This window comes from Primulina tabacum, chromosome 16 (assembly GCF_025594145.1).
Source record: "Primulina tabacum isolate GXHZ01 chromosome 16, ASM2559414v2, whole genome shotgun sequence".
Taxonomy (NCBI): Eukaryota; Viridiplantae; Streptophyta; class Magnoliopsida; order Lamiales; family Gesneriaceae; genus Primulina; species Primulina tabacum.
This window is the reverse complement of record NC_134565.1, coordinates 2,807,681-2,940,525: the sequence shown is the minus strand read 5'-3', so window position 1 is coordinate 2,940,525 and position 132,845 is coordinate 2,807,681. Positions and strand designations below refer to the sequence as shown.

At 35.3% G+C, this 132,845-nt stretch overlaps 9 protein-coding genes, 2 long non-coding RNA genes and 1 pseudogene across 26 annotated transcripts; 7 read left to right on the top strand and 5 right to left on the bottom strand.

Annotated features, from left to right (window-relative positions):
• Positions 1-11,133: 11,133 nt before the first annotated feature.
• On the bottom strand, positions 11,134-13,671 carry LOC142530140 (uncharacterized). The gene is made up of 4 exons (XM_075635935.1): positions 13,313-13,671; positions 12,762-12,907; positions 11,547-11,665; positions 11,134-11,438 (listed from the first exon to the last, which is right to left on the bottom strand). The coding sequence occupies exons 1-4, from the start codon at positions 13,525-13,527 to the stop codon at positions 11,337-11,339; spliced, it is 582 nt and encodes a 193-aa protein (XP_075492050.1). The 5' UTR covers positions 13,528-13,671; the 3' UTR covers positions 11,134-11,336.
• Positions 13,672-47,212: 33,541 nt separating this feature from the next.
• Positions 47,213-50,317, bottom strand: LOC142529493 (purple acid phosphatase 8-like; annotated as a pseudogene).
• Positions 50,318-52,418: 2,101 nt separating this feature from the next.
• On the top strand, positions 52,419-57,584 carry LOC142529904 (uncharacterized). The gene is made up of 7 exons (XM_075635604.1): positions 52,419-53,341; positions 55,269-55,307; positions 55,410-55,480; positions 56,671-56,735; positions 56,841-56,930; positions 57,011-57,103; positions 57,182-57,584. The coding sequence occupies exons 1-7, from the start codon at positions 52,728-52,730 to the stop codon at positions 57,581-57,583; spliced, it is 1,374 nt and encodes a 457-aa protein (XP_075491719.1). The 5' UTR covers positions 52,419-52,727; the 3' UTR covers position 57,584.
• An 883-nt stretch (positions 57,585-58,467) lies between these two features.
• LOC142529248 (uncharacterized) lies at positions 58,468-60,101 on the bottom strand. The gene is made up of 6 exons (XM_075634721.1): positions 60,004-60,101; positions 59,711-59,787; positions 59,465-59,542; positions 59,082-59,124; positions 58,930-58,995; positions 58,468-58,765 (listed from the first exon to the last, which is right to left on the bottom strand). Exons 1-6 carry the CDS (start codon positions 60,031-60,033, stop codon positions 58,736-58,738), a joined length of 324 nt encoding a protein of 107 aa, XP_075490836.1. The 5' UTR covers positions 60,034-60,101; the 3' UTR covers positions 58,468-58,735.
• A 2,762-nt stretch (positions 60,102-62,863) lies between these two features.
• Positions 62,864-65,127, top strand: LOC142529488 (uncharacterized). The gene is made up of 4 exons (XM_075635034.1): positions 62,864-62,993; positions 63,073-63,795; positions 64,045-64,241; positions 64,435-65,127. The coding sequence occupies exons 1-4, from the start codon at positions 62,864-62,866 to the stop codon at positions 65,125-65,127; spliced, it is 1,743 nt and encodes a 580-aa protein (XP_075491149.1).
• Positions 65,128-72,622: 7,495 nt separating this feature from the next.
• Positions 72,623-83,328, top strand: LOC142529026 (putative 3,4-dihydroxy-2-butanone kinase). Its single transcript, XM_075634384.1, has 20 exons — positions 72,623-72,886; positions 73,449-73,522; positions 73,622-73,685; positions 74,048-74,160; positions 74,270-74,317; positions 77,519-77,590; positions 77,696-77,785; positions 78,748-78,921; positions 79,284-79,367; positions 79,757-79,812; positions 80,001-80,131; positions 80,199-80,291; positions 80,435-80,496; positions 80,786-80,929; positions 81,016-81,059; positions 82,016-82,099; positions 82,208-82,281; positions 82,365-82,477; positions 82,552-82,647; positions 82,967-83,328. The coding sequence occupies exons 1-20, from the start codon at positions 72,847-72,849 to the stop codon at positions 83,090-83,092; spliced, it is 1,782 nt and encodes a 593-aa protein (XP_075490499.1). The 5' UTR covers positions 72,623-72,846; the 3' UTR covers positions 83,093-83,328.
• A 1,105-nt stretch (positions 83,329-84,433) lies between these two features.
• On the top strand, positions 84,434-86,978 carry LOC142529795 (calmodulin-like). The gene is given in 5 exon segments (XM_075635438.1): positions 84,434-84,666; positions 85,545-85,702; positions 86,397-86,477; positions 86,611-86,685; positions 86,687-86,978. Coding segments are annotated over 5 exon segments (450 nt in total). The 5' UTR covers positions 84,434-84,590; the 3' UTR covers positions 86,747-86,978.
• Positions 86,979-88,752: 1,774 nt separating this feature from the next.
• LOC142529404 (zinc-finger homeodomain protein 11-like) lies at positions 88,753-89,510 on the bottom strand. The gene has a single exon (XM_075634938.1). It carries the CDS (start codon positions 89,381-89,383, stop codon positions 88,850-88,852), a length of 534 nt encoding a protein of 177 aa, XP_075491053.1. The 5' UTR covers positions 89,384-89,510; the 3' UTR covers positions 88,753-88,849.
• A 4,748-nt stretch (positions 89,511-94,258) lies between these two features.
• LOC142529364 (protein PAM71-homolog, chloroplastic-like) lies at positions 94,259-105,309 on the bottom strand. 13 transcript variants are annotated; one of them, XM_075634883.1, is made up of 10 exons: positions 105,016-105,309; positions 103,486-104,471; positions 102,892-103,015; positions 102,388-102,435; positions 96,169-96,268; positions 95,936-96,078; positions 95,766-95,835; positions 95,556-95,606; positions 95,358-95,462; positions 94,262-95,271 (listed from the first exon to the last, which is right to left on the bottom strand). In XM_075634883.1, exons 2-10 carry the CDS (start codon positions 103,548-103,550, stop codon positions 95,201-95,203), a joined length of 777 nt encoding a protein of 258 aa, XP_075490998.1. In that variant the 5' UTR covers positions 103,551-104,471; positions 105,016-105,309; the 3' UTR covers positions 94,262-95,200. The 13 variants fall into 13 exon arrangements, with proteins under 13 accessions (XP_075490993.1, XP_075490992.1, XP_075491003.1 ...); XM_075634878.1 differs by having other exon boundaries at positions 94,259-95,606; positions 103,486-103,701; positions 104,312-104,471; XM_075634888.1 differs by adding an exon at positions 96,347-96,511 and having other exon boundaries at positions 94,260-95,606; positions 104,328-104,471.
• A 182-nt stretch (positions 105,310-105,491) lies between these two features.
• On the top strand, positions 105,492-115,478 carry LOC142529769 (uncharacterized). 4 transcript variants are annotated; one of them, XR_012815961.1, is made up of 7 exons: positions 105,492-105,853; positions 106,005-106,141; positions 112,238-112,957; positions 113,030-113,360; positions 113,735-113,879; positions 113,954-114,205; positions 115,383-115,478. It is a non-coding gene; the product is annotated as an uncharacterized LOC142529769 (long non-coding RNA). The 4 variants fall into 4 exon arrangements; XR_012815959.1 differs by having other exon boundaries at positions 112,238-113,360; XR_012815960.1 differs by having other exon boundaries at positions 106,005-106,163; positions 112,238-113,360.
• A 2-nt stretch (positions 115,479-115,480) lies between these two features.
• LOC142529768 (uncharacterized) lies at positions 115,481-117,843 on the top strand. Its single transcript, XR_012815958.1, has 3 exons — positions 115,481-115,720; positions 115,830-115,950; positions 116,030-117,843. It is a non-coding gene; the product is annotated as an uncharacterized LOC142529768 (long non-coding RNA).
• Positions 117,844-122,147: 4,304 nt separating this feature from the next.
• LOC142529170 (protein BASIC PENTACYSTEINE2-like) lies at positions 122,148-123,929 on the top strand. The gene is made up of 2 exons (XM_075634619.1): positions 122,148-122,314; positions 122,712-123,929. Exon 2 carries the CDS (start codon positions 122,712-122,714, stop codon positions 123,612-123,614), a length of 903 nt encoding a protein of 300 aa, XP_075490734.1. The 5' UTR covers positions 122,148-122,314; the 3' UTR covers positions 123,615-123,929.
• Positions 123,930-132,845: the final 8,916 nt, after the last annotated feature.

Sequence of the window (132,845 nt, the reverse complement as noted above, 5' to 3'; positions counted from 1 at the left end):
TTAAATTTCTATCTACAATGTCTTTTTAATAATAATAATGGTAAAAATAAAAATAGCAGTTCAATAAAGAAAGATTGTAGAAAATGTGGCATTTAGTAAGGGAATAATTATGAATTTCTAAACCGGGCGTCACAGGGGTGGTATCAGAGCCTAGGTTTCTCAGAACCTAGAGACAGGAGCCTCAGGTTTATTATAATGTCATACATTAATCTTTATGTTGTCTTCAAAATTGAAATGTTTTCCTTTCAGGATGACAGGAGTCTAGTGGGACATCAAGAAATAAACAAACTATAATCATCAAACAAATGGAGGAAGAAATAACAAAATTAAGCAAAGAAAACTCGGATTTGAAATGCCTAGTGAACATTTATCGGGAGCATTTTGAAACCTTTGGAACAACTGAAACTTTTCATGGATTTATTGAAGAACGGATGAGGGGTGATAATCTAACATATTAGGGAGAATTAGGTCATGTACTGTATGAAAGAGACCGCACTCTTATATACTTACTAGACATGCATGAATTCTATGACTGAGGTTTGATTAGTTTCTTAAAGGGAGTATCACACCCTTCGATCCACATTGACCACTTAATCGTGCATGAGCGTGAACTGGTTTATCAATCTATCCAAGGAATGGAACCTGTTGTTATCGGTCCATCTTACACCAATCAAGCTAATCAGACCACAGCACCTCCCATCACTAACACATTTGAAACCGGAGGTAGTAGTATTCCAGAGTATGTACCAGCCCTTTTTGTAGAATATCCTGGAGTCATGAACACAACAATAGATCAAACCCCCTTTATGGTAAAAGATTATCTGTTGCAGTCACCGGAAGTTGAATTTCTTCCTGATCCCATGTGGGAAAACTTTGTATTTGGAATAGATGACCTTGTTCCAAGGACTATCATGACTGAAAGTGTTAATGAGCTTAGTCATGAACCGGACCCAGTTGAACCCTATACATCACTGTCGAATACGGATCAAAATGTTACCATGGGAACCACATGCACAAATGAAGGCTCGAGCCACACAACTTTTATAGATCTCTCCGACGACGAATGAAGACAATGACTGTTTGGCACTTGTAAATAACTAGTATTAATAATCATCATCTTTTGTAGGTATGATGATTATCAAGGTCATCATTTTTTGTAGGCATGATGACTCAGTTTGCTTGTTCTGTTTGTATTATGCCTGGGTATTGTAAATATTTGAAACATGTCTTGTTTATAAATAAAACTGACTGTTTAACCTATGACATAACTATGTATATTTATGATATAGATATAAATATAGTGCAAGATATGTTCATATTTTATATTTATGTGTTTAGAATGACGTTTTCACAAAATAGTACTCAAGCCAGAATCAGACAAGAAATTCCCTCTCAAGATGACCACAACTCGGCAACTGGTGGAAATTCCAGAAACGCTCAACACAATCCCCCCCAAGAACAAAATGTACAAAATATGTTTGAAATAATGCATCAATTTGTGCAGTTTTGTCAGCAAAATCCACCACGACCTCATGATCAAGCTCAAGAACATCACATTGAGGCAAATGATCGAGCTCTTGAGAGATTTTTGAGATTCAAACTGCCAAAGTTTGAAGGAAAACCAGATGCGTATCAAGTAGAATCTTGGCTAAGCAAGATCAACAAAATATTCTCTATTCTCAATTATTCTGAAGAACAAAAGGTGAATTTTTCCACATACTTATTTGAAGAAGCAGCTCACAACTGGTGGCGTACTGTGGAACATAAGTGGACAAAGAATCACACTCCAAAAACGTGGGACAATTTTCTGCAATAATTCGAAGGTAAATATATAACTCAAGTTATATTAAATACCCGAGAACGTGAATTTATGGATTTAGTCCAAGGTGACATGACCGTAGCTCAATATGAGGCAGAATTCCACCGTCTTATACATTATGCACCACACTACATGGAAGATGAGGTAAGAAAAAGAAAAAAATTTGTTCAACGATTAAATCTAGATATTCGTTGGGCAACATTGTCCACAGAAGTTTCCAGTTATGTTTCTGCTGTTAATCAAGCTTTACGAGTTGAAGAAGACATCAAGGTACTTCTTAAAAAAGAGGAAGAAGAAAAGAAAACCAGGAAACCCAACCTTTTTGAGGATAATAACCGAAAAAGAAAATTTGAAAAGAAAACACAACCAGTCAGGCAAGGAGAAGCTGTCAAAGGAAAAATTCCAAGAAACAACAGTAAAAAGTGTGGATATTGCGGATTACCAAATCATGAAGAAGAAAAGTGCTGGAGAAAAGGAGGAAAATGTCTTATTTGCGGAAGTGAGCAACACCGTATTCAAGATTGTCCAAAAAGAACGCGGAAGACTCAACCCACAACAAAATCAAAGATACCTGCTTGAGCCTATGCCCTCTTAGGAAACAAAGAGGAGGAAGTTGACCCCACTGCAGTCGTAGAAGGTACTGTTACCATATTATCCAGTTCCGCAAATAATTTATTTGATCCAGGAGTTACTCATTCTTTTATCTCAAAAGTTTTTGTACATAAATTACCACTGTTATTTGAGCAGCTACCATATAGCTTCGAAATTTGCTCACCTTTAGGGACAACGATGATTACTGACATCATTTACAAAAACTGTCCCTTAAAATTCCAAGAAAAAGAATATATAGCAGATTTGATTGAGTTACGTATCAAGAACTATGATATTATTCTTGGAATGGACTGGTTATTTAGACACCAAGTCCAGCTCAATTGCTACACAAAAGAAGTTTATCTTCAAACTTCTCATCCAATCAATTCCAAAGCTAACCATACCCTAGGAATAGTATCAACAGCAGAAGCTAAGGCTATACTAAAAGACAACGGACAAGGATTCTAGCTTATGTGATAAATAAACCAAAGGATCAACTCAAGATCTCTGAAATCTTAGTTGTACAAGAATTTCCAGAGGTTTTTCCTGAAGAAATCAATACTTTACCTCCTCATAGAGACGTAGAGTTTTCCATTGATCTAATACCTGGAGCAAAACCCCGATCAAAAACTCCATACCGAATGGCACCTTCAGAGTTAAAAGAATTAAAACTCCAATTACAAGAGCTCATGGACAAGAAATACGTCCGACCTAGTACATCTCCATGGGGTGCTCCTGTATTATTTGTCAAAAAGAAAGATGGAACTCTAAGGATGTGCATTGATTATCGAGAACTTAACAATGTTACCATCAAAAACAAATATCCTCTACCGCATATCGAAGAATTGTTTGATGTTTTACAAGGATCTCAAGTATATTCAAAACTTGATTTGAGACAAGGATATTACCAATTGAGAATTAAGGAGGATGACATCTCCAAAACGGCTTTTAATACCCGTTATGGACATTATGAGTTTGTGGTAATGCCATACGGACTAACCAACGCTCCTGCAGCTTTCATGGATATGATGCATTGAATATTTCAATCATTCTTGGACAAATTCGTTGTCATATTCATAGATGACATTTTGATATTTTCAAGAAATCATGAGGAACATGCTCAGCATCTACGATTGATTCTCAAAAATTTGAAAGAACATCAATTGTATGCCAAATTCAGTAAGTGTGAATTTTGGCTAGAAAAAGTGTCATTTCTTGGCCAGTTTATCTCTAAGAAAGGACTGAAAGTAGATCATGCAAAAATAGAAGTCATATCTCGCTGGAAACAACCAATCAACATCAGAGAAATTAGAAGTTTTCTCGGCTTAGCAGGATACTACCGAAGATTCATTAAAGATTTTGCGAAAATTGATGTTCCCCTGACACAGCTAACTCGCAAAGACCACTCTTTCTTGTGGAATGATGAGTGTGAGAAAAGATTTTGCGAATTAAAAGAAATGCTTACTAGTGCATCTGTATTAGCTTTACCAGAAGGGACAGAAGGATTTGTGGTTTACACAGAGGCCTCAAAAGAAGGCTTTGGATGTGTATTGATGCAAAACGATAAAGTTATTGCATATGCTACTAGAAAATTAAAGAATCACGAGTTAAATTATCCCACTCATGATCTGGAATTAGGAGCAATAGTGTTTGCATTAGCAAAATGGAGACACTACTTGTACGGTTCCACTTTTGATATTTATACAGACCACAAAAGCTTGAAGTATTTATTTACTCAAAAAGAGCTGAACATGAGGCAAAGAAGATGGATTGAATTTTTGGAAGATTACGATTGTTCCATTCTTTATCAATCAGGTAAAGCTAATGTAGTGGCTGATGCTTTAAGTAGAAAGATTAGCATGGCTTGTTTGGAACTGAAAGAAGTAAGAGAATGGGTACACATCCATTCACGTGGGCACTTGGCCGGATTGAGAATCGAACCTGAATTTCATTCCAGAATTAAGCAAAATCAAGAATTGGATCAAGAAGTTTCAAAACTCCGTACTGATATCAATTTCGTCACCAATTCACAAGGAATACTATTCTATCATGACCGTATTTGTGTGCCTAGCTCCATGAAAAAGGAAATAATGGAAAAATCACATCAATCTCAGATCAGCATTCATCCAAGAGGATCTAAGATGTACCAAGAGATTAAAAAACACTTCTGGCGGAAAGAAATGAAACGAGATATTGCAGATTTCATTTCACAATGCCTATCTTGCCAAATGATAAAGGCTGAACATCAAAGACCAGCAGGTCTTTTGCAACCACTTCCTATACCAGAATGAAAATGAGATCAAATAACTATGGACTTTGTGACTGGATTACCTCAGCTTCCAGGAGGTTTTAATACCATATGGGTGATCGTTGATCGCTTAACCAAGTCAGCACATTTCATACCCATAAGTCACAAATATGGGGTAGAAAAACTGGCTGAACTCTATCAGAAGGAAATTATACGGTTACATGGTATCCCCACTACCATAGTATCTGATAGAGATCCGAAATTTACGTCAAGATTATGGAAAAAACATCAGGAATGCCTTGGTACCAAATTAAATTTTAGCACAGCAGCGCATCCGCAAATTGATGGTCAGTCTGAACGAACCATTCAAATATTGGAAGACATGCTTCGCGCATGTGTGCTAGATTTTGGGGCAAACTGGGGAAAACATTTGCCTCTAGTTGAATTTTCATACAACAATAGTTATCAATCCTCAATAAAAATGGCACCATATGAAGCATTATATGGAAGAAAATGTCGCTTTCCTCTTAACTGGGATATGGATGAATGGAAAGGAACAAAGAATGGACAAGAACGAGCAATCAGGCCCGACATTATACAAGAAGCTATCGAAAAAATACAACTTATCAGGCAACGAATACAAACAGCTCAAAGTCGACAGAAGAGTTATGCAGATAAGAGGTGGAAAGATTTGAAATTTGAAGTCGGAGATTACGTATTACTAAAAGTATCACCAAGAAAAGGAATCAAGCGTACTGGAAAGAAGGGAAAGTTGCATCCTCGATTTGTTGGACCCTTTAAAGTGATAGAACGAATAGGCACTGTGACTTATCGTCTATCTCTACCTGAAAATATCGCCGATATACATAACGTATTCCACGTATCACAATTAAGGAAATGCAAAATAGACTCATCCCAATTGATTGACCACCAACAGATAGATCTGAAAGAAAATCTAACATATGAGGAATAACCTGTGGATGTTTTAGACCAAAGGATAAAGGAACTTCGTGGTCGACCAATTCAGTTGATAAAAGTCTTATGGAGAAACCACAACATTGAAGAAGCAACGTGGGAAACAGAGAAAGATATGAGAAGCCAATATCCGTATTTATTCCAATAACTCTTAAATCTGGGGACCAGATTTTTAAAAGGAGGGCATATTGTGACACCCCAAACAAAGGTGCATAAATGCATTTAAAAGTTTATTAATATAACTAAATTTTATTATTTTTATTTTTAAAATTTTTCACATTATTTTTCGCTACAAATTTTATTTGTCCAAAGTATCTAGAAATACATTAAAATACATCACAATACACTTAAAAATTCATCAAGTACTATGAGGTTCTCATTCCAAAAACGAATACTCAAAATATAATAAAATATTATAATTAAACTCAACATATATATTAAGTAATTAAGTACGATAATTTATAATTAGGTTCAATACATAGGTTTAATATAATATAATAATCAGATACAAGAATATAATAATAATAAAGTTTGGATAAACATGATAATTTTTCCATTTAAAAATAATAATAATAAAAAATAAAAAAATTGATATGGAAAAGCTTGGACCCTCGGCTATATATATATGACTGAAACCTTTTCATTTTCACTTGAAACCAACCGAAGAAATCCGAGAGAAAAAAGGAAACGAAAGGAGGAGGAAAGGGAAAAGAGGAAGAAAAAATAGAGGAAAATTCATAAACTTTTCCGAAAAATTCCAATAAATCACCAACTATTCACCTCATTTCGTGAAACAATATAGCGCTGGAGGTGATGTAAGAGGATCAATCAAAAGCAAGAAAATCAAGCAAAGATATTCCGAGAAACGACGACGGAATCCCGTATTCAAGCTAGGTACTTTTTGCTCATTTTTCTTATAGCAGCTACACACCAAATTAGAGGTTGACTTGAACACAAAAGTTGTACCTCTTGTTGTATAGATAAGGTACATACCGTCCATCGTCCCAAAATATTGTCGGAATTAACTTTTTCGGAATGCCGGAGTACCTTAGTTCACCATAGGACGATATTTAAATCTGGTATTGATCGGGTAGGAATTTGAAAATACTTTCAACATAAGAATTCAAGATCATAAAAAGTTACATAATCTGGAAAAAATCCGGCTGCGCGTGGCCGCCGGAAGGCCACCCACGCGTCGGAACCGTCGGTGCGTGTATCTCACGCGCCGCCGTATCGCCGGTTTTCCGGTGGCCGAACTTTTCTAATGATATTTCCGACTTTTTGGCCAACTTTCGTAATGTTTGGAGATATCTTCTAATTAATATGAATTTTGCAAACTTAAATAAAATCAACCGGGTTAAATTATGAACAAAAAAAATAATCTGTAAATGATCGGCTATTTATTTAAAACTCTAACATATAAATATCATTCATAATATATTTTAGGACTTGCTTCAACAATTCAGATTACTAATCAAGCCTAAACTGTAAGTTATCAGGTGAGGAAATTACTATTCATTCTTCTATTAAAGCCTTTGGCATTTGGCCTGGAAATTTCAATAGCATTTATTTAATGTTCAAATATCATCTACAATTCATTTCAATTACTGATATATTTTCTTGCATATTTATGAATGGATTGATATACCATTAACGAATGGAGTCATGGACAACGGATTTCAGTCCGGAAATTGAGTCCTCTGGACAACGTGGCTTCGGCCCGGAAAATGAGTCCAATGAACAACGGGTCAAAAGTCCCGGGTATATGGTTCATCTGAAGACCGAATATTTCGGTCCGGAGAATGGTTCACCTGGCTCGTAAAAAGTGCTCAATTAGAGCCATCAATGTTAATTTATGGAATTTTCATTTATCTATTATTCCATTGCATAGCATTCATAACATCTCAATTGTTATGCCTATTACTTCATGCATAATTATAACGAAGCGCTATTTTAATTTATTTCAAAGCTATCTACTAATTTAAACTCACTGAGTCCTCAAAGACTTAACCCTCTGTTTCTTTTCGTCTATTGTAATTTCCAGACACAGGAACCCCAGAATTGGAACATGAGGAAAATAACTGAAGCTGAAATAAGAGCATTTGAAAGTTGGGATGATCTGTTTATAAATAAATGTTAAACTTCCGCTGTAAAATAATAAAAAAGTAAATATTTGTAGATAATCTTTAAATGACAGTAGAAAATATTTAAATTTCTATCTACAATGTCTTTTTAATAATAATAATGGTAAAAATAAAAATAGCAGATCAATAAAGAAAGATTGTAAAAAATGTGGCACTGAGTAAGGGAATAATGATGAATTCCTAAACCGGGCGTCACAACAATAGACACGTTCGAGCACGGGATTTCCAAGTCGGAGATCTAGTTATGAAAAAGGTGAAGCCAGTAGGAGATGTGGGGAAATTAGAAGCACGATGGGAAGGACCTTTCAAAGTCATTCAGCGAGTCAGCTCGGGTGCAGCTTACTACCTGGAAGATCCTCAGGGGTACTCCCTTAAGAGACCGTGGAATACATTTCATTTGAAGAAATATTATGTTTAAAAGTCTCTATACTTGTTACTTGCATCAAATAAAGAAAATATTCAAGGAAATGTCTATTAAGTCCAGGGACCTGTACCTTGGCCCGGGGACCCGCACCCCGGTCATCTACTAAGTCCAAAGACCCGTACCTTGGCCCGAGGACCCGCACCCCGGTCATCTATTAAGTCCAAGGATCCGTACCTTGGCTCGGAGACCCGCACCTCGATCATCTACTAAGACTAGGGACCCGTACCCTGGCCCGGGGACCCGCACCCCGATTATTTAACAAGATTGATTATTTGTTGAACTCAAGGGATTATACCCCAAGTCTTAATGTGCTTGGTTAAAATCCATAAGGATATTTGAGGAAAGTTCCAAGTCATCTGCAACACTTGGGAATATTTTAAGACGGTTATTATATGCAACAAAGGAAAGAGGGAATATTTTCATTAAACAAAAAAAGACAATTACAGACTGCCCGGAAGCCCGAGAATAAAAAAAATCCTAATCTACTTTGGGATCCTTTTCCTCCTTCTCGTCCTCCGGAAGAGAAGCAGCCGCCTTCATCAAGTCAGGAAAGTCTTCCTAGTCAGTAAGAGCAAGGCCTGCTTCTTGGAATTGCTCCAAGCATTTGTTGAAGCCCAAGTCGAAATAAATAAAGGCTCTGTCAGCCACCATCTTTTTAAACTCCTTGGACTTCAGAAAAATTGAGCCATCCTCTCCTCATGGGAAGACTTCTGAAGCTCTAGAGCAGCAATCGCCTCTTCAGCTCGGGCCCGGGAGAATTTCGCTTCTTCTTTAGCCGCCTGCACCTCTAGCTTAGCAGTGGTCGAGTGGTCAACAAGGGCTTTTCGGGCCAACTCTAATTCTGACCGGGCCTCAGCCAATTCTGCCTGGACCAGGTCTACTTGCTGTTTCCAGCCAGCTTTCTCCCGGGCCAAGACATGTTTGTGAAACTCTTTTATTCGGCCCAACTCCTCTTGAAGCTGGTCATACATCCCCCGGGCATTGGAGGCCTGGTTATTTGCTTGCCTGGCTGCAATAGCCACCTGCTCATAAGTAGATATGAGCATCAGCAAGCCCTGAAAAAAAGGAAGTGGGGAAGAAACTTACAGGAAAAAGGAGGTGAAGGTGATGACTGGTGACTGAAACGGAGAAATCGCCTGAAACGTCGCCGGAAAGGATGAAGTGCAGGAGAGTAAGAGCGCGAGAAGTAAAAAGTTCTGAATGAATTCGGAGCAAGAATATATATAGAAGATGGGTACTAATCTAAACCGTTGATCACAAAACTAATGAACGAATAAGATTAACCTTGAAAATCGCGCGTGATATTTGAAAAGACAGGCGCGAGATTCGAGGCACCATGATGATTTATCTTCTCGGAAAACGAAGAGTCTCTGAAAAGATTTTAATTCTAGGGCTTACGTCAGCTCTGATAGAGTGACATCATTCTGATCATCTCGGGGAGACTAAACGACAAATTATTTGTCCTAACCGGGCACACAAGACTGATCGAGACAGCGAGTACGACTCTAGTCCGACTATTTAAGGAGGGAGTGATGATAACCCGGGATGTCCTGGGTCATGGATAATGCCCGGGATGTCCCGGGCCATGGAGCCGGGCCATGGATAGTGCCCGGGTCAAGAGGATGGATTATTCCCGGGTCAATAAGACGATAATCTGAGTAGAAATCTGGATCTCAAGCTGTTCGGTACGTTGTGAGTATGACTTGACAGGGAGAATATATAAAGAGGCCAGTCGAAAGGCCAGGCCATTGAAACACCCGGGACTTAACCTACCTGGGCTATTGGATGCCCGGGCTCTCATGTAAATTCCCGAGAGATATTCTACCCGAGCCGCTTCGATATGAGTGCCGCATTTAATTACGCCGACAAAGTATGGTGTATGCGACCGACCTATCTCTGACACTAATACAAGTGGATGACAAAATCAGGCGGGCTGGATGTGACTAGAAGGAGATTTGACATGTCAGAATAATAGGATATAATCAGCCGTCCTACTATAATTAATGATCAACACAAAGAACGAGGTCATCATTACATCCTCTATTATAAATATCATGTTCACTCTTTGCATTTATGATTCTATTCAGATATTGAATGTACACATTTATTGTTCATTTACTACTCACCTTCCACACCAATCTCACAACCATCACCTGGTTACATTGGTTTATAGCTTGAGTCCTTCACTGACTTAAGCATCGGAGTGATCACGCTGGATACCCCTCCGGCGCCCATTCACGTGGTTGTTTTCTTGTTTGCAGATCTTTCGGCTGCCTAAGGAAGAAAGCTTCTATTCCGAACATTTTGCTCTTATTTCCCTCATCATACTGATAGCAGATCCGGTGGAGCACCCGACCCGGCTCACTCATTTCACCCGGATCACATCATCTTCTTTTCGGACAACATGACCTGATATCAACCCTATTGTTGCAAGAACAGACTTGAGACGTTGGGTATCTTAAATCCAAGCGGTTCATAGTGGTAGTGGTTAATTTTTTGGATCTGTGAGAAAAAAAATCTATTGATGAACGGAAGAAGATAACTCAAATGAACATTGAAGCCAACTATTTTAATATTGAATTAAAGGACATTTACTGTACTTTAAGTTTAAAAAATCTTCAAATTGTGAGCCAATTTTTGAAACAATGGATGAATTATTAGCCTATTAAAATTACATGGAGTTTCAAGAACTTTTGATGATTCACAGTGGTAAAAACACAATTATTAGCCCACTAAAACTCTATAAATTGAAAATAAATTAAAATGTAAAAAAAGGATGGATTGATTTAATTTTTTTTTTAAAACTAATCATCAAATTTTCCATTGACAATTTGTTATTTTCTATTTAACATACATATCAACAATGTTAGTCCACTTGGATTCACATGTTACTCTCCCAATTCATTTAAAAACACGCATTGACTAAATTCCATCGAGCTGAATAACTATTTTTTTAGGGAATGGAAATTATTGACAAGTGAAAAAGATCGTCGAATAATTTCATAATACTGTTATTACTATTACAATTAAGGATGTAAACAAACTGAGCTTCTCTGTGAGTTTTTCGAGTCGGCTCGAAATATATTAAATTGGTATTCGAGCTTATCGAATTTGAGAACATATCAAATGCAAGCATCAGTAATAAGAGATGGTGTACAGCAGTTTCCTGTGATTTTGCCTCTCGAAATTTATGATGATCTCATCCACGCAATCCTCCCAATTTTCAGTCATCTCAAACTGCATATTATATATGGTTGTGTTACTGATAAGCAGTCGAACATTCAGTAGACTAGAAAATAGAAAAAGTATGCGATTTTATCGAGCAGACTAGAAAAGTATGGGTACCTCTTGGCATAATTGTAAAGCAAGGCGGCCACCTGTAGCTGCCTCCTCGTGGTTATCTTTTACTTCCAGATTGATTACTAAAACAAGCTTCATAAGCACATGATTTCTGTTATGTAGATCTGCAGTGTTTTAAGGACAGGCGGTTATAATAGCATATTTTGGAAGAAAAAGACTTGAAACAGAAATTTTAATGAAGAGCAACTTAGTGTATTGGGGGAATTCCCTTTTTCCATAAAAATTAAACATGAAATTTTAAAAAATGATCCCTTAAATGAGTGCAAGCCTACAACTAAGGGGGGTTTTTTTTATGCAAGCGCTGTCAGTAAATACATATAGTTTATAGCATGATATGAACCATGTCACCATGTAAAGCATAGCATCTACCATATTAGATAGCAAGCTACTATAACATCAGCTGAGAGCTACTTTAACATCAGCTGAGAGCTCATTCACTAACTGTGATTGGTCATGAACATTCCCCTATAGCTCAGGAGTCACAATGCTACTTGATGAGTTCTGTTCAGTGTTATAAACATTTCACCCATGCTCCATACTTAAAAGCAATGACATTATATGAGCTAAAACGCTTTTTGTCATGTTTTGATCCACTTCAACCTTGATATTTCAATCCCATCCCATCTCATCTCACTAAGACTGTCATTTCTATCACTAACTTTGGACAGACTAATACGCAATTGATGCTTAATGTTTGGTGGTGATTTTTTGCAGCAAATGGCTGGTAAATCATCATAAACTTCGGTTATCTCTGGATAGAGAAGATAGATTAAAAATCATGCTTAAAAAGAGTCAATTCAAAAGTCAAAGTGTAGCTTTTAGAGCTTCAACTTATCGTTTAAAAACAAATAAAAAGCACATACAGACATACTCAATACTATTTTTATAGCAAAACAGAACATCAGCTCTTAAAAAAATCACTTAAGAAACACGTGCTGCATAAAGTAAAATTTCAAGCTAATCGATTTTATATCCTAAGTAGCCATTGTTTACCCAAAAGGAATATCAAAACTACTTTGCAACAAAACCAAAGAAAATCTAGACCACAATTTTTTCTCATGGCTTGCATACTGAAGCAACGTAAGTCTAAAATTCACCAGTAAAAAGCCATAAAAGTTTCCAACAAATGAAATCCAAATATGACACCCATATGCAATCTATCACTGAATTTCAACTAAAGAAGATAGTAGACAAGCAAACCTTCAACAACCATATCAAAAACTTTTTCTTCAAATGTAAGTACGACATCAAAGACACCATCAGATGCATTTTCTTGCCATCGCTGAGGGGTACTTTTTACTGATACGTTCCTCTTAAGCATTGGCAGTATTCCGTTTCTGCGATACCTGCCCATCTATGCAACTCAATGAGAAAGCTGGTGACAGGATTTAAAAACATTATGAAGCTTCAACCGTATTAACCCAATGTAAGCCAAAAAAAGTGGTGCTGAGTGAGATTATCGTATAGTTTTTCTTCATAATACTAGAAAGACAGCATCTTCATCCTTGTTTTCTCATTACCATCGTAACTTTCGTTTCACGGAAAATAATAAGCAATCCACACACAAAGTTAAAGACTTCAAGTACACAAAAATAAAAAAGTTACCAACCAAATATCATAATTCCAGATAAGAACCCGAAATCAACACCAGCAGAATACAATGTGATATCCAAATCAAACAAACGATGAACAAAAAGTACCAACGTAAAAAGAATCGAACGACATCAGCAAGTGATTCGCGGAAGTCTTACAACTCGGGGTCTTTGCGACGAAGATCATCGAGCATGTGCTTATACGGGGTTCCGAAATCGTACACATTTGGTTCTCTGAGAGAAGGTCCAGGGAGCTTAACGTGCTGCCCAGTGCCGTACGATGCCACGTCGAAACCCTCCCTCTTCAGCAGCGCGTGTGCCTCCATGCTTCGATTCTGATTCGACGAACATACCATTGCGTACCGCAGCTTCATCTCCCCAATTACAGAGTTCTTCGATCAAATTTCAGTAAGATTCTGATTTTTTTCTGAGAAAAATGGGAGTGAAATGTCTGTTGAGATTCGAAGCACAAAGGGAGAAAGAAGTCGACGAAGAAATGAATTAGCAGACCAAATGGATCGAGCCCACGCACACTATGATACCGATCCAAACAATATTGGATTGTTGGAAAAAGCCCAATTCATCTTTTAACTTGTTTAAATTTATTATTTTTCATGATAGCGTTGTCCAAAATATATGTAATTATGTATTTTTTTTATCTATATGATTTTAATATTCATTCCATTAAAGAAACTAACCAAATTTATAAAGCAAAAACTTGTGTGAGACAGTTTCACGGATCGTATTTTGTGAGACGAATCTCTTATTTGGGTTATCCATGAAAAAGTATTATTTTTATGCTAAGAGTATTACTTTTTATTGTGAAGATCGATAGGGTTAACCCGTCTCATAGATAAAAATTCGTGAGACCGTTTCACAAGAGACCTACTCAATTTATAATATGCCTAAATTTGTTTCAGCGAGGTTTCTCTTTAAGGACCTGGAGGATATGGGGACGACTGATCCTCGAGCTCTTGTTTTTTTTTTTTTTTGGTTCTTTACATATGTATTAACATGGAAAACTAGAGTATATATCATGTAGAAAAGTAGCAATCCCAAATCATAATCCAGTATTATACACACAAATATAGTAGAATTAAACCAACTCTAGGTCATCATCCCATTGATTATGTTATTTGGTTGTCCAAGAGATGGTTTGGTATTGTCGGAGGCCTAGACGACTAATTTGTCTTTTTATCTCATAGTTTTCATATTTTATAGATGAAGAACATCAAAAGATTAGCTCGAATTGTACAAACAACAGTTGTCGCATCAATCGTAACATGTATAGCTTACTTGAACACATTATTTTATAAAAATAACTACATAAATTAGATACAAAAGCACAGAAAGGAGTTGAATCTAAGATGACTTTAAATTACTTTCAAAGTAATACAGCTGATTATTGCTAATTTTTTCAAACCTTGTGCAGGTAGACTTGCACATTCAAGCCTACCATCCTCTCAAGTTTAATCACACTTGTGTTTGATTATATTTTCTGAATATAACTCACATAAGCCAAGCAAGCAAGAAGAATAACAATTGCAAATGACATTATCAGGCAATCTGCCCAACTTTGCACTAACACAAAATTTCACAATACAATAAAATAATCTGCCAATGGCTTGCACACAAAAAGGCTTAACACTCGTGTTTATCAAAGCCTTGTGCAACTCATGGCTAATATAAACGAAATACAAGGCAACATTATCAGATAAACTCGAGTAACTGCTCCTGGAAATGTCACTTGTCAAGTCTAATTGCTTTGTCTGGATAAGAACAACCCTAATTGCTGCCAGATTGTATGCTTGTCTTCCTGCCACTTGTCCTTTACGTTGGCCAAGTGTCCCAAAACGTCCACACAACTGCCCAAACATCAGATTCAAAGCTTACACGTGTCCAAGGCATTCACCAACTCGAGTCGACTTGCTTGCACAGCTAAGTCCAAGTCTTCCAACACCAAGCTGCCTCTAGCACACTCTTCCAAATGTGTTAGTCGTTTATACACTTAGCTAATCCAATCCAACCGATGCCACATGCACTCTGCAACATGCCACAATGCTCCGCACAAACATCATGGCTCAAAGACTTAGTAAATCACGGATATAACAGTAGGGGTGTCAATTTGGGCGGATTCGAGTCGGGTTGACATGTGATAGTATCAAAAAACTGCTCAACCCAAATCCGAACCCGATTAACTCTACTCAACCCGATCAAACTAAATCAAACCGATTTTATTTTTTAAAATAATTAAATAAAAATTCGAAAAATAATATTTTAATTTAAACACATAATAACAAAACCTCCATTATAAAAGATTTAAATCCGAAACTCTAATTATAAAACATTAAAAGTATATTTACTAAATCAAATAAAAATTGTTTTTAAAAGGAAAGAAATGTACAAAATAAATTTTAAATAATGAAAATTTATGATATAAATATACAAATTTTTTCTTCAAACATACAATATATTAAAATGTAGAGAATATTATTAATTATATATATATATATATATATATATATTAAAAATAATTTTTTTGAGTCATCTCGAGTTGACCCTAACCCGACCCGAAGTCAATTACTTTTTCGGGTCAGATATCGAGTCCAACCCGATCTGACCCAAACCTGAAAACCCCAACTCAAACTTGATTTTTCAGGTCGAACCGAGTCGGATCCTATTTTGACATCCCTATATGATGGTGATCTCTTTGGGGTGAGCAAAAATGGTTGCTCTCAAATGCAATTGATTTAAAATTTCATTAAGTTGTTTCTTCATGGTGAGCTAGATGAAAAAAATAAAGAAGTCATAGGGATTTGAAGTATGAGAGAAAGATAAAATAGTGTGCAAACTTTATAAGACCTTGTACGGTCTCAAACAAGTTCCAAAACAATAGTACATGAAGTTTGATGGATTCATGAATAATCATGGTTCACCGGAACGTTGCGGTGCTTGGAACAAAAACTATCAGTTCCAATATTATGTCGCGGAACAGTTGTATAAAAAAATTTAATAAATTACTAAAAAATTTAAATATAAATTACATTATACTAAAACATAAAATATATGAAGTTATTACAAATTAATATATCAATACAAAACTATTTTACAATAATAGCACAAATAAGAAATACACACTAAAAATTAACTTACCAATGCTAATATCATGAGGTGTGACGCAGAGGAACGAAATCATTATTATATTCTCCATGAGTATCTCGTTGACTAAATTGATTTCGAGCATTTGGATATTGACGTAATTGTACATATGGATATTGATTAGATTCAGATGATGAAAGATCATTAGAATGAGATGATTGATTTTGTAATAGTGTTTCGTCACGACGATTAAAGTATCTGAATCTATGATACCCACTAGCACTATCAACTATACTTGAAGATATGTACTCGGGATCATGACGTTCAACACTACACCATATAGAGGATGAAGATTCATTGTATCTATCACCAATATATTGAGACGGCTCATAATCAAATCCACGATGTCTAATTTCATGTGTACCAGATTTTGAAAAATCAAATGATCTGTCAAAAGAATCGTGTCTAGAATTGTAATTACCCTGATATCTATATCCACCTGATTGATATCTAGTTGGATCATACCCAACATGTTGAGAGTCCCAATTGTAACTCATCGATCCATAATTATCTCCCATTTGAATTTTTCGATTTCTCCCCAATCCAAGACATCTTATATGTTCTTCGACACCCATGTATGGTTGAGAAGAATCACCTGAATGTTCTTTATTATCGGCACTAGAGAGTTCTGATAAACTTTCCAAGAAACGACGTTGTTCCTCAATTCAAGGACGGTAACCATGATCAGTAACTTGTGTTGTATAATAATTTTCATCTCTTTTTGCCCATGTCATACCTCTGATATGTTGGTCATCTTGATGACTTTGATCATTTGTTGTATCTTATGAATTGTGTGATATTTTCCACGTTCTTGTTGATTATTTCTATCATTTGTATCATCAATATCACCACTATCTTCACTATCATCTCTCGATATAAATTTTATTCCTTTTCAATTTTGATGACGTTTGGGCCTGTTTCTTCTTTTTTCCACGACTCTGAACACTAGTTGTTGTGTTGGTTTTTTCAGCATCTATATTTTGAATTCTTTCATATATTCATGCCAAATCGTCATCTTGTAAAACAGGCTGTTCAATATCTCTTATCCATTCGCTTAAGATATCATCATCATGAAAAATGTGGTTGAGGTCTATAGGGCTGTAATAATCGTCATCTTCTTTTCCACACATCGAGTTTCTTATTCTGAGCCGCATGATATAATGAACATAAACTAATTTGTGCAGCTTTTCTACAACCAAATGATTATGAAGCTTTGTGTGCATGAGAGACCATGTACTCCAATTTCTCTCACACCCAGAAGACGAGTATGTTTGGCTTAAAACTTTTGTTGCAATTTTTTTAAGGTGTGGAGCATCGCCACCATAGTCATTCCACCATTCAGCTGATACAAATAACATAATAAGATACATATTTTTAAATTTACAATTTATATTAAAATCTACATTTAAAGAATACAAAAAACTCGGGAGACTTTTTTTCACTGCCAATTTTGCGAGTGATGATCCAAATTCACCTATCTGCTCCGTGAACAATTAAATCTACAAGAAAAATACGAAAAAATTTATTACAATTTATATATGAAATATATAGTAGGAAAAATTAATACATGTAATATATATGTATGTATATGTATATTTATATGTATGTATACATATATATGTATGTATATGTATATACCTCACTAATCGCGGAAGCTTGAGTACTCAAGTTTGGTTCAAGTCTCTTGATTGCAACCTTTATTCCTTGTCTGACCTCGTCATTATAAACACAATTTCCAGAATACTGAAGTGGTGGATTTAGAAAATATGCTGAAATATAAAAAACAAAATCGCAAATTAAAAAAATGGAATACATAAATGATTTTGATGACATGCTCTGTGTTTTACATTTAATCATATAAATTATATTATTAACTGCAATATGCAAATGTTGGTGTAATTGATTGTACCACCGATTATCAATGACATCCCAATATGATTGTCAATCTTTAGTATTTTTTATTGTCAATTTCGCTCTATCCATTGCTTCATAGGTATTTGTCATTGTTGGGCTTTTGTCTAGATCAACAAACCTTAAAACTTTTACAAGTGGTTCCATTGCAGCACAAATATCACGAGCTCTCTTCCAAAATCTTGTTTCCATTATAATATCTGTAATTTTTTCGGCTTTTTTTCTTCTTCTGCTGGTATTATTGATTTCTTCTCACTTAGTGGAATCGCACATTCTCTTCAAATATGAAGCATGCCGAATAAGACTTTCAATTGAGATCAATTCTATAGCAAAACGGGTTATTCCTAGTCTCAACAATTCACGATCGTTGGTAAATTTTTCATCAAATTCACAACTTTGTCACGATTATAGATGAAACTTTTGATTTGCTTGGCTTTCTCAATACATTTTTTTCACTTATTGCATCTTACATGCATCTTCTAAAATGAGGTCAAGACAATGTGCTGCACAAGGTGATAAAAAAAATGGGGTTTTTCCATCATCAATTTTTCACCTGCAGCTAGGGGTGGGCGTTTATTTTCGTGTATCGGGCACCCGATCCGACCCGATCGGGTCAGGTATTTTCTTAAAAAACGGGTTTGTCGGGTACCCGATACCCGAAAATAATTTTCGGGATCAGATTCTGGTATTTTACCGATACGCGAAATTTTTTTTTAAAAAAAATTATGGGTCTATCCATCTATTCATTTAAAAAATACATGTATTTTTTTGTGGCTAGTCATAACCCAATATAATGACAAATGACTAATCATAAAATGATATAATGACATGATATTTTGTGAAATGTGAAAAAACATGTGTTTTTTAATTTACTAGTCATAATATGATATAATGACTAGTCATAACTCGATATAATGACGTGATTTTTTTGTGAAATGTGAAAAATATATATATTTTTCAAAAAAAAATAAAAAATTAATTATATTTTTCAAAAAAAAATAAAAAATTAATTTTTTTCCCGGTACCCGAAAATACCCGATCATGTCGATGATCGGGTTGGTGTCGGGTAGTAAAATTTACTACCCGACTTGTCGGGTACCCGAAATTTCGGATACCCGATCCCGAAAACCCGAACCGCGCCCACCCCTACCATGCAGCCTTCATTGCACTTTCCCTATCTGTAACCATTGCACAACATTTTCTTCAGCAATCTCATCAATAACTTTACTCATTTTAGATAAAATGAAATCAACAGTCTTTGATTTGTTGATGCAATCAACTGAAATATGAAATACCATATTACTATCACAATAAATCATAAAATTAATGATAGGATGCTTGTTGTGTGTGCTCCAACCGTTGCACATAATCGTACATCCATACTTAGGCCATTTAGATTTCAAAGCATTTAGATAACCATTTATCTCATCAACCTCTTCTTACAAAAAAACCCCACCAATTTGGCGTCCCGATGGACCTTTTATTCCAGATCCAGCCTCTGCAATGGTATTAATCATAGATTGATAATATGGTCCACTATCTGCTGTGTTGAATGTAATAACATTATATATAAACTATTTTGAAATAGCTTTTCCAACTTCCTTGATCTTTTCCGCAGAAAACCAATTTTTTATACTCTTATGCTTTGAGGGATACATAAAAGAGTCAATCTCCTTTGATGACAATTTATATTTTTCTTTTATACTCAAGCAACGACGCATTTCTCTTTTCAAACCAGGATTCAAACCAAATGATGAACTAGAATCGATAAATCCTACAATTAAAATTAACCATCAAACATATAAAATAAATTAATAATTGCATACACACATGAATTAATAAAATTATATATATTGTTACCTTGACCATATCAGTTACGCATCTCCTCCTCGAAAGCTCTGGTTTTACGGTTTTCTTTCATTGCTTTTCACAATTCTTAAGTTTCAATATATTCTGAAGCGTCTTCACCATTACTGTCACTTTCCAATCCATGAGCGCTTTGTTGAATTGATTCTAAGACAATTTCCTTTTTTTCTTTTTCAATATATTTCTTTTTGTCTTTTAATATTGAAGATGTTTTCGGACCATCGATGATATTCCTTGGGAGCTTCATAACATGCCTGGAAATTTCCACTAACATGTGCAATATGTTCTTTGAATCACGTAATTCCTTTGTTTATGGTTTTTCCACAAACTTTGCATAGTATTGTCTTCCGATTATCACCTACGATGTGACCAAAATCCCAACCAATATCGGGTTTTGGAGCCATTCTACAAAATCAAGAGAGAGATTTGGGATAAGAGAAAATTGTTTAGAGGATATTTCAATGTTTACATAACCTTGACAACGATTTCTAACTTTCGAGTATCAATATAGCTTCATATTTCTTGATTATATTAACAAAATACAATCAATGTTTACATAATTAAGTGCTAAAAAATACAAGTTAACTTTAATAAATATTTCAGTGGAGAAAATAATTAAAAGAAACACAAAATGATTCAATACTAATGTTAGACTTAACTTACTTGTGGCGATAAGAATCAAAACCAGCAGGCTATTAATTAAAATCATTAGGCAATATAAAAGCAGGACTAAGTCTTCAGAACTTAGAAAACCAGAAGCAGAACCAAGTCTGAGATTAGAGTAACTTAACGTCTTCTGTGCTATTAAATGTTACCGTTACTTTATCGAGTACGAGTATTTATTGCACCATTAATGCTATACGAAGTTATTTATTACGTTTTACCAGTTTTAGTATAAAACCAGACTGATTGCTCTGAAGGCCTTTTGCAGGACCCATTTCAGGCAATAAAGCTGATTCCATCAGAAGTAAAAGAAGCCATTTTGATTATAGACGTTGGATTTAAGTTATCTATATATATGGATCAAAACCATTTTGAAGAAGAACGCTGATCATTTTATCTATCCAATACTACATTGAGCAGACCGCGAATCAATCATCATCTTCTAAACCCAAAATTGCAGAAAAGCAGTACACGCTTCATATTATATCTGATCTTTGGAGATCATTTTGTACTGCTATTTCTTCATCTCTTCAAACAAAACTCCTTACTATATTTCGAAGAAGAGTCTGTAAACTGGAAAAGAGTCTTTTCCAGAACCTTGTTATATTGAATTATTTTGTGTTGAGTTACTAAGAGTTTCAGTAGGCAAAAGATAAGCCCTGCTGAAGTGGGTGTGTACAAGTGCTGTACTGTAAAATCCAAAATCTTTTAGTGATACCTTCTGGAAACAGAAGAAGGGGAGACGTAGAAGATTTTATCTTCGAACTTCCAGAAACAACTAATGTTCTATTATCTACTGCTGTTATTGTTTTTCACCCTACTCCATCGGATTGTTTCCGCACTTATTATTGTGATCTGCTGGACGTAATCTTGAACAAGAACAGCTACAATCCTTAACAGGATTCTAGCACCCTTTGCAAAAATCTATCAGTAAAGGAAAAAGTTTATTCATCCCCCCTCTAAACTCTACATCGATCCCCAACAAGTGGTATCAGAGCAGATTTCTCTTGTTCTGAAAATTTGCAACAGTTATGGCACATTTTAGCAAGGTTCCCATGTTCTCGAAGGAAGATTTTGATGACTGGAAGATCCGGATGCAAGCTCATCTTGCAGCCCAAGATGATGACATGTGGTATGTCATCACAGACGGCCCATTAAAAATCCTAAAGTCAAATACAGCTATTGTTGTTATTGAAGGTGCGCCACAAATGGTTGAAAAACCAAGAAACGAATGGACTGGCGAAGATAAGAAGAAAGCTAATCTCGACAACGTCGCGAAAGATATTCTTTATAAAACTCTTGATAAGAACACCTTCAGTAAAATCAAGATGTGTTCTACCGCAAAAGAAATCTGGGAAAAGCTCATTCAAATATGTGAAGGAAATGGGCAGACAAAGGAAAACAAACTTTCTGTAGCAATGCAGAAGTTAGAAAATCTAAAAATGAAGGCTGGTGAAACTCTAAATGAGTTTGATAAACGTTTCAGCAGCCTGGTTAATGAACTAGCAGCTCTTGGTAAAGAGCATAGCAACAGAGAAATAACACTCAAGGTGATGAGAGCTTTGCCTAGGGAATGGGACGTCAAAACAATGGCTATGAGAGTCTCTAAAGATCTAAACAAGTTGGAGCTACATGACTTGTTCGCCGACTTAAAAGCCTATGAGTTCGAGCTAGAAGTGAGAAGCGGAGAAGAGCCCTCAACAAATCTGCCAACCAAGGCCCTTGCTGCTACTGCTGCTACTACTTCTACTACTGTTGTTGCTGTAGTCATCCCACAAGCAGTACCTGCTACCTTTATTGAGAGTACTTCTGAAAAGACTGCTGAAAAAAGCAGCAATGATGCTATGTCTCTCTTTGTTAAAAAGTTCTCCAGGTTCATGAAGAAGAATCGCCGAGCTTACCAAAATCCTAATCGGAACTTCAAGAAGGATTCACCACCTGGTGATATGGCGTGCTTCAACTGTGGAAAGATTGGTCACTTTATTGCTGACTGTCCAAAGCCCAAGAAAGATGACCAAAAGAAGAAAGAATACAAAAGTAATGACAAGAAGTTCAGAAGAGACCGCAAAGCGATGATTGCTGAAGAAAGCAAATCTAAATGGGCGGATTCCAGTTCTGAGTCATCTGACTCAGAAAGTCATTCCAGTGAAAGTGATGCAGAAGAGATCAAATGTCTTATGGCGGATGTTGAACCAAACTCGACATCTGAAGAGGTATTTGACTTTGACTCTGATGAATTTACACGAACTGATTTGATTAAAGCACTGCATGACATGGTGGAAGAGTACCCGAGACTTTCTCAATCATTCGAGGAAGTTAAGACTGAAAATCAAAACTAAAAAGATCAAGTCAGTAAGTTCAATTGTTTACAAGAGAATAGCTGCAATGATTTAAAAGTTGAGATAAGTAAGTTGAGAACTGAGAATGAAAGAGTAAATGCAGATTATCAGACAATGAGATCTGAAAATCAGAAGATGTCTGTTCTGGTAAATGCATGGAATAAGTCGTCTGTTTCATTAGAAAAGATGCAAGAATTGCAGAAGCAATCCGGAGATAGGAGTGGTCTCGGATTCAGCAATAATGAAAGCACTTCTGAAACCAGTACTCAGCCAGAACTCGATACAAGCAAAGCAAAATACATTCGTTTTGTTAAATCCAGTGTGGTATATGAACCAGAAGTACCAACTGTTCAAATTGAAAGAAATGTAAATCAGACGAACAAAAAAAAGCATTATGGTCTGGGCTATGTTGAACCTAAGGGGAAAGTTCACCAAAATACTGGATCCAGTAGAGGATTCAACTCAGGAGGACAACCCCCTATGAAGGTTAAAAACTACCAGTACTATAATTCTAGACCTGTTCAGAAGAGATACAGGCCAAACAACACAAACAGAAGGGAAAAACAACATCCAACTATGTATACTGTTAGAAATAACAGATCCTCTGCTGCACACACCTCTATGGATACCCGAAGTACAAAATCACCGAAAATTGTACAAATGTGGGTTCCTATGGGACTAATAAGGCTTGGACCCAAGTAGATTGGGTACAAGATACTAAAATTTGTGTTTGCAGGAACATGCAAAGAAAGCTAAAGTAAGCAGCTCCACATGCTATCTGAACAGTGGATGCTCCAGACACATGATTGGACAGAAAAGTCTGCTATCAGAAGTAATGAGTTGTACTGGACCAAAGATAACTTTTGGGGACAACTCAAAAGGTAAAACCGTGGGTAAGAGTAAGATTATCCATGGTAACATAACTATCAATGATGTACTACTAGTTGAGAATCTCTGTTATAATTTGATTAGCATTAGCCAATTGTGTGATAATGGTTATTCTGTAGCTTTTCAGAAGCACATCTGCACAGTTAAAGATTCTACTGAGTCTACTGTATTAACTGGAAAGAGGGAAGGCAACACCTACAAAGTCTCATGGAAATTAGATCATGCTACTATTCCTACATGTTTAGTTGCCTCTCTTACTGATAAGCATTGGCTCTGGCACAAGAGATTGAATCACCTGAATTTCAAATCAATCAATAATCTCAAGAAGCAGAACATAGTTGATGGTTTGCCTGATATTAATTTCGTTAAGAATCATGTCTGTTCTGCATGTCAGCTTGGGAAACAGATCAGATCCAGCTTCAAGAACAAAGGTAGTAAATCAACTTCAAGGTGTTTGGAATTACTGCATATTGACTTATTTGGTCCAATCCCTATCATGAGCTTAGGGGGAATGAAATACACCCTTGTTGTTATTGATGATTTTTCTAGATTCACTTGGGTAATATTTCTTGCTGGAAAAGATCAAACCAATAACCTCTTGATCAAGCTTCTGAAAAAGATTCGAAATGAAAAATCGTCTTCTATTATTAAAATCAGAAGTGATCGGGATACTGAGTTCACTAACAAAATTTTGAGTTATACTTAGATGAACAGGGCATTCATCATGAATATTCAGCTGCCAGAACGCCTCAACAAAACGGAGTAGCTGAGAGGAGAAACAGAACTCTTAAAGAAGCTGCTAGAACAATGCTAGCAGATGCAGATATCTCTCAGCGCTTCTGGGCAGAAGCAATCAACACTGCATGTTACACACAAAACAGAACAATGATCAACAAAAGGCATAATCAGACTCCTTATGAGATATGGAAAGGGAGTAAGCCTAATGTATCTTATTTTCATGTGTTTGGTTGCAAATGCTTTGTGCTCAACAACCGTAAAAACTACTTATCTGCATTTGATTCAAAATCAGATGCTGGACTTTTTCTCGGTTATTCAGCAGTTAGCAAAGCTTTCAGAATCTTCAACAATAGAACTCTCAATGTTGAAGAATCTGTTCATGTTGTCTTCGATGAAGACAGCAGTGCTCCTGAAATTTCTAATATGTCAAATTTGAGTAACATGTTAGACATGATTCATTTGGAACCAGATAGTGAAGAAGATACATAACCAAGTATCAAAGACGTTCAAAATCCAGAACCAAATATTCCAATAGTGGAACCAGAAGTACAGACATTAGATTTACCAGTACCAGCAGCTGACACTCCAGAACCTGCTACTAATTCAGCTGAGATCAATCCAAATTTATCAAACCAGGAAGAAATCCCTTTAAACCCTTTTATTTGGAGAAAATCACATCCTCCATCTTTGGTCATTGGAAATCCAGCGGTACCTTTGAGAACCAGAAGGCAAATGATTAATGAATATATGCATGCTGCTTTTATTTCTCAAGATGAACCAAAGAAAATTGAAGAATCTCTTCTGGATCCAAGTTGGATTGAAGCTATGCAAGAAGAACTGAATCAATTCAAAAGGAACGAAGTTTGGTTTTTAGTACCTAGACCATCTCACCAAGCTGTTATTGGAACCCGGTGGGTATTTAGAAACAAACTAAATGAAGAAGGAACTGTGATTAGAAATAAAGCAAGACTGGTGGCTCAAGGTTTCAGACAAGAGAAGGAATCGACTATGATGAAACTTTTGCACCAGTAGCAAGGCTCGAAGCTATCAGAATATTTTTTGCCTTTGCTGCTTTTAAGAATTTCAAAGTCTATCAAATGGATGTGAAGTGTGCCTTCCTAAATGGTCTACTACAAGAAGAGGTCTACGTCAAACAACCTCCAGGTTTTATTGATCATTTTTCACCTCATCATGTATTCAAGTTACACAAAACCCTGTACGGTTTAAAACAGGCACCTAGAGCATGGTATGACACTCTGTCACAATTTCTTATTAATCATGATTTTACAATTAGCATAGTAGACAAAACTTTGTTCACTTTAGTCAAGAATAAGCATATTCTATTGGTACAAATTTATGTTGATGACATTATTTTTGGGTCAACTAACCCCAAACTGTGTGCAAAGTTCGCTAAATTGATGCTGGATCAGTTTGAAATGAGCATGATGAGAAAATTAACATTCTTCCTAGGACTACAGATCAAGCAACTTGATACTGGAATTTTTATAAATCAAGCTAAGTATACCAAGGAGCTACTGAAAAAGTTTGGTATGGAAGCATGCTCTGCTGCTTCCACTCCAATGAGCTCATCTACCAAGCTTGATAAAGATGAAAGTGGAATCTCAGTAGAGGTAACTCAGTATCGTGGTCTTATTGGCTCACTATTGTATCTTACTGCCAGTAGACCTGATATCTTATTTGTTGTATGCATTTGTGCAAGATTTCAATCTAACCCCAAGCAATCTCATTATATTGTTGCTAAACGTATTATGAAGTACTTAAAGGGAACTCAAAATGTCGGCTTATGGTATCCCAATGATTCATCTTTCAATCTTATTGGATATTCAGATGCTGATTATGCAGGTTGCAAACTAGACAGGAAAAGCACAAGTGGTTTTTGTCAATTCCTTGGTGATAGGCTGATCTCCTGGTTTAGTAAAAAGCAGACTTCGATAGCTACATCTACTGCAGAAGCAGAATACCTCACTGCTGGAAGTTGCTGCTCTCAAATATTATGGATACAGCAATAACTTAAAGACTATGGAGTTCATGCCTCTGAATCACTTATCTTCTGTGACAATACCAGTGCCATTGCAATTACGCAAAATCCAGTACTTCATTCCAGAACGAAGCACATCGACATCATTTTATAAGAGATCATGTGCAGAAAAAGGACATTCGTCTGGAATACGTTTCTACTGATTTACAAGCAGCAGACATCTTTACAAAATATCTGCCTGAGAATAAGTTTTATTATTTTTGTAATATACTCGGTTTAATTGATTTAACTTGACTTTATTGATGTTATCATTTAATTGAATATTATCAATTTATTACACTAACATTGTTTTACTTGCAGAAAAGTAAAGGAACAACATGTCACAACCATTGTTATTTTATTTAGAATGTAATCGAAACCAGGTTACACTGTCTAAGTCATTTCCTACGGAGTCTTGCCACTCGGAAATCCAGTTACTCAACTCATGACTTCTAATCCTTTTATGCACTGGAAATCTTTTCAAGCAGATGTCATTCATTCCAAAGCATCATCTGAAGCAGAACTCTATCAGTAGCAAGCTCAGAAACCTGATCAACTTCAAACTCCCGGTTGTACTTCCTGACTCTTGCTCTTTGAGCAGTAGTAGAAGTCAAATCATTCTGATACACATTCTGTAGCTCCTGCACTTTGAACCATACAGACATGACCTTTATCCAAACATACTACTCAATGGTCCTCTTTAAAGTTTCCAGATGTGGAAGTGTCTCTGGTGTTACCAGGACATGAGTGCTGCTACAGGCATCCGAATTGCTTGAATCCGACATATCGGTTTAGTGTTTCCTTAACAATTGTTGTTATCTTATTTATAGACATGTTGCATTTAATGGTGAAAAAGTTGAAAAGTCTCGAGTCAAACGAACCGTTTTACTGATTTACACAGACTGAGTGTTTCTTATCCATTATCTATTTATTCAATCAATAAAAATAGTAGATAAACAAGATATGACAAAATAAGATTTTTCATTCATAAAACCAGAAGCATTACAGTGAGTTTATCTACTACATTTGTTGATATCAACAGCTTGAAGTACTTCGTACAAAGTACTTCAGTAGAAACCTATCTAAGGACTGCTGGGAACCCCTCTCCTTGAATGATTGTGGTTGTGAGAGAAGTGATTCCACAGCCTAGTCCTAATAATTTTGAACAATCTTACTGATTGTTCATGTTATAAACTGAGGATTTTCTTCTCAGCTCTCATATCTTGAAAAAGGATGTCTTCAAACATCTTCTTACGAGACGCTGGAAGTTGATTCTGGAAATCCTCTGCTGATTCAGACTCTGGAGAAGACTCCGAGTGATCGCTTGAAATGCTCATTTGTTTTTGATTTGATGAAAAGTTTAAATGATTTAGTTTGTGAACCTGCAGTTATTTTTATAGAGTCTCGGGAAGCTAAAGAGACGGCTGTCTGACTATTCGTATACCAGGAATCATCTGTCACTTCCCTTAGATTGTGTATCTTCGCATTTATTAGTTGCATAAATTTAGGGAGAACAATATCATTTTTCAGACTGTCACTTTTATACGTTGTCAAAAGCAGAAAGGATGTTTGTCTTTTCAATAAAACAAGTGTCTACTGGTTTTTGTATTAATCTGCTGGAAATATTTCAGCATCTTATGACTTCCAGTAGATATTATCATAAAACGACAAACCCTCTTCTGGTCTTTTTCAGTAACCAACTGGACAGCCCGTCCGTTTTATTACCTTTCAAATTTTGAAATCGTTAGTATCTCTCTGACACGCTCTGCATAACTTTTCAAATACTCAACTGTAAACATATGGACACGTGTCCTTATGTTTACATTGACGGCTGTACATTCTCTTTTGAATATTAACCGCTCTTTTCAGTTCTTTTCATCTTTTACGTTTCCATAATCTTACTCTCTAGCTACTGCTTTTTCTCGAAATCTTGATTACATAATCTACTTCGAAGTTCTCTCATTTACAGGCGAAGAAATGGCTGGAGCTTACATTCTCAATGCTTGTAAAGTCAACTTTGCATCAGTACTTACCATCAAGGATGAAGGACTTGTTCAGATGTTTCAAGCTGTTGAGAAATCAGGACTCAGAAAATTTTTGGAAGCACCTGCTATTATCTATAAGACCGCACTTTTGGAATTCTTCGCCAAAGCAACTGTTCAAGATGGGAATATTGTTTATTCCCAGGGGGACGCATCTATCTCCATTGATGCTACGCTACTTGGTTCAACTTTCTTTCTTCCAATCTCAGGCACCTCTGATCTGTCAGGACTTACGAAGGAAGAAATGTCCATTGCCCTGTCTACCTTCTCAGCTTCTGGAGAGGAACTCTCTCCCTCTTGTTTCAAGAAGCTTCTGAAAATGGAGTACCAAGTACTCGCTGATATTGTGGCGAAGGCACTTCTTGTGAAAGCCGGTACTTTTGATCGATTAACCAAGGAAAAGGTTCATGTGATGGTAGCAATCACTTCTGATATTAAGGTAGATTGGAGTTGGTTTCTATTCAAAATCATGAGAGAAATGATCTCGCGGAAGAGTACTGGTTTTGCTGTTCAAATTAGCCAAATGCTGAAGGATACTGGTTTTCCATTCACCGCTGAACATGATGCTTATTTTGTTACTATGGCCGATGCTGACAATGTGCTTGCTCTACGGCCTAAACCAAAAGCTACTCAGAAGAAAATCAAAAGAAAAAGAGTAATTGTCTTGTCTGATTCAGAGAAGACTGTATATGAAGAATCGGCTGCTCCTATTAAAGATTCTATTCCTGTAATGCCCGAGATTTAATATCGTGTTAAATTACGATTATTGATTTTAATCGAGACGATTATGAGAGGGGCTAACCGAGACACAAAAGGAGATTTTATGTGGGAATTGTTGGTGCGAGGACCGAAGGTCTCGCGCATATGCGCGAAGAGTAGGCGCGCATATGCGCGAGCTGTGCGGAAGCCATAATGAGAGACCGAGCATTGGGCGCACATGCGCGACCTCAATACGCGCACATGCGCGAGAGGTCCAGAGAGTTGGGCGCACATGCGCGACTTAGATTCGCGCATATGCGCGAGGGTACCCGAGAGTTGGGTAAATTGAACAATGGCCTCGCGCATATGCGCCGAGTAGGGGCGCGCATATGCGCGAGGTGCTGTGCATGTACGCGCTGAGGATTAAGTCTCGCGCATATGCGCGAGGAAGGTACGCGCATATGCGCGAGAGGCTTTGGATGAATTTTGAGGGAGACACATATCAATTACATGCAATATATATATATATATATATATATATATATATATATATATATGTTGAGCCATTCGTTTCCTTCGCAATTCAGCAACAAGGGAATCGAGAAAAGGTTTCTGGAAATCTGTCCGTCCGATTTTAAATCCGACTTCAGTACTGTGTTCCTATCGACGTAGGCTACAACTGGACGTAAGTTTTACTAAGTTTTGATATGTTTTGAAATTATGATGTTGTCAGAATTGAATGGAATTCATATATGATGTTCTTGACATGTTAGAAATCATAGAATCGAAGTCAGATTAAGAAACGGACTGATTATGGAATTGTTATGATTTTCTGATTATATTGATCTGAAATCGGACAGATTTGGATTATGGATGGATTACAAATTGTATCGGATATGAGTTATGATTTGTAATTGATGTATGTTGATATGGTATTGACGGGGATACTGAGATTGTGTCGTTATGCTGTGATTTAAATTAAATCCGGATTAATCAGATTCAGTGTTGAATTGAGAATGGAATATTGATATTATGATTCTCAATATGTCGTTTCAGATTTACAGAGACAGTCTTGGGTTCAGAACTGATATTGCTGCAGACCGAGACTAGAAACTAAAGGTATAAGTCAATGTGGTATTGGGAGATCGACTTGAGTCGGTTCAGACTTGAATTTCCCTAAATCACATACTTTACTTTATTGCATTGATATTTGCATTGATTTGATTGATGTACTTGTTCTCTTGAATTATAGATAGCAGGTATTAGACGAGTAATCTTGTGACAGAAGTGCCTGATAGTGGCGGGATCGCCACGGGCACATTGCACGATGTCACAAGATAGTATAGAAATCTTGTGACAGATTTACCTGATAGTGGCGGGATCGCCACGGGCACATTGCACGATGTCACAAGATAGGATATTGGCGATAGGGCCACAGTCCATGACGGTTAGGTCAGGACACTGGATGTTTGGTTATATCGACGTGGATAGAACTGGAGTCTTTTCTATTGCTGTTGGTCGATATAGGAATACCCACATCTGAAAACCGAGATCCCTATACTAGGATTGAGTCTAGTCTGAGTCGTGGAGTCACGAGCATTGTCGACAGTTTGATATTGATTATGTTTCAGCTTTGGATATATATTGCTGTTATCTATCCATGCTTTTTTGTTTAGCATATGATTGCATGTTTCATTGATTTATACTGGGATTATATTCTCACCGGATTTATCTGGCTGTTGTCTTGTTTGTATGTGTACATGACAACAGGTGGGACAGGATCAGGGTCCAGGAGGTGAGGAGAGATCGTGATAGAGTGGAGACTTCGGACTTTGATGTATATAGGGTTTTGGCACTTGATAATTAGATGTTGAACCTTAGTTTTTACTGATTTGTAGACGGTACAGGACTTTTACTTTATTTTATATTGAGTTGTATATTAGTTTGATCTCACTACTTTCCGCATTAAAAAGAAAAAAATTTTATGACCCTAATTACTTGATTAGTAAATTGATCCTGATGACGATTAAAAATTGATTCGCGTCCGGGTCCCCACAACTCCAGTAGCAACTCTGAGTAAGAAAAAGCCCAGAACTATCATCTGCATCAAGAAAACAGCAGTCATTGCTGATTTGGATACTCCCGTTGAGACAAGTATTTCCAGCTGTCAACCCATCCAAACCCAAGTCTGTTTCGAAACCAGTAGTCAATATTGTTGTTTCACAACCAACTGCTGCCCCCTCTGTCATCGCACCAATACATGCTATTGTTCCATCAACATCAACATCAACTTCAGTGTCTACTCTCAGACCTGCTACTGGAGTTGTTTTTCGAGATTCATTAGCCGGATCCTCCACTACTCGGTCCGTGCTGCCTACTCCTACTGGAAAAGGAAAAGAGAAGTTGTTTGAAGAACCCCAATTTCAACACACCAAAAACACAGTACAAATTGGCATTGAGCTCCATCTTCAGGAAATTGAAAAATCTGCCAAGGAAAATATGTTATTCTTTGATGAATGGCTGAAGATGAGAGTTTTTCATCCTCTCACTTATTTGCGTACTGAAAACGCATTGGCACGTATGATGAAGCATGAGAAGAAAGTTTTTGCTACTGCAAAAACCAAAAATGTTATTGAGGCAATGAATCGCAGGAACTACATCCATGATCAATTAAAGCAGAAGGAGATGGACTCTGTGATGAAAACCCTTAAGTCTAATTTTGATCCAATGAGTTTATTGCTCCTCATGATCAGGATGTTATCAAGCTTATCGCCGATCAATTGAACTTGTTGGTTGAACAGATTCACACTCAAGAGCAGGCTTTTGCTAAGCCTCTTTCATACAGGTTAGGCATGGTTCCTGAACTTTTGCAGATACAGCTAGTTGAGGAAAGGACCACAGCTCCCGTAAAAGCAAAGGTCTCAAGTACTCCTGCATTACCAGAACTGCCTACTCGATCATCGTCTTTGATCTCTGTTCAAGAGCTGGCCTTGGTGGATGAGGTCATTCAGTCCATTGTTCCTACTGTTGCTCCACCACAATTAAATCGGGATGTGGTACTCTTAGAAACTTCACCCAAATCACAACCTATGGAAGCATCAGATGATAACCCATTACCAAATCTTGAGAAATTTTCTGCTGAACATCAAGAAGAAATGACAGCTCTACTGCATAGGTCATCTGAAATCATCCCTTCGGAGCAACAACTGGAAACCACTGAAATGTTGACCACGACGAGAATGTCACTTCGGAACAAATCAATGTTCTTGAAAAAACTTCTACTGCTCCATCTGCTGCTGAGGAAACTAGTGCAGTACATCCTCTCTCTACTGCTCCAGAAGGAAGCTCTGCTGAACCTGGTCCTTCTACTGCTCTGCTGGACGCGATTCCTCCTACTGCTCCACCAGAGCTTACAACCTCTACTGCATTGGTTGTGTCTGTCTCTGACTCTGCTACTCATATTGCCCATGTTGCCGAAATCAGGCAGCGTATGCTCACAAGGACTCCATCTCCGGAACCAAAAATCTTTAATATGGAATTTGAGATAGAAGCTCTGCAAAGAAATCTCAACAATATATCGGAGATGGTAAAACAAATATCTCATGAACATGCCGCAGAAGTGAGTGGCTCAACGTTTTTTCGAGATCGTATCTCTAAAGAGATATTTCGCACGGCAGAATCTGTAAACAAAATGCATGCTGAGACCACTATTTTTATACAGGCTGTTTCCAGAAGCCAAGGTGCTATCATGCTCGGACAAACTTACATTCTCCAACGACTCTCTGACCATGATGATGTTATTCGTTCGGTCTCTACTACAATGGAGTTAATGGATGCCAAGATTGAGTCTCAATCTCAATCTCTTAATACTCTAAATGAACGAGTATCTCATCATGCACCATATCTGGAGATGCTCAACAATGGAATTATGAATCTCTCTGGGCGTATGGACTACTTAATTGCTCGAGTCATGGCCGTTGATGCCCAAAGGCGGAAGGAACAGAACCAGAAAGAAGACAAGCAGAAGATAGAAGAACTTGAGACATGGTAGAATCCTCTGCCAGAAGAGATTTAAATGCTGATGCTCAGAATGATGAAATTATTTTCAGGGACATTGGCACTGATAACTAAAACTGTTGTTGTTTAATTTTCTTAATATATTTTGTTGTTTTATATTGACAATATCTATCTCTGCTAACGTCCAGGTTTTGGCATCACCACAATGGGGGAAATTTTTAGACTTAACTTAATTGTGGCGATAAGAATCAAAACCAGCAGGCTATTAGTTAAAATCAGTAGGCAATATAAAAGCAGGACTAAGTCTTCAGAACTTAGAAAACCAGAAGCAGAACCAAGTCTGAAATTAGAGTAACTTAACGTCTTATGTGCTATTAAATGTTACCGTTACTTTATCGAGTACGAGTATTTATTGCACCATTAATGCTATACGAAGTTATTTATTACGCTTTACAAGTTTTAGTATGAAACCAGACTGATTGCTTTGAAGCCCTTTTGCAGGACCCTTTTCAGGCAATAAAGCTGATTCCATCAGAAGTCAAAGAAGCCGTTTTGATTATAGACGTTGGATTTAAGTTATGTATATATATGGATCAAAACCATTTTGAAGAAGAACGCTGATCATTTTATCTATCCAATACTACATTGAGCAAACCGCGAATCAATCATCATCTTCTAAGCTCAAAATTTGCAGAAAAGCAGTACACGCTTCATATTATATCTGATCTTTGGAGATCATTTTGTACTGCTATTTCTTCATCTCTTCAAACAAAACTCCTTATTATATTTCGAAGAAGAGTCTGTAAACTGGAAAAGAGTCTTTTCCAAAACCTTGTTATATTGAATTATTTTGTGTTGAGTTACTAAGAGTTTCAGTAGGCAAAAGATAAGCCCTGCTGAAGTGGGTGTGTACAAGTGCTGTATTGTAAAATCCAAAGTCTTTTAGTGATACCTTCTGGAAACAGAAGAAGGGGAGACGTAGAAGATTTTATCTTCGAACTTCTAGAAACAACTACTGTTCTATTATCTACTGCTGTTACTGTTTTTCACCTTACTCCATCGGATTGTTTCCGCACTTATTATTGTGATCTGCTGGACGTAATCTTGAACAAGAACAACTACAATCCTTAACATGATTCTAGCACCTTTTTCAAAAATCTATCAGTAAAGGAAAGAGTTTATTCACCCCCCTCCTTTAAACTCTACATCGATCCCCAACAACTAATACTGAAGTAGAAAACTTAAATGGATGATCAGAAGTAGATTTAATTTTTCAGCCAAAAAGAAAAATCAAGAACAAAGTATGTATATGAAGTCGATCGGAGACTCGAGCACTATTCAATCGTAATTGTTATTTTGTCCACACAAAAAGTTTAGATTGATTGTTGTTGAATTATTCGTTTACTCTTTACCAAATTTTTTTTTTACCAAAAGTTGAAATAGTGCGTAGTTTTTTTTTCTCAAAAAAATAAAATAAATAAATAGATAAATAGTGACTTATCAAGAAAACAAGAACTACCAACCTCGATCAATTTAATTATTGGAACAAGTGGAAGGGATATTTTGAATTTTAATCTTTAATTATAATTTTAACTAGTGCTCTTGCACGCATCGTGTATATATTTTTAACAAGATTGCCAAACAAGTAGAAAAAAAACAGAGAAGAATGAAAAAAATCACCTTGGTTAAAAATTGTTGATGATTAGCTTTCAAATCCAAATGAAAAACTATGTACAAATAAAACGATGCAGCAGCAACTCGGCAAGAGGCAATCAATGAGAAGATTTTTAAAATTTTTATGTGATAACGAAAGAAACTCTTTTTTTGAAGCAGATACTGAAAGAAACTTGAAGAAGAGAGAAGAATGGAAAAAAAACAACACCTTGTTCATACATCTCACATAACACAATTATTGTACGATTACATAGATTATTTGTTTTATAAATTGAAAACTTTCTTTATTTTATATTATATTTTTTGGCTTCATTTGTTTATTATTTACATCACAAATTTGCTTATGAATCGGATGATCTTTTTTGTCTTTTTTATGCAGTGTAATCAGCATCATGTCCCACTTCCTCTTTCCAACTCACCACTTCAATCATCTTCTTCCTCTATCAACAAAAACAAAACTCATGTCCATGTGAAAGTTGAAACTTCAAATTTTCCGTTCTTGTGAACATGAAGAACTTAAAGTGTTCCACGCACGACGGAGTAACTGAAGGACATAACTCATTTAGGTTTCAAAGAAAGTCTTCAAAATCAAATCAGGAAAAAAAAACAACCAAATCTTATTCTAAACTCATTCCGATCCCAACACCCAATTCACTTATGCAACAACAACTTGAATTCTACCCAAAACATAAATATTCGAGAATCATAATGGGAAGTTTCATCAAATACAGTTGATGATTAAAAAACCTGAATTAAAAAAACAAAGACAACCTTTTGATCGGTGGATTCAGGCGAGCCTTGTTAAAGATGGTACATCTAGTTAGCACTTTCAAGTTCTGTTCCGACCACTACCGTTGCGTTCCACCATTAAAGTGCCGCTATAACGTCGAAGAACAGAGATACAAAGCAATCACCGATTTGCCCTGGAACTTTGTAATGTCAGTGACCGTTCCTGTTCCGGAATGGGCGTTCCGGCCGCGTCACGGCCGTTCCGGCAAACCATGTGAGTAATAATAGTTTCTTGAAGTGTCGAACTGATCATTGTTGTTATATGAAGGTTGATGATTCTTATATTATAATATTATTATATGTAGATGATATGTTAATGTTAAGAGTTTTTCTGAAAGAAATTGATAAACTCAAGAAAGAATTTGCTATGAAGGATTTGGGTGCTGCAAAGCAAATCCTTGAAATAATGATCTCAAAAGATCGAGTGATTGGAATCTTGATGCTTGAAAAGATTCATGGACCTATGAATCCAATCGATATACTCCCAAAGGTTGTGATCATTGAAAAACTTAAGTTGTGTTCGACTTCAGTTGGACTTCATCTAGAAATTATGAGGTATGAGCTACTGCATTGATGATGTGAAGGCATGATTGAAATCAAATTTTCAAGTGGGAAAATTGTTAAGATTTGAACATGTGTTTTTTGACCAAAATTATAGACAAGAAAATTGTGTTGATGTTTGCACGTATCATCCAATGCGAACGTCCGCACTATCATCCAAATGGTGGCTACAAAGTTTGAATTTATATTTTGCTTTCACACTTAAGGAGGTAGCTATATAGAGAGCTCATTTGCTAGACAACCTATCCAGGCTTTGTAAGCATTAAGAACAAAACATAAGAAAATAATTTTTTCTTGAGTGTTGGGAGGTTCTCTCGTGTGAGTTAGAGAAACTATTTTCTCGGTTATAATCGGGGTGGGATTGTGAGATATTGAGTATTTTGTTGTAAACACTTGTAAAATTTCTCCTTATTATTAAATATTTGGAGCAGCTCTGTGGACATAACTTATATTGAATGAACCACGTAAATCTTTTTGTTCTTATTGATTGTTTTATTACACGAATTTTTATATTATATTATCATCATGATCGACATTGCTTGGGTGTAATCCCCAACATAAACAAACTACTAATAATACTGAAAATTTAACTACAATTTCATGCACGAAGCTACTCCAAATCAAAGAAAAAAAGGCCAAGAACATGACATCGATAAATAATGCTCAATAAAATTTCACATTAACCGATCTGCCAATTGCGAGAGGAAGAGAAGGGGGGAGGTTTGAACAACCTTAAATTTTATTAAATATACAACATATTCGTAAAGTTTGCTTGGGGGGAAGAAGCATTTTAAAACTTTTTAATTATAAGTAGCTTGCAAACCGATTAGCCAGTTGACGTTGCATGGATATACATTATATTTTTCGTGCTAATTTTTTTTTTTGTTATTTTACATTTTTATATTAAAAATAATATAATTATTTAAAAATTCAAATAGGATAAAATATTAAAGAAAATATTTTAATATTTTTTTAAAAAAATTGGATATTAGTGATAAGTGAATACAAAAATTTACAAAATAGATTTTTATAAAAACTTTTTATCAAATAAAAATAGAGAACTTTTATAATTTTTAAGAGTTATTGTTGGTTTTTAAAAATTAACCATAATTACTCTAGAAATCTCAAACTTAATAATATAATAATATAGATTTTAGGAATCCTCCTACACATATTCTCCTTGCATTAAATGTTAAAGTTTTTATGCAATTTTAATAAATTTTGAATTTTTAAAATTTTAAATATTGTATTTTATTTATTGTAACTGTGTGTGTATAAGCTTCATTATACATATTTTTTTTTTTATTTTAGACAATCATTTCGTCAGTTTATTTCGTTTTTTTTTTTCTGATTTCATAAAATACATTCAAGCCCTTCCTACAAATATATTTTCCCATTGAGTTATTTTTTTAATTATTTTAAAAAAACGTATAAACTATGATTTTTTTTAAATAAAAAAAAAAGCTGTACACCATAACCGTAAATGGTTGTTCATGAACTGTAAGAGTAACCGTCAATTAAGGTTACAATTAAGGGTCGGGGCTTCTCCAATCTTCTAACCGACAGTTCTGAACCACTACAAAAAAAAAAAAAAAATGGTATTAGAGATGGTTTTTTTCGAATTAGCGGCGGTTTTAGCGATGAACCTTAAAACCGTCCGAAAAATCACCGTCGCCTTCTTATTGCGATGTTTTTTTCAAAACTCGTCACTAATTAGCGACGGTTTTGAACATATAATCCGTCGCTATGATTTTGTCAAAAACCGTCGCTAATTAGCGACGGTGCTTGAGATAATCCGTTGTTATTTATATTATTTTTTAAAAAATTAGTTTTATAATTTAATAAAAAATATTTAGTTTTATAATTAATTGTACATATTTTTAAATAATCTCATCAACTCGTCTAAATTAATTTTTTCAAATTTGTAAATAATCTATAAAACGATTAAACTTGCGATAAAATAAGCGAACAACAAAATTAAATAAATCAATTAAACGAATATGACCTATAAATAACTCATGTATGTATGGATTCTAAATTGTTATATCAACCCAATCAAACAAATATGAACTATTAATAACCAAATTAATTCTCAAAAAAATTGACCAAATTAAATTTATTGTCCAATAACTCAATTAAACTAATACGAAATCGAACCAAAACTTATGATAAATCAATATATATGTATGGTTTGTTTCAACCTGCCCGTGCAGGCAATGAACGGCCCGGATCACTCCACATGAGTGATCCGGGCCCACCTCCCTGTAAAAATAAAAAAAAAAAATTGACTCGGAAAAATTCGAGCCGTTGGATCTATACCATATATGTATAGATAGACAGACAACATAATTAATCTAGAATTTCAGTCAAACATTAAATTAAACAATAACGTGAATTAACTAATCATTTATAGAGTTCGAGACTTCTGGATTTCTAGCCTTCCAACAGAGCGTTGAATCAAGGTTTAACTTGCTTTTTTGTGTAATTGGAAAATGTATTTCAATGTGTTAGTATTAATTGTTTGATGGGATTCTTTTAATGTGTTTAGGAGCTAGAATTGCAGAGGTGAAATCCAATAGAAGGAAAAAAGGGTGTGGAAGAGATATTGTAGGCACTGGTGGTACAGAAATTACCCAATTGTCACCTAACCATACTAGTCAAGTCGATCAGAGGTTTCAGTTGGAAAAGACAATGAGAATCCTCCCACAGGGCATTGAGGCAACAAGTTATGACAGAGGAGATGAAACCTGGTGGCACAAGCAGAGATGAGTCTTTTGGAAATGGTCCATTAAGTGTCATCATGGGATGGGAGAGCGGTGCTAGTGCTAGAGGCTTCGGCGGGATGAAGCCATCAAGATTTCGAACTTGTGTCATTTCATATTATGGTGAGGCACTTCAGGGTATGCAACCATCAGATCTAAAGAAGCTGTAAGTATCACAGGGAGACAAACACAAGCTTTGTTTGGTATGCCTGAGATAGCCGTATCTGCACAAGAAACCATTGATTCTTCCGAAGATGAACCAATCAAGATTAGTTTTGGTGGCCTGAGAAGACTTGTCCTGGAGGCTGTGACTTTTGGTTCCTTTCTTTGGGATATTAAAAGCCATATCGATAGCATGTATCATTTTGTTGCAAATTAAGCAGTGTTCTCCTGTTTTCCTGGGCAGGGAAAACTGTGATGTAGTTTCTTTATCCGGTAAACTTTATACAAATGTTTGTCTTTGAATGACTATATATTACCCTAATATTCCTTCCTCTGATATATGTCAGCAAAAAAATTAAATAAGGTTGGGACATCATGTTTTGCATGTTTTGAACGTGTGGTTGGCATATTTGACGGGTTGGTGGAAATTTCAGAAGACGCGTTTTATACTCGTCTTCACACTGACAAGAAGCTCTATAAATAGAGCTCCACCCTTCATTTGGAAATCATCCATTTTTCGAGTTTTCTCTCATCTTATAAGCAATTGAGTGCTTAGTTCTATAATATTTGTGAGGTGTTTTGTTCTCCTGTATTAAGAGAGTGTGTGTTTTTTTTAGAAACACAGTGAGTGAGTTGTCCACCACAAAATATTATAGTGGAATTCTTTTCATCTTACCCGTGGTTTTTACCCTAATAATTTTTAGGGGTTTTCCACGTAAATCTCGGTGTCCAGTTTATTATTTATTTTCGGGTTTTATTATCTCAAATTCCGCATGTGGGACCAACAAGTGGTATCAAAGCCTTGGTTTAAAATTTCTTAAAATTCTGATTATGCTTCGTGGTTGCAGCCTAGACTGATCTTCCACATCAGAAAAGATTTTTTGAGATTTTTTATTTAAGGGAGATTATTTTGTCCGGTCTACTAAAATTTTTGTAGATATAATGGCGGGAAGGTACGAGATAGCAAAGTTCAATAGAAGCAATTTTATTCTGTGAAAATAAAGATACAAATAGTTTTAAGAAAGGAGAATTGCTTGGCGGCTATTGGAGATAGACCGGTGGAAGTTACGGATGATGGAAAGTGGAATGAGATAAATGATAACGCTGTTGCCAATTTACACTTGGCTATAGCAGACGAAGTACTGTCAAGTATCTTTGAGATAAAAACAGCCAAAGTTATCTGGGATACTCTGACAAAGATGTACGAGGTTAAGTCGCTACACAACATGATTTTCCTAAAGAGAAGGCTTTATACTCTTCGGATGGCGGAATCTTCATCGATGACCGACCATATCAACACACTAAATACTCTATTTGCCCAATTCACTTCCATGAGGCATAAAATAGGGGAAAATGAACGTGCGGAACTTCTACTTCAAAGTCTACCAGATTCATATGATCAACTTCTTTTCAACATTACCAACAATATTCTTATGGGCTTTCTAAGATTCGACGATGTCTTAACCGCGGTTCTCGGAGAAGAAAGCCGGCGCAAGAATAAGGAAGATAGGTTGGTAACTTCGAAGCAGGCAGAGACTTTACCGATGATAAGAGGAAGATTTATGGACCGTGATTCCAGTGGGAGTCAAAGACGAGGTAGATCAAAGTCAAGAAGTAAAAAGAAAAATATTTACTGCTTTAAATGTGGCGGTAAAGGGCACTTCAAGAAAGAGTGTATGAGTATCGATAAAAGTTATCAAGAAAATGTGGCCAGTACTTCAAGCAGTGGTGAAATATTATTCAGCGAAGCAGCAACTGTTGCAGAAGGCAGACACAAATTTTTGTTACACATGGATTATGGATTCAGGAGCGACGTGGCATATGACGTCTCGGAGAGAATGGTTTGATCATTATGAACCAGTCTCAGGAGGTTCTGTATTCATGGGAAATGATCATGCCTTGGAAATCGTTGGGGTCGGTACTATCAAAATTAAAATATTTGATGGCACCATTCGCACCATACAGGAGGTACGACATGTGAAGGGACTGACGAAAAATCTTTTGTCCTTGGGGCAATTGGATGATATCGGGTGCAAAACTCGGATCGAAAATGGGATCATGAAAATTGTGAAGGGCGCGCTTGTGGTTATTAAGGCGGAAAAAGTTGCTGCAAATCTGTATGTACTTTTGGGAGAAAGACACAAAGAGGCAGAACTAGGTGTTGCATCAATTGGTTCAGAAGAAGAATTAACGGTGTTATGGCATAGAAAGCTCGGGCATATGTCAGAACGAGGGTTGAAAATTCTCTCAGAACGGAAGCTGCTGCCGGGACTTACAAAAGTGCACTACCCTTTTGTGAGCATTGTGTTACCAGTAAACAACACAGATTAAAGTTTGGCACTTCTACTGCCATGAGCAAAAGCATATTGGAGCTGATTCATTCGGATGTTTGGCAAGAACCGGTTGTATCCCTAGGAGGAGCGAGATACTTTGTCTCGTTCATTGATGATTTCTCTAGGAGATGTTGGGTGTATCCAATCAAGAAAAAATCAGATGTTTTCCAAGGCTTCAAAGATTTCAAACGCGGGGTTGAACTTGATTCTGAAAAGAAAATCAAGTGTTTGAGGACTGACAATGGAGGAGAATATATCAGTGACGAGTTTGATACATTTTTTCAACATGAGGGCATCAAAAGACAGTTCACGACGGCTTACACACCTCAACAGAATGGAGTGGCGGAGCGGATGAACAGAACCTTGTTGGACAGAACAAAAGCTATGTTGAGGACTGCGGGTCTAGACAAGTTATTTTGGGCGGAAGCAGTCAAAACCGCTTGTTATATTATCAATCGTTCTCCTTCAGTGACGATTGATCTGAAGACTCCGATGGAGATGTGGACTGGGAAGCCGACATATTATTCTCATTTGCATACATTTGGAAGTCATGTGTACGTTCTGTACAATGAGCAAGAAAGATCGAAGTTGGATTTGAAATCCAGAAAATGTATCTTCTTGGGTTATGCTGATGGAGTAAAGGGGTTTCGCTTGTGGGATCCTACTGTTCACAAGCTTGTCATCAGCAGGGATGTTATCTTCGAGGAAGATAAAGTAAAGGGAGACAAATGTACACCGAATTCAGAAAATACTATTTTTCAGGTGGAAAATAAGACGAACGAAGGTCAAGTTTCTTGCGAAGCAGTACCAGGGCACAAAGAACAATAATATGTTGAGTCTGAGGTTTCCAATGTGAGGCAAACAACTCGAGACAGAAGACCACCAGGTTGGCTTTCAGATTATGTCACTGAAAGCAATATTGCATATTGTCTATTATCAGAGGATGGTGAGCCATCGAGTTTTCACGAGGCTACTCAAAGCTCGGATGTATCCTTGTGGATGATAGCAATGCAAGAAGAGTTGGAGGCATTAGACATGAATAAAACTTGGGATCTTATTACACTACCACATGGAAGGAAAGTCATTGGTAACAGATGGGTCTATAAGATCAAACGTGATGGCAATAACCAAGTGGAGAGGTATCGTGCTAGATTGGTGGTAAAAGGGCATTCTCAGAAAGAAGGCATTGACTTCAATGAGATATTTTCTCCTGTGGTTCGGCTTACAACAGTCAGAGTGGTGTTGGCATTGTGTGCGGTGTTTGACCTACATCTAGAACAGCTAGATATGAAAACAACATTTCTTCATGGAGATCTTGAAGAAGAAATCTATATGCTTCAGCCAGAAGGTTTTGCGGAAAAAGGCAAAGAGAACTTGGTTTGCAGGTTGAACAAATCTCTGTACGGTCTCAAACTGGCGCCGAGGTGTTGGTACAAGAGATTTGATTCCTATATCATGAGCCTTGGAAACAACAGACTGAGTGCAGACCCTTGTACATATTTCAAGAGGTCTGGTGATGATTATATCATTTTGTTGTTGTATGTGGACGACATGTTGGTAGCAGGCTCCAACAAAGATCATTTTCAATGATTGAAGGCACAGTTGGCTAGGGAATTTGATATGAAGGACTTGGGACCAGCAAACAAGATTCTAGGGATGCAAGTTCACCGAGATAGAAGTAACAGAAAGATTTGGCTTTCGCAGAGAAATTATTTGAAGAAAGTCTTGCAACGGTTCAACATGCAAGATTGTAAGCCAATATCGACCCCTCTTCCTGTTAACTTCAAGTTATCCTCCGAGACGTGTCCTAGCAGTGAAGCAGAGAGGATGGTGATGTCTCGAGTACCATATGCATCAGCAGTGGGAAGTTTGATGTTCGCCATGATATGTACAAGACCGGACATTGCTCAAGCAGTGGGAGCAGTTAGTCGGTATATGGCGAATCCTGGAAGAGAGCATTGGAGCACTGTCAAGAGGATCCTTAGATACATTAAGGGTACCTCGTATGCTGCATTATGTTATGAAGGATCAGATTTTACACTCAGAGGCTATGTCGATTCAGATTATGCAGGTGATCCTGATAAGAGGAAATCTACTACTGGTTATGTGGTTACACTTGCAGGGGGAGCAGTAAGCTGGGTTTCAAAACTGCAAACAGTTGTGACGTTATCTACAACGGAAGCAGAATATATGGCAGCTACTAAAGCTTGCAAGGAGGCAATATGGATTAAAAGGTTATTGGAGGAGATTGGACAAAAACAGGAGAATGTTTCTTTGTTTTGTGACAGTCAGAGTGCCTTGCACATCGCAAGAATCCAGCCTTTCATTCCAGGACTAAACACATTGGAGTCCAATTTCACTTTGTGCGAGAAGTAGTAGAAGAATGAAGCGTGAATATGCAGAAGATCCATACAAAGGATAACATAATTGATTTTCTGACCAAGCCAATAAACACTGATAAGTTTGAGTGATGTAGATCCTCAAGCGGTCTAGCAGAAACGTAAGCAGCAGGAAATGGAAAGATTGAAAGGATGTGTGGAGATGTGTTTGATTCTCAATCAAATCTCCAAGTGGGAGAAATGTCGGCAAAAAAATTAAATAAGGTGGGGACAACATGTTTTGCATGTTTTGAACGTGTGGTTGGCATATTTGACGGGTTGGCGGAAATTTCAGAAGACGCGTTTTACACTCGTCTTCACACTGACAGGAAGCTCTATAAATAGAGCTCCCCCTTCATTCTGAAATCATCCCTTCTTCGAGTTTTCTCTCATCTTATAAGCATTTGAGTGCTTAGTTCTATAATATTTGTGAGGTGTTTTGTTCTCATGTATTAAGAGAGTGTGTGTTTTCTTTGGAAACACAGTGAGTGAGTTGTACACCACAAAATATTATAGTGAAATTCTTTTCATCTTGCCCGTGGTTTTTACCCTAATAATTTTTAGGGGTTTTCCACGTAAATCTCAGTGTCCAGTTTATTCTTTATTTTCGGGTTTTATTATCTCAAATTCCGCATGTGGCACCAACAATATACCCGTACATAATGATTATGCAATGGTTGTAGTATAGTTGTGTTGGAATGCACTTTTTGTCACTGGCATGTCTGTTAAATTCAGTGGAATATTTTTTTTGCGTTCAACTTTTACGAAGTATTTAATATGGGATTCATATTCATTGAAACACTTCTTGACAGTTTGATCCAAACAGTGTGCTCACCCAATAATACATCCACTTTCAAATTAGATGAGGAGTTTACATGGGTTTAGAGACATTTGTCATTGAGCTCATTTGATGCTTGTATATATACCGAAACTATGCTTGGTTTGGCCGAAAACGTCATGTCACATAAGTTTTGTGTCTTGTAAGTCGAACTGACATGAAGCCTTGTCCATCGTAAACTTCAAGTTTTTCTTGTGTCGTCTGTAAGGCCCAAGAAACTTATCCTGTTAATTTGAAAGGATTTGGCGATGATTATTATAATCTATTGTTGATAATTAATATGATTATAGACGGAACGGATTGGACCGGGAAAGCCGAAAGAAAATCAAAAGAGATGAAAGGAGAAGTCCTTGCGCACATGCGCGACGTGTTGGGCGCACATGCGCGAGGAAGACAGAACCTTGCGCGCATATGCGCGATTTGAGGGCGCGCATATGCGCGAGGTGTCCATTAGGATAGGAGAGTACTCGGCGCATATGCGCGACGTAGATGCCGCACATGCGCGTGATGGGCAGAATGTTTGGCGCATATGCGCGGAAGTGATGCGCGAGAAGACGAAATGCTGGTCCGAACAACCGGGGCATATGCGCGACTTTGTGCGCGCATATGCGCGCAACGTGCAGAACATGCACAACGCCACTTGCCTTGCTGCATGCCTGGTATGTATATATATATATACAAGCATTCATCCGTAAGAAATGAAAGGAATTGAGAGAAATGGGTTAAGTTTTGTTCGACGTAGAAGATTTGTGATTTACGAGAAATCCGTCCGTCAGACTTTGAATCCGACTTTAGTACTGTGTTCCTATCAACGCAGGCTACAACTGGACGTAAGTTTTGTTATGTTTAGACACGATTTGAAATTATGATATTGTCAGAATTTGATAGGAATCATATATGGTGTTTCTGATACAGTAGACATCGTATAATTGAAGTCAGATTAAAGAATAGACTGTTTATACAATTGTTATGATTTTCGAAAGATATTGATTGGGATTTGATATCAGAGTTGTGTTGTTACTGATCTTAAGTGTACAGATATTGAGATTATGAATTGTACTGATACTGATTATGAATTCTGATATTATATCTGTGATGTTGAGATTGACGGGGATATCGAAACTGTATTGTTATGCCGTCGAAACATCAGTTGATTTAGAGTGATCAGATTCAGTAATGATTTCGATGATATCGTTGATATGAATTAGATTGTACCTTGTTCAGATATGGATCAGATTATATACTGATTTGAGTATTGATCAGAACAGGTTTTGAATCGAATTATATACTGATATTGTATTTATGTGATTGTCATTGACTGGGTATGGACAGATTGGAATACAAGACTTCGTCTTCGTCAGACCGGGAAGACAAAGGTATAATTCATGTTTTGTTTTGGGAAGACATAACTCAAATGAGATTCAATTTGAGTTTCCCAACAAAATCACATACTAAATTGTTGTTTAGATTTTGTTATGATTATGCTTTGTTTATAGATTTATATTCAAGCATTTAAGATAGAAGAGTCATTGACAGATTTGCCAAATTTCTAGATGTTCGGTGGTATCGACGCATAGGAGCAGATTTCCTCCGATTGTAGACATTCGATACAGACAGGACCGAAGTCTAGGAATAAGACGTACCGTCACCCCGATTGGGAGGGTATGTGACAGACAGTGACGTCTTATTCACACCGGGATCCCTAGAATTAGAGTCGAGTCGAGTCAAGATATGAATTGATTTGAGTTGCGTGCTTATTTTATTTTAGTTTCAGAGATTATGGAACCCATTGTTACTGCATGCTTATTTTGATTTGGTTTCATAGACTATGTAACCTATTGTTATTGATTTTATACATGATAATATGCTTTATGATTTATATTGTGTATATGCATGTCTACCATGTTTTATACTGGGATGTATTCTCACCGGAGTATCCGGCTGTTGTCTTGTTTTGTATGTGTGCATGACAACAGGTGGGACAGGATCGGGGTCAAGAAGATGATGAGAGAAGACTAGTTAGAGTGGTGATTCCGGACTTATTGTAGACTTGGTTTAATACTTGAAATTTAGTAGTTGAACCTTAGACTAGTTGAATAATTGTTGTACATTACTGTACTTATATACTGAGATGTATATTGTTATATTCCATTACGCTCCGCACTTGTGTTTTAAAAGAAAAATTTTTAGACCCTGTTTAGTTTAATTGATAATTAAATCCCAAAAATGATTAAGAAGATGATTAGCGTCCGGGTCCCCACAGCGTCTTTCATAATGAGCGTCATTTTTCCATGCCCTCGAATCCCCTCTACTTGTCAGGAACTCAATCAGGCTGTATAATCAGAAACAGTTCTTAATACATCATGAATATTTGGAGAGACTGAAGTTATTGCTTTTGTTGGATCAATGCATACATTCCAGTCTTGTTTATGTGCTCTAGACAGTGATCATGCCCATTTATATACATAGCAATCTTGTTTTCCTGAAAAATAAAAAAGACACCTGATCTAAAAAATCGCAGTGGGAAAAATCCAAGGTGGGTTAATGACCAAAATAGAATCAGTTGCCTGTTTGGTTTAACCTGTAGAATAGGCAACAGTTGGTGCAGAAGCTCTTCCGTGTCGCCTCGATGGTCGGTGGTTCTCTTGGGGTGGTGTCCAACTCAATTTTCCACCGAGCCTTTGATGTCTTCAGGGCTGTGTTTAGATCCTATGGTGTAAGAATACAAAATGTAGATGTTGGGAATTCAGCTTTCTGTAAACATTTCACTTGTTTTTTATTAAATGTTTTTTAAAAATAACTGGCTTTTACAAGGTTATAAATGTATTTGTCCCTTGGCAGTATGGCTTTCCAATTGAACTTTTTGTCTGGGCGGTTCACAAAGTACTTGTTGACAAAAGGAGTTGTGTCAAGAAAGAAAATGTGCAGAACTCCTGAACGATGAATACTAATCAAATTAATCTCAGACATAGTTTCAAGTTCAAGTAAATAAGAACTTCCATTCAACTCTATTTAGAAGTTTCACCTAACACTACCTGCTTGAACAATGAAAGACCTGTGGCAGTGCCATCTCCCAATCGCGTTTTCTAAGCAACGGATTTAGTTGTGCCTGAACATTTCCATGATAATAATGGTTGTCTAATACTAAATCACCCAGTGAGATAAGAGAAAATATAATTAAGATCAAGATTATAAAATTTTACACATGCCCTGGAAAGGGTGGTCATAAATCTCATGACTTACCTGCATACCAAGGTTTTTGAAGGCTTCTTGCGGTGTAAATGGCGGTAAATGCAAAATAACAAAGATAACATTGAGGACCAAAATCGTAAAGAGATAAATATATATGACGAAAAATGTAATTATGATAGAATTCAACTTTTACCTGACTTGCAATTTCAGATTGATTAAAAGCTCATTTTATTCCCGAGTCCCCCACCACCAAAAACTTTATGGGTCTGTTACCTTTGATAGGGTGTTGAATTTGTTGAAGTGTCACCTCATTGCCTTTGCTTGTACGAAGACAGGCAATCAAGAATGGCAGCACAGAATTACAATATCTGTGTGCTTTCATCATTGTGCTATAATATTTAGAGGTTTGACATTGGATTTGCTTGGATGCTGAGAAATCCTACTGTTTGCTTGTTTTAATGTGAAATATATAGAGGAGAAATCATTCTTGATTATTGTATTTTATTGGTATTTTGCAATAAATGCTCGTGGAAAAGAGTCAAATACATGTAATGCCAACACCCTTTTTTCCTGTTTCTTGACAAATACATTCAATTCTCTTTCAAAATAATCGAAAAAGACGTTCAATTCCACTTTCATTTTTTCAATGTTTACAGTTCAAGATAACATGGTTCGTCTACTTATTTCATATATTTTACATTAGAAATTTAACATAATGTTAATTGTCCCACGTCAGTGATAAATAACCTGAGAGTTGTATATATGGGCTTTGGCAATCCGCCCCCCTTGAGCTAGCTTTTGGGGTTGAGTTAGGTCCAAGTTCCAATCTTAACATGGTATCAGAGCCCGGGTTCCACCGTTATGTGTTGGACTGGCTATAATTAGGCCACCCGTTCTGCCCATAATTGGGTCATTTGTAAACTCCACGCTCCAGAAGTTCATTTCTGGGCGTGAGAGAGGTGTGTAAATTGTCTAACATCGGTTGGATAAATAACCTGGAAGTTGTATATATGAGCTTGGGCAATCCTCCCCCCTTGAGCTAGCTTTTGAGGTTGAGTTAGGTCGAAGTTCCAATCTTAATACACAGTAATTAGCTGTCTATCTACACATGAAATAATCTAACATTTTATCCTATCAGAAAGCAGAGGTTTTGATTTTTGTTTACAATAGAAAAGCAAATGCAACATATCGATTATGTACACATATAGCAACTAAACCACAACATACCACGTAATATATTGCTTACATAAGAGGTAAATAGTTTCATATATGTTTGTGTTTGCTGTGGTTTGTTTTTTGTTGTGGCCTGAGGGTTAGGTTTGGGTGAGATACATGGGATTCCCGGAAACATCGTAAAATAAAACTTTTACCTTTCATATATATGTAATCTTCACAGACATGACGCCTTTTTCCCATCACGATAGAATTGTGTGATGTTGTCGTGGATTCCATGACCTGAGTGTCGTTTTTCCAAGCCTTTGAACCGCCTCCACTTGTAAAGAATTGCGGCGAACTGTATCGACGAAAAACATGTCCACCATCCCTGCTTCAATTCTACGACGAAGTTTCTCTAGCAATTCCTTCTTCTGTCGAATTTCCTAAGCTTCCCTTATTGCGCAGATAGTCGTGGTTTCCTAACACTTTTTCATGAGTATACATGTTATTAAACTTGTATTTCACCTGTTATATTCAAGTGTACGTTCATCATATACCACGCTGCCAAACAAAAATCGTGTAATAGTAAGATTTGAAACTACATGGAACCGATATATTCGGAGCTGATAATGAACTAGTCTTGTGATGACTGAGGTTTTGAGTACGAGGTTTTACCGGTGTACCATCGCTTTTGCCCTTGTGAATTAAATGTTAGTAAAGGATCTTTTGAAGAAGGGATCATCCTCAGACATCAGTGCTTTGTCGTAGAAATGGTCGGCTGTAAATACTATAGATTGGTTGAATAGGCCTCTTCTTCCCCAATCTCCGACCACCAAAAAACTGAATCGAATCGCCATTTCTCTTACTTTTCCTCGTCAAGTGTGGTATTCTTGGAAATTCAGTCAAACAGGTCACGAAACTCAGCCACAAACAACATATGATTTTCAAGTATTGGCCCATTTTATGCAATGAATCAAATAACTTGAATTTTCAGACATGCATGCTTGTCTATATACATATTATATCCATGAATGAATCGAATCTTTTACGGAATCAATAAGTTTGATTGTTAACTAGCCGTAAGTAACGATTGGGAGGTAAAAATCTTCTTACACAAGTTTCTCTTGCGAAAAAATAGTAAAATTAGATAATTTTTCGTACGACGAAAGCGTTGATTCTTTTCCCTTCAGCTGTAATTTCGGATAAAAAAACATAACCACAGCGCAAACTAATATTTATCTAAATAACTAGGCTATACGACAATCAATTGCTTGTATTAGATTGAATAAATGCAAATGTATAGCTATTTATTGGAAAAATGTTGGATTTGGTGGAGTGTGAAACGATACTCGAAAAGACATCAAAGAGCACAAATTAAACGAGTAACAAAAACCACGAAAACCAAGTTTAAAATAAAAGCGGGAATCTCGTTATCGAAGCTTGAACATCACATGGATTATCTTTCAACTAGAAATTCATCTTCTAACCAACTTGGAATCCCTGAATTCCAATCATTAAGTAGTAGTAGTAGTAATAATAAGTATATAATTCTTGTTCAATTAATTTTCTTTTACCTTATTGATAATTTGAATATTTTTTTAATATTATAATTTAATTTTTTTAAAATTAAATAGAACATTTCATTAAAAAGATCAAAATCTAATTTTTGAATATTACAAAATTCTATTTCGGAAAACTTTTTTACTTTTAAACTCGTATACTAAAGCATTCTTTCATCTTTTTACAACAAAAAAATATATTATAAAAGGTGAGTGGTGTCAACTAATTAAATATTATTATTATTATTATTATTATTATTATTATTATTATTATTATTATTATAGTGCAACATGGTCATATTTACTACATTATTTTACTTCATGCATCAATGTAAGGTCGATCGTATTATTCAGTATATATCAAATTAATTGCTTTTTAAATATATTATATTTGGAAAACAATAATTATTAATAGATGACTTTAAGATAGAATATTCCAACATATCCAAAATCACCTCAAAATCAATAATTTAATTTTTAATAAGTTAATACTAATATAATTTATTTACAATTTAGAATCAATTGTTTTCATCGTACTAATTTAGTAAATATCAAATCCGGACGGCAGTTTTACTCTTATCCAATTGTCCAGCAAATTCCAAACACGTCCCAAATAGGAGGAGATTGTTGTCAACAAGTTGAATAAATAAGATGTTAACAACAATAAATAATACCTTTCAAAATATATAGATATATATACGGTAGGTTCTTGTGAGACCGTTTCACGAATCTTTATCTGTAATAAAAATTAATACTTTTAGCATAAAAATAATATTTTTTATGAATGACCCAAAAAAGAGATCTGTCTCACAAAATACGACTCGTGAGACCATTTCACAAGTTTTTGCCATATATATGTATATGTATGAGTTGGGGTTTTATCAGTCTTCGAACTCGAGATATGTCCCATTTTTTGGGACACATAATGAGATTTCGAATTCGAAAACCAATTGTAACAAATTCATCGTCCCATTAAAAAATTGTATAAATATAAGATATATCAAATTATTTGCTTTTTAAAAAATATTATATTTGGCAAACTATAACTAGATTGATTTAAGATAGAGTATATTCCAACATATTCCAAATTAACTCAAAAAAATTTAAAAATATATATATATATAAAAATCAAATTCAACAGGTTAAAATATTTTTAAGTTACTAATAAAATATTTTTAATATAATCTGGAATCAATTGTTTCCATCGTACTAATTTAGTAAATATCAAACCCAAAGGGCAGTTTTTGTGTATATCCAATTATCCAGCAACTTCCAAACACGTCACAAATCGAAACCTCAGTCACCAATACCCACGTGTCCAATCACTGAACCAAACAAAATAAAATATTTATAAAAAACATTGTAATATAAAATATAGTATCCGAACCGCCGCAAATCGGAAATAGAACTGCAAACGACACGTGGCACTCCATCGACCGCCAGCCGTGCGCCTCTATTTATACTCCTCCGAAGCTCTCTCTTTTTAGAGATTGGAACTCAATTTCAGTTCAAATTTTCCTCTTATAAAGGAGAAAAAAAAAAGAAGAAGGAAAAATTCAAAATTTTCTAATTTTATACATTGGGTGGAGAGAATTCTTGGGAATGCATTTTTACTTATTTGACTAATTTCAGTTGCCTAAATCAGTAAAATCGTGTTATCTATTGGTACTCCAGAAATGGCGGATTTGGATGCTGACTTTCCTGATTTGCACGTCGCTTGATTTTTCACGATTTTTAGTCTTAAGACTGGAAAAAAAAAGAGAGAAATCTTTATCAGTTTCAGCCTGTTAATTTTTCCCATTTTCTTGTTCATGATTTGCTTAGCATTTCCGTGCCCAAATTTTTTTTGCGTAAATCGACTTCATTTGCAAGCAAGAATTAATACAACCTCAAAACCCAGATCGGAATTGTACAAAAACTGGCCTTTAGAGGTGTATCTATATCAGATTTCGTCAAGGTTGAATCTTTCATTGGCGTTCAAGTCGTCAGCAATGGTGGAGAACGCAAGCGATGCGGCGAGCACCGTCATGCTGACGTCGGGGGCGAGCGGAAGGCTAAATGCTTTGTTGTCCTTGCGCTTGTTGAAAAGCCTGTGGCTGCTGATCAACGCTTTTCTTCTGATTTTTCTGCTGCCATTTCGGGGGAGGAGGTCGGCGGAGAAAGGTGGCAGCGGCGGCGGAGGGAAGGAGGAGAAGCCTCAGGGGAAGGTGGTGAGGGTGCCCGCGGCGATGGTGCCAAGGAAGAGCGCCCCCGCGGCGGTTGACAAGGAGGTGGCGGCGCGGCGGGCTTTGGCCATTAAGAGGGTGGTGGAGGATAATGGTGATGGGGATGTTAAGGACAGTTTGAGGGATTTTTCTCTGTTGGTTTCATCCAGAGGTGACACCATTTTCACACAATCGTGGACACCTGCTAATGTTGAAGTCAGGTATATAAGATTCATAGTTTCCATAATATTTTTTCTCGGCTAATATTGTATTTTGGTTCATAAACTCGTCGAAATTACGCATAAATCGAACCGATACTCGTCCCAAACTTGGCTTAGGCTACAAGCAATTGACAACATAATTAATTTTGGTGCTTTGTAAATGGTGAATGATTCACATGTAGTTTTCTTCTTCAAATGATTGACATTTTTGGGTTTTTTCTTCATTAAGTTTTGATGAAATTGATGTTTTTTTTTTTTTTGGAAAATAAGAAATCAAGAAGCAGAAATCACAGAAGACTATTAATTTTAATCCAATGAAGTTTTACAGCCGATACGCTTCTGCTGTTCCTCTTGTTTTCATCGGCTGTAAAAGGTAGGATTTTGAATGTGACATGGACAATTCCTACACTGGAGCATATATGCTCTGTCCACATGCATAAAGTTGATGTTACTGGTAATTAGCTCCATTCGAACATATCTAGATATACAAAACCTGAGCATCAAAATATGACAGGAATATTCCAGCATAAATAGGGATAATAATAAATATACCTCATGATTGGACCGCTTTCCAAGAGTTTCAAAAAACCAAGTGGCTTCTCGTGATGGTAACTCTTTCTTCTTGGGTTCTGTGGTAGGGTAGGTGGGTAGGAAGATAGGAAATTAGTGCCATTATTTTAGATTTTTGGGAAAGCTACTGTTGCCGTAGTGAGGGATGAGAGAGAGATGCTCCACCGCGACTAAATCACCCACATGGGCCGTAGCTATTGAAGTCTGCAAAAAATGGGTGTCACACTCGTATTTTGGAGGAAGGCCGATTTTATCTTATGCTATGGTTATTGTAACTCCCATGGATCGTAGGCTGACCCAACATGAGCCGTCCATGCTAGACCAACCTATGGCTTATCACCAGTGGTAGTACATGACTATAAGTCGAGGTTACGGCCCATAGTCGTTACAGTTATGATTATGGCTGCACCGGTGCAGCATGGTAAAATCCGTTAGGCATGGGATTGGTGTCGCTGGTTTAAGGCATTTGAGTCACAATGAGTGTATGTAGAAAAATGAATTAAGAGCTAGAGTTAATGAATAGTGTGTGTAACTTTCGTAATAAATATAAATATATGCTATATTTTGGTCCAACATCTTCTTGATGCAATCTTTGCTACCTTAAGAAGTTATGTTATATTTAATTGACTAATAACAAGTCTTAAGTTTGGATAAACCTGCTATCTCATCATCCTCGTGATAGTTTCTATCAACTTGATGTGTTTTACAGCGTTAATTTTCAAAATCTTCGTGAGATGTGGTCCCGTAGTCTGGATAAATACATCAAGCAGATAAAAATTTAGACAAGAAAGGAACTTGATTATTTTTTCTTCTAATCCAACTTGTCAAAACTAAAGAACTGATCCAAACAAAAGTGATTGAAAAATCGTATGTCTCCGTCATATAATTTCTTGGTTTCATCATTGTTTTCGTAGTTCAGTTATAGATCAATCACCAAATTACAAGAATCACAATGAGAATTGAAGTCTATAGCACGATTATTTTGATTTGGATTGTGTATAGATAGTCTTCTCTACTGCCGTCAGCAGGATATTCAGTATTTTGACTAAAATTCAAAATGAAATTTTTTTAAGGAGAATTTAGATCATGCTCTATTTGTTGAGACTAGACCATAAATGAAGCAAAAGAAAAGACATGTGAGATGCCTTTCTGATCTTCATGATGAGACAAATCTTCTGTAAACTAAGCCAAAGTACTTTGAATGGCTCTCCTACTGAGGGGTTTTTACATCATCTCAGCTGAAACAAGGATATCAATTCATGTTATGCTCGATTTTTTAGTTACCTGATTTAGTTTGACATCATTTTTCAGAAGCATGACTGCCTTCAAAAGCTAATTATTTGTTTCTGGTGCATAGGGGATTGGTTGTCCTTTTGCATGGCTTGAACGAACACAGGTATGTACTGTATATGCATTGTACATTTTCTGTGTCGGATGCTATTTTGTTTCATTTTCTTCATCTTCGAAAGCTCTTTTATCGCGTGTGTTTGTCTAACAGTGGCAGATATAGTGATTTTGCAAAGAAACTGAATGCAAATGGCTTCAAGGTTTATGGAATGGATTGGATTGGTGAGTGACGAACCACTCTAATTTTCGGACGTTTCATTTTCAGAAACAGTTGTTACAATATGCGCAATATGAAACTATAAGTAGGGAACCTTGGTCATTCAAGTGATGATGTGTTCTTGCATAATCATATATTTTGGTGTTTCATGCATATTAAAGAAGGAAATTTGATAATGACAGCTATTACTTTTAATTTACCGAATTTGTCCAAAATTTTAGCTGTAATTTATGACAGTATTTATCTTGACATATTTTGAGAATATCACTTACTAGTAATGTCCCTAGAACATATGACAGTTATTTTCTTTCTGAGAAAAGTTCCATGCTAGTGCTCTGAGTCGCACAAGTAAGCATGTTTACTGGTTTAAGTAATCCAAAACATGAGTGATGATTTTTCCCTCTTGGAAAAGATAAAGAGAGATCAAAATTTCTGAGAAAAGAGCAGCATACACCAGCAGACACTCTCTACGGCATGTAAAGGAGCAAAACTTTCTGCTTTGTTCCTCTATCTGATGATCATCAGAAGACAACCAATTCTGAATGCTATTCTGCAGTCTAGAATGTAGAGATTCAATCTTCAACTACGCATGTATATTTGGATGTTGCAGGGCATTAATAAATATCAATCTGGATGCCATTGGTGCATAAAAGTAATATGAAGCCCTCCTTTATAAGTAAGCTTATCATTCATGTCATTACATGATTATGTGTACCTTGCATGTAATGTATGGTCGAGGAGGAGGCAAGCTTCCGAAAATCTGATTGTGTAAAAGAACCAGTTAACCATAAAAGGAAGCAGATACCGTATCTCTGAACAAAATGTATATAATCTTTCGAGCATCCTCAAAAACTAGGCGCTTGGAAAGAGGAGCTTTATTCCTTGTCTTGAGATTTTTGTCAAGTTCTTGTATCGATGTCCATTAGGCATTAGTTATATAAACGTGAATTTTTCAGCAAAAACGACCTCTTTTTATGACTTGGGAGCAGATTCCGGTGTTCTGTCTAAATCTAATTATTATGACAACATACTAATATTCGTCGGCATTTATTTAAGTTAAATACAGTTGCTATTTTGAGGGATTTTCTGATGGCCAAACATCGTATTGAAACCTTTGCCTGTCACGGTTCTGCTTTCTATGATATGTTTATTTCACAAAAGATCGTTTCCTCATCGATCTTTTGCCTTATTGCAGGACATGGTGGGAGTGATGGACTGCATGCATACGTGCATTCTCTTGATTATGCTGTAAACGATATGGTGAGTGTCCTCCCATATTGGTGTACATGATAGAGAACACGTACTTTTTTTAGAATGACTGGATAGCACAAAATATTTAAAGCACCTCTCGTATATTCTGTGTAGAAAATGTTCCTCAGCAAGGTTTTAACTGAAAATCCAGCACTTCCTTGCTTCTGCTTTGGTCACTCAACCGGTGGAGCCATAATCTTGAAGGTAATATCAAATAAGATTTATCATTCACATTATCACGACCTTACATCCCATTTCTCAACGTTTTTTGGTATGTTAAATAGGCAGTACTTGACCCAAAGGTGAGAGAACGTGTATCTGGTGTAGTATTGACTTCACCTGCTGTAGGTGTTCAGCCATCCCATCCTATATTTTCGGTACCAATCTCTCTTTTCTCTTTCAAATTGTTAAAATTGAAAAAACTGAATCCATGACCTTAATTTCCTACATTTTAGGTTCTGGCTCCTGTTTTTTCATTCTTGTTACCAAGATATCAATTGAGTGCAGCAAACAAGAAGGGTATCGCAGTGTCCAGGGATCCAGATGCACTGGTGGCCAAGTATTCCGATCCACTAGTGTTTACTGGTTCCATCAGAGTAAGAACCGGCTATGAAATTCTGTGCATAACTACCTACTTGCAACAGAACTTGAGCCGATTAACAGTGCCGTTTCTGGTCCTTCATGGAACAGCAGATTCAGTGACAGATCCCACAGCCTCTCAGAAGCTATATGACGAGGCTGCATCAACTGACAAAACGATCAAGCTGTACGAAGGGTTCTTGCATGATTTACTTTTCGAGCCCGAAAAAGAAGAAATCATGGATGACATAATTGCATGGTTGAATATCAGATTGTGAGGTTGATGTAGCAACAGAGTGGATAGAGGAATTAGTTACGATTCACTTGCTATTCAACCACTCAGCCACGGGTCCCTCGATAGCAGCGAAATGCTTGTCTTGATGTAATAAAACTTTGCACATTGTATCAGAGGCATGATACATTTTTTGATAATAATAGCCTTTTTCAACAAAATTCATGGATCCGTTCTACAAAGAATGTTGTGATTAATGTTTTCAAACTCTGTTTCAGTTTTTTATTATGACAAGAAAAACACACATGATCACATAATGATTTATCCAATGTTGGGGTGTTTACGAACCGAACCGGTTCACGAGCTTTTTGAGCCGGCTCGAAAAAATTTTGATTTGCATTCGAGCCTATCAAATTCGAGCTAAACTCGAACTCAAATTATTTCGTTCGATAGTTCGCGAACCACTCGCGAGTCTTAATATTTTATTAATATAATATAATCATATATTAAATAAATAAATTTTAACTTTTTCGAGTATTTATTTTTGAGCTATTGTTCGAATAGTTCTGGAACATGTTTGGATCTTTCAAGTCGAACTCGATTTTAAATTCAAACCGAATTCAAACAAAAAATTTAAAAATTTCGAACTTTGAATCGAGTTGAACTCGAATATAACTAACTTGACTAGAATTCGAGCCTTGAAATACTCGATTCGGTTCGTTTACGCTCTTAATCTAACATCATGGTACCCATCAAATTTTTTAAAAAACAAAAAAAAGTAGAAACCTGTTATTTTGCATAGTAGTGCCAAGGTTTTATCAAATCTTCACCAAAGTAAAGATTGAGGTTGATTTTTCATGTCCATCTCGAGTCCACCGGACGGTATATAATAAGGAAGAGAACCGGTTGATAATGGATATGACAAGAAACTTCAGATTTAATAAATAAAATATATAAATAATTAAGTCCTAGTTACATATAGATAGCAGTTCTCAAACAAATAATGGTGACATAATGAATATTACAACAGGAAGACAACGTTGAGAGACCGGAAGAAACTACCCTCTAAAGACATTCGGTTCCATAAGCTCAAGCTTATATAATTTGAATGCATAATGAGCAAACAAATGGTACGAATATGCATAGCGGCCGAATGGGTGAGGAGAAGTAACTAGGTTGTATCAGTCATCCAAGAATCTCATGCGTCGACTGCGGTATCTTGCGCTGCCTGGAAAATAATAATGTAATAAGCATCACATAATTTGAGGGTTGACACATCAACTAGTTTTAATGCATCATCGGCTTTTTCATCAGATCGTATGGTTGCATGGTAAGCCAGGTGAATTTAAGATTATAATGATATGATGAGTATCATAATCGTGCTTCGTGTACCTCCAATATTACTCGAGCTTCATGGTCAAATGTTTTACAAAGAATCTCATAGCTTTTTTGTACTCCCTGCAGAAGGTAATTTTAATAATCAGGTAAATATTCTATGATAGTCTCAAATGGATGAAAAGTATTGGAGTCAAGATAGTGCTAACCAATGGATCAACCCTTGATGGTGAAATTGCAGACATAGAGTATCTGCAGTGGAGAAGTTTTCGAATTGGTTGAGAACTAATAGCAACATCAACTATAGCAACGTGCATTTCACAAAATCACATAAAGATAGAAATAGACAAACTCAGCCTCGCAAAAAATTAATAGGCTGACTTTCATGAGATAAAATCTCAATGAACCATTCCTCAAAACTATTCGTTGGAAATATATATGGTGAATTTTCAATAACGACAACATGGATTTTCACGTGATCAAGAAGAACAGGAGTTTCAGCTTCGGCTGCTGCAAGTTTTTTGCTTAGGGGGCAAATACACGAGTAAAAAATAAATATTGGCTTCAAAAAGACATTTGGGTGTTAAGGGACTGGGTGAAGCACAGCACATAGGGATACAGATGTGAATAACTGTGTCTGGAACTAGTTGATGTAGCAAAACAAAGCCACCTACAATGAATTATGACTCATAATCACAACGTTGAGCTATAACACTGGTGAAACAAGATTCTAATCTCCATTCGAGGTACTCAAATTCCAAAACTCATCAAGTTTGATAAGTATAACAATGTAAAAACAAAGGTCGTGGACAGTTCAAATGATTACAAAATACCCTACCTAAGTTTACCGATGTAGGAGTCCATTGCTGGCGAATTGGCTCTTTGAACAGTTAGCACCACAGCTCCCATTTTATTCTACAAAAAGGATTGAATCAATTAATTCGAAAGTGGTGAGGTGAAGACGGACACATGCCTAGAGCACCAAAATGAGTGGAATTTTATAGACATTGTTTTTGGTATTCATCCATTACTATGCTAACACATACTTTTACATGTAAACCTCGTTTTCCTTATTCTCAACATAACATTCACAGAATTTGGCGAAATGGAAATTTGAAAACTTAACCACACCTCACAAGCAATAAGCTCTACCAATTGCATTAAGATTTTCCCTGGTCCCTTTCCTTGAACACGGGGCTCGAGCTGTAATTCATAAACATAGACAACAGGCGTTTAATTAAGCACGCCTAAACGCAAGTAATCATATATGTTTATTTTTTTATTTTGAAGGTATGTTTTTATTTTAAAATAATAAATTAGGTTTATAATTTAGATGTTTATTTTTAAATTTTAATTATGATTAAGCGTGTCTGATAATGATTTGACAAATATTTAGCATTTTTTAATGTGTTTTAATTGTAAAAACAAATAAAGATCGTAATTTTGAGATTTTTATGCTTTTATAAATATGAGAATTAATGCATCAGACTTACGTTTATCATATTTATGTATTATTTTATCTATTTATTGGTCTGAGATAATTATAATTACACTAAAGATAAAAAAACATTTTTTCACGCTTAAACCCGTGCTAATCTTGCTTAAACTTGAAAAGCTTGGAGCTCGACCTCCGCGCTTTCGGGAGTGGGTCAAGAACAGAGAAAACTGCTAATGGGATGAACACTCATGATGAATCGGATCAACAACTTGTGCAAAGATCAATTCTTTTGACCTAGGGAAAGAATCCAGTTGTTACTACCGTGGGCCCTGAGGAGGAGAGCAATTCAACATTGAAGCATACTGATCTGGGCAAAAAAAATACTGGTGAGGCTGATACGGCTCCACAATCTTTTGCTCATTCCCTACCTAGATTGCAATTAGTGGGTCCGACTGAGGATGAGCCACTTAGTGATGGGATAAATATGATAACAGGAAATGGGTCTGAATCGAGACAGTGTAAAAGACGGGCTCGGGAAAGGCACAGGAATATGTCGGGATGTGAGAGAATGTCGGAATCCATTTCTTTGTTAGGGATTAAAAGAAATGCAAGAGCCGACCCTGATATCTCGTCCCAGGAGTACACTAGTCCTACAAAGAAGATGGCAAAGAGAATGGATGACAGCTTGGAGGATACTGATTTACCGGCGGTGGTTGCTGAGCAACCCCGCCGACAACAATGAATCTCATTATTTGAAATACCCGGGGGCTTGGGAACCAACGGGCGTTCCGGGAACTGGGGCGACTCGTCGCCGAAAAGAAACCCGCTTTCTTATTTTTGAGTGAAACCAAAATGAGAGAGGCCTCTTGTAGATGGTGGAAATATAAGCTTGGTTTTTCGGGATGTTTTATGGTGGATTGTCGGGGGAGGAGTGGTGGATTAGCCTTATTCTGGAAGGACCCAGTACTGGTTTCAATTCAATCTTACTCATCCGGGCACATAGATTGTTTGGTACACGAAGCCGAGTTGGTGTGGCGTTTTACTGGATTCTATGGACATCCCGAAACTTCCCTACGCCATCTCTCATGGGATTTATTGCACCGACTTAGGGATATCTCGGAGCCCAGGGAAATACTTTGGTTAGTCGGAGGAGACGTTAATGAAATCTGTTTTGATAGTGAGAAATTGGGAGGAAATAGGCGTGCACCGAATCAGATGCAAGCTTTTCGGGAAGTTCTTGATTTATGCGAGCTTTAGGATATTCATTCAAGGGGGGAATTTTTCACTTGGGTGAACCGAAGGAATACTAATAGTATTATTTTTGAACGCCTGGATCGGTTTGTGGGGGACTTGAAGTGGCGTCTTCTTTTCCCGGCGGCTCAGGCCAGTTCTTTGGAATTCTTTCATTCTGATCACCGTCCTATCTGTATGAAGTTTCAAGGTGACCAAATTGATAATCGTACAGGACGACGGTCCAAAAAGTATAAATTTCGATTCGAAAAAGGCTGGCTATTGGAATATGACTGTAGAGAGGTAATTGAGCAAGGGTGGGGAGCCAGGGGTCCATACTGCTCTCTCTTGGAGCGCATGGAGTCCTGCAAGAGTGCTTTGCTCCACTGGGATAATAACAAGATCCGAAGTGTCCCTAGACGGCTTAAAGCACAGAGATAAATATTGAATAATCTCCGGACTAGTTCTCAGTGGAATTATAATACATCACAGATTAAAGATCTAGAGATAGAGGTTGAGAATCTGGCTACTAAAGAGGAGATGTATTGGAGGCAAAGGAGCAGAGAATCCTGGCTTCAAAATGGAGATCGTAATACTCGGTATTTCCATGCTAAAGCCTCCCTTCGTAGGAACCAAAATACCATAACAGGCTTGGTATCGAGCCACGAGGATTGGTGTTCAGACGAGAGAGGGCTATCTCAGATCGTGTTGGATTACTTCGAAACTCTATTCACATCTGCCAACCCTAGTGCCGATGATATTGGAAGAGTTATTGATTCGGTAGCCCCGAAAGTGGATGCTCAGATGAACCAGCGGTTGTACGATCCGTTTACTGAAGCAGAGGTTCGAAGAGCTCTATTTGATATGCACCCGAATAAAGCCCTTGGTCCGGATGGCTTATCTACATTATTCTTTCAGAAGTTCTGGGACGTTGCAGGGCATGATGTTTCAAAAGAGGTACTCCGAGTGCTCAATGAGGGTGCTTCTGTAGGAGATTGGAACGATATCCTTGTCACTCTCATACCGAAAGTAAAAGACCCGTTACTCATGAAAGACTTCAGGCCGATTAGCCTTTGTAACGTATGTTACAAAATTGTTTCTCGTGCCCTCACCAACCGTCTAAGGCCTATTCTCTCAAATCTTATTGATACATCTCAGAGTGCTTTCATCCCAGGGCGTCTAATTACTGACAACATTATCTTGGGGTTTGAGATCTTGCAGTGGATGAGGAACAGAAAGGTGGGCCGTAGTGGCCATGCTGCATTAAAACTGGATATGAGTAAAGCATATGATCGGGTCGAATAGGGGTTTCTTAAGATGATAATGGTCAGGATGGGATTTGATGATAGATGGATAGCAAGGGTGATGAACTGTGTTACTTCGGTATCGTACTCTTTTAGAGTCAACCAGGAGATGGTGGGCCCTATTATACCAAGTAGGGGGCTACGTCAAGGTGATCCACTCTCTCCTTATTTGTTCGTACTATGTGCGCATGGTCTTTCATCTCTTTTTGATTTTTGATGTGTATGAAGCAAGGGGTTTATTTAGGGGCGTTAAGATTGCGCCTACTTGCCCATCAGTGTGTCATCTTTTCTTTGCAGACGATAGTCTGGTGTTTTTCAGAGCTACCATACAGGAAGGAGCCCGGGTCAAAGAATGCCTATCTCTGTATGAAAAAGCATCAGGGCAACTCATTAATTATGATAAGTCGGCTGTATCTTTTAGTCCTAATTCTAGTCCAGCTCTTATGGATACGATTAAGACTATATTGACTATTCCTGTCGTCCATCAACACGACCTCTATTTGGGCCTACCCACGATATCAATGTGGAGTAAAAGGCTCCAGTTCAATTATTTATGTGAAAGAGTGGTGAAAAGAATCCAAGGTTGGAATCATAAATGGTTCTCTATCGGAGGTAAAGAAGTTCTGATCAAATCTGTTTTACAAGCGATTCCTACATTTGCGATGTCATGCTTCAAAATGCCTATTAGGGTATGTGAGGATATTGAAAAAGAATGTGCGAATTTCTGGTGGGGTTTAGATAAGGGGAAACGAAAAATGCATTGGCGATCTTGGGATTTTCTATGCAAACCAAAGGGCAGGGGTGGCTTGGGCTTCAGAAAATTGACTGAATTCAATAAGGCCTTGCTTGCCAAACAGTTATGGCGTCTCATTCGATTCCCAAATTCCCTAGTGGCCCGTGTACTCAAAGGCCGTTATTTCAGGCACGTGTCAGTGTTGGAAGCGAGGTTGGGTAATAATTCGTCCTACATATGGAGATCTATCATCTAGAGTAAAGAACTTTTGGAGAGTGGACTGCTTTGGAGAGTTGGCGATGGCAAATCTATTAAGATTTTTAAGGATAAATGGATCCCTACCATGCAGTCTACGATTGACGAGCCGTTGGTCATGTGGGATGATGATGTTTCGGTGAATGAATTAATAAATCAAGGAGAGTGGGATGTTGATTTAATCAATACCAATTTTAACCTATATATAGCAGGAAAAATCCTTAAGATTCCTCTCCCTGCGACAGGTATGAGTGACTCTGTTTTTTGGAGGTTTGATGCCAAGGGCAAGTATATGGTGTGTGATGGTTGTCGTCTTCAACGAGGGTTGTTCTCCCCACCAGAGCATCAATCAGAGCATCCCAACGAATCTTGGTGGGAGTTTATATGGAGTCTTTCAGTTCCACCTAAGGTGAGGCTATTCTGGTGGAGTATTTCTCATGATTGTATTCCTACTAACCAAAATCTGTTGCGGCATCATGTCTCGGTTAGCGAATCCTGTTCCCTGTGTAGTTTTCCCATGGACTCGACCTGCCATGCATTATTCTTCTGTGCTGCAATAAAACACCTCTGGAAGAAATCGCTTTTTGCATATATTCTTAGAGGAAGCTACTCAAACCAGCACCCTTGATATATGCATGTGGTTGAAACAACAATTATCCAAGGAGGAGTTTGAGAATCTTGCGGTTCACACGTGGGGCATCTGGAAAGAGAAACAGAATTTTATCCATGGAGATAGGACCAAACCAATGGCCGAAAATATATGTTGGAGTTCCACAATGCTTTGTGAGTTCCGAAAGACTCGGAAATTAGTAAAAATTTCCAATCAGTCGGTGGTGGCTAATTCTGAAAGAAAGTGGACACCGCCAGGTAGATGCACCCTAAAGTTGAATGTGGATGCAGCATTCAATGAGGATAAGCAACAGTACAGCGCTGGGGGTGTGATTCGGGACTCACAAAGCCGTTTGTTGCTAGCATTTGGAAAACAAATCAATCAACCATTATCGGTATTGCATGGTGAGCTTTTAGCAATACGGGAAGGAATCAAGCTTCTTTATGAAAAAGATTTTCAAGATGTTCAAGTGGAGTCATACTCTTTGTTAGCAGTGCAAGCAGTCACAGCCCATCAGGAGGATCTCAGCTACATTGATTCTTGTGCGGCAGATATCAGAGCTCGAATTCAGGCACCTATTATCTCTAAATTAAGTCATGTTCGACGATCGGCTAATAAAGTAGCTTATTTTTTGGCTCATTTTGTTTTTTCTTCTCCCACATCCTTTGTATGGATGGATGGATAATTTACATCTTGGTTGGTTAATCTTGTAATTGACGATTCTTTGCAATAAAATTACGAGTTTTACTGTAAAAAAAATATATAATAAATATCAAATAAAATTGATAATAAAACTAATAATAAAAGTAATGATGCTAACATTTTTAAAATTAGAAATTTAATAAATTTAACAACATCAATAGTAAATAATAATGTTACTAAAATTTAGTATAAACCAAATTAATCGAAATGACATGCATAATCAATTTAATTCGGAAATTGGTTTTAATAATTCAATTTTTTAATTTTTTGAAAAATCATTTAATCACCTTATTCTGTTTAATTTAAGATTTTTTTATAAAAATATCATTAAGAAACGAGTTTCTAAATAAAATTCAATACTTTTACATTTTAAATTTTATTTAAAATTTGATGCATAAACTTTAACCCGCTAAAAGGGAAGCAACAGAGTACTCTCACACCTACAAACAAAGCTTTCAAAAGTTGATGCATAAACTTTTCTCATCCTTATTTTCTTTTTTCAAATTTTAACCTTTCAAAGATCTATCACTTTATATACAACTAGGAATGATCACGTGCATCGCACGTGAGTGATTAATAATGGAAAAATATAATAACGAGATTTAGATAATTTTTAAAATCATCTGAATAACATCTTGTTGATGATCGTTTGAATAACATCTTGTTGATGAGTATTTATTAATCTAAATATATCAAAACACAATAAATAAAAATACATCATGACGATAAATCAAATATATTAACTTATTTATATAACATTTTTCACTTTGCATGATTATAACATAATGACAGTTCTATCAAATTAACAAAGATATTTTTCATCCAAATATCATTCACAATGAAAAACAATATAAATAAAATTAAGAGAATAGTAAATTTTACTAAAACCAAAATCACAATGTATTTAAATGGAGTGCATATAGTGATTGTTAAATAAAATTCTCTTAATTAACTAAATTATCATGATGTTAAAATAAAACCCCTAAACTTGTTATTAAGTTAAATATCAATTGTGTTTTTGCTAACTTTTAACTCCTTGTGAATTTTGTTTATTTTTTTCCTTTTATAGAATAGATATTACACATCAACTCAAATATTTTAAACGGTATAGTAGCTCAATCGTCATGATTCAATCGATGTATCCAACAAGGACAATTATTGCACTCCAACAATATCAATAATTACACTAATTGCAATCTATGAGAATCGATCTCATGACTTTGACTCTTATATATACCAATTGTAAGATCATGCATTTGTCGATTTATCAAAAGTTATAACCAGGGTAACGATGCAACATTAACTAAAATCTTTTAAAATCGTAAAACAACTCCAACGTCACATTTGGATTGTTATACCTTACATAAACAATTATTGCACCTAACAAATATGATATAATTGTTATTTTACATTTTAGAAATTATTTTTCTAAATCAAATTTATTCTCACTAATCAAATAACTTCATCGAACACAAAGCAGTTTTAATTGCTAATAATAATTTAAACATAAATATTAATTGTTAGCGTGACCACTCTATGTCATCACCTATGCTTCATTAAGTTGCAATCATAGTAATAATGCACAATGAATTGGTAAACATAACTTAGTTAATTTAATAAGTGAGTAATATTAAATAACAATTTTGTTATTTTGAAATGTGAAAAATAGTTTTTATATATATAAATTCATCATATATAATGATAAATTAATTAATATGTAGAAAAGAGAAAAAATTGTTTTTTATGTATGTAATTTCATCATATACAATTAGAAATTAATTAGTAGGTTGAGAAGAACAAACAAGATAACAAATCAATATATTATATACGATGATTTCGTAATAGAATAATGCTAATATAACCATACTTTGTATTATGTTTAGAACACAATTGAAGAAACTTTAATTTTAAAAACATTATTATCTAAAATATTATCATAATACATAATAAATCATAAATGAAATCACTAAATTATTGAGTAACTATTTATTTAACTATTACTTAAATCAATTTATAAAATAAAAGATAAGATAAGATATAAATATTAAATATTCATTAGCAACCATGAAGAAATACACTAATTTTAGTAACAAATTTTAGTTAGCAACAAAAAAAATTATGGGTAAATTGATAAATTCAATATGCATTAATATCCAAAAACATTTAAGATAGACAATAAATTATAAAAGAATCAAAAGTTATAAGCAGGGTAACGATGCAACATTAACTAAAATCTTTTAAAATTGTAAAACAACTCAAACGTCACATTTGGATTGTTATACCTTACATAAACAATTATTGCACCTAACAAATATGATATAGTTGTTATTTTACATTTTAGAAATCATTTTTCTAAATCAAATTTATTCTCACTAATCAAATAACTTCATCGAAGACAAAGCAGTTTTAATTGCTGATAATAATTTAAACATAAATATCAATTGTTAGCGTGACCACTCTATGTCATCACATATGCTTCATTAAGTTGCAATCATAGTAATAATGTACAATGAATTGGTAAACATAACTTAGTTAATTTAATAAGTGAGTAATATTAAATAACAATTTTGTTATTTTGAAATGTGAAAAATAGTTTTTATATATATAAATTCATCATATATAATGATAAATTAATTAATATGTAGAAAAGAGAAAAAATTGTTTTTTATGTATGTAATTTCATAATATACAATTAGAAATTAATTAGTAGGTTGAAAAGAACAAACAAGATAACAAATCAATATATTATATACGATAATTTCGTAATAGAATAATGCTAATATAACCATACTTTGTATTATGTTTAGAATACAATTGAAAATTGATCACAAAATATATAATAATAGAAACTTTAATTTTAAAAACATTATTATCTAAAATATTATCATAATACATAATAAATCATAAATAAAATCACTAAATTATTGAGTAACTATTTATTTAATTATTACTTAAATCAATTTATAAAATAAAAGATAAGATAAAATATAAATATTAAATATTCATTAGCAACCATGAGAAATACACTAATTTTAGTAACAAATTTTAGTTAGCAACAAAAAAAAATTATAGGTAAATTGATAAATTCAATATGCATTAATATCCAAAGACATTTAAGATAGACAATAAATTATAAAAGAACCCATCAAAAAAATTATTGATTTAATTTGCTTCATTAAATGAATAAGGATATATTGGAAAATTCACAATTAGAAGTCATATATTTATATGTATGTTAGATTTCTTTTTTGGGTTCAGATTTATGAATTACCAGTCTGTCGGTGAAGAGTTGGGAGACTTCATTGGTTGATTCCTAACATACGATATTTAGAATAATATGTGTACAAGGGGTAGATGTTGATGTTCAGAAACATGTGCAAGAAAATCCGAAAACCAGATGGAAATTGGTTCGTAGTACAATTTAAATGTGAAAAGCTTGGACCGTCCGGTTGGCTGCCTTGGACACACACTGGGATTTTTCGATATGCTATGATTTGTGGTAATGAAATCGTGACAATAAAATAAGTTCAACACAATGAAATGACTGTTCTCGATTCTAATATTAATAATGTGGGTTAAATAAGTGGCTCCCACCAACATTTGGCATAACACTTTTCCACATATACTCAAGTGGGATCTGTAAAATTGATCATTCATGAGTTATTATGAACTCACATTTTCGGACCAAATTCATTTTATTCAGATGAACCATATGCCCGAGTTGATAACTTGTTGTTCATTGAACTAACTTTTCAGGCCAAAATCTTGTTGTCTAGTTGACTAAAAATCTAGTACATTGTCTGTTGTCCATGCTCCAATCATTCATTCATTTACAGTAGTTGATTGATAAACAATCGAGAACCAAACATACCGGACAATCAAATATTTAGGATAATATTACCAATTAAATTTCAAAATATACAATGTGATGTAATATAAAAGTAATAGTAGATGAAAATTATTGTAAACTTCAGGTCAAATGTCAAATATTATTATTCAAGAAATCGATCACTTTGATAACTTATGATCTTGCTTTTGGTTTGTTTATGAGATGTGCCAAAAAAAAAATTGTCCTTCTGTTTTGATAATTGTCCAATTTCGGATTAGAAATCACTTTTATTGTTCCCATTGAAGTGATAGCCCGAGAGCTAGTTGGAGCGGGGATCACTTAAAAGAGTAATTTCTTTGGTTTAACAGTTCAGTTGTTCTTGATATCTAAACATCTAATACATGTCTAACATAATTTTTATTTGTTTATAGGCAGCTCGACTAAGTTAGCTAGAAATTATTGTTCGAGAAACTTCAGTGGACAATTTTTGTGAACAATGTATGTTGTTACCTTAAAACTGATCTATAGATGATATGATAATTGTCAAGGTTCTAAAAAGCGTGAAGCGTCCCGAAGCGCGGATGTCGAGCTCCAAGCTTTTCAAGTTTAAGCAAGATTAGCACGGGTTTAAGCGTGAAAAAATGTTTTTTTATCTTTAGTGTAATTATAATTATCTCAAACCAATAAATAGATAAAATAATACATAAATATGATAAATGTAAGTCTGATGCATTAATTCTCATATTTATAAAAGCATAAAAATCTCAAAATTACGATCTTTATTTGTTTTTACAATTAAAACACATTAAAAAATGCTAAATATTTGTCAAATCATTATCAGACACGCTTAATCATAATTAAAATTTAAAAATAAACATCTAAATTATAAACCTAATTTATTATTTTAAAATAAAAACATACCTTCAAAATAAAAAAATAAACATATATGATTACTTGCGTTTAGGCGTGCTTAATTAAACGCCTTAATTATGCTTAATTCAGTCAAACTTTCCTGCTTTTCCTGAAACGGGGCGTTTTTATCGAGTTTCAAACTTCAAGCTTAAGCACGCTTAAACGGAACTTAAGCGGATTTTTTAAACACTATTAATTGTTAAGATGGTACAGATAAATCATAGATAAAAACATGAGAAACAAGATAATGATTTGCCCGAGAGCCAAACAGAACTTTCCTAACTTTCAGGAGTAAAGTGGTTGAACATTGCACCACAGTTGTCGGAAGTTCGGTCGACCCTACCCCTGCGGGCACTGCCTGCAGGGGTCGATCCAACGGCTCGGATTTTTTCGAGCCAATTTTTTTTTTTTTTTTTACAGGGAAGTGGGCTCGGATCACTCATGTGGAGTGATCCGGGCCGTTCATTGCCCGTGCAGGCCACGGGTAGGTTGAAACAAACCGTCGGATTGGTTTCCTAATTTCCTAGTAACGCACAAGCTCTTGCTGGAATTTTTGTTTTGTTTTTCCCTTTTTTTTTTTTTTTTGTGATGATGCCTTGTGGTTTCTTTTTGAGTATTCATGGATGAGGTATTGCTCACTTCCACTGTAACATCCTAAAATTTTGAGTTTTTTGGTCAAAATTTAATTAAAAGATTTGAATAATAATAATAATAATACATTAACTAAACGAAATGAAATTTATTATCCTCAACATAAAAATTAAATAAGGATTTGAATAAAAATAATATTAATAACACATTAACTAAATGAAATGAAATTTATTATCTTCAACATAAAAATTTAAATAAACTTATGGTGAATATTAAAAATACATAAAATAAGCTTCTAAAATAATATAAATTAATTAACAATAAAAATATAAAATTAAATTAATAATAATAATAAAATCAAAATAAATAAAGTAAAAATTACTTTTTTTAAAATATGGGTTAAAGTATATAATATAAGAACAAATATTCTAAAAATTTATTAATAAAATTATCATGTATTAAATACATAAAAATATATACTAAATTAATAAATAAAACAAACAAATGTAAAATTCATGGGAATGTCTACATACTATATTAATTAATAACAAAATATTTATTATTAAATAAAGCAAAAATGTGTCATCTAAATTACTTTTTTTAAATATAGGTCAAAGAACTAATGTTGTACAATCGTGGTCAAATCTATGGAAAATCTTAGGGCCTCCGAAGATTCGATCATTTTTGCGGCGAGCGGTGCGTGACTTCCTACCTTATCGATTAAAACTTCAATGCAGACATGTACAATTACCTTTTTGTCGTGTTATCTGTGAATCAAGTCTTGAAAACAGCTAGCATGTGTTTATTGATTGCACATATGCAGAGGAACGATGGACTCTGGCAAACCTTTGTAACTTAGTGATAAATTTTGCGAGAGGAGATGCTTCTTTTTCCGATTGGTTGTTTGACCTGTGAATAAATGCCATGTCTTCTACTCTCGGTGTAACATAGATTAACCTACTCGACCGTGTTTTCCGAGCATAAGACGTTATTGAAATGAGAAAATCTGGAATGGTGCCTCTAGACCAACATAAATCACTGTTTCGTTCAAGCACAAATGAAATCCTCACAAGGACAATGGTAAGTTGCAGTCGATCCGCCTAACTAGCCCGTTTTGCCGATACTAGTTTCTTCCATGGAATTTGTCCTCACATTCTAAATAAATTTATCCATTTATCTTACTAATCATGCATAATTATCCACTTCTTTCTCCTGTCATCCACAAGTTATTTCAATTTAATACGCATATTTAAACTTCAGTTTTTTAATTAAATATTATCATCTAAGTAAAAAAATATTTATTTGTTTATTATCCCATACCAAAACTTTGATATAAATATAAAACTTATAAAAAAATTTAAATCTCAACACATGATGATCAACTTTTCAGTAGCCAATTTCCACTATTATTTTTACAATATCACAAATCGCGGTAAAATCTGGAAATTTGACAATATCAAATAATGAATTACATTTATGGATATTAAATTAAATAAATTAATGACATCACACTCATGTCAACACAAGTCTATATAAAAATTTATCGCGTAATAAATAATCAACCATTAGTCTTAAAGCATAATCCCAATTTCCAAATATACCGTCAATTACAACATATGATGTATGGATGTCGACACTATGAGAAAAATCGTTTTCAATATGTGTTTAATTGTGAAAACCCAAGGGATTTTACGATTTTTTTTTTTTTGTTACAATAACTTAAGATGTTATTACATATATATGAAATAAAAATCGCAATATTAGTAATGTCATTCCGCGATTTTGGTTTTATATATTGATAAATTTAATTTTGATCACCGATTTTTGTTATTTTTACGATTTTAGTCATTATTTTATATGATAGTGATGTGACACTTATGCGACATCAATGTGATTCCGACATGACAATGTGTGCAATTTTTTAGGATTAGGATTCCTCTGCTATGGTTGAATGCTGGACACTTTTTACACGAGATGTCTCATGGACATCACATAAATTTGAAAAATTGTCAAACATAACGAGATGATCAGCTGGTGTAAAAAAAATAACAACATATGTTAAGGCACAGCAAATCCAATTTCATAATAGCGACCAAATTAGTGGAAAAAAAAATATATAGTCAATTTGTATTAAGATCATGAACAGACATGCGCGAGAAACACGAGAAGCAAAATCGAAACTCAACTAACGCTTTGTTGTTTTCGGACAAGTAAACTCAATAAATCAACTGCTATTCAACACCCTTGTGACTTCTTTTCTTTAGAGCCCACTCTCCCAAAATTCCAAGCCCTCAATTCTCTCCTCCGAGGGGGTTTTTCTGATGAATCGTTGAGAGATTTTGATCGTCTCGATTTCGTTCGCGATCAGCAATGGATTTCCGGAGCAAAAAACTCATCAATGACCCGAACGGTAACGAAAATTTCACGCGGTTTGCGTTTCCTCCGTTGTGTATTCCTGCATTTGCGTTTTGTTGATTCGTCGTTCGATTTTTGTTTATTGTTTCTTTGATGAATTCGTTTCTGTGGACGGATTGAGCTTGTGTACATTCGAATGAAGGATTATTGACTTTGACTTTGGTTTATGTCGCGAACGAGAATTTGTGCATTATGTTTTGTTTGATCTCTCGTTTTTGTTTTTCGTTCTCTGTGACTTTTCATTTGATTCGTAGCTATTCTGTTCTGCTGGTTTTATCTCGTATTTAACACTGGGCGTACTACTTCTGATGCTTGGGGTACACCAGCTGTTTTTAGAGCCGTACGGTGTTTTTGCATGAGATGATTGCGGCGGTAATGGATTATCATGTTTGTTAGTATTTAGTTTGTGGTACGCTTTTAATCCCTTCCTACTTTATGGATGGTGATGAAATAATAAAATGCACGTCCTACACTCCTACTACACTTTAGAAACGTGTCAATGGATGTAGGTATGAGTATAGGATTTGGAAATGTGATTCATGTTCCTTGGTTTGCAGACGTGGTGACGGAGTTCATTGAAGGTCTGGTGGAAACTTATCCAAGGTTACAGTATTTGGACGGGTTTCCTAAAGTAATTTCTGTTCTATTTTGGCAATAGTCAGCTTGAATTGTTGTCTTACATGCTTTCAGCTTTATCTAATAGCATGACTCATGTGCGTGGCAAATATAGGTAAAAGTTGTTTTACGTGCGGATATTTCTGCTGCTACATACGACAAAGTTGCCGTCATATCAGGTAGGATCTAATTAACTATTTTGTTTTTATTATATTTGGTGCTGCCATCATAAAGATATCAGGAAAACGAGTTATTGTCCATTCTAAACTCTTGTCACGCCTGAATTGGGTTAGTTTTGAAAAGGATAGTATGGATGCAAAACTTGAGTTTATGCTTTGTCAGGTGCTTTTACCAAATAATAAAAAGTGTTTCACCGTATGGGAAATTTTCCGGTAAGGTTTTACATTGGTGGAAAATTTTGACAGCTTCATTGGAACATTGTTTATTGTTGACACGTCTGCCAACATCTTAACGCATGGGTTTGAATTATTATCTTTCTAGTTGTATAAACTAGATGAAAATTACTAAATTCTTGGCACAGGAGGTGGAAGTGGTCATGAGCCTGCTCATGCTGGATTTGTTGGAGAAGGGATGCTGACAGCAGCAATCTGTGGGGATGTTTTCGCGTCTCCTCCTGTTGACTCCATTCTTGCAGTATGACAGAGTTCTAATTATTTATAAAATGAAAACGAAGTTTTATAAATTTCAGTTGGTTTCTTTTTGTGATAGTTTTTAGATTAACACACTACATTTTTCATGCCAGGGAATTCGAGCTGTGAGTGGTTCTATGGGATGCCTTTTGATTGTCAAGGTATCTCACTTGTTAACTTTTGGATACTTTGCTCTATCTTTTTTGTACTTGTACAATTTTTTTTTATCGTGATTGAGCTTTGTTTTTTTTTTTGATAGAAAACTAAACTTTATTATAATAGTAGAATGTTTTACAATAGACGCAGATGACTAATCCGCAAGAAGCGTTACAAGAGAACTTGCTATGACACTATCACGCTATTATCATGACCACGCAAATTTTCAATCCCTAACTATGTCTGAGATACATAAATGTTTATACTCTGGCAACTTAGTCGTCCAATTGGCGACTCTGAATTTTATTTTCTCGAAGACTTCGTCCACGGACTCCGACAAATCTTCGAATATTCTGTTATTTCTTTCCAACTATATCGACCAAAATATGCAATGAGTTATCATCTACCAGAAACTTGAGAATATTTTCGCAATGAGACACCCTGACAGGCTGACTCCATAATAAATAGGTCTTGTGCCTTCCTCGGGAATGCCCATTGAAAACCCAACTCTTTTAAGACTTTCATTCAAATGCCACTCGAGAAAGAGCAGTGCACCAATAGATGATCCTGATTCTTCTCTTGCTTTCGGCATAAACAACACCATTGTGGGCATAGAACGCAGGCCGGCCACCTTCTTTGCACCGAGTCTCATGTGGGCAGTTTCCCCAAAGCCACGATCCACGAGAAAACTTGAACCTTTTGCGGGACGGGTACTTTCCAGATATTTTGAAAATAGGAGAATAAAGTGAAATTTGAGATCGGGAAAAAAGAGTTGTAAAAAAGATCGAACAGAAAACAACCCGGAGGGATCCCCCAACCAAACTCTAAAATCCTCGATACCCAACTCCAACTTGACCGTCTCTAAGACCTCTCGAAGATTAGCGAACTCACCTATCTAAACCTCATTAAAATCTTTTCTAAACCTCACATCCCATAAAACTAAAGAATTGACTCTGTTATCGACAACATCTACGAAATTACGGATAGGTTTGTTGGTTAAAGTTCATATCTGAAACAAAGATGGAAATCGGTCTTTTAATGACTCCCCCCTCCCAAACATCCTCCCAAAAACGAATGATATTACCCTGTTTGAGCACCGCCCTAATCAATTGATGAAAAGTCGGGTAAGAACGAGAGATAAATTTCCAAGGGCTTCTGAATGTCGAATTCCTCGCCAACCCCATGTCCCACCCATTGTCTTGAAGACCATAAATGCTCTTAATTACTTTTTCCACAACGTCCTTTTTTCCACTGAACATCTCCACCACCATTTTCCAAGAAGAGCCTTATTCCTCAAGCATATATTCCCCTATCCCAGTCCTCCTCTGTCCTTCGGTTTACACACTTGCTCCCACCCGACAACATGACACTGTTTCTCCCCGTATGCTCTGTCCACAGAAAGTTCCTCATCAATTTTTCCATCTTTTTGCCACCCAATTGGCACTTTAAAGAGAGACATGAAGTAAGATGGCATCGCGCTTAACACGGCCTTTATCAAGGTCAGTCGTGTGTCGACCTCCCCTTGAGATGAACGACTTTTTGCAACTTGCTATTTTTTGGACATTTAGATATCACAGGTTCCCAGAAGTCCGAATTTGTAGGATTACCTCCCAAGGGTACCCCAAGATACTTAATCGGCCACTTTTCTTTCTTGCACCCAATTGTTAATGCCAGATCAACGACTTCCTCTTCCGAAAAATTCAATCTCAACACAACACTTTTTTCCAGATTAATTTTCAACCCCGAATTGGTACCGAACAATTTGAGTATTTCCACTCTTGCCAACACATGCCTCTGTGAGTTTGCGAAGAACAAGGTATCATCCGCAAATCGAATATACGAAATTTCAATTTTTTCTTTCCCTACTTCGAGCCCTCTTACTTCATTCACTGCCCTGGCCTTGTCTACCATCCGCCCCAAACCATCGGCGACGAGGTTAAAAAGGAACAGGGATAATGAGTCTCCTTGTCTTAATCCTCCCTCTCCTCTGATTTTTTCACACGTCCTTCCATTAATAAAGATTGAAAAAGAAACATTAGAAACTTACCCAAAAAATCCACCTCTTCCATCTATCACCGAATCCTTTCTTGCGTAACACAAAGTCTAGAAATCTCCAATCGACGATATCGTACGCTTTTTCCGAATCAACTTTAAGCACCCAACCTTTCTTTTTCTTACGTCGATATTCTTCCACAATCTCATTCGCGACAAGGCAACAGTCGAGAACCTATCTTCCTTTAATAAAAGCACACTGGTTCTCCGCAATTGTGTTACTCATGACTTTCTTCAATCTATTTGTCAAAACCTTAGTCAATATCTTGTACAAGCTAGTTATCAAACTATTTGGTCTGAAGTCATTGATCTTAATCGCTTCGTTTTTCTTTGGAATGAGGCAAATGTAGGTTTCGTTTGTGATTCCATTAACATATGCCATCTTCAAAAAATTCAGCAAACACCTTCATTAAATCCGCTTTGACTGTATCCCAATTATTTTGAAAGAAAGCCAATGTGAAACCGTCAGGCCCTAGAGCTTTAGAACCATCGCTATCAAACACCGCATTTTTAATCTCTTCCTCCACGAGTGGTGTCTCCAACTCCTCCGCATCAATACTCTCTAAAGGACTCCATTCCAAACCATTAAGACCCCCCTACCCCATCAAAGTCCCCCACCCCCCCTCCCCGTCCGATTTCCTATACAAATTCCTGTAGAAGTTACTAATTTTCTCTTCAATCTGTCTCTCCTCAGTAATCACAGACCCATCTTCCAACTCCACTTTATCTATCAATGCTATGTTCCTTCTGTTGTTGAGTAACGAATGGAAGAATTTAGAGTTATGGTCCCCTTCCTTGAGCCATTTGACTTCTAAATGACACATTTTCCAACTCGCACCTTGCTTCCCTTCTTTCCTTGTTTAGCGTTTCCGACCAAACACCACCGGCCTCTATCTCATCCAACTGATTAATCTTACTGGTCAACTCCTTAAGTCTGACGCTCACATCTCCAAACACTTCTCTGTTCCATTTGGATGCCTCAACTTTGATATCTTTCAATTTTTTTCATCTGAATATATAATTGCATTTACATGGAAAATTCTCCAAGATTTTTGTATGCTTACTTCCTCAAGAAACACAAATGATCTATTGCACAGTATGCCATTTTTTACTAAGTTTTTTAAGGAGTGCATATAACTTACTGTCCATTACAGAATTACACGGGCGACCGTTTAAATTTTGGTTTGGCCGCTGAGCAAGCTAAATCTGAAGGTTATGCAGTGGAGGTATGTGTTTCTGTGAACTTACTCCTAACGACCATTCATTCTAAACATTGGGATTTAGTATTTCATATATCTGATTAAGAAACATGCTCAAATTTGTGTTCGCAGATGGTTATTGTTGGTGATGACTGTGCTCTACCACCTCCAAGAGGCATAGCTGGGCGAAGAGGGTTAGCCGGCACTATTTTTGTTCATAAGGTTGATCCACTCCCCTACCTTTATCCTGCCTATGCTATCTTTCCTAACGTGTAATAGCGTTTGCTTACCTGCACATTTCTTGTCTATTTTGCCACTGTTGATGTGGATGAAATTCAGTTATGTTATCTGTATAATACTTCATTCGTTTTCTTTGTTTCACCCTTTTTCGTCCTCTAATGTTCTTACCATTGACGTCAAGCACATGTATACTAGCCATGAATATTTGGTGATTGCAGATTTCTTCTTTTTCCTCTTAATTTTGTTTGAGCCACGTCCTCTTCAAGTTTCATAGATAAAGTTGGGCATTAATGAAACAAAAATGCCCTATCTTTGTTCCTGTCATTATAAGCCACATCTCTGCAATTTTCATAGATAAGGTTGAGCTTTATTGGAACAAAATGCCCTGTCTCTCTTTACTATCACTGCTGAGTACTTATCTCTATATTAAAACATAAATTTTTCTTTAGTTTATTGTATCGACTTATGTATTGTCTATCTAGCAATGGTGAAAAGGTTAAAATAATTCATTGAATGTTACCTCCGATGTTGCTTTAGTCACTATTTTCCATTTACTGTACTAATAGTTAAGAGATTTTTTTCTTTTCTTTTTCTGTTCAAGAGTGAACAAGTCCTTTGAATTATTTAAATTTGTGGATGCTAATTAAATGGAAAACCATTCAGTATTTGAGAAAATCGGACATAAATTTTAGAATCTCAAAATGGAATCAACACGTGTGAGAATGAAAACATTTTGCAAGTATACTAGTATTTGATATGGGAAACTCTATTCCATCTCTTGTTCTTTTGTTGTTATTTCCGTGAAAATGTTTAAAGTAATTTTTTCGCTATTTTCTTTTCAACCACAACCTTGTTTAAGATGACCGAGTTTGTTCTTACCGAATGAAACCAATTATTATTTTGCATGCAACTCCATTGTTTGTAAATCTTACGGCAAATTACAGGTTGCTGGGGCAGCTGCAGCAGCTGGTCTCTCTTTAACCGAAGTTGCTGCTGAAGCTAAACAGGCATCAGAAATGGTTGGCACAATGGGTGTTGCATTGTCGGTTTGCACACTGCCAGGTCAAGTCACACCAGATCGTTTAGGGCCTGGAAAAATGGAGCTTGGTCTTGGAATTGTAAGGGATTACTTTGATTATAACTAATAATGTATGTTACTTGAGGTGGAAAGCCTTTGTTATTTTTAACTTTCAGTGTATTCAATTCGGTAATTCAATTATGCCAAGTTGTTTGTTGAATTATTAAAAATTGTTATGCAATTTTTTCATTGCTGGTGTTTGAATTTAAAAGGTCATGCATCGTATAACAGGTGCTTCTGCATCGTATAACATGTGCGTCTTAGTATGACTCCACATATGGTTATTTTATTTGTCAAATTGAACACCTATTGAACATTTTTACTTGAAAGAAATTCCTTACAAATAAGCATTTCTGCATATTACTGGAAATTGACGTTACTTATTCTGTACATTTCTTTCAGCATGGGGAGCCAGGGGCTGCTGTGGCTGACCTCCAACCTGTAGACATTATGGTCTCTCATGTCCTGAAGCAGATATTGTCAACCGTATGTTGTTATTTTTTGTACAACATTGAAATTAATTCATATGACAAATCAACTAGTATCCATCTACCACATTGAGCACTCAGTGCTGGACAACGTGAGGGGGTTATCATGTAGAGTAAATATGGAAAACAATTTTTTAATTATCAGCGATCACATGCACATGCCGCATAGTTTGTGGAAATTCATGTAAGACAAAATATATACATTTCAGTTGGGTGGCTTTAACAAAGTCGCAATTTTTCCTTTTTCCTCTTGTCAAGTGGGGATCAGGATTAAGATTGTTACACGCGCGCGCGCGCACATTATGCACTTTAATTAACTTTGATTTCATGAATCACTTTGTTTTACTTTTTATTACTTTGGGTGTGATTATTTTGATATATTGACAGGAAACAAACTATGTACCTATTACACGGGGCAGTAGAATTGTTCTCATGGTTAATGGGTAAGTCTGTACTTCTATGTGACTTATTTCTCTATGTGATTTACGAGCATCTTTGTTTTCATTCTGAAAATATGTGTCTTTCGTTAAGGTCTCTGCTTAATTTTCCATGCGTTCATCTTCCAATGAATGCCCGTTTTCTTTCATTTTTATGTTTTTAATTTTTCGTTTTTCATTTCTCTGGATTGCAGGTTAGGAGCCACTCCTCTGATGGAACTTATGATCGCAGCTGGAAAAGCTGTTCCCGTGTTGCAGCTGGAACATGGATTGGCTGTTGATAGGGTCTATACTGGGTCTTTTATGACCTCTTTGGATATGGCAGGTATGTATGTGCTCGCCAAAGTTTACTGTTATGAAAAAATTTCACTTCTTATTTTGTTCTTTGGCAGGATTTTCAATCACAGTGATGAAAGCAGGCCAAAAGATTTTGAATCGATTGGATGCCCCAACGAAGGCCCCAAATTGGCCTGTTGGTGCTGATGGTTAGTACCATATTGTTGCATTGTGGATTTTCCGTTCTAGATTTTTACTGCTGCTGGACAATATCGTTGGTTGTCAATATGCCTGCATTTCCCTTCTTTGGCAAAGTTGCTATATTTCTTATGAAGTTCGATCTCTCTTGTAGGCCGCCCACCCGTTAAAATTCCTGTTCCTCTTCCTCAATCTCGTTTAACAAAGAATGATGAGGTATGTGAATCTAATGTGCTTCTATTGATAAATAAAATGCTGTGTCTGTCGATAAATACAGTGTTGAGAATGATTGAACTGTTCTTGAGATATTGCCTGCAACCAATACAGTATCCCTTCCTGGATTTATCGACCATATTGGTCTTATCTAAGGTCATTTTGGGGCTATTTGTGGTCCCTGAAGTCTATCTTCCCCCTCATTGTCTTATTTTGTGCTGTTCAGTCTTGCAAAACATGGTCTTTGGGGAATTATCTTCATTGATTCTCATTGCTTTCACTTTTTTCTCAGTCATCTAGTCGTCCCGAACAGCTAAGTCCTCAGGGTTATATTCTTGAAATGGTTATCGAAGCAGCAGCTACCGCAGTTATCAATCTCAGAGACTGCTTAAATGAATGGGACAGCAAAGTTGGTGATGGTGACTGTGGATCAACTGTAAGTGCAGGAAAAATATTTCCCTTATATTTTTTTAGACCATGGTTTTAGTTTGTACTTTAGTCTGATTTCTTGAGATGTATTAGATGTTTAGAGGTGCATCAGCCATTCTTGAAGACATGAAAAAATAGTGAGTTTCCACTTGCTCATTTACCTTTCTTGCTTATACGATCATTTACCTTTGTTGCTTATACGAGCAGTGAGTGTGATTATAAACATAACATTCTGTTGCTGTTGTATTCTTGGCCATTGGATTTTTTTCATAATTGATTCTGTTTTTTAAGATTTAATGATTATGAATATGGAGTTTTATTATGATGCCTTTTCATAACATGATCAAGGTACAAACCACATCTCATGTGTGGATATGGAAAAATAAAAGAAATCATGGTATGGGCCTGCTGGGAATACATGCTTTTACATCAAAGAGAGTTGGTGATATTGGTATAACATGTGATGGGAAATGTTGGATCACATGTAAGGGGAAAATTGTTTCATGTAAAAAAATGAAAAGGAAAGCATAATAGGAAGTTTTTTTTAAAAAAAGCGTAATAGGCGGCAACTGTGAAAACATATTGGTACTGTAGAATATGACCTGTCTTTGTTTTTGGTCTACAAAAATGTTCTTTGAAATTGTATTCCAGAAGCGAAAGTATCTTAACCCTCTTGAACTTTTGACACTCCTGAATGTTTTCTACTTGGCTTTCATTTGAATGGTGACATATTTGATATGTGGTTTTTGCCTCCGAAATGTTGTTCTAGTTTTTGTTTCGCTTTATTCTTTTTCTTCCAAATGGTCCTCTAGTGGCAGATGTTGAAATGCGATTGGTGTCGAATAATGCTATTCGTTGATTGCGTTTTTGTTATATGATTGATAATCTTTATATCTTGTATTACCTTTGGTGGTTATGCACGCGGTCTGTAATTTGAAGCAAAATGTTTTTCCTTTATTCAGTTATTATTTATTAACATAGAGTGCACACTTCTAAATTTGGTTAAAGAATGTGGCTAATTTATTAAATATGATCTTGCTGCCCTTAAATCCAATCATGTTCTTACATTGCTTATGTAACTTAACTGTTCCAGTTATCCACTGAACGATCCTGCAGAGACAATCAAAGAAACTGGATCTTCTATTAGAAAAGTCATGGGAGGAACTAGCGGCATCCTGTATAACACTCTCATTCTCTAACCTAATCTCTTTGTGCAACTTATTTATTGATTTTTGCTGAGAACTTCTAGTTAAAAGTTAAAACAATTCTTCTGTCTCAAAAACAGATATGACATATTCTTTAAGGCGGCATATGCTCAGTTGAAAGCGGATTGTAATCCAGTCGTTACACCACTACATTGTAAGATGATTTGGAATTTAGTCAGGCTTTTACTTGTGAGTTGGTGTATCTGGCTCTATCATTAACCATAACTCGTGATTTAGGGGCTAATGCTCTTGAAGCTGCTATCGCTGCTGTCAGTAAATATGGAGGTGCCAGTGCTGGCTACCGCACGCTATTGGATGCTCTTATTCCGGCATCCTCCGTACTTAAGGAGGTTTGAGCCGACAGATTTTAGGCGAGCCCTTTTTAAAACTGATATTTAATTAATACTGTAAGCTTCATGGACAGAAATTGACTGCTGGAGAAGATCCCGTCGATGCCTTTGTCGTCTCAGCTGAAGCAGCAGTTGCAGGTGCTGAGTCAACAAAAAGCATGCAAGCACAGGTGACGGTTCCTGATTCTTCGCATGTTCTTTTAATATCATTCGATGCCATGATGACATTTGAAGGAGAAACCATTTTAGACGCAATAGTTGATGGCTTCAAAGTAAAAATATTGGTGGAAGATATTTTCATTTTCAAACGCCATTAATATAGCATTTACTAGATACAAAAAGCTTGGCTGCAAAATATAGGAAAAGAAGACAGCAATCTTCAACCATCTTTCTTTTTGAAAAAACGAGGGCATGAAATTGGTGGATCAGAATAAGCACAAATGTTTTTCTAACGAAAATTGTAGTAATCAACTTGGGATTTGTTTTCAGGTGGGTCGTTCATCATATGTCTCGGCAGACATTCTTGCATCAGTTCCGGATCCAGGGGCGATGGCTGCAGCTTCTTGGTATCGAGCAGCAGCCTTAGCTGTCAAGGATAAGTATCATGCATCGTGAGTGCGAATTTTTAGGTTTCCAGCGTTGCGTCCTTCCGTCTCGTTTTTGTTCTCGAGGAGGAAATTGTGATAGAGCATACTTTTGCTTGTTCTAACCACGAGCTTTCCGCTTATGCTGTTACTGCATAAAGCCGAGATAGCAGTACCATTTATCGTCGTACAAAAATTGTAATACCATCAACTATGTACTCTTGACTTTAAAATTTTTTATGTTATAACAAGCTATTTTTGTTTCTATTACTTGAAATGTGGACGATTTAGAAATAATCAAACTTTACCACAAATTTTTTTTATTAAAATTCCTCTAAACTCAGAGAGAGAGTTCGTTACTCGACCTGAATGAATGAAGATATGGAGGAGACTTTTACTTTATTAAATAAGTGAGTAATTGAGTATGAAGAGGAAGACGAGTTTTAAAAAATCTTACTTATATCCGACCCGAATATATATATGATTTTTCGGTTTTGATTTTAATTCTAATATGTTTTTGTTGAATAACATATGAAGAAAATTGTTAATATAAGGTTGATGCTATTTTTGTAAGATAACGATATTACAATAAATTGTTTCTAAAATTTTGTTATTTCTTCTGTAATGTTTAATTAGCTAATTTTTATATTAAATTTTTATTCCTTATTGTTATCTACTAAATATTCATATCTTACTCGATATAATTTAAATATGAAAAATGCAATTATATGTGGTAATATAATATTTGAGTAAGATATAAATATTCAATTATCTGATTGGTACAAGGATATGGATGAAATTAATTACCCATAAAGATGATGATGATGATGAATATAATAAATGAAGATGAAGATGGAGGATATGAAATCACACTCAAACCCAAGCTATTGTCATCTCGAACAAAAACGAGTCTTGATTCTTTACAACTTGGAATGAGATGTCTCTCTATGAAAGAAAAATAAAAATAATTATGATAACCCCCACATATCTTCTATCTCTCACTAAGTTATAAATATTTTTAGATACGATTTTATAAATTTATATTAGTGAGACGGGTCGACCCGATCTATATCTGTAGTGAAAAGTAATAACTTTTGGCATATAAAATAATATTTTTTTATGAATGAGATTGAATATGAGTTTTATGTCATAAAATTGACTTTACGATCAAATAAGAATTTTTGTGTTTAAAGTTTTTTAAATCATATCTCTGATCAATTTTCATAATTATGATTTATGATCTTATTTTATATTAATATAAATCAAACTATTTTTGAAAAATAGATAAAATACAAAATATATTTAAAAAATAAAATACTATTAAAACACGCAATATTACATTGTCATAAATTTTCATTTCCTTTTCAAAGAAGCAAATCTTACCTAAGATCGCATTGTCAAGAGAATCCCACCTCGAAAGTCGCTACTTGCACTCTGCTCTTACGTAAAAACCATTTCCAGAAAACCGTCGGTTGTGTAATTTTCTCCCCAATTGTGTTTCGGGAAGTAGAAAATTAGCAAGGGAGCGAATGGCCGAGCAGTTGACGGAGGAGCAGATCGCCGAGTTTAAGGAAGCATTCAGCCTTTTCGATAAGGATGGCGATGGTATACTGATTTATTTTTCCTTCTCGATCGATCTATTTTCTGTAGTTCTATTCGCTAATTTTTTGCTCTAGATTGGTTCTCTTGTTTTTCAGATCTTTGCGTCTGCTCGGTGAGTGAGAATTCATGAGTTGAATGCTTCTACAGCTTCGTTTCTGTTATTTTATATGTTACATTGGTGAAATGAATGTTTAAAGTCGAGAGATTGAATGAGAAATGTGAGTTTATTATGTGTTTTTTCTACTTTTTTCCTACGCATGTTAGGCTATGAAATATGGATGTAGCTGTAGCTTTAGGCTTCTTTTGGTTTATATGTTTGGTGCTGGAAAAAAAGCCCCGGAACTGAAAGATTTCAAGGTTTGAATAGTTGTGGCAAGTGATTTATGGGTTAACTATATTCATCGATTGAGTTGATTGCTAGATGGATCAAGGTTTTCGAATTTACATTCTGTTATTAGTCCGGTTCTTAGTCTGGTCTCTTATCCTGTTGGCAGGTTTATGATGTAGGAAGTGTTAGTATTCACAGAATCATTGTTTACCTTTGTTAACTGTCGTTAGAATTTGCTTAGTTTGGTCTGGGTGGAATTGGATCTTGATTCTTGTATTTGTTGTGGATGTGAGCAACTATACATTCTCTTCGTTCAAGACTCAAGAGAATTGGTAGTTTCAACTGCATGTTATTTAATATATTCATGTGATCATGAATGCAAAAGACACAATAATGTTCTTGGTTTGTAATTTTTTGAAGATCTTATGTACTCGTACCCATCTCTGGTATTATATATTCGATTGGGAAATGGTATTTTATGGAACTTATGTGCATTTCAACTCTATTATTATTGAAAACGTGTAGTTTCATATATACTTAAATATTTTTGAAGGTTGTATCACGACTAAGGAGTTGGGAACAGTGATGAGGTCACTTGGACAGAATCCCACCGAGGCTGAACTTCAAGATATGATCAATGAAGTTGATGCTGATCAAAATGGTACCATTGACTTCCCCGAATTCTTGAATTTGATGGCTCGAAAGATGAAGGTGATTTATCTTTCCGGTCTGCTTAACTTACTTTTGATAGAGGTTGATTTTGTTAGGGTATATTAATATGCTGTAAGCTGATTAAAAATGAGGTTTATGTATATGATTATCTAACATGGATTATCATTCATTTGTATAGCTGTTACATTTTCAGTTCTTTCATATTTATATGTGAGGAGTTACTGGTTTTTACTGCCATTTATGATTGTTATAGCTCTTTCCATCTCCAAACTTCCATGTTTCTTTCTGTGCTCGTAGTGATAGTCAAATAGTTTTAGGATCTGAGAACCAAGACCACTCTAGATATTTTATTGCTGTGTTTGGGATATTGTATCGATTGTATGTTTGTGCTCATGCCATGCCGGTAAAATTTACTTTATTTACTGAATAAAGTGACTTCATACGCACTAACATTGAATTCGTAGCTAGCTGGGGTGAATATTTGATAGCGGTGAATGACATCATCGAGTGTTTACTTGGAGATGTTAGCGTCATGGAGAGAAATTTATACATCAATGCCTTTGATAATTCAGTGTTGTCCACTTCCTATAAAAAGGTGTAATAGAATATGATTTTGGGGGGAAGTGAGAAACTCAATGATTCTAAATAATTGAGATTGGGTAGCAGATTCAAAATGTTATAAGTACGAAATAAATATCCTGAGGAAACTAAACATCCTTCTTTTTTTTTGAAGGATACCGACTCAGAGGAGGAACTTAAAGAAGCTTTCAAGGTATTTGATAAAGATCAAAACGGCTTCATTTCTGCTGCTGAGGTATTTCTATCCTTTAATCCACTCTCTCAGTTTCACTCCTGTTCAACTTTACCCATCAAACAAAGCTTTTGTCTCTTGATTCTTTTATCGTTATCTTTCAACGTACACCTACTGTATCATACCAATCTCGCAGCTTCGTCATGTTATGACAAACCTTGGGGAGAAGTTGACAGACGAGGAAGTCGATGAGATGATGCGAGAAGCTGACTGTGGATGGTGATGGCCAAGTAAATTACGAGGAGTTTGTTAGAATGATGCTTGCCAAGTGATTTTTGGAGATTATATGGAATCTGGAGTTGAAAGCATTCGTTAATTGGGTACTACCATCTATCTACCTACTATCTGTCTTATATGGCATAATCGTTTATGCTGTTCTGGACTTGAACAATGAATTTAGTCTAGATTGTTAAGGACACATCAACCTCAATATCTGTTCCTTCGAAAACATTCTTCTGTTTACTTTTAAGTGCCTATGAATACCACTCGGTATTGTTTTTTGAATTTTGAAGTGGGCTAATTTTGTTTTCAATTCGGATGGTTGTCGTCGTGTCGAGTTGAATCGAGTTCATAGGATTACATAAGAAAAATAAAAAAACAAAATTAAATAAAACTAAGCCTTACACTGAAACTTACCCACTTGTTTACAACGTGTAGTTTTTTATTGTTGCAAACTAACTTTTTTTTAGTCACGTCGAGCTTCATTATCTACCAGCATGGCAACATAGCTACACTTATCTGAACACAAGTATTATATTTAAAAAATTTATCTGAATCAAATATTTTTGTTCCACTTATTTTAATTACTTTATTCAACTCTTATGTTTTTTTTAGACAAAAATTTGTGTGAGACGGTCTCACGGGTCGTATTTTGTAAGACAGATATCTTATTTGGGTCATCTATGAAAAAGTATTATTTTTTATGCTAAGAGTGTTACTTTTTATTGTGAATATCGTTATGGTTGACCCGTCTCACAGATAAAGATTCGTGAGACCGTCTCACATAAGACATACTCTTTTTTTATGAAGTTAATAAATAATGAGAATGTCATTTTAATCCCCGAATTATGGGGTTCGTGCATGGTTGTTTATATATGCAGTCATTAAAGTTTAATGCTATACTATTTTATATCCTAATTTAGGTTAATTGGCAGTGAATCAAATTTCACGTTAAAATATTTATGTGAAGGACGATAAAACATAATCACATATATGATTGCATAACTGAATTTGATTTACTCTCTAAAAATATCACACACATGATTAAAGATCTAAGAAAAAAACTTGTGTGAGATGGTCTCACGGATTGTATTTGTGATACGGATCTCTTATTTGGGTCATCCATAAAAAAAAATTATTTTTTATGCTAAGAATATTATTTTTTATTGTGAATATTGGTAGGTTTGATCCGTTTCACAGATAATGATTCGTGAGATCGTCTCACAAAAGACCTATTCAAGAACTAAATAGCATTCTGGGTAAGCTTAGCAACATTTTCGTCGAAGTTGTTGCACAGAATTTGACTAATATACATTAGAGTGTAAATATCAAACGCATGATTAAAGAACTAGATAGCATTCTGTGTAATCTTAGCAACATTTTCGTCGAGGTCGTTGCACAGAATTTGACTAATATAAATTAAATTCAAAGATTTATTCAATGTGCATCGACCGCAAATTTCTTGTCAAAAAAATAATACATTTTCGACGAGTAATATAATAACCAACGTCGTAACAAATGTCCAAGTCCATTCTAATAAATAAATTCACACAATAATAACTCCCTAATTAAAACCCGATACTTATTACTATTAGAGGTCTTCATCGGTAGGTTCGATTCGATTTTCGATTTTCGATTTTAAAAATATATAATTCGATATCCGAACCATTTTTTTCTGTTCGATTATTTCGGTCGGTTATTTCGGTTTTGATACAATTATTTAAATTAATAAGATAAATATATTATAAAATTAATATATTATCTTTTTACATGATTTCTTAGTAAAACATTTAAATATAAAGTCTAAATGAATTACATAAACAACAATCAACTAAATATTATTCAAAATAATTCATCGTTCTCTGATATAAAAATATAATTATTAATTTAATAAAATTTCGGTTTTTTCGATCGGTTCGGTTTTAACATATATAATCCGAAACCGAATCAAATAGATTTCGGTTTTTAATATTTATATTCGAATTATAAAATTCAGTTTACGGTTTGATTCAATGTTCGAATTTTTCAATTTTATCCGAAATTTGAACACTCGCTCATTACTACTAACATTGTCAGGAATCATGATATAAAATTAATTTACAAAAATGGCAAGAAAATAAAAGAAAAAATTATATCCCGAGCACTTTTCTAAAAATCTATTGTTCATCTGTAAGAGAAGATGCGTTTCCAGCAGAATGAGAGGACGAGTTCTTGTGATTGTGCATCCAAACCTTGAACACTTTCCTGCTGATCCCTATCCCTCTGCAGAACCTCTCGATTTCATCCTCTTCTTGATCTTTCCTCTGCAGCTTCCACCCCAGATTCTCCGCGAAGCCCAGCATTTTCTCCTTTTGCTCCTCCGAGAACTTGGTCCGGAACCTCTTCTTGTTGATCGAGGACTCCGGGGAGTACGGGATGGCTGCCGCCATTTGTCTGTCCGACCCCCTGCCGTCGCTGTAGTTTATGATCTCCCCCACCACCTGGCTGCGGTGGGTTGTGCTGTAGGTGACTTTCCGGTGGAAGCTACGGTGGCAGCCGCATGCAGCGCAGCTGAGTAGACCTCCGGGGGTGGTGTAGTCCGGTGTGAACTCCCCGCAGCCGTCCGTCGCGTAGCTACCCAGGCTGGCTGCATGGTTTCTTTGGCATTCTCTGTATACTTCATTGCCACTGCTGTTGTCTCCTCCCTCCATGTATATATGTGTGTGTGTGTGTGTATCCCTCTCCCTCTCACAACACACACAAAGAAAGAGAAACAGTGTTTTCTTTCTCTAGTCTCGCAGTGGAGATGGAGATGGAGATGGAGATGGAGTGGTGTATATAACAATGGTGTTTGTTGGGTATACAATTTGAAGATAAACGTGGTTGCAATGAATTCTACTGTTCCTGTTGACCTAACTATTTTTACATTTTTTACCTTTATTTGCATCTTTTTTGTGGAAACTGGTTGTACCATAAAAACCATGTTACTCGTGGAAACAAAACATAGCCTTTCATATATGGAATTGAAAGAGTATATACGAGGTTGGGACATGGGATGCATGTTTGATTCGAATGATAAAATATTAGTCGATTATCCTAATTTTATCTAATATTTGATTCAAGATTTACCATAATTAGAGTAATTTTCTAATATATTATTTTATAATTTATATATCATATCATTTATCATCTCTATAAAAAAATCATGTATTAGCGACGGTTTTTGTTTAAACCGTCGCAAAATTTACGACGATTTTTGAAAAACCGTTGCAAGTTAAAAATTTGCGACAGTTATTGAGAAAAGTGTCACTAATTAACGACGAGTTTTGAGAAAATAGTCGTTAACTAGATCATATTCGGTCACTGATTAGTGACCGTCGTTATTTGCGACGGTTTTGGTCATATTTCGTCGCTAAATTGGCGACGGTTTATATCACAGCTGTCGCTAATATTAAACCGTCGCTAATTAGCGATTTTGAGAAACCGTCGCAATATGTTTGCGACGGTGATTTTAGTGACGGTTGTAATTTCCGTCGCTAATTTGATTAGCGACTGTTTTAGCGACGGCAAGTAGAATTTTATTTTGTAGTGTCACGAACCAAACATTTTAGCGATGAAAACTAAATGTTATGCATATATGATTCAAGCAATTAAACTTTTAGTTGTTAAAATCTCAAAATGGAATGAAAGAGTGGTCGCATCTAATTTTTTTTAAATAAAAAAATACGTATGTGTCGATCTGTCCCTTAATTTTTCTTAGTTTCCAACTCAATTCTTCCTGTGATGTTATGTCTGAGCTGGAGATTTTTTTTGGGTAATAATTAGTAATCATTTATTATATAGGAGTGGGATCTATTATTTTTATATATCTCAATAAAAATAAATTTATTGTATATGCTACGACAAATCGATAATGGACAGCAAGATTTTGTAATTTTCTAATTATAGGAAACACGACTTTTCATAATCAATATCCCATTGTGTTTATTTATTTTTTTATGTATTATTTCATATTTGTGAGTACAGAGTCTATGTGGCTTTATTACAGCCACTGCTTTTCTTTTTCAGATTTTTTTTTTATAAGGTTAAATTTTTTGCACCAAATCTCTTCATATTTTCTTACATGAATAATTTATTTATTTTTCTAAAGAAATTTAAATTAAAATATAAAATAAAATAAATGTGTTGTTTACTTGGTGATTTCATTGAGGGGATATAATTTGAATGCTAAAAATCGATTAGTAAAATATATAAGATTGTTTGATGTGAATGATGATATCCAATTTTTTTGTATAATTTTGCATTTTATTCAAGTTTTACAATAATAATTGGAGTTTAAAAATGGTTATGATATCCTTCTCTTTCGATTAATCATCACATTTTTCATCGTCATATTTCACGAGCCAAATTGAATTTATATGCGATAGATATTTTAGATATTTAATGTGTGTTCGATGCAATAATTGTCCTTGCTTGGTAGAGCGATCGAACCGTGGTGCTTGAGCTGCTGTGCGGTTTAAAAGATTTGAATTGCACCATTACCACCAGCTATAGCTTTTGGTAAAACGGCAAGCGCTCAGTCCTACAATTGGTATCAGACCCAATATCACGATTTCAATTCTCATTGATTGCAAGGAATGCAATTATTGGGAGGGAGATTGTTGGGTGCAATAATTGTCATTGCTTGGTAGAGCGATCGAATCGTGGTGCTTGAGCTGCTGTGCGGTTTAAAAGATTTGAGTTGCATCATTACCACCAGCTATAACTTTTGGTTAAGCGACAAGCGCTCGGTCCTACAATGTGAGTTTTGAATATGGTTGTAAAAAGCATCGATAATATGTATGAACTAAATTACATGGTCACAATAATTGATACGAAAAAAACGTTACTTAGAGTTAAGTATTTATAAATCAAGATGTAGAAGCTTATGAAAGTGATATATAATATATATATATATATATATATATGATGTTTTTGAATCCTATATTTATGACGATAAATAGTTCAAGAAAAAATAGTTTCTTAACTGATGATATTTAAATAGATATGATGATGTATATACTTCATCTCGAGTAATTTTTCATATATCTCAATATTATTAAATGAGAAAAGTCTCTCATATTTTAATGAAAATTTATATTAGACACAATCCAAAAAAAACGTAACTAAATCAATGTAGTTTATATCATTTTTTAAGTGGGAATTTAATTTTAAAATAGAAATTACTTTTAATCTTTTTATATTGTTAAATTTTAGTTTCATTCAGTTATTTTTTTCCTAAAAAAATTTAGTTTTTTTTACGACATGAAGCTGATATGAATCTAACGTATGTAGTATCACATCAAAACTTTTGATGAAAAATGACTAAAATTACAACGATACAAATATGCAAAACCAAATTTTCATTTTAAAATAAAAGATTTAAAACTATATATTTTGATCTCAATTTGAGCTTCACATCATTTTATAAGTTATAGCAAGTAGTACAATTGTGATCATAATGGTTCCATAAACATTATTTATTATTATTAAAAGACTAAGCACCAGATAGATTGGAGAGAGTCAGCTTGTCCTGGTTCATGAACACATTATATATTAACAATAGGTCTTTTTGTGAGACGATTTCATGAATCTTTATCTGTGAGACGGTCAACCCTACCCATATTAATAATAAAAAGTAATATTTTTCATGGATGACCCAAATAAGATATCTGTCTAATAAAATACGATCTGTGAGACCGTCTCACACAAGTTTTTGCCAGTATATTAATTGTAAACCACATAATTAACTCATATTTTTTTATCAAATATTAGTTATATCATATCCACATAACCAGAGCCACCCATATTTTAATTTTAAAAAATAAAGAACGAATTAATATATTTAAAACATAATTATAAAAATATTTATATTAAATAATTTTGACGAAGTATTTGCTTGTTTGGCTCGTGGACTCGGTATGGAATATCTATTATTACAAACATTTTTAAAATTCATCGAATCATATGAAAGTGGATTTGAATTCCATGGTAATGCACGTTGGGTGCATATATAAAATATTCTAGTGTGTCTATATTTATTAATGAATAAATAAAATAAAAAAATAAATTAATAGATAAGTAAATATGATAAAGATAAGATAATAAAATAGGAAAAAATAAAGGAAAAAGTAAAGGTCACGCCATGATGTCTCTATATTGCTAAAGGCTTTGAGGAGTATTCCATTGTCTCCTATTTTGTAGCCATTATAATACAATTGAAAGGCTTTCTTTTGTAGAATCTAGTGTGTAAGGTCTTCCCCAAAGTTGCAACTTGCAAATTTTGTAGAATGAGATCAATTAAGGCAATGCAAGAGGCCGGGGCGGATCAAAGCAAAAGACTAATTTCCGTCATTTTATTTAGCAATGATTATCCTTATTTGATGATCAATTGAAACATGACGTTTTAGACGTTCCATGGTTGCAAACCATTTGAATTGTAGTTTCATGTATACCACCGAGTACCAATTATAGATCTCGAAAAAAAACACACGATCCTATGAAATATATATTATGAAAAATATATAATAGTATTATCTTACGTCGATTGATCATTTTCGCACGATATTATTAGACATGAATTAATTGCTCGTAACTCGATTTTTTTATGTGTGAGTATATATGATGCGATTCTTCTATCACGAAAAGCAAACGCACTCGAAAACGGAGTCACGCCCTCGATTTGATGAAACAAAGAACGTCGTGTTGTCCCGATCTTTTTTAAACAAGTAATTGTTATAATATTCACCTCTAAATTACGAATAACTTAGCAACAAATATTAACGAAGATAATAATCGATCTCAAACGAACCTTCAAAGAACTCGTTTTTGACAACTCGAGTGAAGAACAATCGACAAACGCTACAAAGTGTTCAACTTTGATAAGTTTGATTTGAGAAACACAAAAATGTATATAAAGCTAAGCTTTGAAATTGAGAGAAAACTCAATCAATTGTATTAAAACTCGATGTCCATTCTAAAAATTGCTTACAATCATCAAATTTCGTGTAAATATTATTTACAAATAAAAAAGATATAAAAAATCTAGTTACCTAATTAACTAGGACTCTAAACTAGGAAATAAGACACTTTTCCGCAGGTGGCGTGCTTGGGTGCGATATACTACCGCTCGAGTGCGAAGTGTTCTGGACTGGGCGTGCTCGGGCGGTAAGATTTTACTGCTCGGGCGCCGAGTGTTCTGGAATTCACCATCTGGACAGTGACTGTGGCTCTCGAGCGCGAAATTTTACGACTCGGGAGCCAGGCATACGCCCGAGCGCGAAGTTTTACCGCCCAAGCGTGGAGCTCTCGTGTCTTGATTTAACATCCTTTTCATAATTTAGCACTTAATAACATAGAAGTGTCTTCCAACTTCATTGCTATGCACACCGAATTCTTTGAAGTTTCGAATCTTACTTGTATGATCTTGACGACACAGCAGTCTGGATCTCCTCCCAAGATTTAGCACGTCATGCTCGACCAGATTCATTTCTCTGTGTGTGTAGTAATTCTTGATGTCTTATGCCACAAATCAATATTATGATTTGGTGAAATTAAAATGATATAAAATATCAAAATAAATAAATAAAAATGATATTCTAAAGTGAATATGACCTCTCTTGCCACGCTAGAGGTCACTTGACAAGATACCTCAGCCGCAATTGACGTTTGTTTTAGAACCAATTATTGGTATCATTAACTTTGATACTTATTATGGCCTATAAACCATGAAAGGTTTTGTATCCAACAAAATATATGTTTTGAGAATGAAAATTTTAAATATTTTATGCGTAAAAATACGAAATTTGCTATCTCAATATCCGTGTCCTGAATCTTACACGAATATAAAAACATGTCTGCCATAAATTAGACACATTTACAACTTCACGAACATAAAATAGTTTCTACATTCCGATTTTACGTGTAAAAATACTAATATGACCATATCAATACCCGATTCTTGGATCTTACACGAATATAGGAAAACATGGATGTCACCAAATAGAAACATTTACAACTTCACGAACATGAAGAGTTTTTACATTTGCAATTTTATTCGTATTTTCGTCAAAATACGAATTTTACCACCTCAATACCCAATTCTTGGATCATGCATGCCACCGGTTTTTACATTTGCAATGTTATTCGTATTTTCGTCAAAATACGAATTTTACCACCTCAATACCCAATTCTTGGATCATGCATGCCACCACTTGTACACACTTACAACTTCAGGAACATGAAATAGTTTTTACATTTCACACGAGGAGTTTTAACGCATGTTCCTGCTCACGCTAAGACTTCCGATATTCGAACCCCTACATGTGATTAAGACAGCTACACAGTACGAAGACGAAAAAACCAGCTCCAAATCTAATGCAAGTAATGAAGGATTTGACCGTGACAAAGTATTTGGAAGTACTCGTGCTATATTTGCTCGGGTAAGTTCCTGGTTTGGCTTTGGTTGGTGCCGATGGTAATTCTAACACTCAGGTTAAAATAATCCGAAAAACGTGGCGACAGCGAACACCAAAAACAAAGCTCCGCAAATTTATCCAGACTGATTTGAAAACAGCAGTAAAAATAAGACAAACACGAACATCAACTGTAAAACCTTCTTGGACAGGACATAATCGATTTGTTGACCAGTTTTTTGGATATGTAGCATGAGAGAAATGACCCTCCTAGTACTGAGATAAATGTTGCTAGCAGATGGCCTGAAATGGCTACACTTGCCACTCCCGATGGAGACTTTAGCATGGATCCAATCAAGAAAAAATTTTAGTTGCTCAAGTTTTTGAAAAAACGTAGGCGTTTCTACAAACATATTTGAGAAAATATTACCAGTGCTGCACCAAGAGCCAATGTGGCAAGCATTGAACGGTCTCCCCATTCCTAATATCTATAACAGAAAGCGAAAATACAATGTTCTTCGTTAAATAAGATGCACTGATTTGCACCCCGCACACTGAAATGGCTAATGGAGAGTCAAATTCATGAAAGTTTCATAATCCATTATATTGAGCATGAAAGATGCATAAAATTTCAGAAAACGCTTACAGCAAAAAAATACAAGGCTGAATGACTCGCCCAAAACTTCGATTGGAGAAAGCTTCACCGACATCTACAGAAGGAACGAGAAATGAAGAGTTAAAATGAAGAAACCATAAAGATTCCAAGAACAAAAGAATTACAACTGTGACAAGTTGCAACAAAAATACGACCTCTTCAGCAGGTTCTTTAGATTTCTGGATGCCTCTATGATCAGTTTTAGCCACTGTTGGTGGAAGCTTCCATGCCTCTCTAATTGATTGAAGACCAAAGAAGAGCAACAAAGTTACTGCTGCATACTCTCCGATCGGCAATGCTGTAGAATACATAACGAAATTAGATGGAAAAAATTGTCAAGAACATATTTCAACATAAGACACAAAGACCTATAGTAAATGAATTTTACTGCTTGTTCGAAATTGAGCAGGAACTGACTGAAATAGCCGACCGATCACGATGGACACTATCGTCTTAATTGTCAGTGCGCCCATTGATCCCAAAAGAACCTGTATGTTGTTAAAACCACTATGAGACTTTACTTTTCCTCAATCAACATTACACTTTCTGTTGCTCTAGTTTTAGACCTATTTTTGACAAAATTTAAGTTGTGATTTAATAAGCAATCACCAACTCCAAGTATGGTCCATTCTTGATTGATTTGAGGATTGGATGGCTTAAATTGGTTGACAAGTTCGCGACTGCTCATATAAAGGTCCAAACATTCCCCGGTAACCAATGTGAAACAAAACCTATTAAAATGAATTTACCACCTTAAATCGAACTCCATTGGCTGTTGCAATGGGGCTGGTTTTGAAAAATTAATCAGGAACAGCGTAGGATCAAGCATATGCAACCGTGCCAAAAGCTATAACTAATGCTAATAGTGCAACTCAAATCTATTAAATCATATATCAACTTGAACGCTTCATTTTGATTAATATGTCATATGGGCAGCCACCTAGAACTATAGAGGTGATTGTGATTGTTGCCCTTGACCAAAAATAAATCACCTTTGGTCAAGTTAAGAAAAGCTTTTATATCCACTCCATGCAATATTTAAGTCAACTCTGAATTACTTCTACCATAAAAGATTGATAGCCATAACAGCACGATGTGAAGCCGAGCTTTATTAAATGCAAAGCAAAGACAGTTTGCAAACAGATTTTGATAAACATTATACCAAGGAAGATGGGCTAAGAGGTCAAACTTCGGTCTCTTGGTACAGCTTTTCTCAATTTTTTAATTATACTTACAAAAATTACTCTTGATATCTTATTTATCTATTTTTGGCCGACTTCCTGAAATTTTATTTCATTTAAATGCATTAAGTTATTTTATTTAAAAATCACCAGCATTTAAATGCCTGAAAAGCAATTCTCATACGTAGCATGTGCTAATATTCAAACAATCCATATTTGAATTCAACAACACAATTAACACATGGTTTGAGATTAGTCAAAAATGGTTGGTTTGATTATGTAAGCAATGAGGTTTTATTTTTTGTTTTTCCCTAAACTTCACCTATAAATACCCATCCATTCTTCATTTCAAAAACACACCAAAACACAAAATCTCTTCATCTACAATCATAAGTGTAGAAGTGAGACAAAGGATTTAGTGTGAGATTTCTTAAGGAGTGTTTATCCTTGGAAGGAATAGGATTAGTGGAGAGAAAGTGAGTGTTAAAATCAAAGTGTTCTGGGTGAAATACTTTGTATTCTCAATTCTCTTGTCTTCTTTGTTATTAATAAAGAAGTGATCTCCTTGAGAGGTTTAAAGTGGACGTAGCCCAATCTTGGGGTGAACCACTATAAATATTGGTGTTTATCTTATTCATTGTTGATATCACTTATGATGTTCCGCTGCGATGTTACCTCGTTTATTTCCGTGATATCCCAACAACTGGTATCAGAGCTAGATTCTCAAATACTATAGGAAGTCCTCGAGCTAGATTCTCAAATACTATAGGAAATCCTCGTATGCTCTGTGGTTGCAGCTTAGTCTGAACTTTCACATCAGAAAAGGCTTTCTAGACAGTATTGGGGAAGTGGTTCTTTTGTGTTCAGGCTTTGACGATTAATTCGTTGGTAGCAGTCACAAAAGATAGATGTACGCACAAGCAAGATGATTAGCCTTAATGGCTCTAATTATCAACTTTGGAAAAGTAAGATGAAAGATCTTCTATTCGTCACCAAGATGCACCTACCAGTGTTCAGCGAGTCTAAACCGGATGATAAATCAGATGCCGAATGGAACTTCGAGCACGAGCAAGTCTGTGGATACATCCGACAATTTGTCGATGACAACGTGTATAATCACATCTCTAACGAGATACATGCTCGTACGCTTTGGACAAAGTTGGAGACACTATATGCCTCCAAAAGTGGCAACAACAAATTGTTCTATTTGAGCAAGCTTGTCCAGGTTCGATACAAAGAAGGAACTTTGGTTGCAGATCATCTGAACGAGATTCAAGGATTCGTGGAGCAGTTATCAAGTATGAGCATAAAACTTGATGACGAGGGGATAGCTCTGATTGTGCTAGCTTCATTGCCAGAGTCTTGGGAGACTCTGAAAGTATCACTCATGAACACAAGCACCAGGAGGAGTCGTGAGTATGAACTTCATCAAAAGTGGCATCTTGAATGAAGAGATGAGGCGGAGATCTCAAGGTTCCTCTATCTCACAGTCAGATGTTTTGGCTGTTGAGTCAAGGGGTAGAAGCAAGATCAAGAAAAACACAAATCAGAAGCCAAGAAGAAGCAAGTCCTCGAGGAGATATGCCAACGTAAAGTGTTATCGCTGTGGAGAAAACGGACATATTAAAAAATACTGCCGAAAACCGAAAGACAAACATGAAACCGATGATGAGCAAACAAACGTCATTGACGAATTCAATGTTGTTCACGAGCTAGAGCAGGAGTCCGTAAATTTGGCAACTCAAGTAACTAGTTGGGTGATCGATATTGGAGCAACAGTCCACGTCACATCTCGAAGAGAATGCTTTACATCCTACACACAAGGGGACTTTGGTGTGGTGAGGATGGGGAATAATGACTTATCCAGAGTCGTGGGAAAAGGAGATGTGAGCTTGACTACCGTGGATGGCTCTACACTGATCCTGAAAGACGTTAGGCATGTGCCAGATATGCGCCTGAGTCTGATATCGGTCGAAAGACTCGATGAAGAAGGTTTCTGTACAACCTTCCGAAATGGGGTATGTAAGATTTCAAGAGGATCACTTGTGGTGGCAAAGAGATTAAAGATGTCAAAGCTATATGTAGTTCAAGAAAATCATTCTGAAGGAAGTGAACTACGCAGGGGAAGAAAACTCAACAGAGTTATGGCACCGACGTCTTGGTCACATAAGTGAAAAGAATCTTACACGCCTTGTGAGCAAGCAAGTTCTGCCCGGTATAAAGCAGGTTCATATGAAACAATGCACAAACTGCTTAGCCGGAAAACAAAACAGAATATCATTCAAAAGTTCACCTCCTAGCAGAGCCGATAAAATTCTAGATCTGGTGCACTCATATCTATGTGGTCCGATGCCATTGTCGCTCGAAGGAGCTAGGTACTGGGTAACTTTTATCGATGATCATTCTCGGAAAATTTGGGTGTGGACACTCAAAACCAAGGACCAAGTTGCGGAAACGTTCAACAATTTTCTAAACTTGGTCGAACGGCAAACATGCACTAAACTCAAATGTATTCGAACAAATAATGGAGAGAATACATTGGAACCTTTGATGAGATATGCAAAAGGAACGGAATCAGACATCAAAACACCACCAAAGACACCACAACTCAATGGATTAGCTGAGAGGATGAATAGAACTTTGGCAGAAAGAGTCAGAAGCATAATCTCACATGCAAAGTTGACTAAGGAATTTTGGGGTGAGGCTGTGGTTGCTGCTGCATATATATTGAATCGCTCACCTTGTGTTCCTCTCAATTATGATGTCCCGGAGCAGGTGTGGCAAGGCAAAGAAGTTTCCTATAATCATTTGCGGGTATTTGGCTGTGTTGCTTATGTTCATATACCAAAGGATGAAAGACAGAAGTTGGATGTCAAAAAAAGAAAGTGCATATTTATAGGCTATGGTGAGGATCAACTTGGTTACAAGTTTTATAATACAGATCTCAAAAAGCCTATAAGAAGTCGTGATGCCATATTTCAGGAGAATGAATTCTTGGAGACCGCGGAAAAGGAGAATTTTGGATCTGAACAAGATCTGGAATGGTGGCCTTCAACGGTAAATCCACAACCGGTTGAAGATGAGGAATCGCAGAACGATCATGAGGATGATGATGAGATCCGTGTTCACAGTGAACCACCAGCAGAAAGTTCTCGTGGTACAATAACCACACGTTCTGGAAGAGAAGTGCGACCCTCAACCAGATATTCCTCAAATGAATATATCATGCTAACTGACGGGGGAGAACCAGAGAGCTTCGAGGAAGCTATTACCGGTGAACACAAGGATAAGTGGATGGAGGCTATGCAAGAAGAAATGCAATCATTGCATGATAATGAGATGTTTGAGCTGGTGAAGTTGCCGAAAGGAAAGAAAGCTTTGAAGAATAAGTGGGTGTTCAGATTGAAGCACGAAGAACACAGTAGTCAACCAAGATTCAAAGCTAGGATTGTCGTCAAAGGTTTCGGACAGAAACATGGGGTCGACTTTGACGAAATATTTTCACCTGTGGTGAAGATGACATCCATCCGGATTGTGCTAGGGTTAGCAGCAGAGCTAGATCTGGAGGTGGAACAAATGGATGTCAAGACCGCATTCCTTTATGGGGATTTGGAGGAAGAAATCTACATGGAGCAACCAGAGGGGTTTGCAGAGAAGGGGAAAGAGGATCTCATGTGCATATTAAAGAAGAGTTTGTAAGGTCTCAAGCAAGCACCAAGACAGTGGTACAAGAAGTTTGAATCAGTGATAACTCAACAGGGATTCAAGAAAACCACTGCAGACCATTGTGTGTTTGTCAAAGATACCTCTGATGATGATTTGATGGTGCTTCTGCTCTATGTAGATGACATGTTGATTGTTGGCAAAGATGCTTCTGAAATCAAAGGCCTAAAGAAGTAACTAAGCAAGACTTTTTCTATGAAAGACTTGGGGCCAGCAAAAAGAATTATTGACATGGAAATCCATCGAGACAGGTATGTCAAGAAGACCTGGTTGTCGCAGGAAAAGTATATTGAGAAGGTACTTCAGATATTCAACATGGACCAGGCCAAAGCGGTTGGATGTCCTCTTGCCAACCACTTCAAGTTGAACTCAAAACAGAGTCCTATTACAGAGGACGAGGAAGAAGAAATGAAAGGTGTTCCATATGCTTCAGCTGTTGGAAGTCTGATGTATGCCATGGTATGTGCTCGGCCGGATTTAGCTCATTCAGGAGGTGTAGTGAGTAGATTCCTTTCAAAACCAGGAAAGGAACATTGGGCTGCAGTAAAATGGATATTCAGATATCTACGGGGAACCTCTAAACATAGATTGAGTTTTGGAGGATCCAGACTTGAGCTTGTAGGCTACACAGATGCAGATATGACAGGAGATGTTGACTCCCGAAAATCTACATCAGGATACCTGATTACATTTGCAAGGGGAGCTGTGTCATGGCAGTCAAAGTTGCAAAAGTGTGTAGCATTATCAACCATTGAAGCGGAGTTCATTGCAGCAACTGAGGCATGCAAGGAAATGTTATGGATGAAAGGGTTTTTGGATGAATTAAGTTTTGTGCAAGATCAATACAAGTTGTTCTGTGACAGTCAGAGTGCAATTCATCTTGGAAAGAATCCTTCTATGCATTCAACATCAAAGCATATTGATGTTCGTTATCATTGGATACGAGATGTATTGGAGATGAAGTTGTTGAAGCTTGAGAAGATTCACACGGATGAAAATGGATCTGATATGATGACCAAGACATTGCCGAAATGGAAGTTGGAATACTGTAGAGCTGTTGCAGGTTTGATTGAATTCACAAAATATGCTTGAGGGGGAGAATTGCTAATATTCAAACAAGCCATATTTGAATTCAACAACACAATTAACACATGGCTTGAGATTAATCAAAAATGGTTGGTTTGATTATGTAAGCAATGAGGTTTTATTTTTTGTTTTTTCCCTAAACTTCACCTATAAATACCCATCCATTCTTCATTTCAAAAACACACCAAAACACAAAATCCTCTCATCTACAATCATAAGTGTAGAAGTGAGACAAAAGATTTAGTGTGAGATTTCTTAAGGAGTGTTTATCCTTGGAAGGAATAGGATTAGTGGAGAGAAAGTGAGTGTTAAAATCAAAGTGTTCTGAGTGAAATACTTTGCATTCTCAATTCTCTTGTCTTCTTTGTTATTAATAAAGAAGTGATCTCCTTGAGAGGTTTAAAGTGGACGTAGCCCAATCTTGGGGTGAACCACTATAAATATTGGTGTCTATCTTATTCATTGTTGATATCACTTATGATGTTCCGCTGCGATGTTACCTCGTTTATTTCCCTGATATCCCAACAACATGTTCATGCTTTGAGTGAGAGAGAGAGAGATAGTGAGTGAGAGTGAGAGTGAGAGTGATAGCGAGAGTGAGAGAGAGAGAATCATACCATTATCTGTTCATGTTGCATGGCCAACAAAGCAGCAATGAAGAAAGTCTGTTACATTAAAATAAATTGTAGTCAAATCTATTGTGCTAGATCTGCCATCTCGAACAAGCAATCAAAAAGGAATTGCAGTTAATAATGGGACAACGGATCAAGGGTATTTTACAAGGTACAGAAAGCTTAAGCTTAAACTTTGACTTTAACTATGTCAAATGAAACAACTACGTAATTCAGAAACAAAACACCATAGTCCATCTAAAAGAGTTAGAAAGGCATACAACTATTTATGGTTAAAAATATAAATAAAAAAGGTTTGGCTACATAAAAGTCTTTGAGAACTATACTTTACATCCCTCTATGGTGCAAAGTGCCTTATCAGAAAATGAATATATTTAAAACTGGAAGACATGCATATGTACATAACTCAATTTCATTTTTCTGCAATATATTACCTTGTCAGCAATCTCAGAAACAAATATCAAAGAGAATGCAGCGGAGAAGCCTGACTTTGCAACTGCCGTTAAGAGTGATGAAGGTCCTTCTGTAAAGGCAATCAGTGAATGTGCTAAAGCGCATGCACACAGAACAAGAGCTATGGACAATGGCAAAGGAAATTGATGGTGAGGTGTCTCTGCCATTCACGAAAATATATGATGGTCAGGACAGAAAAAATATCTAATTGGTCTGTTTGCAGTCAGTAACACAACATCTACAAGTAATAAGATGTGCATGAACATAATGACTAATATAAGAAAATGTAAATCAATACTATTAAACTTTATATTTCCCATGTTTCTCATAAATCTAGCTGAAGGAATTTGATTCAACGTTTTCATATTGGGTTCTTGCCAATGCCTGGTACTCTTTTTTCATTGGTCCTAGTTGTTGAAGCCGTTTGTCTCAAAAGTTCAAGCTCGTAGAAGGCTGTACAGTCAACAATTTTATACAACATGCCATCGTATGTACAAGTTGAAGATTGAAAATATGTGCCCGGAACGTAGTATCAAAGGAATTCATGTGCGAATGGTGGTCATTAAGCAACAGGCACACCCAAAACCAACTTAATCAAACATTACACTCCAAGATTCTCGAACCTATGACCTCTTTGCTCTATGCTGAACCCGTAGTCCCAAAAGCTCAAACTTGTGGAAGGTGTTAGATTCCATAATTTCCTACTCAAAAAACCATTAAAAAAAAAAGATAATACGAGTTTATATCAACACGTGTGAACACAAAAAGTATAAGAAACAGAGGGAAACGGAACAATTGGGTATCAGTTTCTGACACCATTGAGATAACTCCCACATCTCCATCAACCTCTGAACAAATGAAGCACTAAAATCATGCATTTTGTACCTGTAACTTAATGGTTGCAAGTTAGTGTGCGCCACATGAATGACCTTGAAGGACGCGTTTGAAAAAATATTTTCATTTTAGGAAATTGAACTCTATTCTTGGATACCATAACATAAAAATAATAATCGATTCAGGGTAAAGGATCAAACAGTAATGCCAATGTGCCTTCCAACGCGGTTTGTATGGTCATTGTTTTGTTGTTGGTCATTGAAGCAAGCATAACAATTTATTTATTGTAAATGCGCCTCAAGATATAACAAGCTAGATGATGTTATGAGAATGATACATACAATATGGACTAGCACACTCAAATGATTGGAAAGATAGCAGAAATTAGACTGCGCACACCTTTTTTGGAGAAAAATGTGGCCTTAATAAGGGTGAAATACTTCTTTAAAGAGAACATGAAAATGAAATGCTTTGTTCAAGTGTTTATAAGGCTTCCATGTCATGTTCTCATGGTCGTACATGTTCTCATGGTCGTACACTCAATTCAATCTTTAAACGCTTGCTCAAACTATAAATAAAGACTGCAAATATTTTCAAACAAAAAATTTTGTAGATAACATGCAATTTAGATGAAGAACCAATATGTTGTCTGTCAACAGGGAGATTGTGTTTGTCATTCTCATGTCTCTCTTCATAGCCACCAGTTCCCGTTCCACTGTTTAATGAATGTGTTCTGATTGATCTGCCTATGTAAACTGACTCCAGAACCTCCCGATATTGAACTGCATAAGTTGTCATTACCGTTGCTTCAAAGCATGGTTAATAACAGAAGCATGAACAACAATATAAAAACCCCTATAAATTGTACTTCCTATAAACACAATAAACAGGGACCTGTCGTTACCACAATTTTGGTGAAAAAATAGGTATTCATCGGGTGAAATTTGCAATGCCGAACAGAATGAATTTAACTTGTTACGAGACATATTTGGCAGCCATCCCAGCATATGATTCAAACACATGGACGGCAATTTTGATTCTTTAAGCAACTCACCGATTTGAAAAGAGTTAAATGACAAGGCAGCTGCAGATTAAACTCTATGATACAAAATACAAAAGTACATTTTACAACTCACACAGAAGCAGATACATCGTTGCTATTAGAACGCAGATTGATACCCCGAGTACAAATTCACAAGAATGTAAAAACCACTGGGAGCCATAAAGTTTCAACCTTTTATCATAATCCCACTCCCATTTGACCCAAAAAAAAAAAAAGAACTTGAATTCTCAACACTCGAGATCGTAAAACACTAAAGAACTTACATTGCGTAGAGATCCTTGTGGGCACCAAAAGAGAGAAGGGCAGTGAACCAATCAAATCATAATAGAAACTATCACTTGGGGCGTCTGAAGAAAACCCAAAACTTGCATTTTTCTCAGTACAAATGACCTTCTGTCACAGAATCGTTAACTCCATTCTCAATGATTCTTGGGTTCTTTTTACAAGGGAAGCGGGAAAGCAGAGATGTGCAAAGCCAAGGTGAGACTTAAGAGGCAGAGGTGCGAAAAGGAGATTGCGTGGCCCCTTGCTTCCGAAGTCTTTGAAAATTGGAACTTTTAATCGGTTTATTTCATCCTTGCCGTGAACATTGCCCATGATAGGATGGATGGTCAATATTTACGTGCATGTATAGGATCCCATTTTTTTTTGAAATTGTATGTGTGGTTAGATCTTACCCTGTTGAAATGAAGTAAATGAGGTAGTGCCGACACAATGTAGGATCACATTAACCTTTTTAATCATTCGTGCTGTTTGGATATTGATATCTACTTATTATAAAGCGTGAATAAATTAAGTTTGGCCAGTTCCCATCCGGTCACAGGTAAGTCTCCTTACAGGTGTCTCTTGCATTACATCACTACCCAGGGCCAAAAAGACGTGTAATGCGCTCTTTCTCCCACCTCACCCTTTCTCTGCCGGTTGCACTTGCTCTCTGTCCTCTTCCTTTTTCATCTTTCCTTTGCTTCTCTCTTTCCCTCATTTCAGAGATCGGCTTCTGAAACCTCCTTTCTCCAGTGCATCGGTTTCGACTCCATTGCGCTTCTTCTCCTGCTCCTCGACGTCACCTATACTATGCGCTTCCTCTACTTCTGCAGATCGGCTGGCTCCTTGCGACTCTTTGCTTGTTCTCTTATCCTCCTTCTCTTGTGTGCCTTTATTTTAGAGTTGTTTCCTCTTTAATCAGTCAGCTCTTTTACCCTTTTTCCATGTCGTTTATTTATGAGTTGCTTCTCTCTTTCCCTCATTTCAGAGATCGGCTTCCGAAAAAGGCTCGGCGACGTGCGTTTTTTGAAACCTCTTTTCTCCAACGCCTACGAATCCACTGCACTTCTTCTCCAGCTCCTTGCCATCACCTCTACCGTGTGCTTCCTCTACTTCTGCAGATCGGTGAGCTCCTTGCGGCTCTTCGGTTCGGTCTCTTCTCCTCCTTCTCTTGTGTGCCTTTCTTTTAGAGTTGTCTCCTCTTTAATAGCCCAGCTCCTTTACCCTTTTCCCATGTCGTTATTTATGAGTAAATTACAATCTGTGCGCATTTATCTACCGTTGACGGGGCAAAAACCATTCATGTGTGCTAAAAAAAAAACAATTATGCTGAAATCATGTTCTTCTTCCTACCAAACTTCAAACCAATATTTTATGTACACTTGCTGCAATGTATGTATGAGTCCATGAAGCCATAACAGAGATGTTAAGCTCCTGTACTACATTGTGGCCCGGCCAAAGTTTGTTAGGAGAGTTAAGACTTCTTATCGCAAGCTCAACACTACCCAAATTTGAATAATACTCCCCTCCGTGTGTATGTATGTCTTCTTCCTTTAGAATCAATCACGGGCACCGTACCACATGCGTAGCTCGTCCAAGGTTTGTTAGGAGAACGTAGGTTAGCAAAAAACTCTAGGCGAAGAGTGGATGGGCAAACACCAACGTTGAGCATAGATGATGCAGAAAATGTTTATGCCGACTCAATGGCACATATAGTAACCCGCCCTGATTTGCTTCCTGGTTTGCCAAACTGTGAATTTTGTGATGCAAAACGTATTTACCTTGAACCACCCACGTTCTGTTGCTCGTCAGGGGAAATAAATCTTTCCCCAATAGAAATACCTTCTGATTTACTTAAGATGTATCTTGGTGATACTGTCGTCGCTAAAGAATTCAGAACCTGTGTACGCAGTTATAACAACATGTTTGCATTTACATCAATGGGTGTACATTGTGACCAAGCTTTAGCAGCCAGGAACGCTAGTATTTACACATTCCGCGTACAAGGTCAGGTTTACCACTTTTTGGACCAATTAATACCATCAAATAATGAACATCCAAAAAATTTACAACTTTATTTCTTTGACACTGAACATGAGACCTTGAATCGAATGTGTATCAGCTCAAAATTTAAGGAATCTGTTGTTGAAAAAATAATTCAATTTTAACATCAAACCCATATGCAGCCTTCTTTCGATCTTTTAGCAGTTTACCTAACCTCGACAAATATAAAATTACTTTGCAAACTGATCCTATCATCGACCAGCGCGTCTTTAACAAACCTACTGTCTCTCAAATTGCTGGGCTCGAATCTAATGAGGATGAGCAATTAACAGGCCAACACATTCAAGTATATCCTCAAGATAGCCAACCTCAAATAATTAAACAATATTTTGCTTGTTACGATCCTATGCTGTATCCTCCTATTTTTGCAAACCGAGAACCTGGTTGGCATCGAAAAATTGAACGATTAGATCACAGACAAAAAATGATTGCCCCTAGGCCACGATGCAGCGGAGAAGCCCTCTACGACATTCAGAATCACATAAATGCAAATTACATTACACATAATGAAATTCAAGTTAACTCCGATTTATAATTACGTTGATTTTCCGTTTGGTGTTTGTGATTCAATCTTTAGCTTTATTTAAACTTAACAGAATTTTACCGCTCATATAGGTTCTTCAAAGGGCACCCACCAGAGGTTAACCATATCATGCCGTGAGTATTACTGTTATAAGTTACAAATACGAGAGAATGACAAGTCTTTCTTATTACATATCGATAGGCTTTTACAACAATATGTGGTTGATATGTACATCAAAATTGAAACTTCACGTTTAGATTTCTTCAGAACTAAGGATATGCAAGGACGTTTGTGAAACGACGTCTACCGTGGTGTAACGTACCGTATTTTGAACTACTTGAAATTTGCGAAAAAATAAAAATTTTCTTAAATATAAAATAAACTTTCAAATTGTGATCATAAATAAACTGTCCAACCAAAAGTATTTGCAATAAGATAGATCACATATAAAGTTTGCTAAAGAAAAATACTTGTTTAAACATCATAAACCAAAACGTAAAATCAGAGTAGTTGAAGCATTGCATAAAAACTTAAAAACATGGGCGGTCCTCGGGTTTAGCCTCCCGCTCAGTCCAAGCCAGCTCACTGGTCCTCACCTCTCGTCTCCTCAAATTCATCCTCACCTGCATCGATCAAGTCTAGTGAGTCTAAAGACTCAACATGTATAAACTGGGTATAACAAGTATTACGTTGTATAACCACATGCAATCTTTAAAATAGAGCGTACATACTTGAAACTTGAACATGCGTATAAAAGCTTGAACTTACATACATAACATAGACGTGCCATAACGTGAAACTTTTCTGAAACATGCTTGCAACATACATACTTGAACATACATGAACTTCATCATTTTGCGTAGAGAGATGTTTCAAAGCAAGTGACCCATACATAAAACGCCTTATCAGACTAAACCACAGTACTGGGCTGACAGGGAAGATCCACTGCCAAATACATGAGATCCCCGTTCATAATTTAACGGATGGATTGGTCCCTGGTCATGCTTTACCGTTTTCCAATCTTGATTTAAACCCGGTCATGCTTTACCGGGGTAGATTGGTCCTTGGTCATACTTTATCGCTTTTCAATTCCATATATAATTTGGTCACAAGACATTTAGCATACCTCAAAAACTTAAAAATATTTTCTTTTGCACGTCGAACATACTTACTTGCGTTGAGGGATTCGTTGAATCTTGCTTGGGCCACTGCTGCACAGCTAACATGAATTCGAATACTTATCTGGTGTAACTTAGACGTAATAACCATGCTTACACCCAAACTCAAGCATTTCCTTAGGACGTTCTAAGCTCCCGGGACTCGACCTTGTTTAATCATCGCACCAAACTAAGACATCGAACCCCAAAGCATTCAATATGATTTTCCCAAAAAGGTAGGACACGGACCCCGTGCACCCATCCGGGTGCGGGTCCGTGTAGACACTGAACTTCCCCTTACAGAAATAGCTAAGGCACGGACCCCGTGTACCCATCCGTCTAAGGGTCCAGTGTACTTAATGGAGTTTGACACCTCGGAAGGAACAAGAGCACGGACCCCGTGTCAGGGTCCGTGTACAGGTCCGGCTGGACACTGAAAAATCGAACCTGAGGGAAAAACTTTACATGATGCTTCTTTCTCCCAACCAAACCAAATGGGCTAAGAATCGACACCTCGAGACCCATCCTAGGACACTCTGGTATTGACTTCAACCCGTACAAACCATCAAAACGTCCCCAACCTCGAGAAGCAACGACGAAACGACACATTTTGAAATTCGACGCCATTTTCTTCCTACGACTTCTATTACCTCCCATGCCATCCCCGACTCGAAACGAACCAACAAATGGTGCCTAAACACATACCATATCAAGTCTAAACGCAGTCGTACCGGCCCGACGATGCCCAACGAATCCTGCAACTCCAAACTTCAAGAATACGTCAATAACATGTTTTTCAGAAAAACGCAGTTTGAGTAGTCCCACAAAAACGATCATAACTCACTCATTTCTTATCCAAATAATTCGAATTTTATATCAAATCGAAGGTATTGAAAAGTTCTACGATTATATGTTGAAAGTTTTTCCAAAAAAAGCGACCGAAAAATCGCTGTATTTAAAAGAACAGTAAATTTCGAGTTTTAGATCCAAAAACGTTTCAAAAATCAATCCAAAAAGTTTTTGCTCAAACTTTGTATCATACATGAATTTTTACGCATAATAAACATTACAACACATAATATGACGAGATCGACGCAGAAAAAACAAAATATAAATGCATTTTGATGATTTGAAATACCGAAACGACGATGTCGAAGCGGGAAGGATGCGGGAGACGATCCGGAACGACCGTGGAACAAGTTTCTTGCAACAAAACCCACGAAAATTTGCTGGAAAACAAAGGGAAAGGAGTGGCTGTTCTTTCTTTTAGAACCCTAGGTTTTCTTGCTCTTAAAAATAAAAAATCTGAATTGTGTGTGAGTCATGTATTAGTGTGTGTAAAAGTGTGTGTGTGCGTGCATTTTTTGTGAAATAATAACGTGTGTGTGTTTTAATTAGGAGAAAATTATTGCTTAATTAACTAATTAAAAATACTAATTAAAAATTAATCCGCACTCACTTTAACAAATCTCTTACTTAAAATAAAATGCACAAAATTTATAACTTGATAAACTTTAAAAGTTTTAAAATTCTAAAACTCACTAAATAAATTAATTAGGTTTTAAAGATGCTAAAAACTTAATAAATCATTTAAAATGCCACATCTTAACTTAAAAAAAAATATCACATTTTTAAAATCGTCATAATCGTCGCCGGTCTCTTTTCCTCGTTCCCGCATCGAATAATCGCCTGAAGCATGAAACTCAAGAAAACATTTAACGTGCATCACATAAACATAAATAATTAAAATAATACAATTTAAATAAATCATGCATCTCTATAATCATTTTAAACTTGAATAAATAATTTAGCAATTAAATAAATGCATGGATTTACGTGTACTGATTTTGGGCTCTACACGTGGCTTACTAGATGGTATCGCATAGGGGAGTGAAATGGGTGTTGACGTTGGGAAACGTATAATATTGCCTTCTTCCTTTATTGGAGTACGAGGGATATGCGTAAGCGGTACATGGACGCTTAACTTTAGTTCAACGTTACGGAAAACCTGATATTTTTTTAACAATGACTTCAAACCCAAACTGGCCTTAGATAAAGGCTTTGTGCTTATCTTATGATGAAATACAAAATAGACCTGATTTGGTTGCTAGGAGTGTTAAGAGTGTTACTTTTTATTGTGAATAGGTAGCGTTGACTCGTCTCACATATAAAGATTAGTGAGACCGTCTCACAAGAGATCTACTCAACTTACAATATGTTTATATGTTTAGAATAATTAGGCTATAATATCCTATTTTCTATTAGTCTTTTAATCTTTTGAAGATTGAAAATCTCCAAAGCATTTATTATAATAATATATCCTCCTAAAATTCAATTATACAAATATTAAAATATATCCAAAAATATTTATTTGCATTATTTGGATGACATCACATCATTTCTTATAATTATGACAGTAAAAATATTTTGCAATACAAAACATATTAATATCTTTAAATTTTATCAAATATATTATCCATTTTTTTCTAAAAATATATTAAAATTTTATTAGAATATATATTCATATAAAAGTATAAAACATAAAAAAATTATAAAATATTTAAAATAAATTTAGTAAAACATCTTTTAAATAAATAAGATATCAATCATATTTTCACTTGTAGCTCATCTAACACCAATATCTGAAGTGAAGAGCGACGTTTGGAGTTAAAATCCAACTATAACAATCCTCGGCGAAGTCAATTTTTTTAAGAGGTGAATAGTAAATTATGAAAATATATAATTTGGTTACTTACGGGGCCACGCTAGCTTTTTTTTTTTTTACTTGTGGTTAATTGTTTTTAACCCAAAGTCTTATAAATTGGACTTTTCTTTCTTCGTAAAGAATGAAGGGAGAAAAAGCCGCATTCTGCATACTAAGGTTTGGTTTTGTTCAAACGAGGAAATGCATGACTTTCCTTATTTTATTGTGTGAAAGGAAACCGCTCATGTTTCCAGAAAAAAAAAATTTATTGGGAAAAATATGTTTTGTACTAAAATATTGCTTTTTCCAAGACAGAATCATATATACCGTAATCAAAATCTCTCGTTTTTCGCTTTTCTGAAATACTAGGTATGGACACCTCAATTCTTGAGGTGTAATACCCAGGCTAATAGTATAACATATGAGTATTTGTGTTTTATTCCAGAGCAACTAATCATGTGTTTATATATGTTTCGTCACACACACATCTATATAAAATAAAATATTTCACTTTTTTAAAGATCGTATTACTATAAAGTAGCTCAACATTTAAAAAATTTACTATTTCCATCCTAGTGCATTTACTTTTCCTAAATTGCAAATAAAATATTTAAGAATGTATTCAAGCAACCAGTGGGTTATGAGTTTTTTTTACTTTATCGACAACTGATCCAGCATATCTTGTGCTGCTCTGGCTAACCCAGCTTAAATATTTATAATATCTCCAGGTAATAAAATCAAACATAAATTGAACTTATGAGGCTTTATTTCAGGTAAATTAAAAAAAAAAGATGATTCAGTCAGCTAACACCAAGAGAGGCCATGTTATTTCTACTACATTCCGTGATGTTGTGTTTGTCATAAGGTAAGAAGCAGATACATTTTATATATATTTTATGTATACAAACCTTTTTAAAATTAATTCCAATGTATATTTCTCAGAGGTTCCTAGGCACATAAATGATTTGGATAACAACATATTTAAGAAGTTATCAACAAAGCAATTTTAGAAGTACACATAATATAAGTACCTTAGTCATTTTTAGCATGCTTTGGGCTTTTCTGTGTTGTATCTCTTTCGAAGTCGAAGCTTCTTTTGGTCGCTGAACTGATTTGATGGTCGGACAGATTTGTTGGAATATGCGCTTCCTGGGTAGGTTGAAGTGCTTGCCTGAGATTCAGGCATGGGTATACTGATCAACAACTCTTTTTGAACATGGGAAGGTAAGTTCTTTTCTTCAGAGCTGCGCGACGTTGACGATGATTCATCTGATGGAAGGCACGCTATGACTGTATTTCGCACAAATATTTTCCCTCATGCTTCATTCCTTGATGTCCTAACTTGGAAAAGGAATTGACAATCTTTGAACTTTTCATTAATGGTGTTGGGACTATGACTCCTCAAGGGCTTCCTCCACACAAACTAACTTTAAAAATAAATGCGCCAATTATTTTGCTAAGGAACATAAACCCAACTGAAGGACTTTGTAATGGTACGCGCCTTCTTTGCAAAGGTTTTAACACAAATATTATGTTTGCTGAAATCTCAGTTGGAATCCATGCAGGCAAGCCTGTTTTTATTCCTCATATAACATTAGAAGCTCCATGTGATGATTTTTCAACTATTCCATTTAAGAGGAAACAATTTCCAGTACGACTATGTTATGCGATGACCATTAACAAAGCACAAGGCCAAACTTTAGATTTCGTTGGTGTCTATTTGAAAGAACCTGTTTTTTCACACGGCCAGCTTTATGTTGCGCTATCCAGAGCAAAAAATTTAAAGCAATTAAAAGTACTTATCAGGCCACCCCTAGCATTGTTCCAAAGCATGGAATACACAAAGAACGTTGTATATAAAGATGTTCTATCGGCTGCAAAGATTATTTAATATAGGTAAACCCTAAGCAAATTATTTCTCTATTTAATATACATTCATTTTTTTTTTTGCATATATAATAGAATTGTGTCCACGTCATTGCCATATTTCATTTATGATTTTTTGATATTTATCCTCTAGCTTAATATTTATATTATTGGAGTTTGCGTTCAAAATAGTCTTTTGTTTACTCACATTACAAAGCCATGCTTTTATTTCAGTCTTTCACTCCATTAAAACACAAGACACATTGCAATTAACTATACATTCCCAACAATTTCTCACATCTTATCAACACTAATTACTTACAAGTATTAGCTTCTTTCCCAAAGTTAACTGTCAGTGTATCAGTATTAATTAATTTTTTTTACCCTCTTCTTTCACTGTTCAGATCTATGGAAAAGAAGTGTACTACACTTGGAAAGCTGGAATTGGAGGCCCAAAGCTTGTTTGTCAAGGTCTTGGTTGCAGAAAAAACGCCAATTCGGTTCTTGAGATGGGGAAGGCAACAACGACTTGTTTTTGTTGATAAAGAGGTAGATTTATTCACTTTTTTTAACGTTGGTTTCACCATTTCGCTTTGTTTTCCTTACATCATTAGTTTGTGCAGATCATTTATGAGCAAGATGTTGACCAGTTAGACAAGTTACTGGAGTTGTACAAAACTTATTATGTGGGGAATGCAAAGATTAGGGAAATAACGGGAAACACCCCAATTCATCAAAACATCAGATGATCTTTAGCCGAAGCACTTACATCAGACGTACAGAGGAACATGAGCGCATACCAATTGACCACATTTACCAGTTTACTCCGTTTGCAGAGCTTCCTGAACTTGCAGATGTGCCAACTAAGCAAATCAGTTGAGTATTTCGACAACCTATTTTACTATTTGTATCTAATATATGATATACTTTCTCTTGCTTTAGTGACAACGTTTTTCCCAGATTTGCTCTGTAGTGTTATACATGTATTACCACCACGGTTTGTTGAAAGAACTAAAAGAAATTTACAAGATTTTGTGATCATCAACGAAGAGTAAACTATTTACTTCCGACCACAGACTTTCATTTTCTGTAATTTATTATCTCTTACTTATGTTAGATGTAAACATACACTTTCACTACGCATACATGCGAAGAGCTTTGATCCTTACATTATGGGAAGAATTTTTGCAAAGTGAGGCACCTTATTGACAAAGAATGTTCACAACATGCCTATAGTTTTAGGGATGCGCCTCTCTGTTAACACTTTCTTACGGTAAAATCATTATTTCATGCTTATCTTTTGCAAAATAAGTAAATGCTATATTATAGTGCATTGCATCTACTTACAAACGCTTTTATTCACAAAAAAATATGTTGTTGTACGTGGTAATCAACAGCCTCAATTTTTATTCTTTCATTCTAAGCTTTCTAAACTTAGCATCAAGCAATCTGTTAAGTCCAGCTGTCTTTTAACTCATTGATGTTCACCCATTTTATTAGATCAAACTTTCCTTGCATCTTCGGCACTCATTTATGCAAAATTCTGCTACTGTTCATAAACATAGTATATTTACCTATAACTATACTACTTTTAACCATAATAACTACGATGAAATTTTCTGATTTATTATTGCTTGCAGCTAACTTCACGTACAACATAATTTACCATATTATAATTTCCAAATTGCATGTATTAGTTTACTAAAATTTTAAAAAACAACATTTCTAGAGTTTTATATTCTTTTCTCCCACAAACCTAGCATTGTCGCAACTTATATTTGATCAACTTACTCTTACTTTATTTAGAATAGCATCAAACTAGAGTAGCTGAAATTTTAGCCAACTTTTTTATTAGGTAAATATTTTTCTACTTATTCATCGTTCTGTAGGATATGAAAGCAAATTCTATTTGTACAACAAAAGGTATCTTTGTTCGAGTTGAGTGTGGTTATATTTTCCTAAAATTCCTACTCTTCATTAATGTATTTTTTCAAGCTTCGCATAATCTTCATATTGTGGACTCTTTGGCGCTCACATACAACCATTTTTCAGGGTAAAAGCTAACAGACAATATGCAGACACTGTTATTTCGCAGAGAATGTACGAGAAAGCATATCAAAACGTGGATCAACCGTTTAATTTCGCAATAATTGCGCTTTTATCCGTATATTCTTTTAAATTTCTTTAAATTCCAAGATTAGGCGCTAATACAAACACATTCCTTAACAGCTTAAATCTTTTTGAGTAAAAGCTGGGCTTAAAATGGCAGATACACAACACTGTTTGTACTTTTTAGCCTGCCCAAGTTGTGCCAAATCTTGTGGAGCTGCTTACGGATACGAATTCACTTGCTTTTACTGCAACAATGCTTTCCCAGGCCCGAAACCATTGTACGTTACCCTTGTACCCTGAAAATCAGAGATGTTGACGCACTTAATACCTATTACTTTTACTACAATTGATCGCTTACTTACGATTTGACTTATTATATCTGTGTAGCTTACGCTTCCAGGCAGAATTATTTGACGGAATTGGAAGCTTGATTGTATATGTGGAACACTAGGAAGCACAAATGTTATTAGGTACGACAGGCGAAGAGCTCGTTGAAGCAGCCCAAGAAGTATATTCATTTGCAAACAGCCCAGTTCAATAAATGGCACATACAATCTTTTACCTTTTGTTTTTCTTATCTAAAACAGGGAAGAGATTTTAGTCCCAACACCATTAATGAAAAGTTCAAAGATTGTCAATTCCTTTTCCAAGTTAGGACATCAAGGAATGAAGCACGAGGGAAAATATTTGTGCGAGATACAGTCATAGCGTGTCTTCCATCAGATGAATCATCGTCAACGTCGCGCAGCTCTGAAGAAAAGAACTTACCTTCCCATGTTCAAAAAGAGTTGTTGACCAGTATACCCATGCCTGAATCTCAGGCAAGCACTTCAACCACCCAGGAAGCGCATATTCCAACAAATCTGTCCGACCATCAAATCAGTCCAGCGACCAAAAGAAGCTTCGACTTCGAAAGAGATACAACACAGAAAATCCCAAAGCATGCTAAAAATGACGTGTACTTCTAAAATTGCTTTGTTGATAATTTCTTAAATATGTTGTTATCCAAATCATTTATGTGCCCAGGAACCTCTGAGACATATACATTGGAATTAATTTTAAAAAGGTTTGTATATATAAAATGTATCTGCTTCTTACCTTATGACAAACACAATCATCACAGAATATAGTAGAAATAACATGGCCTCTCTTGGTGTTAGCTGACTGAATCATCTTTTTTTTTAATTTACCTGACATAAAGCCTCATAAGTTCAATTTATGTTTGATTTTATTACCTGGAGATATTATAAATATTTAAGCTGGGTTGGCCAGAGCAGCACAAGATATGCTGGATCAGTCGTCGATAAAGTAAATAAAACTCATAACCCACTGGTTGCTTGAATACATTCTTAAATATTTTATTTGCAATTTAGGAAAAATAAATGCACTAGGATGGAAATAGTAAATTTTTTAAATGTTGAGCTACTTTATAGTAATACGATCTTTAAAAAAAGTGGAATATTTTATTTTATATAGATGTGTGTGTGACGAAACATATAACTTGTACTAATATTGATCTACAAGAAGTTGTATGGCAGTATCTATTGCATTTCAGGAAAAAAGATGTATCCAGAATATTTGTTTGCTAGCTACCTGAGCCTTTCTCTTGTAGGTTGAACAAAGTTGATTTAAAATAGTTAAACAAATCAGACATGCTCATGTTAGAATTCATTCAGTACTACGAATCATTTACTTCATCTCATTCAAACTCCAGTCTTTTTTAATGTCTCCCTCACCTATATTTAGGAGTCAGCCGGATAAATTAAACCCAGGTAAGTATAGTTTGTCCCAATTTAGATTGTGGATGTTAATCTACCAACAGAAGATGTCTTCAGCTGTTTTTGCACATAATTATTGGGCTGCCAAAACAACCAACATTTTCTTTTCAAATGTGATTAATACTATTAGTTGCTTATGTATTGGATCCGAAAATGTTAACATTCATCTATTAATATGCGAGCATAATGATTAGAATAGAAGGGATAAATATTCTGCATTGTTTTCTTTGTGTTTGATGTTTGCCGTGCAACGAATTGAGGTAATATTATTGGATATTCTCATTCACGCTCTTTACAATTGCTTAAACTCCCATATTTGACAACTCATCATATACTACACGTTAGCTTGTTTTTTTTATGGCATTTGAATTTTTTTCCCAGGCTCGAATCAACAGCTAGCCACATGGGTACAACTATGGTTACAATGATGAGTGAAGAACAGTACATTTTGCACTTTTTTTGTTCCTACTTTTGGTAAACATACCGTAAATTTTATGTAAATTATGCTTTGTTTATGTTACTTTGCAAAATATGGTGTGATATCTACATTTTTTTGTCCTCTGAGGAAAAATTAAAAATGTTCAACAATTTAAAGATATAATACCGGTGCTTTAAATATGCAATCAAAACTTTTAGCCCTTGCATCTATTACACTCAAACACATACAACTTTATTGCATGTAATCTTCACAACCAATTTTGTTTGTAATTTCTTTTACCACATATATACTTACATGCTTAATTCCCACATACATACTTATATGCATCAATTCAATCTTTTCCTTAATTATTTTCACTTTTATAAATTCTTTCTTTTCACTTTTTAGAACATATTAGCAACGTAAAATATCAATCCTTTGAGTATGGATATAAAACAACATAAAAAATTATAGCTTTTAAATTTACTAGCAAGAAGCACGTGCGATTGCATCGCACGTGAATATTAATTATTTAATAAAAATTAAAATTTGTTTTTTTAAAAAATTAATTTGAATCTTTTTTTTATTTATATTGTGTTGGTAGAATAAGATTCACAAAACACGTTTTTAGTAAAACACATTTTTCCTATTTTTAGTTTAGTATAAATAGTTCATTTTCTTCCTTTGAATACAATTTTGGAAGCTCATTTCTCGCTGTAAGCCGAACAATGAAACCTTTCCATTTTCTGTGAAAAGTTCTTATGAGTCTTAACATATTGGTTTAGTCTTTTGTTATATTAAATGAATAAATTAATTAAGAACTTATATATCTTACTTTCAAAATTATTTTTAAATTAAAATTCAAGCAATTGATTTTATGTTATATAATAAATTATAATGAGCATAATATATAGAACGAATTGAACTGAAACAAATTTTGAAAATATATATATCTAAGCACCACGTATAAGTTATAATAACCTAAAAATCAACTAAATTATGGATTTTATAAATACATAAATAATAATTTATATAAGTGAAGAACACTAAGAACAAATAAATATCAATTTAAAATATTTGTGACTAACTCATCAAAATATTATCAAACTAATTAAATAATAATATTGATAACAAAATATAACATATAATATTCAATTTAAATATTATTTAACTTCATACAGAACTTTTTTACCTTTTGCTTTATAATTATATATCATAGATAAATTAATTTTCATATACATTAGTTAATAAATAAATTTTTAAAAGTATATAATTTATATTTTTCATTACGCTATCAATTACAATTATATATATATATATATATATATATATATATATATATATATATATTATGTATTTTTATGTGTTTAGTGATTGTATATTGTTGGGATCAGAAAAGAATTTAGATGGGGTGAATAAACTCTTTTAAAAATATATGCTATTAAAATTTGTCTTCAATCTTTTTAGGCGGTTGAAAGATTTTCTCAAACGGTTAGAATATGAACCACATGAAAAGTGTGGAAGACGATTCAATATTTCTAATGATATTTTCAACCGGTTGACAATTTAAACAACAAGATATAATTTGAAATGTAAAAACTTGTGAAAAGTACAGATACAGGAATTTTATGGATGTTTGAAGAAAAACGCTCATACCCTCTTCTTCCTCTGTAGGAAGGATTCTACTAAAACACTTGTCTGATATATATATTTTTTAAAAAATTGTTACTAAAATATTTTAATTTTTTATTATAGCTAACTCTCTTAATTTTTCTATCAGATTCATATTTTATGATATTATTAGTATATTAACATTCATGATTATTGATATAAATTATACTAAATAATTTATTAAATTATTTACTTTCAATTCTTAATTAAAAAATTATAAATATATTATTATTAAATTTCATGTTACTATATACTTATCATGTTATTGTACTATTGCATATATAATTATTTTTTTCTTAGTATTTTCTTGTGATACTATGATTTATTATTTAATTAGAAATTACACTAAAATATAATTACAAAATTGCATTAAAATCATGAAATAACATGTAGAAAAAAAATTAAAAGAATAAAATATTTAAAGTTAGTATAAAGATGAAATAGTAGAAAATTTACAATGAAAAACGTTGTTATTCTTTTTACAGTTTATGAGTATAATAGTTAAATATATATTCTTTTAATTTTTTAATGATTTTTTAAAATTAAAAAATATATTCTTTTAATATTTTTTCTAAGAATTATGTAGCAAGAAAATGTTATTTCTATAATGTATTTTTATTATCAAATATCAATTCAATTTTTATATAACATTATTTTCAAAGTTTCTTTTGTTGAAATTTTCTATTAAAAAATAAAAAAAAAAACACTATTATGATCTTCATGTATTTAATGATTGTGTAGAAAATTTTTCATGCAATTAATCTAACAACACACAATTTATGAGAATAGTAGAAAATTTACAATGAAAAACTTTGTTATTCTTTTTACACTTTTATAAGTATAATAGTTAAATATATATTCTTTTAATATTTTTAATAAGAAAATATATTTTTATTAAAAAAATCTATTCTTTTAATATTTTTGTGTAAGAATTATGTATGAAGAAAATATTATTTCTCTAATGTATTTTTAATTATCGAATATCTATTCAATTTTTATGTAATATTATTTTCAAAATTTCTTATTTTACAATTTTCTATTAAAGATTTTTTAAATTGCAAAATTATGATAACTGATTTTAGAAGTGAAACTAAGAAAAGATTTAGACTGATTTTGGTTCTACTGTTCTTGAGAACCATAGTCAGGTTTATCTTTAGACATTTAATGTCTAAATATTAATCAATCTTAGTAGATACTTTAAATATCACCAAATTTTTGTGTAATGAATTTATAAATTTGTTGTATGTATAATCTTTTTTAAAAATGCTACTAAAATCTTTACTTTTCTTACTATAGTCAAACTCTCCAAATTTTCTAAGAGCGGCATATTTTATGAGATTATTAACATATTGACATTCATAATTATTGATATAAATTCCTCTAATAAAGTTATTAAACTATTTACTTTCAATTCTTTGTTTAAAAATCCATAAAATATGTTAGTATTACACTTCACATTATCATATTATTTTATATTTATCATGTTATTCTACTATTGGACATATAGTTAAATTTTTTTATATTCTTGTAATACTATAATTTATTTATTATTTAATTAGAAATTGCACTAAAATATAATTACAAAATTATAATAAAAGCATTAAAAAAATGTACAGAGAAAATTAAAAGAATAAAACATTTAAATGTAGTATAAAGATCAATTATTTGATAAATTTAATATAGGAGTTACATTTTATTATTGAAATAGTATAAATTACTACAATCAATGTATGTTGTAATGACAATTTATTAACATTTCTTACAATTTTACATATATATCCTTATATGATTTTTTGAATTCATATTAATAAAGAAGACATTTGTGTCTTTTCACAATTGGAAAACAAATTAGTGATCCACACTTTTATAGGTATATAGATATTATTAGATAAGGCCTAAACAAATATAAACATATGATTAGTTGCTCTGGAAAAAAACAAATACTCATATGTTATACTGGTAACCTAGTATGACACCTCAAGAATTGAGGTGTCCATACCTAATTATACTAAAATTAATAAATCTATACAATAAGAAAAAATTGTTAAAATGGGCATTTGCCCGAGAGAGTTTTAAAAAAGGATACAAATTTAATACATCATGTTTTCCTGTATTAAGACCATAAAAAAATTATATTTTTCTGATTTTAAAATCTTGATTAAGCCTCGGTTGTTCGGGTAATTTTCATCCTTTTCATCAAATTAAATTAACTTAGTAAGAAAAATTCGAGTTTAATCCATTTATCCCATTTATGTATCATGTCTAATGGAGATACATTAATATTCTCCTAGTTTAAGTATTTCGTATTGAAAGAAAAGATCATCTATTGTTATAAATAATATTTATATTTATACCAATTAGTGTTTTAAAATTCGGCCTAAACGCCACCTAGACGCTATGTGTCAACTGAACATATCGAAAAAATGCTAGTCGATCAGTCCAGACGAACTAGGCACCTGAAAAATTACTTTTTTTATAAGTCATAAACCAAAGTTCAATAAAAAAAATATGATTTGTTGACTAATCCTAGCACACCAAATTTCATCGTATTAAGTTGATAATGTGGAATCCGTGTAACGACGTCTAGATTAAGCGGCCTAAGCGCTAGACACAGTCTAAGCACCAATCTGACGTCCGACTAGTGCCAAACGAATTTTAAAACCTTTATTGTCCAAAAATAACACATTACATCGCGATTTTAGATAAGTTATATAACTAACTCATTTGTAGAAAATATAACAAGCGTTTAATATTATTGAAGTGATACTTTTTCTATAATAGAAATATGAAAATCTTGTTCAAAAAATATATATACACACATATGAAAATCCTTGTACATCAAGGTACAAACCTTGATCATGGCTTCTCGCAATAGAGCGGCATGTGTACTTGTCGTGCATGACATTTGGTTCTATTTATGTGCGCAGTTTCTTCCTCCCGTTCCAAGGAAACGGCTTCCAATCTGGAAAAAGCCCTAACAAGCCGACCGACCCTACATTTTCTCAGTAAGTTCGCTCCATCTACTGTCTTATTTACAGTCTTTGATGCGCATGTGCAGTATAATAATTCGTTTTTCATGATTTAATTCATCGCTTTACAGAGATCTGACATTGAATCGCGAAACCCTGTGCGTTTTTTTTCCATCGTTCTGGTTTTATTGTTTGTGTTTTTACATGGATTTTCCGGGTTCCATTTTGTCTGCATTGTGGTGTTTCTATGGTTATGTGCGTGTTTCGTTGTTGGGGTTTTAATAGGATGTGGAAAGCTAGAATTATGAACAGAATTCTATGATGCAATGTGATAGTTGCGGAGCTGTAGATGGTAATAAAATTATGGCCAGCTGTGATGAACATGCGGTTGTTGTACTGAAATTAGGAATTTTATTTTTTTTTTTGGCATTAGATGGATGGAAATGGTCAGACAAATTTGAGGAATTGGGGGTTTCTCGAGCAGCAGGCTAACTCGCTTAAGAGCCATCTGGGGCTTCAGCTAATGTCTTCTGTGGTTGAAAAGCCCATTTACGGTGGCGGTGTTCATGATAATCACTACAATCCCTTACAATTTTCGGTCATGCCTTCCACCAATGGTGGGCCTTTCCATCACCATCGAGTTGGTGGGGTTCCTGAGACATACATCCCGATGGACTATTGGATGAACAAAAATAGGGACAAGTATCTTAATCTTTTACCAGGGAATCATCACAATGGCTGTTATCAACCAAGTTATGGGGTTTCAACTGAGTCATCTTTGGCAATGACTCATTCCATTCAACTGCCTCAGCAAATGCATATATCAAAAAATGAAAATGTGATACCTCGGATGGAAGAGGCTTGCGAGGAAATGGATAATGGTATTGGTATTGGTTTTGACACCCCAAAATCTCCACCAAAAGAAAAGAAACCGAGGATCAGAGCTCCTAGGGTCCCAAAAGATGAGTCTGCCCCAGTGGTCCATCGTGTGAGGGCTCCCAAGAAACGTGCTGAGGTTGTGATCAATGGAATCAACATGGATATCTCGGATATCCCTATACCGATTTGCTCATGCACCGGGAACGCACAGCAGTGTTACAGGTGGGGTTCTGGCGGGTGGCAGTCCGCATGTTGTACTATGAGCTTGTCAATATATCCTCTGCCTATGAGCACAAAGAGACGGGGTGCCAGGATAGCAGGACGGAAGATGAGTATTGGAGCTTTTAAGAAGGTTTTAGAGAAACTTGCATCAGTAGGTTATGATTTTTCGGACCCGATTGATTTGAGGAATTACTGGGCTAGGCATGGTACAAATAAGTACGTGACAATTCGATAAATTTTTGGAGATGAAGTGAAGTGGCTGAATACAATCTCTTTTCCTATTGTAGATAACAGATGGCATGGCCAAAACAGAGGCTCCTCAGCTAGTTTCTAATTGATAAATTTCCAGAAGTGAGTTACCCTTTTCATAAAAAAATTTTGCCTTTTGGAGCACCTTGAACTAGTTGTTCTTTGGCTGTTGACATTTTGTAGTTTAAGGAACATTAACTTTGTCTTAGATACTGGGGATGAGGATGGTTACTTAAGAATTATTTTAATGCAGTTTGGCTGCTCTTTATTTTAATATAATATTTATGCATCGATTCTTGATTTTTTTTCCTGCAATAGAAATATAATGATTATTTTTTAACGATCATGACTCAGTTACTAGATTCACAGTACTAGATTCAGAATTTAATGAATACATGACTAACGATGGTTATATTGGCTATTGAATCTAAATATTTCTAAATGCTGTTGGCCTTTTAAAGTACAGGAAATATTCGTTTACTATTCTGGAACCAAATAGTTAGAGAGGTTATGGAGTTCCTTTAGGCTTCAGGAGGGGAATGTTTTGGATAATGTTCTCTATATTTAGAAGGGTTTGAAGCGATGCTCAATATTTAATTGAGAAAATCTAATTTTGTGCAAGCCCGAAAATTAGGGAAAGGGGCTGAGATGGAATTGGGGCTGATGAATGGATCTTGGAGTATGAAATTTGTGATATTCTAACTATCACATAACATCGTGATTTCTTTCTTTTCTCCTTCTGGAGAGACGACTTCTTCTCCGCATGGAGAACATTGGTTCTTGTTGTCAAGCTATGGGAAAAGGAGCAAGCATTTAGTCTTTGGTAGGTGGTGTTTGAGATATACGAGAGTTGAAAATGAACTTCATTCAGGATTTAGTTTTTTCAGTTATGGGTTTCTGCTGCACTAATGGATTCGTGTGGCTTATACATTTAGTTGAAAAATGCCTTGTATTTAGTTGAAAAATGCCTTGTACTTTGTTTCTATGAATATTCTTTTTGCATTTGTTGTTAGCTAAAGTTAGTGCATAAATGCGATACCATCAAACCAATTCGTTCTGATGATTGTTTGCCATGAGTTGTTGCACACACATGCGGTGCATGTAGGATTCTGAAATGAGGCCAAAACTTAGGCTTTTGAAATTTAATACAGAAAATTTTGAAGTTGAATGATAATAAAGAAGAGGTTTTGAGTTTTGTGAGTGAGAGTTTGAATCTTTGAGATTTATGGGTGTGGTTAGCCTTGTTGTCCATCACTTACTTACCGTCTCCTTTTAGTAGACAATAATAGAATAGATACAAGCACAAGTGCAAAGTCTACTTTTTTGACATTAAACCGGGGTAAAATTCATATTGGTCGCCGGCTAAAAAGGGCAGCTTTGGTTTTTTTTCATCTCATCTTTCATTCTGATAAATAAGACAAAGTTACGACCATAGTTGTCAATCGGGCATAGTGCCCCGTAGCGCAAAGGTTGCCCCATGCCTTTAGCGAATAGCGTAGGGATGATTATTTGAAAGTAAAGCATCACACGTATATAAATTATAATATATAGCATATAGTAACATCAATTCAAAAATCTTAATTTCCAGCATAATATTCCATCTACTTTAATTATAAAATACTAAAACCTGAAATTATTTTAAGTTTTTCATTGAAATATCATAGAAGACACAAAAATAAAACAAGAAATACAAAAAATGTAATGTTCAACAAAAACCTAAGTACAATGCAAAAAAACCAAAATTAGAAAAAAAAAGTAAAGAAAAAAATAATCATGTAGCTTCACTTTGCAATAGCGCCGTTATTTCAGCTATCGCAATTGTCGCTATAGTGCCAATAGCGAGGATAGCGAGCGCTATTGCAAAGTCCATGGCGCATAGCGTGTGGTGCTGCTTCGCCACGCTATTGATTATAGCGAGGGCTACGAGGGCTATTGACAACTATTGTTACGACTTATTTTGAGTTTTGAAGATGAATTTAATCAAAAAAATTAAAATGAAAGAGAAATATATTGGGCATATATATAATATAATATATATATATATATATATATATATATATATATATATATATATATATATAGCGAAAACAAGTGTTGTATGCATTTGCGTTGCGTGTGCATCGATGCCTAATATAACTATTTTCCGACAATGAGAATATCGATCCATTAGGTCTTAGTTAGGTTCTTCCATTGATTTATTGGAAACTAAATCTCCAATCTCTTGATCACTTGAGGGCTACATCTTATTGTGCCAAGTTCATTTTGACTCCAACCTCATTTTTTGAACTTTTGACTTGGACTTAATTCTTTGAAAGTATCCAAATGATTTAAATTGTCAAGTTCTAATATTATTTAAAATTGGTGGCCGATGATTTGTACCTTATCCAATACTAAGATTTTTTAAATTTGAGACGAGATCTCAAGTTTAAGAATCAGTTGTAATAAATCTTTCTCCACTAATTAAAAAAAAGTTGCCAATTCATTGTTTTTTTAGGTACATTATTTGATATAAACAAACAAGATAATCTCCACAATAACATATCGAAGTAAAGATTAATTTGCAATAAGGAAGAAACAATATGCTAAGAATTCGAATATTGTCCGGTTCAACATCCTAGATCTTTGGATAGCCAAGGGTCACGTCCTTTTTTTAATTCCTCGTTCGTTTCTTATGCTTCACATTGGAATTTGTAAAAGCCACTTGTCACAATAATATATATATTAACAAGATCCCCATACACTTTGCTAAAAACTTGGCCCTTATTCAACATGAACTTAATAGGTTTTACCAAATTTCATCAATTTTAGCATCACGAAATTTGTGGGCATTTCAAGAATAGAATTAACCTACATTCAAACTCCAATAACCTTTCAAATGGCAACCAAATATCCATGATTCCAAACCTCCACCACTCCTAATGGAGGAAGAGCTTTTGAAACTAAAGATCTCTCCTTCTTTCAAACGAAGATTTGACTCGACAATCAGTCGCAGCGATTCGGAACAAGATCTTCCAAGATACACTAGCTTGAAAGACATAATCTTGAGCACATCTCCACAGCATGCAACGGGTAGTAGTGAATGGGGACGACACTCATTTAGTTACTCCAATATCTCTATTCGGAACGAGCTTGTGAAGCATGCAGCCTCTGCCTACGTTCAATCGGCCACCATTCTCGTGAACAGGGATCAAGACTGGGTCTCGACGCTCGGGGAGAGGTTGAAAACAAGTTATGGGGGGTTCTGCTCGTGTTTGCAGATCCGTGTTATGATCCCATTGAAAGCTATGTGTTCACCGGTTTTTCGACTGTTGTCTCGGTTTTTTTGTGTGATCAGGAATGGTGTGTGTGGGAGAGTTGAGATTACCTGATCGTTTGCTTTTATTCTGGTTGAAGAATCATGTGTTCTTGGAATGATTTTTCTTGTTTCTTTAAGTTTTGTTTTTGTGTTGGTTTTTGCACGAGACTGTTGAAAATTGATGGATTGGTTTTGAGTTTCAATTTCTTGGCACCTATGCTATATAAATTTATATGAATTTTCTAAAAATTAAAATAAAAAATCGAAATTATTTATTTCATTTACGAAATCATACTCTCGATTCCTAAAATAAAATCAAATTCTATCATCTCCCAACAAAATTAAATTGGTAAAATTGTTTTTTCCCTCATATATTTTTTTTCTTTTTACAATTTTAGACATATATGTTATCAAAAACGAGTAGATCTCTTGTGAGACAGTCTCACGAATCTTTATCTGTGAGACAGGTCAACCCTACTGATATTCACAATAAAAAGTAATAATTTTAGCATAAAAAGTAATATTTTTCATGAATGACCCAAATAATAAACCCGTCTCACAAAATACGACCCGTGAGACCGTCTCACACAAGTTTTTGCCATCAAATTTCAGTATTAGTTTGTTATTTTTGTTTTTCTTTTTTACAATTTTACTCTTTGTTTTATATGTGAAATTGTTGTGTAGTGTTATATCAGCAATTTCGATTAAAAAAAACTGAAAATATCAAAAATCAAAAAATACATGACCAAAATTGTAATACAATGTGACAAACATATATGATCAAAAATACAATTTTCCCAAATTAGTATATACCTTGAATTCAAATTTTAATTCATCACCTAAAATCCTATTATAATATCATGCAATAATCCAATACATACTATTTTAATTTTAATATTTCAAAATACCTCAATCCAAATGCCAATTCATTGGAAGGTCAAGTTACTTGAAGTTTACATTAAAAATAACATATATTCCGACATTTATAATTTTTTATATATATCTCCGCAATTCATCTGGCGTGAAGGTTTTGAAATTGGGCCGAAGCCAGCTCAATGAACAAAGCAACTTTCCGAAGAATAGTTAAACTCAATATAAATCTCAACGAAATTTATTAATTTTTTAAGTTCGACTCAGGCCGACTGCTCAGCCGATTGCTCCTCGTATCTGTAGACGAGACAATGCATACAAAAATTTTGGCTTAAGAAGGGTCCCAATAAGTCAAAGATGATAAACTTCCACCTTTAATCTATTCTTACATTTTTCGATTTTACGTCGATATATATTATTATTATTATGTTACATGATTGAAAAATGGTAGGCATTGTGTGACATCCTGTGCGTGTATGCTTGTGAATGTGTGTGTTTGTGTGTCAGCAAGTGTGAGGAAGTATGTGTATGTTCGTCTGATAATGTAATAATATATACATACATTATATATATATATATATATATATAATGATAATAATGACAAATAAATAAAATTAATTTAAGGGGCAAAAATAAAAGGTGACCAAATATTTGTTCATTGTGTTGAAAGAATGGGGACATGATGGGAGTTGGATTCTCTCACACATGCACTAGCTGATGAGAATGGAATGTCTTTAGCAATCATCCTCCCCATGGTCTTCATTCTTTCATGTCTATTTTATTACTTGGACCATAAAATTTTCTACAATTTACTTAAACAAATATTTATTTATTGGAAAAAAACAATATAAACTTAGATTTTTTTTAGTAAATCAAAATTGTTCTTGAAATACACTTGTAAAGATTATACATCTCTAAATCGAATATATGATTATTGAATCAGGGCCATAGCGAGTAGAAATTTTGAATTAATTATATTTTTGATGGTACAAAGTTTTATATGGAAATATTACTTAATTAATAACTAAATAGGGTAACTAAGCAACACTACCCCTTTCTACACAAACAAATATATATTTTATGCGATATGGATTAGATATTTTGTGTAGCAGTCTCATACATTTATATTCGTGAGACGTGTTAGCAATTAATTGATATTGATGGGGTTAGCAGTTGGTTCGTGATTGGTGATTGGTGGCTGGCAATACATTCTTATTTGAGTGCTTAGTTCTATAATATTTATGATGTGTTTTGTTCTTCTGTATTAAAAGAGTGTGTGTTCTCTTTGAAAACATAGTGAGTGGTTGTACATCATAAAATATTATAGTGAAAATTCTTTTCATCTTGTCCGTGGTTTTTACCCTAATAATTTTTAGGAGTTTTCTACGTAAATCTCGGTGTTCAATTTATTATTTATTTTCATATTTATTATATCAAATTGCCGCGCATGGGACTAACAAGTGGTATCAAAGCCTTGATTAAAAATTTCTTAAAATTCTGAGTATGCTCTGTGGATTGCAGCCTAGGACTGATCTTCCACATCAAAAAATATTTTTTTGAGATTTTTTTATTAAGGCATGATTATTTTGTCAAGTCTACTAAGTTGTTGTAGACGTAATGACGGGCAGGTACGAGATAATAAAGTTCAATGTACTCTGTTTGCCCAACTCACTTCTCTGGAGCATAAAATAAAGGAAAATGAACATGCGAAGCTTCTACTTCAAATTCTACCAAATTCATATGATCAACTTATCATCAACATTACCAATAATATTCTTATGGCTTTCTAAAATTCGACAATGTCTTAACTGTGGTTCTCGGAGAAGAAAGCTGGCGCAAAAATAAGGAAGATATGTTGGTAACTTCGAAGCAGGCAGATGCTTTATCGATGATAAGAGGAAGATTTATGGACCGTGAATCAAGTAGAAGCCAAAGACGAGGTAGATCAAAGTCGAGAAGTAAAAAGAAAAATATTTACTGCTTAAAATGTGGCGGTAAATGGCACTTCAAGAAAGAATGTACGAGTATTGAAAAAATTTCTCAAGGAAATGTGGTTAGCAATTTAGGCAGTTGTGAAATATTATTCAGCGAAGCGGCAATAGTAGCAGAAAGCAGACACAAATTTTGTGAGACATTGATTATGGATTCAGGAGCGACGTGGCACATGACGTCTTGAAGAGAATGATTTGATTATTATGAACTAGCCTCAGGAGGATCTTTATTCATGGGAAATGATCATGCCTTGGAAATCGCTAGGGTCGGTACTATCAAAATTAAAATGTTTGATGGCACTATTCGCACCATACAGGAGGTACAACATGTGAAAGGACTAACGAAAAATCTTTTGTCTTTGGGAAAATTGTATGATATTAGGTACAAAACCCGTATCGAGAGAGGGATCATGAAAATTGTGAAGGTGCGCTTGTGGTTATGAAGGCGAAAAAGATTGCTGTAAATATGTATGTACTTTTGAGAGAACACACAAAGAAGCGGAACTAGCTGTTGCATCAATTGGTTCATGAGAAGAGTTAACAGTGTTATGGCATAGAAAGCTCGGCCATATGTCAGAACGAGGGTTGAAAATTCTTTTAGAACGGAAGGTACTACCGAGACTTACAAAAGTGTCACTACCCTTTTGTGAGCATTGTGTTACCAGTAAATAACATATATTAAAGTTTGACACTTCTACTGTCAGGAGCAAAAGCATATTGGAACTGATTCATTCAGATGTCTGGCAAGCACCAGTTGTATCTCTAGGAGGATCGAGATACTTGGTCTCGTTCATTGATAATTTTTCTAAGAGATGTTAGGTGTATCATAATCAAGAAGAAATCAGATATTTTACAGATCTTCAAAGAATTCAAAGCACAAGTTGAACTTGATTCTGAAAATAAAATCAAGTGTTTGTGGACTGACAACGGAGGAGAATATACCAGTGATGAATTTGATGCATTTTGTCAATATGAGAGCATCAAAAGACAATTCACAACTGACTTACACATCTCAACATAATGGAGTGGAGGAGTGGATGAACAGTACCTTGTTGGACAGAACAAGAGCCATGTTGAGGACTGCGAGTCTAGACAAGTCATTTTGGACGGAAGCTGTCAAAACCGTTTGTTATATTATCAACTATTCTCTTTCAGTGGCGATTGGTCTGAAAACACTGACTGAGATGTGGACGGAGAAGCCTACTGATTATTCTCATTTGCATACATTTGTAAGTCATGTGTATGTTCTGTACAATGAGCAAGAAAGATCGAAGTTGGATTCGAAATCCAGAAAATGTAACTTCTTGGGTTATGCTGATGGAGTAAAGGAGTTTCACTTGTGGGATCCTACTGTCCACAATCTTGTCATCACAAGAGATGTATCTTCGAGGAAGATAAAGTAAAGAGAGACAAATACACATTGAATTCAGAAAATACTATATTTTAAGTGAAAAATAAGACGGTCGAAGCTCAAATTTTTTGTGAAGCAGTACCAGAGCACGAAGAACAAGAATATGTTGAGTATGAGGCTTCCAATGTGAGGCAGCCAACTCGATACAGAAGACCACTATGTTGGCTTTCAGATTATGTCACTGAAAGCAATATTGCATATTGTCTATTATCAGATAATGGTGAGTCATCGAGTTTCCACGAGGTTACTCAAAGCTCGGATGTATCCTTATGGATGATAGCAATGCAAGAAGAGTTGGAGGCATTAGACAAGAATAACACTTGGGATCTTGTTACACTACCACAAGGGGGGAAAGCCGTTGGAAACAGATAGGTCTATAAGATCAAGTGTGACGGTAATAACCAAGTGGAGCGGTATCGTGCTAGATTGGTGGTAAAATTGTATGCTCATCAAGAAGGCATTGACTTCAATGAGATATTTTCTCATGTGTTCCAGCTCACAATAGTCAGAATAGTATTGGCATTGTGTGCAGTGTTTGACCTACATCTAGAACAGCTAGATGTGAAAAAGCGTTTCTTCATGAAGATCTTGAAGAAGAAATCTATATGTTTCAGCCAGAAGTTTTTGCAAAAAATGCAAAGAGAATTTTGTTGAACAAATCTCTTTACGGTCTCAAACAGGGCCGAGGTGTTGGTACAAGAGATTTGATTCCTATATCATGAGCTTTGGTTACAACAAACTGAATGCAGATCCTTTATACGTATTTCAAGAGGTTTGGTGATGATTATACCATTTTGTTATTATATGTGGACAACATGTTGGTAGCAGACCCCAACAAAGATCTGGTCCAAGGATTGAAGGCACAGTTGGCGAGAGAATTTAATATGAAGGACATGGGACCAGCAAACAAGATTCTAGGGATGCAAGTGCACCGAGACAAAAAAAACAGAAAGATTTGGCTTTCCCAGAAAAATTATTTGAAGAAAATCTTGCAACACTTCAACATACAAGACAGTAAGCCAATTTCGAATTCTCTTCCTGTTAACTTCAAATTATCCTCCGAGATGTGTCCTAGTCGTGAAGCAGAGAGGATGGAGATGTCTCGAGTACCATATGCATCGGCAGTGGGAAGTTTGATGTTCGCCATGATCTGTAGAAGATTGGACATTGCTTAACCGCTATCCTGGATGAGAGCATTAGAGTATTGTTATGAGGATCCTTAGATACATTAAGGGTACCTCAAATGCTGCATTATGTTACGAATGATCAGATTTTACACTCAGGGGCTATGTTGATTCAGATTATGCAGGTGATCCTGATAAGAGAAAATCTACTACTGGTTATGTTTTTACACTTGCAAGGGGAGCAGTAAGCTGGGATTTCTAAACTGCAAACAGTTGTGGCATTATCTACAACGGAGGCAGAATAAATGGCAGCTAGGGATGTAATCGAGTCAAGCCGAGCTGAACTCTTTAATGTTTGAGCTTGGTTCGTTTATAATCGAGCCGAGCTCGAGCTTTATTTAACGAATATATGCATGGCTCACGAAGCTTATTCAAGCCTTTATCGAGCCTAAACAAGCTTAATAAATATGAATTATACATTTAAATTTTCATTAAATTAATTAAAAAGTAAATTATATATTTAAAG

What these genes read in the sequence shown, in the direction of transcription:
- LOC142530140 (XM_075635935.1), bottom strand. Translation starts at nt 13,527, where the DNA reads ATGAAGCTGCGGTACGCAATGGTATGTTCGTCGAATCAGAATCGAAGC. An exon ending in TTTTGATATGGTTGTTGAAG is followed by an intron (nt 11,666 to 12,761) that starts GTTTGCTTGTCT and finishes AAAACACTGCAG; the next exon opens with ATCTACATAACAGAAATCAT. An exon ending in CTTTACAATTATGCCAAGAG is followed by an intron (nt 11,439 to 11,546) that starts GTACCCATACTT and finishes TATAATATGCAG; the next exon opens with TTTGAGATGACTGAAAATTG.
- LOC142529904 (XM_075635604.1), top strand. Translation starts at nt 52,728, where the DNA reads ATGATTTGCTTAGCATTTCCGTGCCCAAATTTTTTTTGCGTAAATCGA. An exon ending in CATGGCTTGAACGAACACAG is followed by an intron (nt 55,308 to 55,409) that starts GTATGTACTGTA and finishes TTTGTCTAACAG; the next exon opens with TGGCAGATATAGTGATTTTG. An exon ending in GTGGAGCCATAATCTTGAAG is followed by an intron (nt 56,931 to 57,010) that starts GTAATATCAAAT and finishes TATGTTAAATAG; the next exon opens with GCAGTACTTGACCCAAAGGT.
- LOC142529248 (XM_075634721.1), bottom strand. Translation starts at nt 60,033, where the DNA reads ATGCAATTGGTAGAGCTTATTGCTTGTGAG. An exon ending in TAGAGCTTATTGCTTGTGAG is followed by an intron (nt 59,788 to 60,003) that starts GTGTGGTTAAGT and finishes TCCTTTTTGTAG; the next exon opens with AATAAAATGGGAGCTGTGGT. An exon ending in AAGCTCGAGTAATATTGGAG is followed by an intron (nt 58,766 to 58,929) that starts GTACACGAAGCA and finishes ATTATTTTCCAG; the next exon opens with GCAGCGCAAGATACCGCAGT.
- LOC142529488 (XM_075635034.1), top strand. Translation starts at nt 62,864, where the DNA reads ATGGTCAGGATGGGATTTGATGATAGATGGATAGCAAGGGTGATGAAC. An exon ending in AAGTAGGGGGCTACGTCAAG is followed by an intron (nt 62,994 to 63,072) that starts GTGATCCACTCT and finishes ATGTGTATGAAG; the next exon opens with CAAGGGGTTTATTTAGGGGC. An exon ending in AGTGTTGGAAGCGAGGTTGG is followed by an intron (nt 63,796 to 64,044) that starts GTAATAATTCGT and finishes TATATATAGCAG; the next exon opens with GAAAAATCCTTAAGATTCCT.
- LOC142529026 (XM_075634384.1), top strand. Translation starts at nt 72,847, where the DNA reads ATGGATTTCCGGAGCAAAAAACTCATCAATGACCCGAACG. An exon ending in CTGAAGGTTATGCAGTGGAG is followed by an intron (nt 77,591 to 77,695) that starts GTATGTGTTTCT and finishes TTGTGTTCGCAG; the next exon opens with ATGGTTATTGTTGGTGATGA. An exon ending in GTTTAACAAAGAATGATGAG is followed by an intron (nt 80,497 to 80,785) that starts GTATGTGAATCT and finishes CTTTTTTCTCAG; the next exon opens with TCATCTAGTCGTCCCGAACA.
- LOC142529404 (XM_075634938.1), bottom strand. Translation starts at nt 89,383, where the DNA reads ATGGAGGGAGGAGACAACAGCAGTGGCAATGAAGTATACAGAGAATGC.
- LOC142529364 (XM_075634877.1), bottom strand. Translation starts at nt 103,550, where the DNA reads ATGGAATCTAACACCTTCCACAAGTTTGAGCTTTTGGGACTACGGGTT. An exon ending in CTCTTAACGGCAGTTGCAAA is followed by an intron (nt 102,436 to 102,891) that starts GTCAGGCTTCTC and finishes TTAATGTAACAG; the next exon opens with ACTTTCTTCATTGCTGCTTT. An exon ending in TGTATTTTTTTGCTGTAAGC is followed by an intron (nt 95,607 to 95,765) that starts GTTTTCTGAAAT and finishes TATAGATATTAG; the next exon opens with GAATGGGGAGACCGTTCAAT.
- LOC142529170 (XM_075634619.1), top strand. Translation starts at nt 122,712, where the DNA reads ATGGATGGAAATGGTCAGACAAATTTGAGGAATTGGGGGTTTCTCGAG.